The sequence below is a fragment of the Astatotilapia calliptera genome, chromosome 16 (genome assembly GCF_964374335.1).
Source record: "Astatotilapia calliptera chromosome 16, fAstCal68.1, whole genome shotgun sequence".
NCBI classification, from domain to species: domain Eukaryota; kingdom Metazoa; phylum Chordata; class Actinopteri; order Cichliformes; family Cichlidae; genus Astatotilapia; species Astatotilapia calliptera.
Genome location: NC_137437.1, coordinates 31,323,620 through 31,428,059, shown reverse-complemented (window position 1 = coordinate 31,428,059; position 104,440 = coordinate 31,323,620). Strand labels below are relative to the sequence as shown.

General features: G+C 40.5%; 6 protein-coding genes across 11 annotated transcripts; 2 read left to right on the top strand and 4 right to left on the bottom strand.

Moving 5' to 3' along the window:
- Positions 1-467: 467 nt before the first annotated feature.
- On the bottom strand, positions 468-11,918 carry cyp27a1.1 (cytochrome P450, family 27, subfamily A, polypeptide 1.1). Its single transcript, XM_026144874.2, has 9 exons — positions 8,748-11,918; positions 8,104-8,285; positions 6,086-6,285; positions 5,722-5,919; positions 3,080-3,243; positions 2,737-2,903; positions 2,350-2,431; positions 1,989-2,189; positions 468-1,691 (listed from the first exon to the last, which is right to left on the bottom strand). Exons 1-9 carry the CDS (start codon positions 9,042-9,044, stop codon positions 1,575-1,577), a joined length of 1,608 nt encoding a protein of 535 aa, XP_026000659.1. The 5' UTR covers positions 9,045-11,918; the 3' UTR covers positions 468-1,574.
- Positions 11,919-12,064: 146 nt separating this feature from the next.
- Positions 12,065-15,097, bottom strand: bcs1l (BCS1 ubiquinol-cytochrome c reductase complex chaperone). Its single transcript, XM_026144116.2, has 7 exons — positions 14,778-15,097; positions 14,548-14,687; positions 14,015-14,209; positions 13,589-13,652; positions 13,326-13,498; positions 13,002-13,119; positions 12,065-12,372 (listed from the first exon to the last, which is right to left on the bottom strand). Exons 1-7 carry the CDS (start codon positions 15,095-15,097, stop codon positions 12,120-12,122), a joined length of 1,263 nt encoding a protein of 420 aa, XP_025999901.1. The 3' UTR covers positions 12,065-12,119.
- Positions 15,098-15,772: 675 nt separating this feature from the next.
- Positions 15,773-27,331, top strand: znf142 (zinc finger protein 142). Its single transcript, XM_026144113.2, has 8 exons — positions 15,773-15,913; positions 18,538-19,026; positions 19,110-19,277; positions 20,963-21,778; positions 21,874-22,051; positions 22,236-24,993; positions 26,145-26,250; positions 26,673-27,331. The coding sequence occupies exons 2-8, from the start codon at positions 18,543-18,545 to the stop codon at positions 27,200-27,202; spliced, it is 5,040 nt and encodes a 1,679-aa protein (XP_025999898.2). The 5' UTR covers positions 15,773-15,913; positions 18,538-18,542; the 3' UTR covers positions 27,203-27,331.
- A 1,082-nt stretch (positions 27,332-28,413) lies between these two features.
- Positions 28,414-52,108, bottom strand: plcd4b (phospholipase C, delta 4b). Its single transcript, XM_026144115.2, has 16 exons — positions 51,973-52,108; positions 49,605-49,658; positions 49,328-49,486; positions 46,949-47,177; positions 46,626-46,755; positions 38,154-38,385; positions 37,340-37,541; positions 36,974-37,118; positions 36,133-36,285; positions 33,386-33,535; positions 31,759-31,921; positions 31,465-31,581; positions 29,772-29,950; positions 29,537-29,669; positions 29,285-29,434; positions 28,414-28,921 (listed from the first exon to the last, which is right to left on the bottom strand). Exons 2-16 carry the CDS (start codon positions 49,621-49,623, stop codon positions 28,830-28,832), a joined length of 2,253 nt encoding a protein of 750 aa, XP_025999900.2. The 5' UTR covers positions 49,624-49,658; positions 51,973-52,108; the 3' UTR covers positions 28,414-28,829.
- A 5,339-nt stretch (positions 52,109-57,447) lies between these two features.
- On the bottom strand, positions 57,448-66,249 carry ormdl1 (ORMDL sphingolipid biosynthesis regulator 1). The gene is made up of 4 exons (XM_026145012.2): positions 66,090-66,249; positions 64,301-64,480; positions 61,544-61,695; positions 57,448-60,648 (listed from the first exon to the last, which is right to left on the bottom strand). Exons 2-4 carry the CDS (start codon positions 64,472-64,474, stop codon positions 60,513-60,515), a joined length of 462 nt encoding a protein of 153 aa, XP_026000797.1. The 5' UTR covers positions 64,475-64,480; positions 66,090-66,249; the 3' UTR covers positions 57,448-60,512.
- A 1,416-nt stretch (positions 66,250-67,665) lies between these two features.
- Positions 67,666-91,564, top strand: pms1 (PMS1 homolog 1, mismatch repair system component). 6 transcript variants are annotated; one of them, XM_026144975.2, is made up of 13 exons: positions 67,666-67,793; positions 68,982-69,125; positions 69,437-69,619; positions 69,715-69,817; positions 70,939-71,102; positions 78,003-78,119; positions 80,610-80,732; positions 80,840-80,986; positions 81,090-81,862; positions 86,475-86,933; positions 87,082-87,212; positions 91,015-91,175; positions 91,262-91,564. In XM_026144975.2, the coding sequence occupies exons 2-13, from the start codon at positions 68,994-68,996 to the stop codon at positions 91,460-91,462; spliced, it is 2,694 nt and encodes an 897-aa protein (XP_026000760.1). In that variant the 5' UTR covers positions 67,666-67,793; positions 68,982-68,993; the 3' UTR covers positions 91,463-91,564. The 6 variants fall into 6 exon arrangements, with proteins under 6 accessions (XP_026000760.1, XP_026000757.1, XP_026000761.1 ...); XM_026144972.2 differs by having other exon boundaries at positions 67,672-67,793; positions 68,979-69,125; XM_026144976.2 differs by having other exon boundaries at positions 67,717-67,844.
- The last annotated feature ends 12,876 nt before the right edge of the window (positions 91,565-104,440 follow it).

Genomic DNA, 104,440 nt, shown 5'->3' with positions numbered 1-104,440 from the left:
ATTTTTCATATTTTATGACAGTTTGGACTCAAGCAGCACCATCTACAGTTCAGCATCCTTATATAATCAATCTTTGAAAATAATGGATAAAAAATCTGTTTGGTGGAATCATTGTCACATTTTAAAGAAATATAATTGACTTAGTTTAGGAGCTTCAATCACTTGTGTTGTCTTAAATTACCCTTCAAGTGTATAAATAGGCTGGTCCCAGAGTGTCTAATAGATACATCCAAAGACAAGATAGTTGAAGGAAACTGTTTCCAGGGCCTACTCCGTGGATCGGCTTCCTCCGAGGCGTGGACGTCTATCAGCAGAGAATGTACCTTCACCTATCAGCAGAGAATGTCCCTTAGTCTGTAACACAGTCAAATATATTCTCAAGTAATATTCAAGCATGCCATTCAGCGTGTTAGTACGAGCAGCTCGGGAGCAGCTTGGGAGAACAAGAAAACAGAGACTGCTTTAGATTGTCTTCCCAAAGTGACTCAACTTTATTCACAAGTATAACAGTTTATATAGAGGGTAAAATTCATGAGACAGCAGATTTATCAGTTTAAACCAGTACAGACCAAGATAAGGCAGCGTCTTCCTGCCCTTGGGTGAAGAAGCATCCTTTGTGTAGTGTATCAGTTCAGCTACAATTGTGATTATCTCAGCGACATATTTTCAAGGCACAAAACGAAGAGTTCTTTCATTAGTGAAATCTGAAACAAACCATTTGGCCTTCAACAGGCGTCTAAAAGATTAAGAAACTAATGTAGCTGAGGGAGTGATCTCTGTGGTATTTCAACCTTGTTGAATGACAGAGTTTTCCTGTATAATGTCACTATAAAACAATATCCAGTAAATGCTCCCATGGTACTAAAATACCTAACAATAGTAATCGCATTACTAGGAGTATAGTGAATGGCAACCGCAAAATATCATATCGCAGATCTAAATTTGGACAATCAGCGTTTTCCATAAAGGCTTGCCATCTGTGGAACACACTTCCATCTGATATCAAATTGATTACAGATGTTAGTTCCTTTACATTGAAGGTTAAAAGTTAGTTAAAGGGAAATCAGAGCTGTAGTGATTTCAATTCATCTTTTTTTGTGGGGTTTGTTTGTTTGTTTTTACATTGTCTGTTAATTGTAGCTGTATTCATGGTGTATTTTGGTTTCATGAAAATGTATGTTTTAACTCTGTGTATTGTGAATGTAAGCCCAACAAGGGACAATTGTTGAAAATTAGCCATAGCTGTAATGTTATGTGCAGCACATCAGTTTTATGTTTTACACTTGGACTATGTTAAACTGCACTGTCTGTTTTAAATAAAGAATTATTATTATATCACTAAGTACACTAAGAGATTATGAGAGGATGGATATACAGAACTATAAGCTGACTGCTGCAGTACATACATAGAGGAACAGTGTTAAGTTGAACTCTTATAGCATTACTTTGATGATACAACATTTAAAATTGGATGAGTTTAGGCATTTCAATTTGTGATTACAAAGGTTTAAAATCCTCTGCTCCCGTCTCACTGACTTAATACAAACCACCATCACTCAGTCTGCTGTCTTTTCTTATCTTCTGTCCACAAAGTGCAAATTTAGTTGTTTGTCTGGTATCAGAACTGTGCGGCTGATGGATTTCAGCTCTCCCAGTGTGGGGTCGGGTTTGATTTCAAACTGCCTGATAAGCTGTGAAAAAAAAATAGAGTTAGTGAGTTGTCTGAAACGTGGATGACAATTGATTTGAATATGGACAAATGTATTATCCCACACAATCACAAACAACAGAGATGCATAAGACACGTATATACCCTTCAGCATTAATGAAGCCGTTCCAGATTTCCGTCAGATTTTTTCCCACTTTCCATGAGACCCCTCCCCCCCCAAACCCCCGCACTTATTGTTGGACACACCTGGGTCACATTTTAAAAAATCCAGGAGTTTCCCTGGGATGTTCAGCAGTTTTTTCTCCTTCTTGTCACTTACTTGAAACAGGAGCAGATACATCTCGAGCTCAGCAATCCTGCGACCGACACAGCCTCTTACTCCAAAGCCAAACGGGATGGAGCCGAAGGGGTTTGGCCTCTCACGGCCGTCTCGGAGCCATCGCTCTGGCTTAAATGTGAACGAGTCGGGGAATGTGTCCTCATCATGGCTGATGGCATAGTGACAAAAGGTGAACGGCGTCTGTAAAGCAATCAACAACTGGAAGTCAACACAATATGGAATACTGATCCTCCCTTATAACACAATAGCCTTTTTATATCCAGGCATCATAAATATGTCTTATTAAGTTAATACAAAAAGCACTCACAAACAATCTAACAATGGTTAAAAGCAGACCTACTTTTTTTGGGAACTCATATCCACCAACAGAAACATTCTTTTCTGCAATGATCCTCGCATTCATAGAAACAACAGGATACATCCTGCAAGACAAGTTATTTTTTGTTTGCATGTTACTTTAGGCTGGTTCATAGTCTGGCTTCTTCTTAAGCAGGTGAATAAGAATGTTGACTGATGAATTAGTCTACATTTAACCTGTTAAGAGCCATGAGTTCAAATAAAACCCATTTTGGCTGCTAAATAGACAAACTTCAGGAAACTTGAAGCTTATTTTCACTTTCAAAGATTTTCAGTTTGGCTGTTACAAATATGTGAAAACTATCTACTAAAAACATGTTTGTTTCCTGCATTAATCACTTCAGTTAAAGCTAAATTGCAGCAGTCTCACCTCAGCGTCTCTTTGATAACTGCCTTTAAATATGGCATGCCAGTGATGTCAGCAGCGGTGGGGATCCGGTCTAATGGTACCACAGTGGACACTTCTTTATAGAGTCTTTCCTGGATATCAGGGTTCTTGGAAAGCTCGTGCAAAGCCCACGTGAGAGTGTTGGAGGTCTTGGGAGTTTAAAAAATGTGAAAGTAAACTTTTGAAGACATATATGCTGAGCCTTGCATACATGTACATGCAAAAGAAAAGTGAATACACTGAGTGGTGAGCTTTGATGATTAGAGCCGTGCAGAGTGCCTTTTTACATGTGATTTTTTATTACTAGTATTGGTATTCCATTTACCGTGTCCACTCCAGCTAAGAGGAGCTCAGTGACGCTGCCATACACATCTTTAGTGCTCATCTGCGTGTTTGAGAGTAGGTATGTCAGGTATTCACCCTCCACATCCTGCTTGTTGTCAACCTGCTGCTGAATCATCTCCAACTTCTTGTCAATCAATTTTTTGGCTAGAACAGGTGCATAAAAATGGTGCAAAAAAAAAAAAAAAAGTTGGAACACTGTATAATATCAGTCAAAACAGAATGCAGTCATTTACTCATAAACCCATATTTTACTAGCAACAGGACATAGGATGAAATATACTGTATCAACTGAGACAATTTATTATTTCATGAAACATATTAGCTTGGGTTCAATTTGATGGAAACAACATATCTTTAAAACGTAGGGACAGTTGCACCAAACTGGCAACAGTTCAGTACCATCAGTACCATAACTGGTACTTTTATATCTTTTATATCCATAACTGGCTATAAAAAAAGAGCATCTTATAGAGGCAGTGTTTCTCAGAGGTAAAGATAGATTATTCACCAATCTGCAACAAAAGACCATAATCTAGAAATGCTGCCATCTACTCTGGGACAAAGCTCATTTAAAATAGAGGCAAAGTGGAAAACCGATCTGTTTGTTTGTTTCACTTTATTAAAGACACACATGGGCCCATAAAAAAATTAATTCCATAGCGTTACACAGTTATATAAAGGCTAAAATGTCAATGGTTCCATAATTTTGAATAAAACCTAACTGAACTTAGTGCAGGGTCAGTCAGAGATACAGTTATATGGGTCCGCTGCCACTGGCCAGCGAGCCTTGAAGCTACAAATGCTGGCCTAGGACCACCTGGTGGCATGATGGGAACACCCACGAGGACAGCCATGGCTGGTAATAACGGACCGACTGGTCCTGGCCCCACGAAGGCCACCGACTAACCCTTTTTCATCTGGGTTTTCTCCACAGGTCCCGGCCGTTACGGACACCATGCCCAGCTCACCTAGGGCTGCATAGGCATTGGGGCAGGAATGCTGGAGATGTGGGCAACCGGGGTATCTCCGTTGGGACTGCCCGTTAATGGAGGTGGGACAGGTGCTACGTATTGCCAGCCCTCCGATGCCCTACCCTGATTCAGGAGAGACATACCGTTTACCGGTAAGGTGCCCAGGGGGTATATGCCAGGCTTTAGTGAACTCGGGCTGTACGCAGACCCTGGTCCACCAAACCCTGCTGGAGGCTGAGTGGGTGGAGGTGAAGTGTGTGCACGGGGACATTCATAAATATCCCTCAGTGCAAATAGAAATTAGATATCAGGAAATCTGGAATCTGGTCCGGCGGACGGAGCAGTGCCAGGCAGCGCTTGTGCGGGTGAAAAAAGCCCCCTGTGGATAACTGCTGTTCCACACACCTAACAGCTCCCTCCTTTTTATTCTGCAGACCGAGGAAATGAACCATTCGGCTTGTTATCAGCACTCAGTTCAAAAGTCTGTATCTCAGATGGTATATGGTGCATCAGTACCTGTGAAAGTCTGGAAATGCTCCATAAATGCTGAAAGGTATCGCATTGCATATTTCATCAGGATAATGTTAAACTGCATACTGCATCTATTCCAACAGCATGGCTTTTTACTAGATGAGTCCAAATGCTGAACCGGTCTGCCTGTGGTTTAGACCTTTCACCAACTGAAAACTTTCAGACCATCACGAAAAGTTCCTCTGGCAAAAGTCCAGCAGCTGGTCTCCTGTTGTTGTTGACTGTTGCTAAAAGAAGAGGACATGCTGCACAGTAGAAAACATGGCCCGTTTTGTTGCTGCCAATTGCCATGTGTCTCTGTACTGAAGCCCAGTTTTGGACCCAAAGTGCAGGATGCAGAGGACAGGACATGAAATCAATTTAACTTTAACTAAACCAAGAAAATTAAAGCAGAGGGTTACACAGCACGTGTATAAGGGAGAACATGACAAGGAATATAGACAAACAAGAGGGAAGGGGGCAAAGTGGAGACACCTGGTGAGAAAAGCTGAACTGAATCCGAGCTGAATTGAACATAATGCACATGAGACAAGAAACTATCAAAATAAAACAGGAAATGAACAGTTGACAGATCCGGATACGTGGACTTTACACAGAAACAAAAAACAAATACTGGGACTAAACTTACTACACACATGTCTTTTTGACACATGACACTGAGGACTAAGCACAGATAAGACAAGGGAAGACACAGGAACAGACGAAGGCAAAAATAAAAGGGCACCCAAAGCATAAACTGAACATACATAACCTGTTACTAAAAACTGGGAGGAGCAAATTTGATGCCAAATACTAAATAGGGGTTTATAACACAAAATGGTTCACTCTGCTACTTCACCATATTACACTACATAGCACTACATCTCTGGATAAAAGATAAAAGATGCTGAATGATGCACATGTAGTAAAGTAACTGTAAAAGGATTCTGAATCCTCAATAAGATAAGAAAAGCACTGTATAAATACCAGCTGATAGAGAATAAGGCCGTGGCTCCTTACGGGAAGTTGGTGCAAAAACCCCCCACAGATTTATTTTTTTCTTTTTATAATAATGTTTATTGTTTCCTAACACTCTAAAACTTAACTAAAACATCAGGACTGTGAGGTTCAAACTGCTCACCAAAGCTGAAGATGCCCTCCCAGCCAGCAATGTAACGTCCCCAGTAGGGCAGCAGATTCCGGCTCCACTTGGGAAGAATAAACACTATCATGTTGTAGGAGAACATCTGGGCTATGGAATTGATGAAATCTTGTGTACCACCAGGAATTTCCTCTTCCAGACAACCAAGCCTTGTCTCAAACAATATGGAGGCAATTCCTGAATGGATAAGAAAAAGAAAAGGCACTGAATCTAGCAACAAATTTTTTTCTTAACTTTTAGCTTCCTTTAAACTTTAGTTTGAAAATAATATTTTTTTCATTTAGTTAATTAAACAAATATGTTATTTAGCATTCAGCATTTGCAGTTTTAACCATCAGACTACCTTCTAGTGAAAACAGATAAAGCTCATTGGCAATGTTGGTCACAAAGTCTCCTGTTGGGCTGCACTGGCACAGACTGCGCATCTTCTTGGTGAAGTCTTTAACCACATCATTGATAATCCCAGAATACTGGGCCGAGTCCTTCGGATTCAGCATCCGCTTGTTAAGCACCACCCTCAGCTTGTACCACCTCTCTCCATCCCTGTTGGAACAGAAACATGTTTGCACTGAAATAAATAAATCCAAACGCAAACACAACAAAGAGTCTGAACTATGATACACTTGTGCATCCATTATGGCTGATTTTCTGCTACATTTTTCCATTCAACCAGTTTGTAGCCAGAAAACTAAAGAGCTCACACAAATATCTAAGCTGGCTGTGGTCTGCAGTTTGTTTGCTACTATGCTTACATGCGCACGCACACACGCACACACACACACACACACACACACACACACACACACATATATGTATATAAAATGCATAGAAACATTGAGAGAGTGCATCCTTCATTTTGAGCACTATTTTAAACCAGTTTGTCTTGTGAACAAAGTAACCTTTTGTGTTTAAAGTGCAGCACAACAGACAGACCTGACCTTCATTGACTACTTTGATTATTTACTGATATTTACTGACTGGTATCTGTCACGGCGAGTGGAGTGAGCCGTGTAGAGGAAATGAAAGAGGATCCAATTACAGGCACTTGCTGAGATGCGAATGTGGTTTATTGTAGAACAAATATGGAAATGGCAAAACGGAACAAAAATAATCTATACTGAGACAAACTAAACTATTGAACAGCAAACATGAACACAAAGGAATGTAAACAAAAGGTACATGATGGCGACAGCAGGGAAACCACACAGTAGATACGCAGACAGACCAGCGACTACAACAACAGAAGACACGACTTAAATACACTCAGGGAATACAGGGAGATTACACACAGGTGGGGAACACAGCTGGAAGTAATTGACAAGAGGAGACAAGGAAGGCAAACTGAATACACTCACATAAGACACAGACTTTCACAACAAAACAGGAAACAAGAAACGCAGACTCGACACAGAGGCAGACAGAATATAACACATGGAACTCAAACTATGCTAAACATGAGACACAACCGAAGAACAAATCCTTAAACACGAATAAACAGAAACATAGAATTCTAATAATAATCAGCAAAGCACACGAGTCTCAGAAAACAATCCAAAATGCAAAAATAAACTAAAACTTAAATAAGTTAGTTTTAGTTTATAAAATATAAGAAACTCAAAATGCTGGGTCGAAACGACCCAGAACCGTGACAGTATCACTGATGCCAAATTTAATCATTTAACATTTTTTGCCATTGGTGCATCGTTCTGATGCAGTATTTACTGATATCACATTGCTATTAGTGTTCCCTGCATCAGATTTCTTCAACAAGCCTGTGATGAGTTTATTAAACTGTGGCTCTGACTGTTGACCTAGAAAAACACCAGAGTATTACTGGTGTTTTCCTCAAAATCCTCAAACTTTCTTGTAATTTCCAGCTTTTCATAATAATATGACAGATATTGGGTGTGGAGCCCACTGTCTTCAGATAAACAACACAGTTTAAAATCTGCTCAGCCTTTTAGTTTCATTTGATTGCCTAATATGGTGGTTCTCAAACTGAGCCTTTGCAGATGGTGAAGGAATGACCACCATCTGCAATATAAATTTTATTTTAGCAACATAAATAGGTTTACTGCTGCTACTGCACTGAGCTTGACAGAGCTAAAATTAAACATTGATCCCCTTATATTGTCACCGGTTCATAAAACTTGTGGAGCATTAACATTTTTCTGATTTCTTATCTTTATGGAATATACCAGCCTGAGAGGAATCTATTTAACCCAAATAGGTCAAAAACAATCCCTTCCACTCATAATAAAACTCTTTCCCTGGAAATCTGTTACGTATTAGAATCTAAGCAATCACAATGAGATTATTTTTTAGGTGGGGCAGCATTACTACACTGTTTGGTAGTCTTACTCTGTAAAAGGTCCATAGCCGAATCCTCTCATGTCACGATATTCCCTCCACACACTCATGTCTCCTCTACAAGGGAACTTCTCATCCTTCCTCAGCAGCTCGGCCAAAAGCTCTGGGGTGCTCAAGGATATTGATCTGAGTCCGTCTCTGTAAATGGGCCCATACAGCTGCTTCTCATAGATCTGACGGTGGAAAAGTGATAAAGGTAGAGCTGCATTCTTATAGAATAAAGATGAAGACATTTGGGGATTTTTGCAATGTGTAATTTAAAAAGCAGACATTATATTTAATCAGTCAGTAATCAGATGCCAGAGGTCAGTGTGTGCTGGAGTGGCTGCATGTGATTCATCAGAGAAAGAAAGCAGCCCAAGACTCTGTGTCAGTTAGCTGTGAGACAAGCTGATACTGTCTGAAGGTAACTATGGACAAAAAAGTCATACAACCAGCCCAACATTTTCTATTATTTATTGTCACTGGAGGAAAATGCAGTCACTTGTAAACCCATGACCTCTCAGATTATCAAATTTGTCACCAGGGTTTCTGAAATGCATCAGGTGGAAAACACAAAACATCTTTGACATCGAACTGAAACAAGCACATATCACTGTGAGTGAACATAATAAAGATCATGCACTGCAGCCTACCTGAAGCTCATGCATACGTTTGTAGAAACCCTGAAACACCACTCTGCAAAGAAACTCCAAGAAGCTGACATGTGGGAGATCTTCCACTGTCCGAGGCTTTTTCTGGATGGTGGAGAGGGCCCCTGAGGCAGGGGAGACCCTTGCAACCCCTCTGGAGCAGACTGGGGCCAGGGAGATAGGGCACGGCAGCAGTGAGCTGCATTTTCTCTTCACCAGTCTACTGGACAGCCATGCAGCCATTATGAGGGGAGAATAGAAAATACAGAGAGCTCCTATTGCATGCAGAAGACTAGCCATAAAGGGAGGCGCCACATCTTGCTAAATGTTTAACCCTTCCAGCCCAGCTCTTAAGGATCAACAAAGACAAGAAGCCACAAAGGACCACAAATGGAAAAATACCTAAACTCACATTTTTCTGCTCAGTAACAGTGAGATGGCTGCTTTTAAGCAAGCCTGACTATAGTGTCAAAGTAAATCAATGACTGTTTCTAGTTACTGAATCAAAAGAATGCTTTTAATTTAAAACACATTTGTGTGATGAGCGAAACAGATGTGAGATCTGATCAACACGACTTTCAGTCTCCAGCAAACATGCTTTGGATACTGCAAGAGTTATATTTTTGTGTGTGTCTCATCTCAGTACCCTCCTACTGTGCTGTACAGTGAATACAGAAAGGCAAGCAGAGGTGATAGAGATCCACTTCCACACCCTTTAATCATACACAACAAAAAAAGACCAGTCTAGTACAGTCAGTCATGTGAAACAGAAAGTATATGCTTCCTTTTCTAAAGTTGCTTCAAAAGGACTTCAGAGGACAAGTAGCAACCAGGTGCTTCTTATGAAATACACTTTATTAACTGATCATTAGTAAGAGTAATCGCCTGTGTAAAAGCAGACGTTTTGGCAGTTTTCTGGTCTGAAGCATTCAGGTGCATGTTACCATAATGCCACAATCTTCCCAGAAGTGGGCATCCCAATTAATTCACCCAAGATCGCATCGTGCAGCCCTCAGAGAAACTGTAAAAAAAACAAACCCTGAGCTCCATCTCAAACTCTGAAGGCCTCAGTCAGCATGATAGTTCATGATAGCACAATTAAAAAAAGACTGAGCAAGTTTGGAAGAGTTGCCAGGAGAAATCCTCTACTCTAAAAAGAGCAGGGCAGCACAGGTTATGTTCAAAAAGCTGCATCTGAACAAACCGCAAAACTTGCGGACCGATGAGACCATACGACCAGATGTTTGATCAGCATGCATAGAAGTATGTTTGGAGATAACTAAACACATTATAGCAACAGTGAAGCAAGGTAGTGAAGGGGTGATGATTTGGGCAGCTTGCAGTCTTCAAGTCAACCATAAGGTCCTCATTGTACCAAAGCATTCTGTCACATGTGGTGATGGACATGTGGTGGTGTGACCTCAAAAGAGCTGTGAATGAATGAATGCTCAATGGCCTAAAACAACAATGTAAAACAAAGTGGATGCTAGACTGATAAATAGAAAACAATTATGTTATCACTGCTAAATGTGGTTCTATCATGGGGTGCACTTAGGTGTTCAGAAGCTTCTTCTGCATTTTAGTTCAGTTTTTGTCAAATAAATCACATTGTGTAAATAGGCAGTGTCTTATTTTTCCACCTCATTTTAAGGCTTGCTGCTGATTTATATGTGAAAACTATAATTTTAACTACAACTATAACCAGAGCTGGACTGGAACAAAAGAATCGGCCCGGGCATTTTGACTAGAGACCGGCCCACCAGGTATTATAGGAAAAGCCATAAAGCCTTTGAACGAAAACAAACGCTGTTGTCACAGTGACGTACAGTCTTGTTGGTATATGTATGATTTCTATACATTTTACATCAGATAAAAACTTTGGTTGTAAGATTCAAATAATTATTTGTTAAAAGCGAGACATTTTAAATGAGAAAAAGAAAGAAAAGTATTTCCTTGTGCCCCCCTTTCCCTGTTAATGCCCTACATGGCCCCCTGGCAACACTTTGCTAGACCCGCCCCTGCACAGTTACCAGCTGTCAGCTATGTAGAAAAGGCTCCTGATGTTATTTGTCTCTCAGAAACAGTTTATAACTTCCCTTCAACTCATTCGTGTCACCTTAAAGGTAAACCTGTTTCTCCATCACCTGTTCAGCTCTGATGATTCAGTAAGGACATCTCCTGGTTTCATCTTCATGTTTCCCTCTCACCAGATAACCAAACCAACATCATGACCAGCAGCTTTTACAGCTGTGGCTCCAGCAAACATCAGCTGATACTAGAAAGTAATATTAAATAAATTCTAACAACAGCTGATCAAGCTTAAACGTGCTGCTGTTGTTTAGCGCGACATCCGCTGGTTTCCCGTTCTGGCGCAAAGTGGGCGATAAACAAGAGAGACCGGACTTGCACCAGAAAAGCCGATCAGCTGATCACTGATCAGTTTCATGATTGAAGTAGCAACAGGAAAGGGAGAGGTGAGAATGAGAGAAGAGGCAGCTGACAGCGTAAAGACGCAGAATAACTCCAGCTTTGTGTCTTTTCCCATTGTAGCTGAAGTACGGGACAAACTGTGTTCCTTCTCAGCTAATTACAAAACGCGTAATATTTTCTCTGAATACAGGAGGATTCCGTTTTTTACTAATTAACCTTATGAATAAAATAAAGTTCACTATCAGTAACATCAAAGCACCCACCCAGCTGTATAGACACTTCGTCATGCTACCTAGCACGCAGTACGAGTTATTGTAACTGACTGTAAAAAGTCAACACAACGAAAATAAACTCCACCTAAACTTGGTTTATATCTGACCCAGATAGACTGCAGGTCATAACTTCTTACCTGAAGTTCAGTTCACCTCTCCTCCTCCTGCCTCTCCTTTCCCTCATCCATCTGTTGGCCTATGTGGTGTTTTTCCAGGTAGGATGGATTCCCAGAACACCACCACCAAACAACTGAGTTATTTTTACACATCTGCCAGCATCTGGCCAATCCACCACCTTTCATTGTTTATACCGTTACTGAAAAAAAATAAATCATCAGCCCATAAAAACAAAAAATCACCATCGGCCCACTGGTGCAAATGTCCGGTGGGCCAATGGCCAGTGCAGCTATGACTATAACTACATTTGGAAGACAACCTTTCAAGGTCAGAGCAAAGTTTTTTGCAAATTTTTGAGAATGAATCTTTCCAATAAGACAGAGCTTGGAGTAAATGTAGGTGAGGTTTGTGTGTTTGTATTTCCAACATCTAAGCAGTCGCATAAATCACAAAAATCAACTCTCTTATGCGTCTGTCTCATTAATAAACTTAAACTGAAAATATTTTTCCATTTCTCTTTATTTGGGCTTCAGCATCCAAATCCCTTCCAATCCTGTCATCCTTTTATTTGAGCAACATTGTCTATCGATCCTGCAGGGTCCATTTTGTGCAGCAGAAAGTGTCCTTGCACCTGAGCAGCACTGATTTCAGAGTGTGTGGCTAAAGCGTGCTTGGCAAAGTGTTCTGCCTCAGAGGCCGGTTCGTCGGGATAAAATCGTCGGAACATCTGGGTGAGCTGCCAGTGGGTGCAATGCCCGATGTACTGCTTCAGATCAACACGGCCAGGTCGGATGAGCGCTGCGTCTAACCTGTGTGCAGATATCATACACAACGCTGGCAGTTAATGGCACTGAAAACACTTCTTATGTTTCACAAGTGAAAGAACAAGTTTTTGTAGCCATGACAAAAAGATTGTAATGTTCATTAAGGAAGCAGAGAGACGTGAGGAAGATGAGGTGATGAAGCTGATCATACAGGCAGGGATGAACAGGTAGGCGTGCACGGATTAATTTAAGATCTGAAGATAAAGTCAATCTAACATTTGATCATGTGATCAGTTATAGTTTATTAATGTATGTAAATTGTCACTATGGATACACGGTCTACTGTGCACATGCATATCAGACCTATGTACTCTGATACTGTGTCACACTGCACTACTCCTTTTTTCCCAGGACACTGGTTATGTCAATCCCTGTACTGCACTTATTTTATTGAGGTAGGCTGCTGTATCACAGCAATATCTCAACTTCACCAGCACTTGGTATGCAGCGCCACCTGCTGTTGGGGTCTTTTATTTTCTTCTAATTCTGTTTCAGTCTCTTCACTGCTTCAATTGTTTTTTTTACATTACATTTTTTACATTTACATTAGAAGCAGCTATATCAGTTTACATGTTGGTACAATGTCACTAAACACTCTTGGCTTCGAACAGTACCTGTCTATGAAGTTGGTAGTCATAAAAACTATTCGGGCCTCCGATGAAGCCACTCCGTCAAGAGAGTTCAGCAGTCCGCTGAAGGTCAGTCGTCCCATTCCCTGATAGGCCAGAGGGTCTGAGAGGCAACAGAAGAAAACACAGCTCAGTGACTTCAAAATTCACCTTCAAACCAGAATGTAACAAATCTGGTCAAATACAGCTTTACAGGTTGCTTCAGTACTGAATATCAGCCTGTTTTAAAACCACAGAGTGGAGCTGATGAACATCTGTGATGTTTTAAACATGTAAAAAGAAATATGTTTGATCGGTTCTGCTGCTCACTCTCAGTGGGAAGCAGGTCTCTGCTGACAAAGGCTGCATCGACATCCTCCAGGAGAATGATGCTCTGCTGCGGAGCCACACTCAGGAGGTGATTCAGGCGGTCGTCTGAAAGTGTTCGGTCACTCAGACTCATCAGACAGATGCTGTAGCCCAGCTCACCAGCCAGCGCCGTGCTGAAAAAACAGCAAGTTACACAGGCATTGGTGAGGTTACACGACGAGTACGCAGCAAGAAGAATAAACCCAAATAAAGCATATACTCACATAAAACTGCTCTTTCCACATCCGGGGGGGCCGTACAGCAGGTAGCCTCTTCTGTAGGGAATACCTGCACAGGTGAACAACCACCATCAGTAGAGGATTAATCACAAAAAACCCTAGAAATTCTTCTACAAAGTAGACAAATTAAAACGTTCGGTAACATTTTTCTTATCAGGTTTTTCTAGAGACCTTCCCTACTCTCGAACAGACTCTGGTAAGGAGTCGGACCAGACCTTCAGCAAAAATCCAAGGGGCTTTTAACAGAAGTGATGTTCATCAATAAAGCGATCAGAAAATCAGCAACTTCCACCAAGAATGGGCAAAGTACCCTGTGAGTAACAGTTTCATGATAACTCAGTTGTGTTCCTTTAATTGTGGTGATCAAGACATTATAATCATGATTAAAATTCATGTCATGTAACATTTTACCTCTATCTGTGTACCATTTGGGATTTCCAATGAAGTCCTTCACGTCATCTACAATCCTTTCTGCAACACCCACGTCCAGCACCACAGAGCTGAGGGGTCTGCGCCGCCGAGGAAAGCCGAAGGGCCGCCACTCTGCACCCATGGCCGTGTACATCACTGTCCTGCCTTCCTCCTGCTTCAGCGCCAGTTCTCTTGCTGCAAAACAGGAATGAAAGCTCAACTAAAAGCCCACTCAAGTATTTTGTCAAGTACAGTTAAGTCTGTAAGTATTTTAGACAAAACTTCACAACTTAGCCCATGTACACCACACACTGCACTGAAATTAAGCAATTAAGGGAGGAAACATCCAGACTTCGAGAAGCTACTCGGTGCAAACATTTGGAGGGATGAGCCTCAAATCCCAAAATGTTGATACTGTTCATCTGGATGTAGATGAGCCTCAAAATTCAATGTGATAATTCTGAAAATACATCTGCAATACAGGTGAAAATCTAACTATGTGCACACCTGACTTCATGTGTTGTTAAACTTACCTTCTTGTAAGATATTAAAGAAGATCTGTCTGTCTCTGCCTAAAGCTGTGAAAGTGACAGACTCCCAGGGGGTTCCGGTGTGCAGATCCACCATCTGCTTCTCCCTGGTTCTCTCCACCCTGATCCACTTCCTCCCATACCTGCAGACCACAACGGAAGTCAGTGTCACAGAGAAAGTGGCCAATCAGTTTAGAATACAGGTCTTATAGGTGTAGTGGTATGTGCTATACCAGATGATGTGGTTGCCAGGGCTCGGGTGAAAGTCAAACTGCGTGTGAACCCGTCCGCTCTCGTGCGCCAGGTAGGAGGTCTCCACGCTCAGGTGCTGCGTGTGTTTGGCGTGCTTGGTGATCCAGCTCAGCAGCCAGTTGTAGCTCTTGTCCCTGCTGGGCACCTCCAGAGTGATCATGTAGTGCCTGCGGAAGAAGATCATCCCCACCTGAGCCCCTTTCCTGGCAAGCGCCAGAGCTGTCCCGACCCCGACCAGTCCGAAGCCGGCTCCGAAGTACGGGTTGTCCTTCAAGCCGTCCAGAAAATCCGTCAGGGGCATGGTGACGGCTGCAGTGAGACTCTAGATACCCCCGCAAAAGGAGCTCATCTGAAGACCTGCGTAGTGCAGTAAATAAAGGTTATCGGTCTTTCTTCGTATCCTGACAGCTGCTTGTAGGCTGGAAATACATTTAGCGACAGTTAAGGCTACCCGACTGGCTAAATTACGACAGTTGCGTTGTTTTTTTCCCTCTGACTTAATCTCTCACAGCTGCCACTGGTGACTTCATTCATTCTCGTGTTTAAACCTTCATTCAGCCACATAAAATCCCCAAGCGTGCAACGATGCTTCTGCACGGCGACCTTTACTACACTTCCTGTGTTTGATGGATACCGTTCCGACTTTCCACTGGCGCTCACAAATAATGGTCCCCCCTCCTTAGTAATCTATTTTTATGCTCACCTAATTTTGCTAACCTGTTAAGAGAATAACTACGCAACGGTGGTTAATGCACTCTGTGAATTTTAGTTTAAACGGCTTGAACCGCAACAGCGATGAAAAGCTAACAGGGACGCAAAGACTTTGCGATGAGCGTCTCAAGAAGCTAATGAGGGTTAGCTCAGCTAGCATTAAACGCGATGTTATTATTGGCGTGTTTCAATCACTTTATATTATTAATCAGAGCGAGAAAAACTTCAGCTGCTGTAACTCACTGACAGCTAAGGATTTCTATAACAGGCAGTCAGTAAAAGTGGATTCAATGAGGCAGACGGTGCAGCCTTGCGGTTAAACACAGCTGTTGATGTTTTGTTTTTTGGATCCAAAGGACCGTGGAAACCCGGGCAGTAGGTCTGACTCTGAAGTTCATTTTCTACTGTAAGCACCTGCAATTTTGTGCATGTAACCGTGTACCTGTGATGTGTCTTATTACAGTTAGCACTAGTGCAGTAACTTCATCAGTATGAAAGACCACTATGTACTATCAAAGTTATATTAATATCAATATCTGTATGTCATTAATTTTTTCTATATATTATCCCTGATTAAAGGGTAAGTTATACAGTGGGGCAAAAAAGTATTTAGTCAGCCACCGATTGTGCAAGTTCCCCCACTTAAAATGATGACAGAGGTCAGTAATTTGCACCAGAGGTACACTTCAACTGTGAGAGACAGAATGTGAAAAAAAAATCCATGAATTCACATGGTAGGATTTGTAAAGAATTTATTCGTAAATCAGGGTGGAAAATAAGTATTTGGTCACCTCAAACAAGGAAAATCTCTGGCTCTCACAGACCTGTAACATCTTCTGTAAGAAGCTTTTCTGTCCCCCACTCGTTACCTGTATGAATGGCACCTGTTTGAACTCATCTGTATAAAAGACACCTGTCCACAGCCTCAAACAGTCAGACTCCAAACTCCGCCATGGCCAAGACCAAAGAGCTTTCGAAGGACACCAGGAAAAGTATTGTAGACCTGCACCAGACTGGGAAGAGTGAATCTACAATAGGCAAGCAGCTTGGTGTGAAAAAATCAACTGTGGGAGCAATCATCAGAAAATGGAAGACATACAAGACCACTGATAATCTCCCTCGATCTGGGGCTCCACGCAAGATCTCATCCCGTGGGGTCAAAATGATCATGAGAACGGTGAGCAAAGATCCCAGAACCACACGGGGGGACCTGGTGAATGACCTGCAGAGAGCTGGGACCAAAGTAACAAAGGTCACCATCAGTAACACACTACAACGGCAGGGAATCAAATCCCGCAGTGCCAGACGTGTTCCGCTGCTGAAGCCAGTGCATGTCCAGGCCCGTCTGAAGTTTGCCAGAGAGCACATGGATGATACAGCAGAGGATTGGGAGAATGTCATGTGGTCAGATGAAACCAAAGTAGAACTTTTTGGTATAAACTCAACTCGTCGTGTTTGGAGGAAGAAGAATACTGAGTTGCATCCCAAGAACACCATACCTACTGTGAAGCATGGGGGTGGAAACATCATGCTATGGGGCTGTTTTTCTGCCAAGGGGACAGGACGACTGATCCGTGTTAAGGACAGAATGAATGGGGCCATGTATCGTGAGATTTTGAGCCAAAACCTCCTTCCATCAGTGAGAACTTTGGAGATGAAACGAGGCTGGGTCTTCCAACATGACAATGATCCAAAACACACCGCCCGGGCAACAAAGGAGTGGCTCCGTAAGAAGCATTTGAAAGTCCTGGAGTGGCCTAGCCAGTCTCCAGACCTCAACCCCATAGAAAATCTGTGGCGGGAGTTGAAAGTCCGTGTTGCTCGGCGACAGCCCAAAACATCACTGCTCTCGAGAAGATCTGCATGGAGGAATGGGCCAAAATACCAGCTACTGTGTGTGCAAACCTGGTAAAGACCTATAGTAAACGTTTGACCTCTGTTATTGCCAACAAAGGTTATGTTACAAAGTATTGAGTTGTATTTTTGTTATTGACCAAATACTTATTTTCCACCCTAATTTACGAATAAATTCTTTACAAATCCTACCATGTGGATTCATGGATTTTTTTTTTCACATTCTGTCTCTCACAGTTGAAGTGTACCTCTGGTGCAAATTACTGACCTCTGTCATCATTTTAAGTGGGGGAACTTGCACAATCGGTAACTGACTAAATACTTTTTTGCCCCACTGTATGCTACAGTGGGGACATTTGGAAGTCTGTGGGTTTTCAGCTTGAAAAGTTCGGGTGTTATCAGTGCATTTCCAGCAACTATGATCATATCAGCACCATTAAGATACCACTTTATTCCAGACTTTTTTTTTTTTATCTACATGCACAAAATATATATCAAAGTCTAATACTGAGCTGTTGGGCGGGAGGAAAAGAGGAAGACCACCGACAAGACTCATGGATGTAGTGAAGGAGGACATGCAGAGGGTTGGTGTGACAGAGGAGGATGCAGGTTCTACTGTGTTTTCACATGCTGGGAATTAATATCCCATATCATAGTTCAGGAGTGAGATGACAAATGGAACAAAAGAAAAAGCAAACCCTTAATAATGTTTGATTTAAACAAAAAAAAAGAAGTTCTGAATAATATCAAAACTAAAAGCAAAACAGGAATTCACAAGAGTGCGAGAAGGACAAGGAACAGACAGCCCAACACCAAGAACGAACAGGGTTATTTATACACACATGGAGTGATTGGTCGTTAAACACAGATGTGAAACTAATCAGAATCAGAATCAGAATACTTTATTGATCCCTGGGGGAAATTATTTTTTGTTACAGTGCTCCATTATAAACCAACATTAAGACAAGACAGACAATACACTAACTAAGAATAGTACAATATATACATATATACGCATACATACATAAGTCACTCAATGAGCTGATGCATACAGTCAGAAAGGACTGAAAAGGACAGGAATGTTATAGAGTCTGATGTTTAACTTGTGCATGTGTACCCTAACATGATATTAAAATTGTTGTGAAATTTTAAGGCTTTACTCTTTATTTTTTTTAGACACAATGGAGACGATGGATTTTCATTGTGAAAAATGTGGACAGAGCTTTTCAGACAGCGGCATGTTTGCCTCTCACCCCTGTTCACAAAGACAAATCGCTTCATCCAGTAAAGTGCAGCTGGACAGATTCAAGTGTTCTCGGTGTGCTGAGGTCTTTTCCAAACCAGCTGCTCTTAAACATCACTTTAAAACCAGCCACAGTGACCCAGACCTGACAGGCCCGTTCTCCTGCTCTGAGAAAGGCTGCTACTTCAGTGTCTCGGACCGTGACGAGTATCAAGCCCACATAATGTCTACACATGGCCTCACTCTTGTGCCCTGCACCTACCGGGCTTGTAAAAAGTCATTCCTTACACAAGCTGAGATGGAAAGCCATCGGAAAGGACACATGCCCTTTGGCTGCTTTCACTGCCAGTTTGTCTCTCAAAATGCTAAAACCCTGAATGGCCACCTCTTGGAACACAAATATCTACCAAATAATGCTCAAGGTAAGTGGGCCCTGCGGGGAGGTGGAACTCTCATACCTTCAAACCTTAGCTGTAAGATGGAAATTATGATTATTTTCTCTTAGGGAATGAGCAGGAGCCAACACCGATGGGCTATAAGGAAAGCTGCTTGTCTGAGGTCAGCGTGTCACAAAGAAAAAATCGAGCTTGTGGGCCAGAGGAACAACCTGAGAGGCCAGGTGGCATGAAAGACACGACTTTAGCAGGAGATGCTACATCAGTGCCATCCAAAGGTAAGAACACCTATTATCTGCTTAGTGGATTATTATGGTGACCACTGTAATCAGCTACAACATTAAATCTGACAGTCTGCTTGAACACAGTGGCTCCTGGGCACTCACATGGAAGTCACTTTGACATGATTCTCCTAATTCTGATACATTTGATTTGTATAGTACCAATTGGCACTTTATACACGTGTCAATGATCCTACACTTTGCAGACATTTTCACTAGATGGAGCTTTAGCCAGATGTAGAAGTCATCAAGTAACACCTTTTTTGGGGTTGTATATTGTTTTCTCTTCTTTACTTTTGCACCTTTGTGGTCCAGCTACCCAATTTCGCAGTGCAAGAAACTGCAAAATGACAATCAAAAGCTCTGAGTCTCTAAGATCAAGTCGCTGGTTCTTTGTTATCTCGCCTGCTTCTTCACACCCCTCCCCTGACACTGTTGGTTCCACCATTATGAATTTCTTCCCTCCAGGAAACCACATCATCATCTATTCTGAGATTAGTGTATACCCAGGTTGACCTTCATCCTGCTGTCCTTGTACGACAGGTTCTGCCTGATACTGGCCTGTGCCTCTATAATAAAAATGATGCTGTTCAGTTGCAGTTTTCATTTGACTCAATATCCTTTCCTGCTCTAGGACCTCCTAAAGTGCTGTTACCACTGTTTATACCCTAATTGTGCTAATGTTCCTCTCTCTCCACATAACTGGTTGACTGGTCAAGCTAGGACGTTATAAGCTTATTCAAGTAGGAAGGAAATGCTCCACCCTCCACAGTCCAAGTCACGTGATGGCACTTCCTCAAAGATTTGTAATTCTTCCTAGACAAAGCCAATGATGCCTCACGAGACAATATTTGGCAAAAGTGGGGGAAAAAAAATCTGTAACAGGAAAAGTCCTCCAGCAGACTGCAAAGGGAAAGAGGAGAATGAGAAGAAACAGTACAGTAGATGGACAACAAACGAAACTATGGTAGAGTAGGCAAACATTAATGACATGCAATAGTAGTACACAAACACAGGAGTGAAGATGTGATTGAAACATTTAGTTGCAAAGTTGAGGAAAGGTTCAGGTCCACCCTGTATGGCCTTAATTTAAAGGTTAATCAGAAAGGAATGTCCAAAGCCTGCTATTAAAAGTAGACGTGGTCTCCTCAATGCAAACCAGAAGTTAGTTTCATAGTAGACAAAATCTTGTTGGTGGCAACCCCCCAAGCAGGACAGTGACCCTTGTCTTACCACAAAAAACTGCAGAGCTCATGGCTTTCCTGAACTCCAGAGTCCTAAATCCTGTTCTCAATGATCCTACTGATATGTGCTGGAACAATTCGGATCCAGAGAGGCCTTATTTTATAATCTCAAAGTTGTTGCCAAAGTCGCAGTACAGACACCCGTTGGAGTCCCACATCAATGCCCTGAAAGCTAGGAGCTCTTTTGATGCCACAAAAGAGACCTACACATTATTAGACAGATGTTGTGAGTGATTGGTGCCCATCACAAGTGGTTTATTACAAAAAACCCATCTCTCATTACTGTTTAACATGACATAAAAGATCTGTTCTTTAATCAAAATGACAGAGAAGGAAAAAACAGTAAACAATGCAAAATATAAACTGTAACAAAGACAACCCATTATTCTTGTAAACGTATATTTAAACTAACATTTTCAATTTGTTTCTATTTAACAGAGTACCTTGCAGAGGGATCAGAGCACATCTATCGCACCCACACCTGCCCCAAGTGTCGTCGCTGCTTCAAGATGCGCTCTCACCTCCAGGAGCACCTTCGTTTGCATTTCCCCGACCCAAGCCTCCAGTGTCCCACCTGCAAGCGTTACTTCACCAGCAAGAGCAAGCTGCGTGTTCACAGGCTCAGAGAGGCCGGCGAAAAGATCCACCGGTGCCACTTGTGCGAGTATTCCGCCGTGGAGAGGAGCTCAATCCGGCGCCATCTAATCAGCGTGCACGCCGGAGATGGCGAAAACGGTTACAGCTACATTTGTCCGACCTGTGGGGGAAGCTTTCGCCTGAGCAGCGCATTGAAGGCTCACATGAAGTCACATAACATCCCGTCTGACAGCCAACCCTTGGCCTGCTTTCAGGAGGGTTGTTCTTTCCAGAGTTCTCATCACAAAGACCTCATTAGACACTCTGCCGAGGCTCACGGAGTCAAAGCAGTGGAATGCCGTCATCACGCCTGCGGCGCCCTCTTTAAAAGCGAGACAGACATGGATGATCATTATCGGACGCACCTCGCCTATCACTGCTCAGAGTGCGATTTTTCTTGCTCCAATAAAACAGTCTTCCTCCAGCACCAGCGGCTCGGTCATGCAGGGCCTGAAAAGCTCAGCTGCGACTTCTGCTCCTTTGTCACGTTCAACCCCGTGGAGTTTGAGCAGCACCTCGGGCATCTGCACGCCAACGAGAAGATCCACCGCTGCTCTCAGTGCAGCTACGTGACCTCGCACAAACGGGGTTTGAAGCGGCACATGCTCATGCACAGTGGTGAGGATGGGTTTGGTCACATGAATCCTGCCTTAAAGTCTGGGCATTTCTCCCTTGTGACACAATAACTCTTAAACTTGTTTTTCCTCTTTAAGGTGAGAGGCCCCACAAGTGCAGCCTGTGTGAGTTCAAGTGCCGAGATGAGTCCTACCTGTCCAAACACATGCTCACTCACTCAGATGATAAGAACTTCATGTGTGCCGAATGTGGATACGTCACCAAATGGAAACACTACCTTAACGTCCACATGAGGAAACATGCAGGGGACCTTAGGTACGCACTCAAGAGGTTTCTTACACATCTTTGTTATATTTTAATTTTGGATCTGTTGTGTAAGCTGAGTTTCTTAAGAGCGCAACACCAGAATGCACAGCTGTGGGTCTTTAAGGTGGGGAACAGTGGAGGTGGAAGAAGCATTGTTGGTTCTAGATTCAATACTTCCTGTTTCCTCTCCTAGGTATCCCTGTGATCAGTGTCCATATCGCTGTCACCGCATGGACCAGCTAAACAGCCACAAATTACGGCACCAAGCCAAATCACTCATGTGTGAGATCTGCGCTTACGCCTGCAAGCGCAAATATGAGCTTCGAAACCATATGTTGGCCAAACACTCCGGAAAGGACAGACAGTCCGCCGTGTTCAAGTGCAAATACTGTATGTACACCACCTGCTACCGTCAGGCGCTTCAGAATCACGAGAACTGCAAACACACCAAGCTGAAAGAGTTTCGTTGCGCCCTTTGCTTCTACTCCTCCTTTAGCAGCATCAGCCTTTTCCTTCACAAGAGGAAAACACATGGGTACGTGCCCGGGGACAAAGCGTGGCTGGACAACTACGCTGCAAAGGAGAAGGAGAGGAGCTCGGCTGAATTCATGCAGGATTTTTACAACAAGCCTTCAGTTACTCACAAGCTGCCTGAAGGACCTCCACCTTCTGGTACTCCTGAAGGTCAAAGAGACCAAGTCCTGCCTTACCACGATGGCAGCAGAGAAACGTCTCCTGCTTCACAACCTGAGGAAGTTTTTGACGTTGTTTCTCAGGAGACCATTACAGAAAGTCCTTCGCCCATCGGCAGTCCTGAGGAATACTGTACCCTCGTTCTAACTGCACTCTCCACCTCTGACTTTCAAACCCCCTCTGAAAACTCTGAAAGGGTTCCTACTTTAGAATCTAACAGGCCCGAGGCGTCACAAGTAAAAGCAGACCTCTCATCAGAGGAACATGATGAAGATATACATGATAGCTACGAGCCTCTAAATAACACAGCTGAACTGGTTGAGCCCGGAGATTGTCAGACACCTGACAGAAACTGTGAAACAATCAGTCCTACTTTTCCACCTGAGCACAGTCAGCCATTACAATCTGAGGTGCGTCTGAATGCTATGAAAAAGTATGACAAGGACCAAGCAGAAGCCATGGTGTTAGAGGGACGGGTGCAGATGCTCGTGGTGCCAGCTGAAGGTGTTTACCGCTGTGAGAAATGCTCTTATGTCACCTGCAGAGAGAGTGCTTTGAAGCACCACTGCCAAGCTCTGTGCCAGGGCAGGATGAAGGGCCACAAGTGTCAGGCCTGCGGTGCGCAGTTCAAGCAGAGGCGGGGCCTCGATGGCCACCTTAAAAAGAAGTGCCCAGCCATGCCACGGAAAACGAGGACATTTGTAGGCATTTCAGAAACAAGTGTTGCTCCAAAGGAGAGCTGTACTGTAGATCAGGAGGGATCCAATTCAGATCAGACAGAGCAAAATAAAATTTCCACTGATCCTGAGTGTTCATCTCATTCTAAGACCTTTGTTAATGATGATGCTGCTACATCCAGTGCATCTGAAAACCAGCAAACCGAAAGTCAGAAGAAACTGATCTCCAGTAACAAACAGCAAAAGTCCCTTTATAGTAAAAAGGGTGGGAAATTCAGATGCAAGCTGTGCAGCTTCTCATCCGTCAGGCTCATAACAATTAAACGGCACCTCTCGACCTGCAGAAGAAGATTCAGGAAAAGGGAGAATGAGACCAATTCTGAAACAGGTGATGAAGGTGGGAATGACTCAATCAAAGAAAGAGAAGAGCTGGTGGAGAAACTCGACGAAGATCTTGTAAAAGTTTCTAAGAAACGTCAAATTTTTGGCTGTCCAAGCTGTGCATTTAAGTGCAGTCAGAAGAGAGCTTTAGACAGCCATGAAAGAAAAGGCTGCATGAGGCCTGGTGAAGTACAGTGCGCTCTCTGTTCATTTGTAGCCAAATCTAAAGTTTCTTTGACCCGACACAGTTTATGTAGTCATGGCAAGGAAAAGTTCGGTGCTGCCAAACCCAAACGTTTGCACTGCCAGCACTGCACTTTCAGCTGCAAACAGCAGCGCTGCATGACGCAGCACATTGCACTCAAACACAAAGGTGCACGACCTCACCGCTGCCGCTTCTGCCCCTTCAGCACCACGCGGCGCTACCGCTTGGAAGAGCACGAGTCTCTCCACACAGGTGTCGGCCGTCACCGCTGTGACGTGTGTGACAAAACCTTTGGGGCGGTGACCAAATTGCGCCAACACAAGAGACGCATTCACGACAAACTGCCCACGCACTTCTGCTCGTTGTGCGACTTCAGCAGCTACACGCTCGACGACGTGAGACGCCACAACCGCAGATGCCACACGGGGGAGCTGCAGCACGTTTGCACCCACTGTGACGCTCAGTTTAGCTCAGAGGTCGCTTTGAGAAACCACTGCAAGCGTGTGCACCAGCTCCAGGTGCGTTTCTCATGCAAGCAGTGTGACTACACCTGCAGCAGCGACATCACACTAAGGGCCCACCAGCAGAGCAAGCACCCCCAGGTGAAATGCAACACCTGCCAGGAGTCATTTGAAACTAAGGAAAGCCTCGAGCTTCATCAGAGAGCTCACCTGGCGCATCAGTGTCACGTGTGTCCCTTTGCTACCAAAACGAGGCAGCTGCTGGCTCAGCACCTCTTGAGCGAACATGAGGAGGGACCTGCGGAGGACAAGGCACTGAGGTGCAGCACCTGCCAGTTTGCTTGTCACCATCAGCTGGTCCTGGAGCAGCACCTCCGCTCGCACGGAACCAAGCGCTTGTACAAATGCACCGACTGCCAGTACTCGACCCGGAACAAGCAGAAGATCACGTGGCACATTCGCATCCACACTGGGGAGAAGCCTTACAGCTGTGAGGAGTGCAGCTACACTTGCACCGATCCATCGAGGCTGAAGGTACCAAACAAGCTTCCATAGATCCCAGACAGTTGGTTCTGTTCATCTGTATCCACGTCCACTGAAAAAACTTCTATCGACACGTTGCTTTTAGATAATGCAGGATGCTAAATATTCAAAGCAACTTTATTACTAAAAAAACAAGTCAAACAAGCAAAGCTGGCTGGAGAGTTTGTTAATACAACTTAAAGGGTTAACTTGGACTAATACACAAGCTTGGAAAACAGGAGGGTGAACAAACCCACAAGTGGGCAAAAACTGAGGGGAGGAAGGAGCTGAATGTAGGCTGGGGATGGATTGGATTGAAGTAATAGCCAGTAATGATAGGCTAGGTGAGGACAGAAACCACAGTAAGACATCAGAGAAAAACAAAACAGGACTAACTAAAATATCAAATACAGAGACATTACACGGCACGTTAAACAGAGGCAGTGGAGCACAAAAGTAGCTTAAAGTTGAGACAGAGAAATGGCGAGGAAACTAAAAACACAAGAAGGAATAAAAAAAACAGGTTTTGAAGCTCAATAAAAACAAAAGAATTAAAAATGTAATTTATAAATAGTGGTGTGTACTTTCAAGCAGGATTTAGGCTCCAGGTGTCTTCACAGTTAAACTTGGCTTTTCCGTATTATGAAGATGTTCATTTCATGCCAGCGTGCATCAACTTGGCATCTTATGCTGCAGAAATAATGTGATCTGGAGCTGGTTATGTTTGAGATTGGAAATCAGCAGGTTTACTGACTAGTCAGTTCCCTGGAAGATGGCATCATTTGTAGCTAGAATTATAAATCCGGGTTAGTATAGTTTGAGTTAGTGAAATGATAAACATTTCATGTAACTATTGAGCCTGATTTCTGATCTTAGGCTCACAGAAGCCAGATGAGTTAAATTTGCTTTATAGTACAGAACAGGACCAAGAGCAGTAAATGGGAACAAAATGCAGTAAAAACTAAACGGGTATCTGTAAGACGACAACAAAACCGCTGAGACCAACATGTTAAAAGTTAAAAACAAAGAACGATGGCAGAAGCGTTTACAGTGTCTCTGGTTGTGTAGTTACTTATTGAGGCTCATTTTGAGTCTTTCCATGAAATGGAGCACAATGAAAGCAATAACAGGTCCCTTTTATTTTATTTTTAATGTTTTTATAGCTTCACATGAGAGTTCACCAAGAAGAGAAGAAGTACCTTTGTCCAGAGTGTGGCTACAAGTGCAAATGGGCGACTCAGCTGAAATACCACATGACCAAGCACACAGGTATCAGAGGTGGCTGTTTTCACCCCTAAAAATGCAGCTGAAGAGCTGCTGTTGGAAAATGAGACGTTACATTTATTTACCATACAGCTCAGGCAGATATGATGGTTATAAACTGAACACAAAACACAAACTGACAATCCACATGCTTATCTGATGTATCCAAACTGCATACTGGACAGTCTAATTTAGGAGTGTCAATCATAAGGCCCGGGTGCCAAAATCAGTCCAGCCCACTGGAAAGCTTTAGAAATTCCCATATACACACAATCAGTTAAATAGCTCCTTCTAGTGGTCAGGGGTGAAAACAAACCAAATGTCTCCTGCAGAAAGGCATAAAGTGAAAGTTTCTAATTTAATCTTGCAATATGTCTAAGTTATAAAGTGATTTGGTTACATTTTTAAATAATGTTTGTCATCTGCAGGAGAGAAGCCGTACGCCTGTGATGAGTGCGACTACCGCACCAACAGAGCAGACGCCCTCCGCGCACACTGCGACACACAGCACTGTGATGTGCGCCCTTATGTTTGCGAGAAGTGCGGCAAAGCCTTCAAGACTAGCTTCATACTGAAGACCCACCAGCGCCAGCACAGCGACGACAGGCCATACACGTGCGGTTTGTGCCAAAAGGCTTTCAGGTGGCCTGCGGGTCTCAGACATCACTACCTGTCTCACACCAAGCAGCAACCTTTCAGCTGTCGCCACTGCTCCTACAGAGCCAAGCAGAAGTTCCAGGTGGTCAAGCATCTGCAAAGGCATCATCCAAACATGCCAGCAGAGGAAGGTGTGGTAAGAGACTCAGAAGCTGGAGGCCTCACCCTGAAGGAGGCTCTCGAGGGGACTCTGGATAAAAGAGCAGAAGAAGCAGCCAATGAGCTGCTTCCACCAGCCAGTGAGGTACAGGAGGTTGCTGAAGAGGTCGAGCTAGGATTAAACCCTGAAGAGAGAGAGTAACTGGTGACATAGCTGGTAAATACTGATGTTTGATTAGCCAAGCCTAATAAGACACTTAGTACACATATTAAGAGAGAATGTAAAGACGGGTCATTTATTTGAACAATAAACAGTTTTTTTTATATCCTATCTTGTGATAATTTCCTATAATCAGAATATAATTGTATTAATGAGAAAATCACCATATGAGATGCCACAACTGTGCTGCCAGTCCAGAAACTCTTAATAATGCAAAATACATTGTTTACAAAAATTCAACACTAAGAGAAATGGAAGTCCTGGAAAAAATAAACAAAAGAAGAAGAAAACAAAGATTCCTTAAAAACAAATTCATGAAGCCAAGGCTGAAAACAGGACTGCTAGGAACTCTTGGCTTAATAAGCCAAAAGCAACTGAGGAATAAAGCTGCTGCTGATGAAGGAGAGAGAGTGCTTTTTGCAGTTTGCTTTGGATGAGATAAGGATGGATGAGAGAGCATAGAGCAGCTTAATGAAAATGATAGAAAAATATGAAAAATGTGCTGGCACAGACGTACAGGGTGATTGCAAAAAAAAAAAAATGCAATAAATGCATTTCTCTTAAACGGGACAGGCTGATGTTGGCCTTTTTTCTTTTTCTAACAGCTCTTTTTGGGGGTTTTTAAACACGTTTTTCATTTGTACCATTAGCTCTGAAATATTTTGCATGCATAGATAATTTTTTTTAAATTCTGTTTCGACATGTTGACTTATTACAATTTTCTGTTAAATGCTGGGTTTCTTATACTTAGCTCCTGAATTTGAATCCACTTCAGGTTCCTATGTCAGTTCTTTCCGGGTACTCTGGAGTCGAAGGACATGTATGTTGGGATAACAGCTGACTCTGAATAGGTCATATGTGTGAATGGTTGTCTGTCTCCATGTGACAGACTGCCAACCTGTCCGGGGTGTTCCCCACCTCTCGCCCTGTCCCAGCTGGGATGGATAAACAACTGTTTGCAAGTGTTTGTGTTCTGTTTAATTTACATTTTAAGACATTCCCCAAATTTCTAGAAACAAGGTTGGGGAAAAAAATTAACAAGCCACAAATGTTTCTGAACAACTGAATTTCACACACAGGTTTTTAACCACTCAGAAAATCACATACAAAGACATATTTACATTATACACAACATGGCCTTGTAGAACATTCATTCATTCATTAGAAATAAGTCATTCATGCAAAGTTGTGAGTATATTTCTGGATTTTTAATACTGAGATTTGTCTTTTTTCCCCACATCTAACCTTTCAGTACTGTTACAGATATTTTGACATTCTCTACATGCTGCAGTCTTTTGTCTTACTTTCACATCCATCATTTAAAATATTTTTTACAATTTCTGGAATGTAAAGTTGCATATATTGGACTTAAAAACCTAAATAAATAGTACTGCATGGCCTAGTTTATCTTATTCTGTGGTTAAAAATTATAGATTGGTTTAAAAGAGATGCACTCCACTTTGTCACTGTTGAAAACTCAAATTCAATAATGCTGATTTCTGAGATGATCTGTTCCCTGTGGTTCATTTTGACAGTCTTATGTAGCGTTGGCAGATCGAAGTACTGCTCCATGTCGTCCTTGTGACCACATCTGGTTTCTCGTTGTTCTTCATGTTAGCTCAGAAATGCTGATGTTAACAAAGAGCGATGAGGGCAGGATAGCTGTTCCATCCTTAGACAGCAGATGTATGTGACGATATCCTGGAAAAAAGAAGAATTTCAAAACAAGTCTGAAGGCACTTTTTAATGCTAGAAAAAGAGCTTCTGAATATTGGAGACAAAAAGCCCAACAGTGTCCATTACACGGCGTGGGGGCCAGAATCTGCTTACCAAGAATCCAGTGCATTGAGTGGTTTCGGAAAATATGAAATGCAAAGAAGGAGGGCTTAAACTTTGGACTATTTTTTACAGTTTTACAGGCTTATTGTTGATGATGACATCACCCATGGCCTGGGACACCCCAAAAGGTTTGAAATATCATGAGGAGAGCAAGGCTAGTTAGTTTGTGTGATGCAGTCTTCTTGTACTAAGAGGTAACACTGGAGCTCTCCATGCTCTGCTCACCTGGTTGGATGCACATGAAGGGCAGAGTGTACTGTCCAATGAAGTCGTTCCTTGATGCTTTGTCATGGTCTTCCACCACAAAGCAAACCAGCGCCAGCTCAGGGGTGTGGATGGTGAAATCTAGAGTTTCATTCCACACGGGGTTAAACCCTGCAGGAGGAGGGCAGCAGAGGAGTGAATATAACCAACTGGGATCGACTTTATACCCAAAATTTGTCCACTGAGTGGTCTAAGTGTTGAATACTCAGTCACCATTGTTGTTAATGTGGCTGGTCTCATCCTTTGCCTGGTCCTGTGGTACTCCGTAGATCTCCACTCGCACCAGCGGGTCAACAATAGAGCCTTCTTTCTGGTTCACCTTTGGCAGTTGTTGCCCGCTGATCACCTGATAAAGATGCAAACCATTTTAGCGTACTTTACCTCTCACACCACATCTCAGATTTCCACACTGGAGGTAAAATAAACAGATTTTCATAGAGCTCTGTACCTGTATGGATAGGCGGAGTGGTTTGTACCCTTCCCGCTCCTCAGGTTTATCTGGACTGAACTGAGTGTTCCCATCTCTCATGAAATTGGGCTTTATGACGTAGCCACAGCAGCCATTCTGCCTGAACAACCCATCATTTAGATCCATTTCCAGACCGGCTGTCTGGAAATTCAAAGCCACTTTGGGAAAGAGGCAGACAATAATTTGATTAACTTTTTTTTTTTTTACTGAATGGCAATCTAGGATAATTTCCCAGAGTCTGTAGAGCTGTCAGAGTTAATGTGAAAAGGGCTGCAGGAGATGAGCTTTCATCCTAAGCAGATACCATCAGTGTGAGCACTTGTGACAGGAACCATCTGTCCTGTCAAGCCTCTTTAGCAACCTTGATGATGTTAGATACCCAGCTCTTAGCTCTAACCCATCTAAAAATAAACATGGTGTGGCACTGAGGATGTCCACAAGGATAATTACTTCCTAATATAATATTACACAATAATAAATGCATGAGCTGTAAAAGCAGTGTGTGTGCAAACAATGAAGTGGAAAGAAAAGAGTCTAATTGAACTGCCATAAAAGCGTGTCGGTCTCTGTGTGTTGGGCCTCTCCATAGCCTCGAGTGTCACATGCTGCAAGATACTCCAGTCCTTCCCTTTGTTACTTCCTTTAGCAGAAGATACAGTGGAATTTGTGAACAAATTCACAAGAACAACTCATGCTGTATATCCTCCTGAGAACCAGCCTATTCATTTATGTCCTATGTAATTTACATTTGTTTTTGGTCTATATCGTTGGACTTATTTGAGCTAGCCTACTCAATCCTGATGTGCTCAATAGAGGATGACCTTTCCAATGATGTGTCATGTGATTGGGTGGCTTCCTTTAGCTCCAAAGAGGCAGGAAATCGCAAAAAAGTTAAACTGAAAGGTACTCTCTCTTCGGTTCTCAACAACTTAAATACCAGAACATCGGTAATGTGCGAGCTCATCCGATTCACCATTCATCACAATTCACACATTACTGCCGGTAGAACGACAAATGTGATGCTGACCTTGAGTATAGTTTAGTTGAAGACCCATTAGTGATCAGAGTGTGTATCCAAGTTTGATTAAATTCTGACCAGTACTATAGGACGGATGCATGACAGACGCCTCGCCTCAAACTCAACAATACATCAAGACCTTAAACACATTATTTCCAGCATGATAAAAGAAAACCCTGAAACTGTGACGAGGAAGCCAAAGTTTTTCATCTGGCAGAAATTTGAAATATATATAACTAGTACTCATTTACCAAATCCACCTGCAGATACAAATAACATAACCTGAATATTTGACAGAATGGTCAAGCATTACAGAAATGACTTCCTACCAATTACTTTTAGTACGTGTGCTGACACCAGTGCAAAAACCTTCCTCTTGTTTGGACTTCTAAACTATCAGTAATGCAATTTTCTGGATGCACTAAACCAAAAAACATCACACATATGGTGACTAGCAAATATTATACTCGCCTACAGGAAGAAAAGCCCAGATAATGCTGCTGCTTTTTTGTAACAGCATTTCTGATCAATATCATTCAGGCGTTCTTACACTGTGTAAAATAAGGAGGTCGTACTTAACCCTAATGGATACACCGGTTTTGCACTGGCGGTGAGTTCAGATTTTACACCAGCAGAGGGCGAGCTTGTCCTCACCTATCTGACAGCCCACGCTCCACATGTCCTGGGGGTTGTAATTGGATGAGTCTGTCCTGAGGCCGCTGGGGTAAGTCCTGCTCAGCTGCCGTGTGTTGTACTGCACAAAGTCCGTCCCTGAGAAAATGTTTGAAGAGAACAAATGCAATAGATTTCTACAGCATAGATAACTCTACCTACTTCTCCACCTTTAAGTCAGATACAGTTTCAAATATTGTAATACACTTGTATGACACGTCACAATCGTTTAACAGCTCATTTATTATCTGAGGAATATACTACTCCTTCGTCTACCTGCTTCCTTAGCGAGCTTCTTGGCCTTGGATTCAGAGAATGAGGAGATCTCGTAGCATTTGGCGTGTGAATGGGCGTGCTCAAAGCCGTCGAAGTGCACGCTCTTGCAGTAAACCACCAGGTCTGACAGCTCCCTGGACATTTTGGATTTTGCTTTAGACTTCTGCAGCATAAAAATATATAATCAGTCAACAAAGCTCAAAACATCACTTTAAACATTCAAACATGCCAGGTAATTAAAGGTGACGCCCTAACCGCCCTTATCAGTCAGTCTAGTGCATTTGAATCAGTACAGTAAGTATATAAATTATTTATTTAATATCCATTTGTGTTTGCCAGAAAAAAGTGGTCGCCTAAAAACTGAAGAATTTTCAATTTTATTTAAAATAAATATACATTTTTATTTAAGACATGGCATTTGTGACTCTATGTGGTAGGTCCAGTGTTTATTGCATTTACACCCAGACTTTTCATAAAGTCTTTTCAATTTCACGAGGGTACTGGACAAATTACTGGCTAACTACTATTTATTTACAGCCCTATTTTGACATTATTTTAGTTGTATATGTAGTATATGTAGAGTATAGGTTTAGCTACGTTTCGTTTCTTTACCAGCTTTTCATCTATATGACCAGGAGGATACAGAATAATAAACTGCTTTTTCTTATTATCTAACATGTGTATGTGGATGCTCGTGTTAAACATGGACACTGTTTCAGTGTGTGTAAGTAAACTCTGTGACTTGGTTTCACATAGTTTTTCTATTCTTGGCCTTTGTGATGTCAGAGAGAGAGGCAAGATATTTCTAAAATGATCATCTCAGGAGGGGCAGCCAATCAGAATAAAGGCTCTAACCTCCTTGTGGCTTCAAGGGAAAGGAACAAAAACAATATGTTTGTGACAGTTGATGGACTGTAGAGTCTAAAATAGGAACAAAGAGCTAGAAGTTTTATTCGATTTATATAGCACCACATCAGAACAACAGTTGCCTCAAGATGCTTTATGTTGTAAAGACCCTACAATAACAGAGAGAAAACCTCAACAATCAGGCGATTCCCTATGAGCAAGCACTTGGTTACAGTCAGAAAGAAAAACTCCCTCTTAAAACTATGAGCAGAATATATCAGCTTTGAAAAATGTGAATAACATGATTAGGATTTCTTACATTTTGGTCTCTTTCTCATTGACTCTTATGGATTAATGGATTTATTTAAGCCACAAACAATTCCAGTTATTCTCTCACTGCCACCATGGTTGACCCATTAGTAAACTTTAAGTGTAAAAATTAGCACATCTTAAGCACTACTTTGAAGATAATATAGTTCCTTCACTTCAAAGTGCAGGCTGAGAAGCCTGGAAATTGTGTCTCACTTAAGTGCATCTTGTATTGGCCTGAAATATCTGTTTCCTGTTTCTCTTACACTATCTCCCATCAACTCTTGTCTCGCCTCGGTGTCTCTTGAATCCCAGCCAAGTTTCCTGCCTTCCTTTACTATCAAGCACCATCCAATCCTGCCTCGTCTTACTATCTATATGGTTCCCTTTTTCTGCTCTCTATCTGTTTTAATTCCCACTTTGATATGAACTATGGAAACAGAGAGAGAAAGTAGTTACTGCATCCATCTACCTTTTCAGGTGAATCTTCTGTCGAAGCCATCTCAGCATCACAGTTGGCCATCTCTTCCTCATCACTCACTTCATCTGTACAGGTTTCATCGACATATTCTTCTAGGCCACCAATCTTCTTGGCTTTTAGCAAAATCTTGCCCTTCAGTTCCTGTAATGAAGACATATGGGAGCATGTCCACTTATCCACTGTCTTTTTCTTTAAATTTAAGTGTTTAAATGATTATCTTATTTTAACATAGTTACACAGCCATATCCATAGATGCCACTTGGATCTGCCGTTAGAATGTGGGTACAATAAAAAGGACAAAGTGACTGAAGACTAAATTTCAGTTTTTTTCATACACACACTTCTAATAAAGGTGTTCCATATTCTTGTACTTTATTGTAAATGCATCAATGTGCCCCCTTTTAAGTGGCTAAAACCTCAGTGGGATTTTTCACAGCCATTACTTTAAGTTAGCATTGATTGTCCTGAGTGCTTTAATGGAGAAGAGTTATACAAGTACTTTCAGTCTGTGTGTGAGATGGATAATAAGACACAGGCTGACCATTAATCTTTAAAAAGTTACTGAATTTTTAATAGTCATCAGGTTTTTCCTCCGGTTAAATCATCAGGGCGTTGTCCAAAAACATTTCATACCTCTTGGCTAAGTGTAGCATAACTGCTAAACGAGTTAAGGTTTATATAAAAAAATAAAAATTTAAAAAAAAAAAATCACCAAAACTGAAAAATTTCCTTTAAAAAATGCAAAATGCTAGCTTAATATAAAAGTCACCGCTGAAAGAAAAGAAGCAATGCTTGTGGTTTTAAACCTGTGATTTCAGCTATGGAGTGATTCTCATATAGCACTTTTCTACTCTCCCGGAGTACTCAAAGCACTGTATACAACATGCCTCATTCACCCAATCCCTTCAAAATTCAAGTGCAATCTGAAATGATGGCAATATTTATGTTCCTATTTTCCTATTTTAGTTAGAAGATCCAAATGCCATGTTGCAATACTATACTGTTATGGTAGCCAACGTTTCAAATGCAGATTTGACAGGTTTGTGAGTGTACACTTTATCCAAAACCTAGTGAGAGTTTACTCATGTTTACCACTGGGTGGCTGAAGCTCAGGAGGTAGAGCAGGTCACCTACTGATTGGAAGTTTGGTTGTTCGATCTCTGGCTCCTCCAGTCTGCATGTCTGTGTATGAATGTAGTTAGGAAGCACTCAGTTTAGAGAAAGTGTGTGATTGGGTGAATGTGGCATGTTGTATAGAGCACTTTGAGTGACCCGGGAGAGAAGAAAAGTGCTATAAAAGAGTCAGTCCATTCACTGTCTGAACAGAGTTTCATCATGTTACTTTTGCACTATTATGTTCTGGCACATGTTGTTATTACGTGGCTTGATTAAGGTACACATTAGGCTGATATCTGGGGCCAGAGGTGAAACTGTTCTGGGCCAGCACACCAGTGTGTCTGCAACTGGCCTTGTGCTGGTCCGTGTGTGGGCCACCTCTGGCAATTCTTTGCGGTATGCGGGCCATATGTAAGCACATTGTGTGGGCAGATCCAGGCCATACCAATTTTGCTATGTGGGTACTTGTACTACAATCAGCTGATTTTAGTTCATGTGCCAGAGGAGGAAAATGCTAGAGCAGTCCGCAGCATAGACATGGACATTTATTTTTGTTCCACAAAATGATCACAATCTCTTTAATATGCTGCTTAGTGAATAGCGATGATGACTCTCAAAGAAGAGCCAATGAGAATCAAAAAGTGATTTCGATATAATGTAATGATAATGGAATTGGAATCACTAAATTCTTATGAATTTCCATCCCTAGTAGCACTGCTGCTCCGAGAGTATTTGGACTATTGACAGCTTTTATAAAGGCTGCCATGCCAGTACTTTCCACATTACTTCACAGCCTACTCTCCTCAGAAAAACAGATTATTCAACCACAGCCTGAATGTTAAAAGAGCACTGGCTGGGAGGTGGAAATGATGATAGCAGAACAGACAATCGAGAAAGGAGCGGAAATGACAAAGGCAAGAACAAGACAGAAGTATCTTTCAACATGGAACAAGAAGTAACTAAAAGACATAGATCAGGGAATGTAGATGGTGAAGGGAAACAGCAAAATGAGCATAACAAAAGAAACAAATATTACAACGACCATGACAGGATCCTTAAAATGTTTGAGTTCTTTATACTGAGTACGATTTCTGAGTAATTTCCAGGATGGAAATTTATGGGTTTTTTTTAGAGGTTTATGGGGGGGGTTGATCCACCTTTTTTCAGACAGAAGAACTGAGAGCTGAGGGCACTGAGGCCCAGTGTAAGACACATATGCATTATTTTTTTAACTGTGAATCATGCAAAACTATTCTGATAGACTGCAAAGATAAAAACATGAAGCAGGAACAGAATTATTGTAAATACTTGTGACCATGTGATCTAGGAAGCAGAGAAGTATTTGACATTTTATAAATGCAAGATTACCAGTTCAGTTCTAGGTCCAGGATTTTGGAGCCTCGAGCTTTGAATTCGATATCTATTGCTTCTGAAACAAATCCTGCATTCCTGGACTTGTTCATTCTGTCAATCTGGCCTCAAATCTTTATCTTTCCTTTCTCAGAGGTCACTATGTTAGAGTTTAACTATCCTCTTACGTGTCTGGTAAATGACTGAACCCTTGAGTTTAATATGACTATTAAATGATAAACATTCTCATGGTTTAACTGACAGATTCTGACCTGTGGAGATGGGAGCTGCTGAGGGACCTGTCCATCCAGCAGGGTGGTCTGCAGCATGTCCCCCAGGATCTGTCTCAGGTACTGGGCCATGACCGTCTGCTGTTCCACACTGCAGTGATTCTCAATCGACAGGATGACAGGGAACTCGGACGCCTACCAAACATATAAGATGCAATATAGTTACAACGAACAAGAGACTGTTTTGCCAAGTGGCAAATGTCTTTGCACTGTTGAGCATAAGTTTCCACATTCCTCCAAAACAGATTCCTCATCACATCTTCCTATGAAGCTCTGTAGGAAAGTTTGAGCAGGATCAAGCAGAGACACATTAGAAATTCCTGGTTGTTTTCCATGTGGGTCACTCAGTAGGAGAACATTGGATTCCAGCGGCAGGGAAAGTTACTAACTGAATGTGAGCTTTACACTTTTCTGGGCACACAAACACAGTCCTGTAAATTATATCTGCAGAAATAAACACATTGGTTCTATTACTGCCAGCAGAGACTGTTTTGAATTTATCTAATTGTTTTTGTGTTGGACTGAGGTTCGCACAGCCCAGTCAAATACATTAGGGGTTAGTGGAATTTAATTAGTGTTCATTAATGGCTTCATTAGAAGGAAAGACTCCCAAATGTGCTGGACAATAAGAAAAGCACAGTAACCTGATCTCTTAGTTTCACTGGAAATTGTGCAAAGAGGGGCTTGTGTACAGCATAGTAACAGTAAGTGGGAAATTGCTTATTGATCAGTGGGCTGCAAAGCTAAAAAAAAACAGTAGAGATAAAAAACAAAACAAAAAACAGGTACAGTTAGGTGAAGCAGTGCTTCATAAGCTGCTCACCCTGAATGCGTATTCTTTAAGCGTTGAAATGACGTCCTTAAAGAGGATTTTTGAAGTCAAAGTGTGACCATGATACACAACAGGATCCCCATCATAGCCGTCCCAGCAGTCCACTTCTACACAACGACAGCCTCTCTTCAGAGCCCTGCACACACACACAGTTCTTTTAACTCTTAACCTGTCATCACCACACAGCCAACAGGGCTGCAATGAGTCAGGTTCAACACGTTCCCACATTAAAAGGTTACAATAAACAAAAATAAAAAAGGTTCACAGCCTAATACAGAAAAACTGTTTTAGTCTATTTAGCTAATTTACCACTTTGTGACAAGTGTATGAAGTTGTGTGTGTCTGGGTTGCCCTCACTGAATGTAGGCCTCCAAACTGCTCTGTCCCCGTAGCTGGTCCTCCAGTAAGTAGGTGTTGTGTGAAGAGGAGATGAAGTAGTGGCTGAGCGGCTGACTCATGTCCTGGTAAAGGTCCTGATGCTCGGGTTTGAATATGGAGCCCTCCTGGGAGCACAGGTACATCTGGAAGCCATCTAAGGACATGGCGCCTTGCTTCTTGGCTGCACAGAGATAAAGACAGGGAAACTTTTCTTCAGAATCAAGCAAGAATAAATCTTGTTTGAAGCATCTTTGTGGTTTGCACTCAGCGTGACGTTAAACCCATCTGCAAACAGCAGAGTGTCGACATTAGCTTCCTTTTTATATCAATTTTCTTATGATTTCATATTATTTTCTTCTTTTTAAAAATGATTTTCTTATCTTAGTATCCCATCGACCCCGACTGCCACCCCTTCCCAAGCCTGGTTCTGCTGGAGGTTTCTTCGAGTTAAATGGGAGTTTTTCCTTCCCACTGTCACCAAGTGCTTGCTCATGGGAGGTTGTTTGATTGTTGGAGTTTTCTCTGTATTACTGTGAGTCTTTATCTTACAATATAAAGCACCTTAATAATAATAATAATAATAATAATGCAGTAACCTATATCTCCTTGAACTGGGTCAATACCACATTAGCTTTCTCTGGTTTTATTTACAATAAATACACTAAAACAGCTTGTGTGTGTTCCTGTTACTATAGAAAACAGGTGTGGCTGTATTTCATAGCATTTGTGCAACAGTCCTGCGCTTCCTCGGGTGCAGGTCTCTAGATGAGGGTGCAGTGTGTTACCTTGTTACCTGTCTCAGACGGCTCGTAGCGTTCGATGAGCTCCTGGGCGTGCTGAGCGCTCTGCTCTCCCTCGTGCTGCTCCACACTCAGGAAGCTCTGCAGCTCCTCCAACATCAGCTTCTCTCCATCTTCAGAGTAGTCCTGGAACACCTTCCACACTTCATCCCTCTGCGTCAGCATCTTATAGAAAAAGACAAACTGCTCGATTTCCAAAGAGCCGCTCTCTGACTTATCAGCCATCTGAGGAGAAAAAAGAAAAAGTCTCTTACTTGTTGTATATTTAGAGTTTATTTTCTTCTAATAGTCATATTTTTTGTATAATGTTTTGTAATTTTGTAAGTTTAGCAAACTGAGCTGAGCTGTACCTATGATTAGGGGTGCAACGATACACAAAATTCACGGTTCGGTTCGATACTTTGGTGTCACGATTCGATATTTTTTCGATACAAAAAAAATGTTCATGCCTTTTTAATTTGTCATTTATTAAAATTATAAATATATATTTTAACTCAAAAGTACAGTTTTTAAATTTAATGTTGCTGAAACAAAAGTAATTAAAAACATAAATATATCTCAGGGCTCTCAAAATTTCAAAATCCCTGGTAGCCCTTCAGGCAGGGACTCTTCAGTTTTTGGTCGCCCAAAATAAATGTAAGTAGCCCGAATAAAAAAGAGAGCAATTTTTTGATTGATGTTTTGTTTCCTGTTTTGTTTCCTTTACAATATTATACATTAAAGTATAAAATTGTAAAGGAAACAAAACATTAATCAAAAAAATTGTTGAAAAACAAATTACAACATTGTATAAAAATTACAATCATCAACTCAAATACTTGGTTCTAATTGAACAGAGATTTCTGTAAGAACTGTGTAGGACATGAATCAGTCTGTGTCAGATCCTGACTTTGAAATTTCCACTGAAGTCACAGGTAAGAGACAAGTGGAACCAAGATCGAGGGCATTTGCTTTTTGAAGTTTGCAAAGACTGCTAAATTGTGCCAGTGGTAGTTCACTCTTTGCAACATAGTAGCTGTTCTAAACAGATTTTTCAGGTTTATTTTTAGTATGTTATTTGCAATTGGTGTTTGTTCCGGGAAAGATATTGCAGACTGAGCAATAATGCGTTTCTTGCATTTCTCATGGGTTCTAATGGGGGCCTTTCTTAAAATGACTGGTCCCAGTAACAAAGGCGCTTGTCGACTCAGAAATCGAGAGAAAACCAACAACACACCCGGTGGAACATTATGTTATTTACACGGGTGCACATAAGTGGTCCGCATGTGCGCATTCGCTGTCAACATAAAAGACGCGCACTAGATAAGAAGTTGCAACGCGCGTTTGCGTCCAAAAGCACTGTTTTTGTCCGCTAGCGTGGGATTTTCACGGCACATTCCGCACCACATCTCTGTGCGTTCATCATTTGTTTGAAGCCAGCTCACCTCCTGCAACCACTTTTCCGAGAATACGCGCTTCTTTTGTGGTTCGGATTCCTTCTGACATTTGTTTGGAGGTGGAGGAACACCAAAGTAATTGCTTAAAGGAGCTTCTTCGACATCTTTAAGAGTTTTAAACAAATGTCTGTCCTCCTCCAGAAAATCTTATGTACGCAAACACGCGTTGCAACTTCATATCTTGTGCGTGTTTTTTTTTTTGACAGCGAATGCGCACCTGCGGACCACTTATGTGCAGCCCCGGTTACATAGCTCGTCATATTGCAGCCACAGAAATTCTTTTGTCCATGAAACCATAAAGCTGCACTTTCTTTTTGCCTTATAGTCTGATTTGTCATAACTTTTCCGTTTTGTGGTAAGCTTTTCTTTGGCTGTCACTTCTTCACCCTTATTTGGCTCAGCAGAGCTAAAAATATATATCCTGCTGCTTTTTTACACACACACACACACACACACACACACACACACACACACACACACACACACACACACACACACACACACACACACACACATATAACGGTCAGCGATTCTCTGCGCGATCAACCTCTCACATGTTTAAGCTTGCTGCGGGAGATTTCACTTGTCATGTTTGCATAGTAAGCTAACGATTGATAAGACGATGTCAGAGGAATTGGTGCGCAAATTATCATCACTCACCAATCAGTGCTGTCGCTCTCTATACACAGTTCGCTTGATTGCAAAGTGAAAGCAAAAAACAAGCGCAAATTCAAACGCGATTTCAATATGTCACATATTGACAGTGGCTCACCGATGCCAATGACATAATTACCCAGCTACATTTCCGAAAGAATGCAAAAGCATTGACATATATTTTTCCTTCCTATGATAGATTTTGGTAGCCCGACTGGAAAAATCGCTAGGGCTAGCGATTTTGCAAGCCCTGTATCTGATTGAGGAATCACTCATCTTTGGAAAAGAGAGTTTATTACAGAGAAATGGCTCTTTCCAAAATAAAAGCTATACTATACGCTTCTTCTGGACTATATTCTCAGCAGCATATTGTAGCGGGTCAGGGCTGTTCGGGGTTCTGTTTGTACAGTTATGTTTTGTTTATGTTGCCATAGTGACGGGTGACGCCCTCTCGCTGCGACGGTGTGTCCTTCCGGGGTCAGAGGGCACCCTGTGTGTTGTTGTTGTTGTTGCTGTGGGGTTGCCGCGCTGAGCACTTAGCTAGCGGCAGTATTCTTCTGCAGATGTCAATAAACGGCTGTGCTCCCTGGCTAGCTCACGGGAAGCAAGACCAAACGACACCTCCGTCTTCTCGTTGTCTGAGCTCGCCACACTGGTGTCAGAAGTGGGATGATGGTGGCACCCCATGTTCTGACCCGAGTGACTTTTCCCCCGCCGGTCGTGACCGGCTGGTGCGCCAAAAGAAGGCACCTGGACATTTGCAAAGTGAAAGCAAAAAACAAGCGCAAATTCAAACGCGATTTCAATATGTCACATATTGACAGTGGCTCACCGATGCCAATGACATAATTACCCAGCTACATTTCCGAAAGAATGCAAAAGCATTGACATATATTTTTCCTTCCTATGATTGTCCGACGGGCAGGGCAGAGATAGATTTTGGTAGCCCGACTGGAAAAATCGCTAGCCCCGGGACGTCGGGCTAGCGATTTTGCGAGCCCCATCAGGCTTCATAAGGATGAAGCCTGATGGGAAATGTATTCGGGATGTGTGTAGCGGGACTGCCTGGTGTGTGTGTGTGTGAAGAGAGAGAGCGGAGAAGGGGAAAAAGTAACGGTTAGCTACAGAAGAGACAAAAAGAAAATAAATAAAAGGAATATAATAACTCCCTCGACAGCCAGAGTTGTGTCGGCGATGCTCGCTGTGAGTAAACTGTTTCAGCCCACTGTACGCGGTGTTCGTGCCTTAGAGAAGAAATAAAGTTCGGTGAAGCAGTTTCCTACGCCTCCTTCGATCTTTTTGCTAGCGAAGTTGACCTGTATAGTAAGCTGTTGCCGGCTACGAGTCAGTTACGGAACCTTCAAGTAACTGCCAGGTTTCCTTACTACGGTTCGGGGCCGCGGATCTGGCGCGGTAACACCTCTATCTGATTGAGGAATCACTCATCTTTGGAAAAGAGAGTTTATTACAGAGAAATGGCTCTTTCCAAAATAAAAGCTATACTATACGCTTCTTCTGGGCTATATTCTCAGCAGCATATTGTAGCGGGTCAGGGCTGTTCGGGGTTCTGTTTGTACAGTTATGTTTTGTTTATGTTGCCATAGTGACGGTTGACGCCCTCTCGCTGCGACGGTGTGTCCTTCCGGGGTCAGAGGGCGCCCTGTGTGTTGTTGTTGCTGTGCGGTTGCTGCGCTGAGCAGTTAGCTAGCGGCAGTGTTCTTCTGCAGATGTCAATAAACGGCTGTGCTCCCTGGCTAGCTCACGGGAAGCAAGACCAAACGACACCTCCGTCTTCTCGTTGTCTGAGCTCGCCACACTGGTGTCAGAAGTGGGATGATGGTGGCACCCCATGTTCTGACCCGAGTGACTTTTCCCCCGCCGGTCGTGACCGGCCGGTGCGCCAAAAGAATGCACCTGGACATTTGCAGGACTTTGTGTGGGGCAATGGGGTCGTCGGGGACGACTGACCCCTTAGGTGGGGGGCTATGTAGCGGGTCAGGGCTGTTCGGGGTTCTGTTTGTACAGTTATGTTTTGTTTATGTTGCCATAGTGACGGGTGACGCCCTCTCGCTGCGACGGTGTGTCCTTCCGGGGTCAGAGGGCGCCCTGTGTGTTGTTGTTGTTGTTGTTGCTGTGGGGTTGCCGCGCTGAGCACTTAGCTAGCGACAGTGTTCTTCTGCAGATGTCAATAAACGGCTGTGCTCCCTGGCTAGCTCACGGGAAGCAAGACCAAACGACACCTCCGTCTTCTCGTTGTCTGAGCTCACCACATTGGTGTCAGAAGTGGGATGATGGTGGCACCCCATGTTCTGACCCGAGTGACTTTTCCCCCGCCGGTCGTGACCGGCTGGTGCGCCAAAAGAAGGCACCTGGACATTTGCAAAGTGAAAGCAAAAAACAAGCGCAAATTCAAACGCGATTTCAATATGTCACATATTGACAGTGGCTCACCGATGCCAATGACATAATTACCCAGCTACATTTCCGAAAGAATGCAAAAGCATTGACATATATTTTTCCTTCCTATGATTGTCCGACGGGCAGGGCAGAGATAGGTTTTGGTAGCCCGACTGGAAAAATCGCTAGCCCCGGGACGTCGGGCTAGCGATTTTGCGAGCCCCAAAGGATGAAGCCTGATGGGAAATGTATTCGGGATGTGTGTAGCGGGACTGCCTGGTGTGTGTGTGTGTGTGTGTGTGTGTGTGTGAAGAGAGAGAGCGGAGAAGGGGAAAAAGTAACGGTTAGCTACAGAAGAGACAAAAAGAAAATAAATAAAAGGAATATAATAACTCCCTCGACAGCCAGAGTTGTGTCGGCGATGCTCGCTGTGAGTAAACTGTTTCAGCCCACTGTACGCGGTGTTCGTGCCTCAGAGAAGAAATAAAGTTCGGTGAAGCAGTTTCCTACGCCTCCTTCGATCTTTTTGCTAGCGAAGTTGACCTGTATAGTAAGCTGTTGCCGGCTACGAGTCAGTTACGGAACCTTCAAGTAACTGCCAGAGGTTTCCTTACTACGGTTCGGGGCCGCGGATCTGGCGCGGTAACACCTCTATCTGATTGAGGAATCACTCATCTTTGGAAAAGAGAGTTTATTACAGAGAAATGGCTCTTTCCAAAATAAAAGCTATACTATACGCTTCTTCTGGGCTATATTCTCAGCAGCATATTGTAGCGGGTCAGGGCTGTTCGGGGTTCTGTTTGTACAGTTATGTTTTGTTTATGTTGCCATAGTGACGGGTGACGCCCTCTCGCTGCGACGGTGTGTCCTTCCGGGGTCAGAGGGCACCCTGTGTGTTGTTGTTGTTGTTGCTGTGGGGTTGCCGCGCTGAGCACTTAGCTAGCGGCAGTGTTCTTCTGCAGATGTCAATAAACGGCTGTGCTCCCTGGCTAGCTCACGGGAAGCAAGACCAAACGACACCTCCGTCTTCTCGTTGTCTGAGCTCACCACATTGGTGTCAGAAGTGGGATGATGGTGGCACCCCATGTTCTGACCCGAGTGACTTTTCCCCCGCCGGTCGTGACCGGCTGGTGCGCCAAAAGAAGGCACCTGGACATTTGCAAAGTGAAAGCAAAAAACAAGCGCAAATTCAAACGCGATTTCAATATGTCACATATTGACAGTGGCTCACCGATGCCAATGACATAATTACCCAGCTACATTTCCGAAAGAATGCAAAAGCATTGACATATATTTTTCCTTCCTATGATTGTCCGACGGGCAGGGCAGAGATAGATTTTGGTAGCCCGACTGGAAAAATCGCTAGCCCCGGGACGTCGGGCTAGCGATTTTGCGAGCCCCAAAGGATGAAGCCTGATGGGAAATGTATTCGGGATGTGTGTAGCGGGACTGCCTGGTGTGTGTGTGTGTGTGTGTGTGTGTGTGTGAAGAGAGAGAGCGGAGAAGGGGAAAAAGTAACGGTTAGCTACAGAAGAGACAAAAAGAAAATAAATAAAAGGAATATAATAACTCCCTCGACAGCCAGAGTTGTGTCGGCGATGCTCGCTGTGAGTAAACTGTTTCAGCCCACTGTACGCGGTGTTCGTGCCTCAGAGAAGAAATAAAGTTCGGTGAAGCAGTTTCCTACGCCTCCTTCGATCTTTTTGCTAGCGAAGTTGACCTGTATAGTAAGCTGTTGCCGGCTACGAGTCAGTTACGGAACCTTCAAGTAACTGCCAGAGGTTTCCTTACTACGGTTCGGGGCCGCGGATCTGGCGCGGTAACACCTCTATCTGATTGAGGAATCACTCATCTTTGGAAAAGAGAGTTTATTACAGAGAAATGGCTCTTTCCAAAATAAAAGCTATACTATACGCTTCTTCTGGGCTATATTCTCAGCAGCATATTGTAGCGGGTCAGGGCTGTTCGGGGTTCTGTTTGTACAGTTATGTTTTGTTTATGTTGCCATAGTGACGGGTGACGCCCTCTCGCTGCGACGGTGTGTCCTTCCGGGGTCAGAGGGCGCCCTGTGTGTTGTTGTTGTTGCTGTGCGGTTGCCGCGCTGAGCACTTAGCTAGCGGCAGTGTTCTTCTGCAGATGTCAATAAACGGCTGTGCTCCCTGGCTAGCTCACGGGAAGCAAGACCAAACGACACCTCCGTCTTCTCGTTGTCTGAGCTCGCCACATTGGTGTCAGAAGTGGGATGATGGTGGCACCCCATGTTCTGACCCGAGTGACTTTTCCCCCGCCGGTCGTGACCGGCCGGTGCGCCAAAAGAATGCACCTGGACATTTGCAGGACTTTGTGTGGGGCAATGGGGTCGTCGGGGACGACTGACCCCTCAGGTGGGGGGCTATGTAGCGGGTCAGGGCTGTTCGGGGTTCTGTTTGTACAGTTATGTTTTGTTTATGTTGCCATAGTGACGGGTGACGCCCTCTCGCTGCGACGGTGTGTCCTTCCGGGGTCAGAGGGCGCCCTGTGTGTTGTTGCTGTGCGGTTGCTGCGCTGAGCAGTTAGCTAGCGGCAGTGTTCTTCTGCAGATGTCAATAAACGGCTGTGCTCCCTGGCTAGCTCACGGGAAGCAAGACCAAACGATACCTCCGTCTCCTCCTTGTCTGAGCTAGCCACAATATTAAACATATCAGGTCCCCATAAGGAGAATCATGTGCTAACGGCTATCTAAATGACTCGGGTAAAGTTTGTAGCATGCATGCTTGTTGTTTTTGTCTGCTTCCACTTGTCTTTGCACTAGGATGATGTCGGCGTAAATGTGCAGTCATATTCGTTGTGTTCCCACTAGTGCTGTCAGCGTTAATCTCGTTGAAATGACGTTAACGCCACAACAAGGCAAATCTCCGTTAACGAGCTACCCCTGCATGGGGCTAGACAGCCAACACGTTAACGAGCTAACTGCGCTAACACACTAGTTCCCACCCATGTAATTGAGCATTGCGTGGCACATCCAACATACTGTTTTACTTTAGTCCATGACGCTTACCTTCAGGGTCATACCTCACATGAAAACCAAAATAATTCCAAACGCCAGATCTGAATGAGGGTGGGGGAGGTTCAATTTGCCATGTTGCAAGGAGAGCTTAACTTCTGTCTCGCTAGCTTGCCCTGCGCTCTTCCTTCTGACGATGCTGTCTGTGTTGAACGCTCAGTGGATCTGCGCTCGACAGTGCAGCCTAGGCGGAGTAGTCGAACGCAGATTCACTGAGCGCTCAACGCAGACATCATCGTCAGAAGGAAAGTTGATAAAATAAATTACAGATTTTGTATTGTTCGATACATATGCGTACCGAACCGAAAGCACTGTATCGAACGGTTCAATATCGATACGAGTATCGTTGCACCCCTACCTATGATATATTAATTTCTAATCCCTTCCTTGACCCAAACACTGCAGCAGCTAATAATAAATTCACCATCAACATCTCAGGTCTAAAAATGCTGGAGAATGCTGCTGTTATTGTGTATATATTTATTTATATTTAGATTTCTTCATACATTCTTATATAGTTCTATATTGTGTATTGTGTATTTTGTTGTACAGTTATTTTATTTTCAACTTCAATTTATATATTTTATCTTATTCTTTCCCAGTTAAATTTACCCTTCATTCTAATTTGTGTTGTACAGTTATTTCATTTTTAACCTTAATTTATATTTTATTCCTTCCTAGTTAAATTTACCCTTTTTAATTTTTCATATTTATTTCCTATCTTATTCATAGCCTTATTCATAGCCTTTTCCTTTTTTGTTTTCTTTGGGTCACGAGCAGTTGTCCAAGCATTTCACTACATATCGTACTGTGTATGACTGTGTACGTGACAAATAAAATTTGAATTTGAATTTGAAAAGCTCTGAGTCCTTCACGAGACTTTTAAGGGAGCTGAAGTCAGAGCTCGGGGCTAATCGCTGATTCCTTTCTCTTACCGTGAAGAGATGAAGAGCATGGTCCTCATTCATCTCTACATTCATCATCTTCAGCAGCTTCTTCACTTCTTTGAAGTTCATCTTCCCGTCTTTGTTTTTGTCAGCTTTATGAAACCAGTCCCAGACCCACCTGAGGACATGCTGAGGAAAACCCAGATCTAACATATAGCTGAGTAAATGTTTTTAAACTTCAAAAATGTCCTGCTAACTGCAGAGGGAAAGAAAAAAAGGTTAAAAGCAGACTACTTGGAGCTTTGTTTAGACGCCTGCTAGTGTGTCTGATATCAGCCAACACCAGAATAAACACCACAGTTAAAGGATACTGGTCCAGCCTCTCCTTCTCGTCCATTGTTTGAGCTTTGTGAATCAGCATGCGCACACCCTGGATCCAGGCCTGGGCCTCATCTGGGGACTCGGCCACGAGGTCCAGATTTCCCTGGCGGCCGTGAAACACCAAGGTGAAGCAGAGTTCAGCAGGGAACTCCTCTGCAATGCTTAGCAGGACCTCAGACTGATGTCCTTCACGCACCGCTTCCAAGTCAGTCACCGAAACTGTAACATGATCATCACATGGAGGAAGCTCAGTGTTTTGAGGTTTACACTGATGCATTTCATATGTTTGAGGTGTGTTTTGGGATCTTGAGCTACGATGAGCTGAGTTCCTGTCATTCTGTTTCAAACAATAACTCGTTTCTAAAGCAGACGGATGTTCACCACACTGACAATTCTTGGGACTTTGCTTCTTTTTTTTTTTTTATAACAAATATTCTCACTTTTAGTTGAGCCCAAGCACTTCGACCCAGCTTGTGAAACATTGCTGGAAACCCCTCATGTTTTAGCAAGAACACTATAGCAAGAAAACCTACAAACTAATGTTTATATGTTGTCAAATATACTTCTTAAAACAAAAGAATGCTGGAATGGTTAAACTTGGATTGGGGAGGTCAGATGGTGTATCTACTGTATCATCCATCAGGGGGAAACAGCTCTTTAATTTAGATGTGGGGCTTATTCTTAGTTTGTTTTTTATAAGTAATTACCCAACCTGGTTTAGATATGATGCTGCAAAATGTCATGTGGACAAAATGCAGCCTAAAGGTCATCAGGTGGTTTGACATAGTTTACAGCAGTCAGACTGTGGGGTGTGGATGACCACTCAGGAAATGCTGAGTTTAGCAAGAATAATCTGAACGAATAAGTTATGAAGTTTTCTTTTTCTAATTGCAAAATTGGGACATGCAAAAAAGGTTTTGAGCACAGTTGTATTCTTATGAGTTTTGGCCCAGATGTGGTCCAAATGTCATGAGGTGGGCTTGATATAGATTATAGCAAGCTTCTGTAGGGCAGATGTGGCCCTTAGTACCACTGCGCACCCGTCATTTGGCCGCAGCAATTTCCTAATGTTGTAAACCTCAACATCTGGCAATAAACCCATTCTGATTCTGATTCTGATTCAATATGCGATGGGCCGGTGGCTGAATTGTGCTGGCCAGACAGCATTGTCACTATAGGCCAAACGAAACCATAAGAAATACCACCATGGCTGTTAATCAATTCTTATGTAGTAAAACTCAGGCCTGCTTAGAGCCTGCTTGGCTCTGTCGGTAATCAGTTTATAAAGGACTCCACGTCTCTTTGGGAAATGTGCCTATTTGCTTTGTTGCTGACAGTTAGATGAGAACAGTAACACCATGCTCATGTATGCAATGTCCATATTTCCAGACTCAGACTCAACCTGCTAAGTCTGTGAAGATTAGGACTGCTTTAAATGGCAAACAGACTGATTCTTATATGGCACTCAAAGCTATACAATATATATAATATACCTCATTCACCCATTTGCACAAGCTTCGATTAGTAGATGGACCTGCTCTACCTCCTCACAAACTTTCATTTGCATTGCCGTGGGTCTGTGGTTTTGCCTGGGGAGTTACATAATTTACACCCTTGTGTTGTTAACCACAGAGTTGTCAGGTGAACCCAAAAGCTTAAAAACAGAAGCTCTAGCAGCTCTTTCTAACTCAGAATGAGTCTTTGTGTTGGGACTTTGCATACTGGCATGATTAGCATTAAAAAAAACTTCCTCTATCCAGAAAAACCCCTACTTACCAGGTGACATTAGTTTAAGTGACTAGGCCTCAGGGTGTGGAATGAGAATAGGCCTGAATGTGTACATAAAAATCTAAATGTGGTTAGCTTAGCTTAGCATAAAGACTAGCAACAGGGGCAACAGCTATCCTGGATCTGTCCGCAAGAAACAGCCTAAAAACATCCATCCTAACAACAACTTTTCTTCTCGAGACGAAATGATGAAATAAATTAAATTGCAGTGAAGGAGCATGCAAAGAAAAAAAGGGGGGTTATGTGACCCTGAAAGGGCCAGTGGGGTAGATATGGTTTGTGTCATAATGCTGCAGAAGATATAATCTTGACAGCCCTCTCCAGTACCGTCTCCCTCTCAGTACAAAGCTTCTCCCATCAGATGAGCACGGTCATGAGCATAAGCTTTATGTGCAATAAATTATATATGCTTTAAAGCCTCTTATGAGTTTTTTATTTGTTTGTTTGTTTTTCTTTTTGGTTCATTAACCCCACAACATAAAATACAGAAAGCGGCTTGTCTGATGATATATTTACCAAATGAATAATAAATGAATAAGGAGCTAACTTGTTATTACACACAGGTGTGCTTCTGCACTTACAGGTGGAGTGGCCTCTCCCCGCCCATCTGGACTTGTACCAGATCGTCAAGCCGTCCTCCAAAAGGCGAAAATAACGATTCTTCTTCCAGGAGCGGGACTTGACTTTCCTCAGAGTCGACCCGGCCATCATCACCTGAATGTATGGATCATCTTGGATACCTGCACAAAGATCACAAACCTCTCACACACTGCACTATCAGAGCCGGGGTGAATTTAGCAGTCAGCTTAAAGGTCAGAGCTTCTGCGTTGCAGAGTGAGCGAATAGAATTTTACTCACGTGAACCTTCAGGATCCATCTCTACGCTTGACACATGCCAGTGGAAATGTGTTTCTAAAAAGAACCAGATGTCAGTGAGCGCTTCCAAATATTTCCCCCTGAATCCAAACTAAACCGATTTTGCAAAAGTTCAATCAGCAAATAATCACAGTATAATATCCATCTTTGTTTGTTCAGAAGGTGTTCTCTGGGTCTGATTTTTATCATTACGCAAACTCACTTTGCTTCTTTCCTTTAGCTTACTCAGCACTTCCCTGCTGCAGTGCTGGATAATGACCAGGCATTGAGACAACCAGACGCAGTGATGTGCGTTGGATGGTGAGAAGAACCGGGCTTCTCTTGGCTGGTCTCTTTTTCACGCAGGATCACCGCAGTGAGCAACTCTGCGTGTTTGATTTGGCTGATTTTTATGCCCTTCCTGATTTAACCCCAAAGGGATTTATTTCTCCTCCCAAGATCAAACCATAAATCTTTTGCCTGTTAGGTGAATGTATAAACAATGAATCTTCAGAGCCACTGATGGTAGGAAAAATCTTTACTGTTACTTTAAACTGAAGAGTTTGTTCTGGGAGGTCTCCACTGACTCTCTGCAACTCTATCTCCAGCAAAAACAATGTGTAACGATACAGGAGATGGCAGTTTTGAAACTTCCCTATCTGATGGTCTAAAGAGGTTTAAACACACCAGATAATAAGATAATTGATGTATAGGAAAGAGAACTGCAATTTCAACAGTTTCTTGGAATTAAATTAATCTCTATTTTGCAAACATAGGTGCCTATATGTCTGCTAATATTTAAATTACATAATAAAAACTATAATGTAATCATAGTTTTTACAATAATATAATATATAGTAAAATCAAATGTACAGGTTGTTCCTCTGGCTTATAGTGCTGTTTGTCCATCTTGTGGGTGTAGGAGAGTGTGTGTGTGTGTGTGTGTGTGCGTGTGGTGTTTAAAAAGTGCAATTACTCTTTCTAGGAATCAGTTAGTCCAACAAACAAAATGCAAATCTTGTGTGAAGTTTCACTGAGGAAGTATTTTCTTTCCACTAAACCACAGTCACGAGAGGTATCACTGTCCAGGAGGGAGATCCTGTCCATTGATGATGAGAGGAGAGGCTCTTGCTTGTTATACAGTGACAGGACAGGACAGAAGAAAGAAAATAGTTCCCCAGTGAAACTATTCACAACAAGGAATTTTTGAATGTATTTTTTTATTTGATGCTTTGAGCGCACTGAGGTGAGAAACATTTAGCAGACATTTTTGCAGCTAATAGATATAAAGCTGTGAAACTCACACCAAATAAACATGTAAGTGGAGAGAAAGCACTACACAGTACAGGAAAAACATGTACATTTGATTTTAGCGGGGGACTTTGACCTTTAGCAATGATCTGCTGCTTTCAGCGTCTCATTCTGAGCAGATAAACTGACACAGTGTGTCAGTTTATTGATGTGCAATGCAGACTGGATGCTGCGTGTCAATGAAAGCTGACATTCTCCTTCTATCTCTGCTGTTCACTGATAAATGTGCATCAAAACAAACCATCTCAAAGTTGCTATAGCTGCTCTCTCCCAAACCTCCCCTCCACTCGGGGCAAGTTTATCTAAGCTCTCACCACAGTATGCTTGAAGTGATGCGAGGAATGTATTTGCAGTTGCTTCTCAATCCAAGAGCATTAAAGCAAAGCTTATTTTCGAAAGCTATTGGCTCAATTAACTAATGTATGTTTCGTGCTTTCACTGCAGACATTTTCATGCTCCATCCGAGTCCTTCCACCTCCTCTGTGGAAAGGTTAACACACCCTTTTTCAAAATCCAAACTTTTAACCTGCGCTTAGCTCACGTTATGTTTTATTTTGAGGGCTGTGAGTCACACACAGTCACTTCATCAGGGAGTATACTGACCACATGCAGACACACAAGCACACAAGGACATGACTCAGGGGGATATGTTGAGAACAAACAGGCCAATCATGACAGCCAGCCGCTTCGGTCTTTATTCTCTGTGAATGCCTCTAATTTGTAGTTTTAATTTAAAAGTATTTAATGCATAATGCTGGATGTTCCCAGAAGCTTTGGGGATATTTACCCAGGACTCTGCACACATCTGCACACAACCCTGTAACAGATTTAAGTGAACAAGCACTGCCAGTGCTCTTTCCAGTCCAGTAAAACTATATCTAAATCTAAAGTGTAGCTGGGGGAGGGAGGATCGTGTACAGTAAATTAGAAGCAGACGCAGAAATAGGAAACATTACGAAGCATCACTTTGGCAAAGTCATGCAGCCAGCTGAGCTAAAGAAAACAAGCATGACTCATCCAAAAACGGATTTAAGTGATTTAGTATCTGAGTGAGACTTACCTAAAGAAGAAACCTCAGTAGGGTTGTGAAGTCAGACTTTCAGAGTCCAGCTGAGCTCAGCTCTCAACTCCTTTAAAGTCTGAGAGGGTCTGAAGGGAAAACTGGCCCAGCCTCTCCCCTCCCCTTTCTGCAGCCTTAACGCTAGGAAATCTGATTCCCTCGTCACTGCTCTGCTTCACTCCCACCTCCACTCCTTACCCTCCCCGTCCTCTCCACCGCCCTGCCCCTCCTGACCAGTCTTCCTTCCTTTCCTGCCACTCCCTCACGCTGCCGTCCACAGATCTCTCTTCTCAGAGTCACTCTCCTCAGTCCCTCTGTCCTTCTCTCGCACTGTGGATGCTCGGATAGCCTAACAGGTCTCTGTATCAGCACTGATAACTGGCAACACAATAGTGGGAACAAGGTCACACGTGGAAAGACGCCAAATCGTAAAACAATGAGAAAAACATGCCGTGTGTTCTCTGTAGATATAATCGCAGAATGTGGATCTCTTTTCCTGATAAAACAATGACTCTGGCTAAGTCTGGTGATAATTACAATTACAAGAGACTGAGCAAAGACTGATAAAGTCCAATGCCATATATGTTGGCAGTATGCCACAATGCAGAGGCTTGATTTCCCGCTATAATACAGAGTATAACCCTCCACTGGACCCAAACGGCAACACATAAATAGAAAACACCACTTTCCCAGTTCCTGACCAGTGTTGGTCAAGTTACTTGGAAATAGCAATCAGTTACTAATTACTGATTACTTCTCCAAGAAAGTAATCCCATTACTTTACTGATTACTTATTTTCAAAAGTAATTAGTTACTTATTATTTAGTTGCTTTTTAAAAACATGATGCACAACCTGAATACATTATAAAGCCATAGAACTTTCAGCCCAGTTCTATTTTTTCTGCATAATCCAACATATAAAATTGAATCAAATGAAAAAGTCTATTTTTAAAACTTGTTATATTAGTTTTAATCTTTTAACTTTAGGCACATTGCAACAAGCAAAAATTAAATTCTATGCAACATCCTCTGATCGGAAGAAATTTGTTTAACATTTAAACCTATTTTCTGCATGAAATTTCCCCTTGTGGGACTAATAAAGGTATATCGATTCAATTCAATTCCAGCATATAAAATTAAATATTTTTTGTGTGCAAGTAAAACACAGCAAAAAAAATAAATAAAACCAAAGATTTAACAGCACTAAGTCCTGTTGCTCTTAAATCTATTTTCACCTGTTTAGCAGGAGAGGGGCTGGTGGAGGTTTGCCCGGTGCCGCAGCGGTCATGTCAGTGGGGGGGATCCGGGGGTTTCTCTGTGAATTTCACGTTTCCATGGCAGAGTGCTTGGGGCTTGCTCAGATTTGAAGTTTAATTTTTTTGCTGTAGTGAGAAGTTTTCTTTTCACGCAGACTTTACAGTGAACGCTAAGATTTTTGTCACTTTTTATGGAATCAAACTCAAAGTAATGTCAGTACGTCCAAGCCTTAAACTCTGCATGGTCGAGTTTGTAGAGTGTGTAGATCAATCCATTGTTGATCTACACACGCCTGTTGCTACCACAGATATCTCACACATGTACGTCATCGTCATGAGACACTCTCACAAACAAAATCATGGTTTAGTAACGCAGTAGCGCAGCATGCTTATGAGAAAGTAACAGTAATCTAATTACTTTTTTGCAACAGTAATACCTTACGTTACTCGTTACTTGAAAAAGTAATCAGATTACAGTAATGCTTAACGTGCTACTTCTTATCTCTGTTCCTGACGCAGTCCAGCTGATGTACCCGTTGCACCCTGCTGCACACTTATAATGACTGCAGCTACTTTACCTCATGAACAGTAAACAGAGAAAATCACAGAGTGCATACTTAGGAACATCTCCCCGCGGGACCGGATATGCTCTGAAATGGAGACCAGGTGATGCAGGCTGTCCATCTCAGTCGTCGAGGTTAATGGAACCTGTGGGGGCAACGATCTGATAATGTACCGGTAAAAGGAAATGAAAGCTCATTAGTGAAGTATGCAGGGCTGTTGGATGGAGCTCATCACTCAAGGGAATTCAGGTGAGTCATAAAGGGACAGAAAAAGAAACAAACTTCAAAACTTTGACTCCAGTCAAATGTGGAAACAACGGCAACAACCAAACTTCTGGTCATCTAAGCTACACATTTTGACGCTGATACTCAAACTGATCATTTATTAACATTTATTTGCAAGATAACTTTAGTATATTTAATAAAGCCATGCAAATCTTTACCATCTTTTTATGAATATTTATCAAGTTACAGGCCCTCAAAGTATGTGGGAGTTGGCTCTTTTTAATTCTCCTCAGTTTTCCAGCAATTTGCAACCTTATTCTTACTTATAGGAGATGTCCAGATGACAGGAGGACACAGGACGAATCAAGCTAGAAGATGAGCCTTGCATGCAAATTCATCGAAGGAGATCTATCACAGCTGCCCATGCCACATGGTGCTATTACCCTCGAATGTTTACCCTGCATACACTTTTTGAAGTTTTCTCCAGTGAATTATCAGAAACCGGGTCAGACATCCAGGGTAGCAATGCTAGTTTCTGCTCTTTTACTTCATGCATATTAAACTGGTGCAGTTTACTGAAAGGTTTAATGGATTTAAACCTCCCACGCACACGTCCAAACCATCTCAGACTATATTTACTACCTCTGCTCCTTGCACCATCACATTTCCATTGGTCTCCCTGTCGTTCACACATGTATTCTGTCTAGCTTCTATTAGACTTTCATTCCTCTTCTCTCCACACCTCCACCTTTCCAGGCTCTCTTCAAATTGCTTTCCATTCTTAGTGCAGATCACAGTGGTTTCTGCAAACCTAACAGTCCACGGAGGCTCCTGGCTGAACTCACCTGTCAGACTGCCCATCACCACTGTAAACAAGAAAAGGCTCAGAACAGATCACTGATATAATCCCTTGAAACTAAGTCACTTGTGCTGCACACCTCACACTCCTCATACTTCTCTGCCACTTCCTCATGCAGTACATCAGTTCCTCTCCTGGTACTTCTCCATCAACACTGTCAAAGCAAACATCACAGCTTTAGTGCTTTCTCAGCTGATGGTCACTCCTCTTTGCTGACCGTACAAATCAAATAAATAATAAAGAATTATTTTATTTCAGCATCAGAGACAGGGGTTTAGCACAGAACTCTGGCTCTTTAACATAAACAGCCTCAGTGGAGATCCCTTCTTTTCGTGATCTCCTACCCAGTAATTTAATACATCTACAATAACTCTGCAGAGTTTGATGTTAACTGCAAAAATAATTGAATTTGAATCTCAATTTCAAATTTGGATTCTCAAAGGTAAATGTACATGATTGGCTGAAACAGAAAATGTGTGCTTCTACAATAGAACACAAAGCAAAAGCAAACCAAGCAAACTCCTTGAATCACTACCTGATGATGTGTCTGCGTGGAAAAAGTCACAGGTGCCCCACGCACACCTTAAGTTTCCTGGAGGTAGAGTCTGGATGACTTAAAAAAAAAATACAAAAACATTAAATTTGACACACAGAAGGTGAGGAGCTTCTCATTTGAAACAACTGAAAGCGAGCCGGTCCGGTGAGTCGGCGCATCCATCCAGTGCACAATGACACACTGAAATCACCAATGTAAATGCGGTGACTAAGGAAGGCTTCGGGAACGAGGTGAACACACTGGACAAAAGATATGTTATTCCTGCACTTATTTCACTCGCCATAGTGGGAAGACCTATGCTGCATGCAAAACATCACAGAAGGAAATAAAAGAGATCTCAATAGTGTTCTGCCATGATATTCATTCATAGGGCTGATAGCAGTTTATGTATATTTTAGTCAAGTTCAGTATGCAGTCCACTCTGTTGCGTTACTTGTAAATTTATTTTAAAAGAAATATACCTCAATCATGTGCTATGAAAGATGTCTGAATCTTTGTGTTGATCATCATGTCAGTTTTATAGCAAAAAGTGCTTTTCAGTCAGGCGCATTTCATTCCTTATCTCCAAAAAAAGCCAGTTTCAATATACACGAAAAGCTGAAAGGTGCGTTTTGCTATATTAACGGATTGTTGGGTAAAGTAAAAATCAGTGAATTGTAAATTATTGATGATTCGTCTCATAAGTCACGACACTGCTTTTACCTCCATAAACTGCCTTTATAAGAGGAAATTATCAGTATTGGTATTGGCAATACTCGTCCTGTAATTTCTTTTTTTCATATTGCATTGATACAAAAATTCGAAGTATTGCACAGCACTACCGTTAGTTTTGTTTTGTTTTTTTTACCCATTAGCTCAGAATAGTAAAAAATACTTCAGTAGGGGACTGAAGTATACATTAGTGAAAAGGATGATTCGGCGTTTTCTGCTTTGGTCTTATCTGATTGCAGAACCGGTTTCTCTACTATGCTAGAAACAATCCTCATGTGTTATGTAACATATTTATACATCGTCACCCATAAACCAGCTCCGGGTTAAAACACTGAACTGCTGTTACTGCTATTATTACATTTAATCTAAAGTTGCAAAACCAGTGAGTGCTCAGATGTGCTCGTCTCCATCTAGTGGTCAATTTTATTTACTGCAAATACATTCATTCATTCCAACTTCAGTTAGAGGAAAGTTCTGGAGAAAATCACAAGCAGTATTTCTTTGATATTTATTTGATTAGTTTTAATTTAGAATTTAGACTCAAATTACACCGATGATTTAGATTCAGAAAAAGACATGGTGGCTGCAGAATAACCCTGACACCTTCACTGTAGCTGAAATAGACAGGTACTTCTATTGCTTTTCTACTCTGAGCACTTTCTTACTACCAATTTTGTTCACTCAGTCCTACAAGTGTTTTTAACCCAACATTCACACAAGGATGGAGCAACTCCGGTGTCTTGCCCAAGGATACTCTGGAGTAGCTGGGTATCAAACCAGTGACCTTCCAGTTAGTAGAGCTGCTTTATTTATGTAAGAGATTATGAAGATCTCATGAACTCATGTGAAGTTATAGAGAGGGTGTATCACTAATATAGGTCATCTCAGGCTGTTGAAATCTTCTGGTTGTGAGGGAAAAGTTGACCTAAAAAAGAAGGGGCTAAAATTTCTTGCTTCGGACAGGGGATAAACCCAGGATGAGATAAATATGGATTATTTTGAACTGAATAATAAAATCTACGGATGAAGACATGCAGGTAGAAGTAAACAGAATAGCTCCTATTTAATATGCCTTTATGTAGATGAAACCTGATAGCTCTGTGACGATAGCACTCCTAAACAAAGGTATCCAATACAGCTGATTATTACTCTTCAGGCACTGAAGAGTAACATCTGTGAAATTCTGATAAGTCCTGAAAGAATTCCTCATTTCTCAGCTTATACTTTTGTGGCAAAGTACCTGAGAGCCTCATTGTAGTCGTCAACTTCAGAAACTCGACGAAGCAATTAAGACGTGAGACGGAGTAGACGGAGGGCAAACATTTTAATAAGATTAAGAACCAGAAATATCAAGTACTACAAGCTATGGCCAAACAAAGTAGGACTCGCTGCCTCAATTATAGCCAAAAAAAACAACAAAAACAAATCAAATAATCCCTCAAAGTATGAAGAGAGTGGCTACATGAGTGTAAGTTCATCACAAAGACACTGGAGCTCCCTCAGTAAACACTTAATCTGACAACAATAATCTGTCTCATTTCTACATAAAGGACATAATATTCACTCACACATTCACTCACACGCACTCACAAAGAGTACAATGAGAAACGCCTGCTGTTCTGATTGGTTACAAATGATTCACAAAGGAAATCATGCACCTGAAGAGCTTGATTCTGTTCTTCCTCAGCACGAAAATGTCTGACACCCGTTACAAAACCAGACTGTACCGGTAAACAGCGAGCCATGGGCTCCTACCCTCACGAAGTAAGACATATTTGAAAAATACATTTGCAACATCTTTGTGACTAGAAACACAATTTGCATCACTGTGTGTGAGATGAGAGCAAAGAAAGGAAGAAAAGTAAACTCAGCCTAAAGCCTCACTGATGCCTGGGCCCGCCCAGGTCGACGCAGGCCGAAAATACATCATTAAATATTCACATAAGTTAGTAATGCGTATGGCATCCTGTCATGTACAGACATATCATCTTTAAACCAGAGGGATGCACCACAAAGCAAACTGAACACAGCCAGGCCTCCTTTCAGAGATAACAGGTGTCATGAAGGTGAGATGTGTTTATCCCGACTCTGTGTTGAAGAAAAAAGGAGCAGATCACACTGAGCAGTGAAGACTTTACGATAATTACTACAGCCAAACATCAGGCCAGAAAGAAAGTTTCTTACAAAGATGGGACTCAATACAAAAGTTCTGAATCTCTGCCCATGAAAAAAAAAAATGAAACCATTCCCTTTGACATTGCCTCCTCATGCACGCTGATTTTTGATCGCTCCATGGAAGTCTCGACTCCTCACACCGTTTCTGTATCATGTCCTGAATCACTCCCAGTTCGCCTGAATCGCAGCTTTTTCCACTTTCATTTCAGTTTGCGTCTGTGCAAGTATGTGCTGTTGCCATCTTAGCTTTATGACACCACGAGGATGGGCTGGATCTGACCAACTCCTGTAGCACTGGCTTGTCATTCACATAACTATAGCCTCTGACCCTGATGGGGAGCTTAATTAAAAAAAAAAAAAACCCAAAACTGCATGTTTTAAATATTTAAAAGTAGAAAGTGTAGTAAGTGGATGAATTAGGGGGAGGGGAGGGTAATTATTCCAAATATTTCCACAAAATCTGGCTTCTTTATGCAGCCAGATTACTCGACCATTAAAAGACTGCAGATATAAGGCACTAATGCACTGGCTTCATGTTTCAGACATGGAAGCAATGGTCATCTCTTCTGTACAGCTTCGGCTAATTTGCTTTCTGCCACACACGCTTTAGGATGTCTGACTTCAGGAGGTAAAAAGTGCTATACAAAACCCAATGCATGTGCAAAAAAGATGAAGCCTCCACAGGGTAAGAAATGTTACATATAGATTTCACTGCTCTAGCTGCATGTTGTTTGTCTTGTGTAGTTGTAGTTGAGCAAAAAGCTAGACTATGCAGGTAAACAATGTAAGGCAACTAGTCAGAACTGCTTGCAACTGAACCAAAACTTGTAGGGGTTTTCCCCCGCACCTTCATTCCCATTGTGGCACTTCCTGAACAAAACATATTGTGACTCACAAATGCTTGGATGAAGAGCAAATATTCAGCGAATTTACATTTCTTCATTTCTGAGTAAAGCGAGCAATGCAACTGCTCTGACCAACCACATTTCAAGACGTTAAATTACCTCTCTAAATCTGAGGAAATTTGAGACTAATAAAAACTAGGGATGCCTTTTCAGATTCAGACAACCTTCAAAATCAGTCTGCAGGAACCCTGTTCTAGTTGCCCCCTTCACTCATTGTCAACTTTTCCAAACAACTTTGCGTGATCTTTTCCTTCCTTTCTACCACCGCCATGAGAGTTCTACCTTAAAACCCGTCTTTCATTTCAGCAGGTTTGTGAAGTCATTATTCCACAGTATTTCTTGCAGTGGATTGGATATTTTATATGGGAATAAAAATAACGATGGGCAGAATCTCTGAATCATTGGTGAACCACTGGTCAACTGCAGGTACTGCCTTCCAATTCGGGTTACGTCGTTGTTTCTAAGTTTGTGCCAGTAGGATTTATTTATGGGGTGGAAATGCATGGAACAAGTTCTAGGATTTCGCGATCTAAAACTAGCCATAGTGGTGTCCAAGGAAACAATTTTGAAGGAGAGATCAGCAAACATTAAAGATATTAAGAATTTTGATTAACATGGGCAGAGCTGTGGAGCTTTGCGATCACACACTGCTCAGTGTTTTCTCTTTGCTGCAGTTTATTCCTAACACAACTCAGGAAGTGCATTCAGGCCTGACCCTGTCCCATAACAAAGGATGAAAATCACTTGAGTTTTTGGCCATTTCAAAGTGGAAGTAAGTTTACTGACTGAATATTAGACAAATCAGTGTTCTACTCTGCTTTACATCAGCAGGAAATTATGAACAAACATAAAAGCACGTTTTCTGCATTGCCAGCCTAATGCATTTAAATCCCTGTTGCTGTAACAGTTTGTTCAACTAAAACTGCACAGCTTCTTTGGGGGCATTACAAACACACGGCTCAACAGGTTTTGCATATATAACCTCAGCTGAAAATCTGTACTGCTCATTAACAGATAATGTTACACAAAAACTTTGAATGTAGCCTCCGCCCAGAGCTGAGTCATCTGGTTTAAAAAAAAACAACAAAAAACAAAACAAAAAACAGAGCTACCTTCATGACGCTGAAAACTCTTTAGGCTCAACGTACCTCGTTTCGTAGTGCACCCCTCTGGTGTTACTATACGACAACAGCGGCCGTTACACAAACTGTATGACTTGGTACACACATCGGCGGTACAGACTACACAGGAATTAGCTTCAGTTGCTGAGAGGCGCAGCATTTACAATTATTAATACTTGTTGATGCCAAGAATTCTGACTCCATGCAGCTGTGGCAGTTTGGGGATCAGGACACTCAGAAGCGAGGCAGTGTTGATGACAAAGTGTGTTGTGTTGTATTTTGTATAGAAACTTGCCAGGAAGTATCTGTAAAGGTGGGAAAAAAAAGACAGTGTGTTAGAAATACATTGCAGCATTTTGGTTTCAATCAAATAAAAATAGATAAATAAATACAACGCCTCCTAAAGTAAGTCACTTTCCACAGACACAAAAAGTAAAACATTTTTTCCAGTCTGCCACTGGGCTCTATGAATAGTTTCCCGTCTTTCACACTATCATAACAACTATACAGTACAGAACTATGTCACCAGCATAAAAACGGACATCATAGTTGGTCAATGTGAATGAGACTGGACCCAATACTGAACCCTGTGGAACTCCCCTAATCACGTAAAATGGTTCAGGTAATAAAGTCCTGAAACCATTTATAGGATAAAAATAAAAGACACACATATCCTCTGCTCAGGCCCAGAAATGCTTAGATGTTTTTATTTTCAGGGACAGTCTCTTTGACTCACATGTGGAAGCTGAGATGTGCAGCCAGGCTTCACCTCAGCCAACTGAAGTCACTGAGCTGTACCTCTCCACAGAGTTTGTGCCTTCCAGAGAATTGTGTGTTAATTATCTGTTAATTAATACCGTTTTCTGTGGAGTTACTAGGATGTGGAGTCTACCACCAATGGCTAATGGTTTACTATTGTACAACCATAGAAACTAAGAGGTTTTTTGTGGCACGCTGTAAACATCTTATTTCTGCTGTAGAGCATTTTAACATGGGAGTCTGTGTCACTGTTGGAGCCAGGCTCAAACGGGCATTCATGGATTCAAAATCTTTGGTAGTTCCATGTCACTAGTATCATTTTCCTAGAAGTTTCCACTTGGCATTCTCTCACACATGGTAATGTCCACAGAACTATCAGGGTTGGAGGTACATGTCTAAAGACAACAGGTTCAGAAAGAATCATTGGTATATAATACGTACAGAATAATTGGGGAGATGGTGAAGAACTTTCTAGATGAGGTGAACTGAACGCCATAGTCGAGCTGCTCCCAGTGAGTAAGAAGTCTGGCTTTTCCTTGGTCAGGGGTCTCAAAAGGGGTGCCTTTGACTGCATGCATGAAGACATACATTCCCTGTGGAGTGGAAACTGCGGTCAATAGTGTACTGACAGACTGGCCAAAAAGAAATGTGATGTCCTCTTATTGTCAACTATGAGGGCAATCTCAAAAGTAGGTCTCCTATTGTTTTAGAAATACAACCCATTTATTTTCCATAATATTTACATCATTTTAAAGCTTGAAGACTTATTTATTTTTCCTACATAATCACCATTTCGGTCGATGCAGTTTTACAATGCCCATGTCGATCTCCTGGCAAACTTTTGTTGGAACTTCATCACCCACCCACCCTACAGTCTGGACTTCAGACCCAGTGACTACCACCTGTTCCCAAAGTTGAAAGAACATTTGTCCAGTAGGCAATTCTGCAGCGGCCGTGAGCAGGTAATGACATGGGCATTGTAAAACTGCCACAGCGTCTACAACAATGCATCGACCAAAATGGTGATTATGTAGAAAAATAAGTCTTCAAGCTTTAAAATGATGCGAATATTATGGAAAATAAATGGTTGTTTGTATTTCCCAAAAAATAAATACCTTACTTTTGGGATTCCCCTCGTAAGTTAGCCATCTTGGGAGGTTCTAATTACATGTCTGTGTCCAAAACACTGGAGCTTTAGATGGAAAAAGCTGCAATACAGAGGGAAATGTAATGAAACTGAAGCGCTGACATACGGCCAAGAAATAATCACCACACTGATGGTGTATTGTGGTGGAAAACAATAGGCTATAGTTGACCTCAGCCGCTACTGTTAATAGCCTTCCTTATTGGCTGTGATACACAATCCTTGAGCTCAAACTGTTCAATGACGTCACCCACATCAACTCTCTTCATTTGAGGCCAGCCATGCAGCAATGAAAGGTCACTCTTGTCAGACTTTGAGGCATGGGGAAATTATCATAATAGGTCAGTCATCAGGCTGTCAGAAGGAAAACCGCCTTAAGACAAAACAGGGTTCCTGAATCAAACTGATAAGCGTTAGAAATCAGAATTAACACAAAACTTTCTTGAAATAATATAGAGGATAGCTCAGTAGGTAGAGTGGTGGCCCATGATCGGAAGGTCGGGGGTTCGACTCCACTGAACGGCTACCCTGAGGTACCCCTGAGCAAGGTACCGTCCCTACACACTGCTCCCCGGGCGCTGCACTGGTGGCTGCCCACTGCTTCACTGGGTGAATGGGTTAAATGCAGAGGAACTATTTCCCTATGGGGACTAACACGCACACTTTACACTATTACATAGAATTTAATGCTTTTCTTGCCAAACAAAGAAAATTATTTTTTAATTATTTATTTATTTTAACTATAGACTGTTGGTTAGAACAAAACAAGGATTTTGAAGACCTCACTTTGATCTGTTAAATTTAAAAATGTTAACTTTGTTGTTTATTAACCCTCTAATAAAAGAAAATGTATTCAAATTAAATTTTGGAGGCGAATACTTTTTCAGTCTTTTGACCAATGTGGCTTTTTCAGGACCAATACAGATCCTTAGTAAACTTGGAGACAAATAAACAAAATCAGCATCTGACCTCACCATCCCACTTATGTAAAAATAATCAAAAAGACAACGTGATATATTTTGACACCACTAGAATCTTAAAAAACATAGCAAGATAAATAGACATACTGTATAGTAAAATATCAGTACATCGTCCTGCTCAGAGAAGGCCTTCAGTAGATGACCACAGCTGCATTATTTGACCATTTTTCTGTGACATGTGGCCATTACTAACCAGATTATAGAAATCTGATATTATCAAAGATGTAGGGCTCTGTTCCATCTTAAAAGAAAAAAAACAAAACAAAGAAAACGCATCACTGTCAGTATTTTTCCTGAGTACTTGTTAAAAATAAACAAATGCAAATAAATTTTAGAGACTTTAATATCCAGTGAAGTGGACTTTTCAGGGAAACTGCGAGAGATGGTTTTCATTAATATTTATAAGATATAAGAGAAACTTTAGCAGTGGATGAATTCTACTTTGAGCACATGCTGATTTTCCTGTTGCTTTGGGGACGTTGCTAATGGAAATAAAAGTTAATCCACGAGATCCTCATGTCTTTGGACACAGCAAGTGCAAGATTTGGAATCAGAGCTGCTGCTGAAACAGGTTAACGAAAGCGTGTCACATGTGAGTGAGTGTTGGCAAACCTGAAATAAACTACTGCTCAACCCACCAGGTCAGTCTGGGCTGTAACTCAGAGCATTTCCTGCAAGACATTTGGAGCGTGAACAGACTGAAAATCATGACCAAACCACTGCAGTTTAGCTGGCTTGTCCAGCGCCTGTGTGAAATACAGCAGCTGGAAGTCAGAGATGTCATATTTCATTCATTCATTCATTTATTCATTCATTTTCAGGCACAACAAATACCTATATTGAACATAAAATACACAAAACAAAAAACAAAACTTGCCTGAAAAAGGAGTTTATGCAATGCAATTCAAAGCATTGAATTGCATTCTTTCCCCCCCCCTCAATCATATTTTTTGTTGCTCCTTTTGGCACCATCTAAACAGCCTTTCTCTATGTAGAAAAACCCCTGAACAGCCTGGTTTGTTTCTGAAGCTCAGATAGCAGCACTGACACAGCATGAGAGAAAACTGAACTTACTAAGTTGTGAATGACATTTGTTAGAGTCCACACCACGGGCACGCTGAAGAAGGGTATGCTCAGGAGCACGATGTGAAGCACACCAACACCAAGTGCGTAGGTCAGCCAAATCCCTCGACTGTTCATCACTCGGGTGTTTGGGTTCACCTCGCTGTGAGCCACACCCACATTCATCCTGGTCTGTGGACAGAAAGAAATTCACAAAATCACTTCTGTTATACACATTATAAAAAAAAGCTATTCCACCTGTTTTGTGTTAAAAAACCTGGAGGTTGAATGTTTAAACTGAATTCAAAGAGCTGAGCATCGAGGTGGAGAGAAACTGATTGCAGGGATTTAGGGGTGGAGTTGTATTTATAGATAACACCACCATAATCCAGCATCACTAATCCACCTCTTATTGAGTATGTTCACCCCATGTCTAAATGGGTACCTCTGATGCGTTTTGCTAAAAAATAAATAAATAAATAAATAAATGAATAAATCCAACTTTTTAAAATGAGAGTTTCCTCACACTTAACTCCTCCGTGAAACTCACTGTAATCTATTGTGTTTAGTCTCATTTACATTTACTAATTTTAAGTTCTTAGACAACAGTGAAGGTTTGTTGCAGTTCAGTGGCAGAAACTTTTAATCTGACTGCATTTTAACATGGACAAAAAGAAAAAACAAAAACTCCACAAAAACAATCAAATTCAATAGGATGGTCAACTATGATCAACACTCAGCCCCTTTAATAGATACACCAGTCAAAACACTCATTAAGACGAATATCGGTAAATTAGCCAGAAATGCATTTAGACATATTTAAAAAATGTCCACAAAACCATTTCTAGTGTTTACAGAAGACGTTCCAAAAATGAAAAAAAAAAAAAGACTCCAGAGAAAATATCTGGTTGATATGGTTGAAATATCTGCTTCGAGCTGACAACAGCAACTTAAAAACAACACTAACTCAAATAATTATCACAGTTATCCACAAGAGCATCTCTGATTACAAAAAATGTCCAATCTTTAAAAAGGTAATACCGAATGTATCTAATAAAGTGGCTGATAATTAGATAAATCACAGTAACAGCATGTACCGGGTTTAGCTCTGAAAAAACAAGCTGACTGTAACTGTATGAATTTTATCTCTATATGGTGCAGCTGTTATTTTGAAAATCAAATTACACTATCAAAGTATGTCTGTAGTACTTGGTATAACAATAACGGGGGTGGAGGGCCTTATGTAACTGGTTAAACTTTGGCCTCTGACACACTTTCTAAATAGATAAAGGACAGATCAGAGCTCAAGTTGTTATTAAACAGCTAGCAGAGTCCAGTAAGTGCATCGTTATTTTAACGGACAAATGACATATATACAGCACTGAGTGCGGCGGTTAATGACTCAAATTTTAATATTAGTCTCAAATAGTGTTCACTGTGGTCATTAACTGCTGCTCTTGTCAGCAGACATGCAAATGATATTACAGAAAGACCCAGGAAAAAAAAAGTCACTATCTGCTTAACTTTTGTGTAACAGCACACCACACTAGCCTTAAAATCACCCAGGAGGCACCAAGTCAACTTATGTTCACTGCACTTGTTATGAAACTGGTGTAAACCTGGTATTTAGCAGCAACCCAACCCTCACAAATAGTTGTATAAACAAGGAACGCCTCCCTTGATTGTTTTTTCCCAGGATATAGCCGGACCCCCGAACAACCACTCTTCCTAAACCAAGTTGAATTCAATTAAATACAAAAAGGAAAAGAAACCTCCGACAATCCCAGAGTGCGAGACTTACAGCTAGTAGCAAGCAGTGAAGGTATTTGCACGAACAAACTGCTGCAAGAGAAACGCTTTTTCCTCCTGTTGTGCTCAGCTCCCAGACAGTGCAGACGGCACGACGTAGACGGACACCACCGGAAGTAGACGCGGATTTAGGGAGTTTTTACCCGGAGTATTTTTAACTCCACGGTTTGACTTGTAAGGCCGTTTCCCCGCCCCCTAACGGCTCACACCAATCAATACGCCAATGAATAAATACTATGGGAATACATGTTATTTATTTAATGTTTAAATACATTTATTTAAATGTATTTAAATTCATAAATTATTTAAATATTAATTTAATATTTAAATATTAATTTTTATTTTTTATTTTTATTTTTCATAACAAGTGCAGTGAACATAAGTTAACTTGGTGCTTCCTGGGTGATTTTAAGGCTAGTGTGGCGTGCTGTTACACAAAATTTAATTATTTTTAATATTTAAATGTTAATTTAATATGAAAAGTTTAAAAAGCGGTTTAAGGATATGGTTTTTACAGGGTACAGGGAAAAGGTAGAGATTTGATAGGGTGTTCTTGTCTAATATTTTCATGTGTATGCGGGTGCACGGGTATGTTGGTATGGGTATATAAATATATATATTTGTAGGTTGTGTATCCTTGAGGTGTTAATGGGGTTATTGAAAATGTGTATATGTGCGTATGTATGTATGGATAGATAGAAACATATATGTATATATATATATTAAAAAAATTACACATAACATATAATGTAATTGCAAGGAGGTATTTCTGTAGTCTATTGATACTAGATAGTGGAAAAGGGGTGGGATTAAATAAGCTTATGCTTCTTCCTGCTCCTTTTTGAACATGAACGTTATTTGGAGTTGTGGTTGCTCGTTTTCCTTTTGTTTTGCTTTGTTCATTTGTCTCTTTTAATTCTATTTTGTTGTACTTTTTCAACATGTTCAAAATAAAGATTCAATCAATCAATCAATCAAAAATACATAAAAAATGAAAAATAAAGAAATGTCCAAATGGCATGCCTGTTCTTATCCCTGCACACAGGATGTCACATCACATCAAGCAGGTAACATTAATTTAATTTAATTTAATTTAATTTAATTTAATTTAATTTAATTTAATTTAATTTAATTTAATTTAATTTAATTTAACTTAATATGGGGTGGCATGATGGTTAACACTGTTGCCTAACACCAAGAAGGTCTTTCTGTGGAGTTTGTATGTTAACCCCATGTCTAAATAGGTACCTCAACTTCCTCACATAGTCCAAAGACAACCACTTAGTGGGGTAAGGTTAACAAGTGATTATAAGTTGCCCATAAGTATGAGTGCAAATGGTTGTCTGTCTCTCTGTGTTAGCTGCCACAGGTGCAGAGGTGCAGAGAATAACATCAAGATTGAAACGGAACGTTTAGAAGATGGTAGTGAGACCTGCTATGAATTGTGTTTTGCAGATGGTGCGACAGACAAATTGACTGATTTTTAGATTTCTTGTAAATAAAATGAGAAATAAGAAAAACAATGCCCAAAACTGCCAGCTCTAACTCCGGGCAGACTGCTCTTTAGACTCCGCCTACGCCTGACTTATAGCCAATCAATATGCAGCGAAGGGGGGAGGGCGGGAAAACAGTAACTTCCGCCTGTGGTTCTCCGTGTCTGTTGTTATGAACGATTGAAGCAGAGAAGCAGTTTTATGTTAGTATTATTTAGCCGCTTTATTGAGCTAATTATGGCTTTGTAACATCTGTACGTAAGTTTGAACTAAAATTGAAATTTAAATCTGAGCTAGCAAGTCTGAGCAGCTTAAAGGAGGTGTGGAGAGCAGTTAGCTAGTCTTAAAGTACAGTTTCATTTTGTGTTTAAAGAAATGTGGATAAATTGTGCCTTAAATGAAGTGAATATATCTTAGTGCCGTTGCTTTTTTGACTGCCTTTACTGGTAAATTACTGTTAGCTGTGATCACTAATTCATCGATATAAAAGGACGTTTTCATGTATCAAGGAGCAGCCAATTTTACAAACCGTAAATACTATTTCTTTAATCAGCAGCAGTAAACGAGTATTTCTGGCAGAAGCGCCTGAAAAGTTAAGGATTCCGTCTACAGTCATCAAGGCAGAGTTGTTAATTAATGTAGATAAAATGTCCCCTTGAAATATCTGCTCTTATTTCCATGTATAGATTTTAACTGCAGGAGGGTCCACTGAAGCTGGTTCAGCGTTTCTTTGGGTTTCATGTAGAGAAGTTAAGAGACTGAACTCATAAACACTTACATGGGATGGCCCGCTGTGTTTGAGCAGGCAGCTAAAATAAAGACTGGAGGTGTAAGAAGTTAGGGAGTAACCTGCAGGTTTCTGGGTTGAGATTTTTGTACAGGATTCCTGATTTTTAAAAATCACATAAATACAATAAATCTAATTAGTGACTTCAATAAACTAAAAAAGTTTGAATCATGCATGCCCCTAATACACAGTGAGTGTCGACAAACTGAAGAATATTCTTGTACTGTACACTGAAAGAAAGGGAAATACTTGGACACGTTTTTCTTTATATGTTTGTGTACAATTTTATGAACTTGTCCACCCCACTTCAGCGCAGATTGCATGTATCTGATGAGCTTAAAGCAGTCTGACACCACTGAAAATGTGGATAACCAAGATCATATAAATATTACATTCAATAAAATTGGTCAGAAGACACAAATCCTCTTTTTGGGGACATCCAGGATAATACTCTGCCGAATCAAATATGTGGTGTCACCCACTATTGCAAGGGATCAAAAGAAAGATCAGGAGCATGTTTATAAGGGCTATCCCTTGGCCAGCTATTCTCCTATTATTCTTGTGACTAGATGTGCCACTAAATCCAGATGTTTCACCTTAGCAGATAACTGTAGTCATGAAGCAGCTGCCCCCGGACACTGTGCGTCTGCTGTCCAGCTCCCAGGTCATTACGTCTGTGGTGAATGTTGTCAAAGAGCTGATCGAGAATTCCCTGGATGCTGGAGCTTCAAGCATTGATGTTAAACTGGTAAAGTACTTAATTACAGCTAATGTTACAGGGGAAAAAAATTAATTTATTTAAAAACCTTGATTCATGCAGAAGCAAATGCAGTAACCAGTCTGATTTCCTCCAGTTAATTACCCCTGTTAGTGTATTTTACTTGAATTTATTATCATATTTATTTAACATTAATGATGCAATGATTATGAATAATGATGTGAGTGAAAATAAATCATTAATATTAGAGCATTTTGACTGCTGCTGCAGTCACTCTTCAGATCGTAACAGCTTTGAGTTTGATTTCCCTTCATGTTGCACTACTTTTATTGACATTTTAGGAAAATTTTGGCCTGGACCGCGTAGAGGTTCGTGATAATGGGCAAGGAATCAAAACTGTAGATACTCCTGTGATGGCTGTGAGACATTTCACCTCAAAGATCTGCAGACATGAAGACCTGGAGCATCTGGAAACGTACGGCTTCAGAGGGGAGGCGCTGGGTTCCATTTGCGCCGTGGCTGAGGTGTTCTATTAAAACTCAAACACTCGTGCTGTGTAAATTACAGCCGCTGACACCTCAATGTGGCTAAACTGAAGTTTTGTGTCATTTCCCTTCAGGTGGCTGTTACCACAAAGACAGAGGAGGATGAAATCAGCACCCAGTACACAATGGACTTGACAGGGAAAATTGTTTCCCAGAAGCCGTCTCATTTAGGTCAAGGTACGGCACAGACAGCAGAGCAACAAGGAAAACTTCCTTTTTAAAAAATATCTAAAAAACAAAAATTAAGTTGCTTCAGATATGAGGGCAGAATTTATTTTAATCCCGGTGAGCAGGAAACTTAATATTGATGTTTACAAAATCAGCCAGCAGACACATTATAAACAGTGCTGTTCGTGAATTATTATTGGAAAAATAGAAGTGTTTTACTTTTATGGAAATATGAATATAAAAATTTAAAAACATCAAACACCACCCATCACAAAAGTTCTTAAATAGGTTAGCTCAATAAGAAAAATTAAAATGAAATATGACAAACCAAAAATAGTTCAGTAAGGTAAACGCTATAGAGAAGAGCAAAGGTCAGGAAAAATTGGAGTATAATAAAGAAAGATAAAAATAAATAATAATAATACATTGATTGTATGGAGGACCAAAATTTAAAAAAAAAAAAAAAAACTTTCTCCTTATTCTCCTCTCTGTTTAACTTCCAGTTTATTTTGAAATTAATTGATTAGTGCATTTATTGATTAACTTGATTATATTTGCTTTAGAAAAATAAAATAGAAGTAATTAAAGTGTATTTATTTCTCTATTTTCTTTTTAATCTTCTTTTAAGGATTTCTTCTTCGTTATGTGTAACAAAAAGAAAAATAAATAGGGAAATCTATAAAAATAGGAAATAATAAATCAGTGATGCTATCACACAAGTACACTTGTTTATTGTGTGTTAAATTGGAAAATGCAAGTCTGCATCCATAACTGTGCAAAACATAGTAGATTTACTATTACACAAATACTCTGTTTAGTTACTCTATTTATTGTTTAATTGTATAAAGTGTCCTTTAATGATGGAATAATAAAACAGGAATATAAATCAATGGACGAGTTTAATAAAGGTAAAAAAAATACAAGAACAAGTGAAAACAAATGTCAGTTTACATCAGTTTTTAAGCTTACTTTAGATATAATTTTTAGGCTATTTTTGGTGTGTTAATACATTTAGTATTTTATTTATGTACATACTTTTAATTTTTGCGATTTTTTTGTCTGCCATATACTCTAATTGTTGCATGAAAATATAATTTTAGGTCACCTACTCTGTTCTGTTTCTTTTGCAGGGACGACAGTGAGTGTAATGAAACTTTTTAAGAACCTTCCAGTGAGACGTCAGTGTTTCTCTTCTAACAAGAAGTGCAAAGAGGAGCTGAAGAAGGTGCAGGATCTGCTGATGGCCTACGCCATTATCAAACCGGAGCTGAGACTCATGCTCGTTCACAATAAGGTCAGTAACTCGTCCACACAACTTAAGAAGAGAAATAAACATTACTTATATACAACCTTTAAAAACAAAGTGCTAGTACATACAGGCAAGGCAGAGCACACACCAGATATTAAAGTAATTTAAAAAAAAGCCACAAAAAATGCAAATAAAAATACAACGAAAAAGAAAGATTGATGAAAGAAGAAAAACAGCAACATAGATTTATATACCAAGACAAATTAAAACTGTTAAGTAAAGAAGCTTAATAAAATAAATAAAAAATAACAGAATAAAATAGGTCTAAATAAGATAAGATAAGATAGGATAACTCTTTATTGTCATTTCACAGTCATACATAATACAATAGTACAATGAAATTGAAAACACAACACAACACAAATAGAAGAATAAGTGTATGCTTATTGCACATTGTTATTATTGCACCTTATTATTATTACAATTAAATAGAAAAAAGAAAGATGTATTTAATGAATAAAAATCAAAATATAATGCAATAAAGAACTTAAGGTATTGTATTGTAGTAAGCTTGTCCAATAAGTGGTGCAGATGGTGGTAGAGGGTGGTATTTGACTCCTCCATCTGCTGATGGAGGAATCCAATTTGAAGCTTGATTCAAACAGCAAACTTATGAATTCTGAAGTAACATGGATCCATTCCCATAGCAGGCAGTTCAAAACTAAGACCACAGAAATAGTAACATTGCACTTTTCCCTAATAGTCACACCATATTACTCTTTACTGCTTTACTGGAGATTAATGTCACACGCAAGTTTGGCCAGGAAGTGATTAAGATGCTTATACAAGTAAAGATAGAGATGAGTATCAGTCATATTCCACTGTGGTTACAAAAAAAACACAACACCTTTGTATACAAACACCCTGATTTAAAGCTTTAGCTTGATGCAACCACTAGGTGTCCGCCTTAGCCTTCAGATGACATTCCCTTTAGCTGAAAATCCCCTTCAGTTTTTTATATATTAATATGGCATGTATGTGTGATGGGACTATAGATGCAACTAGCTGCTGTATCTGCAGCTCTTTCACTTTATTTGTGACCATGTATAGAGTGTGAGAGTGGTTGTGTGTGTCAGAGAGACCATGTTTACATATCTTAGTGGTGACCAAAAATTGGAAGTCTACTATGCTTGTGGGGACCAACAGCCCTTATGGGGACAAAATCCCCATAAGTCCCCATAAGTTTGAAGGCATTTTTGAGACTCAAAATGTGGTTTTAGTGTCAGGGTTAGAATTAGGTTACGGTTAGGTGTAGGCTAAGTGTTAGGATTAGGCATTCATTTTTTGATGGTTAGGGTAAGTGGCTAGGGAAAGCATTATGTCAATTAGATGTCCCCACAAAGATATGAAAACACAGCATGTGTGTGTTCTCTGTGTTGTTGTTTACCTTTTTTATACACAGGTCTCTATTGATAAAGAGTTCTCTTTCTCAGTAAGACAGACTGATTAAATTAAGGATTTGAAAATAAATGTACTGTTTTGTAGCCATCTTGATAACACTGACATGTATCAAGACTCTGAAAACCTCTTTAGGATTACTGTTAGATACTGTTAGATTGTCAGTTAGTTAAGTTGTCTTCACTATTTTGATTAATGCCATTACTATCACTCCTCCTACTGTATCTGGGGGGTGCAAAGACAATGCAATGCATTAAGTAATGTGTTTTAGTTTTAATGCACAAGTGTATTTTTTTATTGAGTAGTATATTGGTCCATTTTGGGGGATTAACAAAAATCAAACAAAAAATTTATTAAATACTGGAAGAGAGAGCCAAGTAATAAAGCCATTAAACTCTTTTTTCCATCCAGATTTCCTTACAGCTGTAAGATGTTTGGGCATCTTTTGCCCTTTGTCCTTGTGGTTGTGTCCTCAGATGTGTAAACGGACAATTACAGGAAAATATCGAGGAGCTTGGCCGACCTGTTTGAAGACAGAAATTGTCTCTGGCCTCCTGCTGGTTTCTTGTCAGTGCTAATGCGAGTCGGTGAGCTGTGAAATTGTTAACGTGTGATGGAAAATCTTCATTTAGCTTCTACAGGCGCTCCAGAAACACTAAAGATTTTATCAAGGCGAGAAAGACGAACCGAAACACTGCAAGACTAGTGAACATTTTCTACATTTAGGTTGATAAAAATTTCACTCATTAATAAATAAACTTAAAATAAAAACATGCAAAAGAATATATTTGTTTCCAGTAAGGTTCAAACAGCCGAGTTTAAACAGAAACAGCTCAAGCTTTGATTAATTGCCTTATTATTTTTTATGTTCATCCTTTTTGGTTCTAGTAATGTCAGAAAATCTTAACGTATCTCTTTTGAATGACTTATTTTGTACGATTTATTGTACTTTTTCTTAAAGAGAAAGAAAAGAGATTTTGATCCGTGTTGGCTTCAAGGTACATAAATAAGTAAAATAGTCCAAAACCAAAAGATACAAAAGAAATGGTGACATAGAATAAATGAAACTAATAAAAACGTCACATCTGAGAAACTCGAACTCAATCTTTTGTTCTGAAATGTTTGATTGAGAATCTTTAAACAGGATTAGATGATGTACAATAAAACCTGCAGACATTTTACAAATACTTGTGATGCAACAGTCTGTCAGATGGTGATCAAAATAGTATAATTAATGCAACTAATTGCTGAAACAAAACCTCTGTGAATGACAAACACACAACCCTTAAATTGTTAGACAACATGTCTAACAATTTAAGGGGAGCATGATCTGCATATTTGAGGATCCCTTTTAGTGGTAAATGTCATTAAGTGAGAGAGCTCTAATATTTGTTTGATTGATTGATTTGTTTGGTAGCAAGATTACTTAAACATTTATGAAGAAATTTGCTTAAAATTTCGACCAGAAGTGGGGCTTTTGGAGTCAATCTGGATCTGAGTTCAGGGATTTTTTGGAAGGTCTGTTTTACCTGTGCAGTTAATTGAATTTTAATTTCAGCTATATTTTTACCCTCCACCTTTTACTGAAAGAAGGTAATATAGATCAAAACATTATTGTGCTACATTCAGTTTTCCAATCATTTTCTCGCTTTAGCTTTTAGCACATCCGTTTCCTTTACTTTTCCCCTGATCACAAAATTCCAGATTCACTCCCTGCCATATTCCCACTAGCCTGCAGCAGATTTACTGCATTCATGTAGTGTTGAGTTTATTTAGTTGAATTACAATTAAAGCTCATGGAAGTCTAATAATAATATATTAATGCTTTTATTTATTTTTCAAAGTTTAATAAATCCACTGTTGTTTTCTGAGAATGATTGTGTTAAATAATCATAATATCGATTCTCATTTCATTCCTAGTACAAAGGCTCTGACGTTTTTGTATGCCTTTCCCTGCACTGTCTGTGTCTTATCAGGGTTATTGTCTCACTCTTATCTACGGCTGTTTTGTTTTTGGGTTTTTTTGCATTAAGAAAAATTACTGTAATTGCCAGAGTTACCAAAATAATTGTGATTGATATTTACTTTAATCAGGCAGCAGCCCTGATTGCAAAATACTTTGCGTCATCACTTCACAAATGCATATAACATTTAATTTTAAAAAAACATGTGAAATGTCATCTTGATTTTCTCAAGAAAACTCACAAATTAATCCAGACCCAGGGACTGAATTCATGCCTGGTCTGGGGGCAATTTACAGCCTTGAAGCCACAGTGCCTCTGGATGCTGCTGCAAGAAAAATGTTACCAAGTGCATCCATGAACATTAGAGCATGATGTAGCAGACATCATTGTTTGGGCTTGCAGGGAATGCTATAGTTCAAATTACTTTAAGAGCAAACATCGATGCTCTGAGAGGCGTGAATCCCTAACATGTGTTGCCGTTTGTTTGGCTCTTTTAGCAAATGGTAGCAATTTGATTGTTGGATGAGTTTGACTAACACAAGCTTAACTGAACATAAATAACATGTGTACTTAAGTAATATATCATCTTTCACAATGTCTAATGTCATTTAATTAACTGTGAAGAGATGGATCATAAATAAACACTGACCTAACAACAGTTATTAATTCTCATTAGTTATATTCAGCTTGCATGTTTTCCAGCGTGAAAAACTGAAAAGTAAAAAGAAGTCATTTTGTGGGATATTTGGTTTTAGACCAGAGACGTGTTTGGTCTTTTTTTTATATAATTTAGAAGTGTACCATTTTAGATATTTAGTAATTTATTCCCCAAATTTGGAAAGGCCTGTGTTGCAGTAAAAAAAAAAAAAAGGTGACCATTTTTAAATAAAGTAAGATAACATGGAGAAATAGAGTAAAATACTATTTCAACTATTTCAAAACATAAAATGTCCCAAAAGACAAGAAGATTTTTTTTAAGTAAAAATGTAAATAAAACATCAAAAAAGAAATAAAAACACAAGAAAAAAAATCAGAATACATAGTTTAGTAAGTCTAGCAAAATAAAACATCTTAATTGAGAACTAAAGGGGACAATAAAATATGATTTAAAAAATATTTAAAAATGGCTTAAATAGGCAGCACGGTGGCATGGTGGTTAGCACTGTTGCCGCACAGCAAGAAGGTCCTGAGTTCAATTCCAACATCAGGCGGGGTCTTTCTGTGTGGAGTTTGCATGTTCTCCCCGTGTTTGCGTGGGTTCTCTCCGGGTACTCCGGCTTCCTCCCACCGTCCAAAGACATGCAGCTTGTGCGGATAGGTTAATTGGATAATCCAAATTGCCACTAGGTGTGAATGTGCGAATGAATGTGAGTGCAAATGGTTGTCTGTCCCTGTGTGTTGGCCCTGCGACGGACTGGCGACCTGTCCAGGGTGTACCCTGCCTCTCGCCCTATGACAGCTGGGATAGGCTCCAGCGCCCCCCGCAACCCTGAAAAAGGATAAGCGGAAGCGAATGGATGGATGGATGGCTTAAATAGGTAAAAGTATGACAACATGGAACAAAACTCTTGGTTCTCATATGTAGAATCATGTAAGAGTTAGTATTTTTAATGTATGATGACAATATGTCGGAAAAATATGATCCAAAAAGCACTATATGCAGTTTTTGGACCAGGATGTTTTTCTTTTTTGGAGCTTTGCCTCTGTACACATTACATTGTATGAAGGGAAAATGGGGATTTAAGAAAAGTATTGGAACAGGTGAGGCCTATTCCCTCATTATTTCATGACAGTCCAAAAAGACCAAATATCTGAAAGTATTCTAAGTGCTTGCATTTGGTAGCTTTTTACTGAAACTGCCAATATGAGATCCAATGAGATGCTAGTGAATGAAGTCATCGATAGGCTGAAAAACCAAAATCCATCTATTAGAGAGAACAAAAGCTATAGAAGTGGCTTAAAAAGAACTAATACACCAGCCAGCCCAGCAACACCGAAAAGGCTGAAAGATTACAGAAGACAAGTGTGGTTGAGCACAGAATAATTTCTATGGTTAAGAAATACAATTTCATAACATCGTACGAAGTCAAGAAGGTTAGATGAGGAGGTGGATGTATCATTTGACACAAAGTCAAAGTCTACAATCAAGAGATGTTTTCATGGATGGAAATACAGAGGGTTCACAATAAAGTGCAAACCAGTGGTTACACTCAAGACAAGGAAATAAATAAAAAGTAAATTAAAAAGAAATATTGCATGTTCCTGTAGTAGTGGAGCAGAGTCCTGGAGAAAGTGCTGCTTTCTGTGAATAGAGTGATCAGGAGTATCCGCAATGCAGAAGAGTTTGTTGTGTGATCTCCTGTTCACCACAACTCCAAATTTAAGCTATTTTTACTTGTTTCATTACATAGACATTTTCGTCTCTTACCCATCAGGCACCCCAACACAAATACAGCTGACTGTGGCTGCGATTTGGGTGATTATAATGCCTGAGTTAAGTTGCTGATCGCAGCTGCGGACTTGACCTCTGCTTCAGTTTCAGGCTGCAGCCAGTTTGTACACAGAAGTGTGTAGGCGGTGCAGGTCAGGGAAGGGAGCACACGACCACCATATAGCTTTCATAGAAATCAATTTGGAGTTCGTCAGGGGAGGGTACTGAACCCATTTTGTGCAATCAGCACTTAGTTGCCCCCTATCCTTTATCTCCAGCTCTGCCATTTGGCTTGTGTCATGTTTCATAGTTTCTTCAGGAACTGTTTACAGGAGTTATCCGTTTATAGGTGCCAACTTTAATTTAATATCTGAGACACGTCCTGCAACACAGTGTGTGCTTTTAGAAATCAACACCCAGGAGATAAATTCACTGGTAGACACATACTGATGTTAACATATTTTGCACCTAAAATATTTTCTGAACTGTGGTGCTGCTAAAAATACAGCATTGAGTTTTTTTTCTTGATTACTTATTTGAAAAATTTACACATTTAGAAATTTATGTGGGGAAATCTTTTTAAATGTATTTATTTATTTTAATTTTTGTCCAAGCTTTAATTACTACATTATGTTAAACGTTTTCACAGCATTAGGGGGTTTATACAGTGTGATTGTCGATGAAACTTGCTTTTTGGTACAGTGGACCTATTTTGCTTTTCCTTCTTTTTCTGTCTTTTCCAACTACCATTGGACAACCTGCAACTTGGCCCTGCAAGACTAAATTAACTACGAATTCCTGTTTCATTACTCTTTATTGTTTGGCTATATTGTTATGTGCATATATGTGTATTTTACCAAAGGTTCCTTTGTTTCTTATTTTCCTACGTTTTTTCTGACCTTTTTGAGCCTCAGCCCTGACAAAAATTCAGTTTTATAGGAAAGACCAAAACACAGACTATAGCACTTAAAAAATATCAAAACACTTTAAAAATGTGTCACATCGAAAATTAAATTGTCAAAGCTAATAAATAAAAACTGTAATAACCTTGACGAGGACTCATTGAGGTGGACGGGTGTCATTTCGTTCCAGGTGGTCCTTTGGCAGAAGGCCAAAGTGGCCGATAACAGAAGCGCCCTCCTCGCCACGCTGGGGCCCGGTGCTATTGCCAACTTGATCCCTTGCCACCATCACCAGGAGCAACCGGAGGTTAGTTAAGGGGAAGCTGTAGAAACTGGAGAAAAGCTGAGCGATTCTGCAAGATGAACACAAACGGTTGTTAACCCTTTTGTGTCCCAAATTCACATTTTAATATTGCAACAAAAGAGACGGCATGAAGTGCACAGAACCCTGACGGACGATTGTCATGAGTTCAGATCTGCACACTGCCCCTGTCCCGCCTCAAGCGCACACATCTACTCATTGCTAGAACCTCATGCTGTTTCTCCTGTGGCCCCGTTGCCCTTCATTACGCAGACGTTTGTGTTCGAAAAGCACAATTTCCCCTCGCTCACCTTGAAAGCTTGATGTCAACAAACACATCCTGAGATCCAGATCAGTTAAAATATTGTGTAACATTGCAGCATGCATAACAGGACTTCTTAGAGTCAGTGTTGCTAATGTTATGCAACACTAGCGCTCAAAAACCTAAGAAAATATTTGAAAACAAGTTAAAAATAACCAGATCTGCACTGGTGATGATTAATGATTACGACCTTAGGACCTTAGGCTTAGCTGCCAATACTACATTTAATGCCTGGATATGATGGATAATTTCTGCAGAGCAAATGGGAGCATGCACGTTATACTCGATTGTGAGCTAATAACCTCATCATGAACGCCTGGGCTCAAGCCAGCAAATGTGGTCAGTTGGTGGCTGGCCAACAATTTCTTTGCCCTTTTCTCTTGAGTTCTTTCCTGATGAGGGCTGAGTGATTTTTGTTAGCTAAGCTTTGCTCTGCAGATTGTAATTGAATTACCGTCGAGCTGTAACTTTCTGCTTGGTCACGGTAGGTGTCATGTGGCTCCTACCTGCTGTCAGGCTCCAAACTAATCTATTCTGACAGATATGGAGCAGCCCTTTTCACCCTGTTTCTCTCTCATTTTCCCCTTTGTTGTTGTTATTTTCCTGCTTGGTGCCCGGTTATGAGAACAACCTTTCACCTTTTCCTCTTACTCCCCGTAGCAATGAAAGGGAACTTTTCTCCACCTTGTCCCTAAGAACAAAGCTTCAGTGATCAAGGGGACCGGGTTGACAATTTCTCCAGCCTCGCTAGGGGAGAGCTGTAAGAGCTGTTCCTCTGCAGAACAAAATGTGACACTCGCTTTTTGCCAGCTTGACTACACATAGCCGAGGCCCTTTAGGGCCAGAGGTGCCATTCGTACACTCATAAAGTGACCCTAATGAGCAGAAATGGAGAAACGCATGTGTGCCCTGACCTGAAACAGCAGTTCATTTATTAACTTCATTGGCGTGCGCTGCTGCTAATAATGAGCCTGAGACCATGTGGAAACAAGCATAGCTGTTGACTCCTCGCGATCTGCTGAACATTAATAGTTTTCCATAATTTCTTACTAGCTTGCATTCATAATGGAGTTTTAAGTACAGTTGTTGAGGTTTATGCTGAGTCGTCGATTTTAGCTCATTAGGACCTCCTCTGGCATGATTTTGGGTGAAAGGTCATCATGTATGATGCTGAGTTTTAATGGGAAAATGCTGAACACCAAAAACAGGCCTGCATGTAGAAGAGGGAACTTTGGTCCTCTTTTATGAGTCTGATCATTTTAACCCGTAAAATATCATAACCTTAATATATGGACAACAGAATTGTGCAGAATTAGAGAGAGACGAAATGGAAATGTGGCTTTAGTGCTCCTCTGCCACAGTGTGAGGAGAGACTTTATGAAAAGTGAAGCCAATGTCTTAAACCTGGTTGGTCTTACCTTCACCTGGCCACAAGCAAGGCTGAAAGAATAAGATGGCAAAAGTGAGCTTCTTCTGAAGGGAACTCAGAGTAGAGTCACTGCTCCTCCGCACTGAAAAGAGCCAGATGGCATCTGACCAGTTAGCATTGTAAACCCCCTTTAAGTGAGGTGTTTTGTAACATGTCCAAACTGGTATAAGATCTTGGGGCAGACCAGTGATACACTGGAGAGATTATGTATCTCATCTAATAATAATATTAATGGATTGCATTTATTTAGCGCTTTTTGGGACCCTTCAATACCACTATTCATTCACTGGTGAAGGCAGCTACAGTTGTAGCCTGGGGGCAGACTGACAGAGGCGAGGCTGCCATATCGCGCCATCGGCCCCTCTGGCCATCACCAGTAGGCAGTAGGTGAAGTGTCTTGCCCAAGGACACAACGACCGAGACTGTCTGAGCCGGGGCTTGAACTGGCAACCTTCCGATTACAAGACGAACACCCAACTCTTGAGCCACGATCGCCCTCATCTGGCATGGGAACATCTCCATATCACCTTGAAAGAGCTTGGGGAGGTAATGGGAAGAGCAAGCTCTTTATTTAGACTGCTGTACATCCTATACAAGCGATGGAAAATAGATGAATGATGTTATAGTGCTTTTGTTTCTTTTTGGATTTTTATTCCTGTTTGACTTATTTCTAGTTTTTAATGCATGGCATGCCTTTTCTTATTAGCCTTCTTTGTGTTGGATAACTAATTTTTCTTTTTCTCAGATTCTTTTGGAGGGCTTTTTCCCAAAGCCTGGAGCTGATTACTCCTCTACGAGCACATCTAACCCTGACAAAACATTTATATTTGTCAACAACCGGCCAGTCCAGCACAAAGAAATAATGAAGGTAAACTCATTTTGAATAAAACAATCAATAAATACATTTTTATGGATTAAAAACTTTTTGTTTATTTGTTTCTCTGCAAATTTTATTTTTTTGTGATTGGCCATCAGCTGTTGCGTCAGCACTATACTGCTCAGTATGCAGACGACCAAGCCAGAAATCGATATCCCACCCTTATGCTTAAAATTTCTGTTCCACCTTCATCGGTGGACGTTAATCTGACACCAGACAAGACTCAGGTTCTTCTTCATAACAAGGTAACCACAAAGCTCAAACTTAATCAAAGTGAGTTGTAGTTTATTTGTTTGGCTGTAGAGATTCCTGAGAAAGGAAATTGACCTTTTGTCATCTTTTTTTTAGGAGACTGTATTGACTGCAATAGAGGCATTGCTGGTTTCTCTCTATGGATTTCGGCCTAACGCTGATCTCCCAGCTGACAAACACCTCAGCTCTGAGCCATTTCCTTCGCCATCTAGTCCTTTGCAGGCTGACAGTGAACGAAATGCAGAGAATAGTCACAGCAATGATAGCGTCCCCAGAGATGGACCCAAACAATCGAGTGCTGACACCTCGCTGGACCGCCAGGCCTCAAACTGCAGCTCCTCTTCTTCTATAGCAGATGACTGGATTGTAAACCAGATTCCAGCTGATCTTGAGTCTAACTTTTCTCTTTATGATGATGAAATGTCTCAGACGGTGACAAAGCCAGCAAGCAAATCCCCGGAGAGACTTGTGGACAATAAAATGACAGCTGCAACTATAAGCAAAGTCCAAATTTCAGCTGAGGACTGGAGCCGGGGGACCGCTCTTACTGACCCGGTATCAGGAGAACCCCTGCAGCCTGTCATAATTCATCGACCTACAAAGCAGAATCACTCTGTCCCAGATGAGGCCATGAGTGAGAGCAGCTCAAGCAAAAAGACATTAAATGCCATCACGGAGAAGCGAGCTGCCCTGACAGCCTATGACATGATCAGCAACCGCACCATGAGGGCACCGCTGTCTCCTGTCACTATTTTTGAGAAGGAAGCCAGAGCTGAGGTCCTGAGAGAGAAACCCACAGCCAGCCTGCAGGACATCAGCGTCGCTATCCATGAGAGGTGGAAAAATCTGAGGGAGGAAGACCGTAAGAAGTGAGTTTCCAGACCTTCACCTTTCTGAGTTTCCATCTCTTGTTATTTGCAAGGCAGAGATGGAAGAGAGGAAAGTCTGACCTGCCATTTGCATGTGAGAGGCCTGCTGTGGAAATTTTATTGATACGAGCTGTATTTCTAATTTCCACACAACTTTGCCTAATAGTGGGTGAGGTAACATAGATTTCCGTAGTGCAACAGGTATTCCTAATGATGATATGTCCCCTCTTGGTCTGTCCAGAGGGTCACATCTCATTTCTATTTAAATTTGGCAAATTAAAGCTTCAAGTTTGTTTTCTCTTTCCATGCATATCGACTAAACACAGGCATTAACTACTGATTTAATTTATACTCACTGATATAAACTCCTATTCACTCAATTTTAATTAGAGACCATTTCTAGACTCGCACATGTCCCTTTGTCCACTTAAAAATCTCACCTACACTTACACCGCATAAGTGGCATGAGGACTGACACATAGTTGGCTAGTCAAGGGCAGACTTGGCGCAGCACACATGGAGGTAATGAGCATTTGTGTTTGACCCCGGCTCCCCTCAGAGTCAAAGGATTGGCATTAATGAAGGTTAGATGAGGACGGATATGTTAAAATAAATAAACAGAAAAAAAAGCAAATGTTTAGTTTTATTCTTGAATTTGAAAGGATAATGCACAAAAAGATGAAAAAATTGCCTTAGCTCTTACCTCTCTTTGCAGTCCTTGGCCAGTTATGCGCATTATTTAATAAGTTATAAAATATAAATACCTGTCAGCAAGATACAAGATATAAGAAGATAGTCTCATTAAATATTCATCCAAAAAGGGTTAAAATACTTGCACACTACATTTCCAAAAGTATTCACTCATCCAAATCATTGAATTCATGTGTTCCAGTCACTTCCATGGCCACAGGTGTATAAAATCAAGCAGACTGCTTCTGAAAACATTTGTGAAAGAATGGGTCGCTCTTAGGAGCTCAGTGAATTTTAGCTTGGTACCACGATAGGATGTAACCTGTGCTACAAGTCCAGTCGTGAAATTGCCTCGCTACTAAATAATACACAGTAATCTGTTAGTGGTATTATAAGAAAGTGGAAGTGATTGGGAACAGCAGCAACTCAGCCACAAAGTGGTAGAAAACATAAAACCATAGAGCAGATGCTGAGGGGCATAAAGCACTGAGGTTACCAACTTTCTACCAAGTCAAACGCTACAGACCTCCAAACTTCATATGGCCTTCAGATTAGCTCGTCTGCCTTGACATGTGCATAGAGGGCTTTATGGAAAAGGTTTTCATGGCTAAGGAGCTGCAGCCAAGCCTTACATCACCAAACACAAGTGTCAGATGCAATGCTGTAAAGCACGGTACCACTGGACTCTAAAGCATTGGAGACACATTCTCTGTAGTGATGAACGCTTCTCTGTCTGGCAGTCTGATGGATGAGTCTTGGTTTGCTGGTTGCCAGGAGACGGTACTTGTCTGACTGGCATTGTGTCAAGTGTAAAGTTTGGTAGAGGGGGTGATTATGGTGTGAGGTTGTTTTTCAGGAGTTGGGCTCAGCCCCATAGTTCCAGTGAAAAGAACTCTTAATGCTTCATAATACCAAGACATTTTGGACGATTTCGTGCTCCCAACTTTGTGGGAATAGTTTGGAGATGGTCCCTTCCTGCTCCAACATGACTGCACACCAGTGCACAAAGCAAGGTCCATAAAGACATGGGTGACTGACTTTGGTGAGGAAGAACTTGACTGGCCTGCACAGAGTCTTGACTTCAACCCAATAGAACACCTTTGGGGTGAATAAGAGCGGAGACTGAGCCAGGCCTTCTCAACCAACATCAGTGTCTTACCACACAAATGTGTTTCTGGAAGAATTTCCAAAAATTCCAGTAAACACTCCTAAACCTTATGAAAAACCTTCCCCGAAGGGTTGAAGTTGTTATCTTAGCAATGAAAGGCCCACATTATTATAAACTTTGTGGATTAAGAATGAGATGCCATTCAGGTGTATATGCGTGTGAAGGTACACAAGCAAATACTTTTGGAAATAAAATGTGTATATACATTTAAAAAAATTCCCCACTTGCCCTCCGGGTGCTCTTTGTTTGTCCTTCAATCTCAGTTCCTCTACCAGGGGCTTGGAGACTTGAGGGCAGTATCTTTACTGTTCCTGGGACTATGCTTTTTTTGGACATCTCATTCCTGGAATCTGTTGGAGCCACTCTCCCAGTTTGGGGGTCACTCTCCCATTCATTTTCCTCCTTAACTGGAGTTGCATTCAAAGTATCTTTCCAACAGTTCCCTATTGTCATCCCATGCCAGCTTATGCCATAGCCTTGTTCCAAAAGCACACTTTTCATCAGTATATCCTGGTTCCTGACCCAGACCTTATTAATCCGGGTGATGCCTGAGCTAGCGTGGCTTCAGTTACAAGTCTCTTATCATGTTCCAAAGTAACCTTGAGTAGCATGGCAGGTCCTAGCCTGGGGAACCCTTACTGGATGCATTCCCTGGCCGGGATTTAAACCCATAAGCTATTATTGACCTATTGTTCCAGTGACGGTAATATTGGTAGAATAGTTTGTCATCCTCCTGGCTCAAGGTTTGCATTAAACGTGTGCAGTACTTTTCAGTCATTTGTCAATTTGTCATTAGTGACTTAGAAACTGTCCCAGATGCACTCGTACATGTCAGAATTTGATTTCTAACTGCTGAGCTACTACATTACACTGTGTTGCAAACATTTGAACCCAATTATGTAAGATTGCTGCATACCAATTTAAAGTAATTGCAAGGTTGGAAAGTGTGCATCAGCAGATTATAGGATCTTTTAATAAGGTATGGAAGAGCATATGGAAAATGACATCTGTTCAGACTTGTGTTTCACTGTACTGCTGTCTTAACCGTGAAATAAGATAACTCTGCACCTTTCACTTAAGTGGCACGCTAACATGAATTTGTGAAACATGCTATTTAAATAATGAGGCGGTAAAGCATCAGACCAAATGCTCAGATGCAGTATATGGAAACAGGAGTTGATAAAATTACTATTTTGTTAAGGAAAGCACCCAATGTACCCTGGTGTCAACTTCTCAACATGATCTTTGGGAACAAAGTGGTACTCATGATGTAATTTATAACCCCATTAAAAAAAATCCTTGAGATGCTGTGTACATTGTAAAGAAAAGCGGATTACAATGATTTGTGTTATGCTAAAAAAGGAAATACAATTTTTTTTAAATGAAATATCTCAGAGCTGGTTAGGTGAATTCCTAATGTCATTGGTAATAAAAAGAGCATCCTGGAGAAGCTAAGTTTTTCAGAAGATCGGAGCTGCTCTGTAAGAATGTGTGGGCGAAAACCTTTTCTTAGCATTTATTTTGGGCTTTCATCGCTTACAGTATGTGGTATTTCTCAAAGACTGAGAGAGAGGCTGGGATCCTAAAGAAGCTGACTGTTTGACCAGTTCACCACTCTTTAAATGATTGTGTAGGCAAATAGTTCAAGAATTAATTTTCTTCTTGAGAGAAAATCTCCTCCCGAGAGAGATCATAGGTCATTTTTATCTTATTTTTATCTTTATATGGATAAATTTTAACTGACTTTTATGGAAGAAGTGGTGAACTGTGTTCACTGACCCTGTTTTTTACTGAGCATGTGCAGTGATTTCCACCACACGTCTGATTTTAATGATGTACTTTCCAAAGGCTGAATACTGTGAACATTCGGTACTGGTTTTTTAGTTTTGCTACTTGCAGAGATTTCACTATATCCGGCTGAAAGCTCCAGCTGCTGAAGTGTTGAATCTGGCACACAAAGTACAAAATATTCAGATTGACAGAGCACAGTTTTTGAGCTTTTTACAGTCTGTTATGTTAGTTTTGCAGCCTTTTTTCAGATAAAGACATTATCTACAACCTGCTTTATAACAGCAAAGTAGTGTTTCTTTGTAACCACAGTAAATTGTTTAATATCAAAAACTGAGACAGAATATTGTTCAAATTGCACTTATTCTTCTCTGTTTTGTAAATGAATGGTTCAGAATCCAGACTTCATTACATGTACAGCTGTTCCAGATAATGATTTTACTGGTCTGGCCAGCTTGAGATTAAACTGGCTTGGTTTGGTCATGAGCAGAATGAGTCTGACATCCCTGCTCTGCATTTCCATCTTTTATGATATTATTAACTGTATATGACCAAAAAAGGGTTTTTGTTGTTGTTGTTGTTGTTTTCATCAAGAAAAGTTATTTCTAATTAGTTGAACTCATGAACAATCTGTAGATACTCCCTTAAATACTTCTGAAAGACCTGTCTGCTCAGGGATGCTTTTAAAAAACAAACAGAACAACAAAAAACAACCCAGTCAGGCTAGTCCTGTACCTCATTAGTTGTGAGATACTCCACCACCTCTTTTACAGTCTTCTGTTTGCCCCATCCCAACTTTTCAATGTTTGACATGTTTTTCCACTATGTTCAACTAAAAATACACGTTTATGCTGATCTCATTTCATTCTCTTTGTTTCATTTATGCACACTTTTTAGAAAAGAGGTTTTGATTTAATAGCAGAAACAGCCATAACTACCATTACAAGGCTTGGTTTAACTCTGCAGGTATGAAGAGAAGGCAAAAAAACACCTGGAACATCATGAACAAAGGACTAAGTTGGCCTCAGCTGAGGGCCCCAGAGAGCCTGGTGTGAGGAGCCATATGCAGGGTCAGAAACGTAAGGCCCCGCTGTCCAACCAGCAGCTGCTGGATGAGCTCTTCGCCGCTCAGCCTCAGAAGAAGATGAAGAACCCTGCTCCTAAGCCCTCACAGCCCCTCCCCTGCAGCGTGGCTGCCCTGCGGCTGCAGCTTCAGCGCCTCTCATCCCAGAGCAGCGCAGCGCCGCAGGGCCTCCGTCTTGTAAACCGGCTGGCCTCTCAGAGCGCCTGGGTCATTTTATGTGGTCAGAGGCTCATGTTGTTAAACCCATTTCGAGTGGAGGAAGCTTTGCTGTTTAAGAGACTTCTAGAGAATAATATACTTCCAGCAGCGAGTCTGCAGAACCCTATACAGTTAACAGATGGGTAACGTATCACTCACGTTTCACTAGCAAAGTGCACAGCCACTTTCTTTGTATAAATGTATGCACATATATGAGAGCTAAGTACGAAAGAAGCATTTTTACCTTTGTTTTTTGTATGTATGTTAAAATCCTCTTTTTCTCTTTTTTAGAAGCCTTGGAGGGGCTGAATACACAGAGGCTTTGTGCAGCATGGAGAAACAAAGCCCGGAGCTGAATGGAGCCGCCTTCTTTTCTGATCCTAGGCTTGTGGCAAATGGTTTTAAAGTCAAACTCACTCCAGGTACAAAGAATAAATCCAGGAAAAGTTGCTTGACATTATTTTATGAGGATATTACCACAGAAAACCACTCAGGTACTCTGGCTTCTGTTAAAAAGAGAGATTAATTTTATTCTTTGAACAGCTTGGAAGAAAAAAATAAACCAACACATATCAACTTTAAGCTTTCATCAGGGTCTGACAAATCCAATCAGCCTGAAATAAATACCACTCCTGGCAATCTACCTACATAACCCATAGAGGGTGCTAAAAATAAAAGCAGAAGCTCCACAGAATTCAAATTACAAGAACAAATCATGAGGATGATGATAAAATTCAATAATATTAATCTCCAGGCTACATGAGGAAAATGTAAATATTGCAAACAAAAAGTCCACTAAGTAAACAAGTTGTGTGCAAGAAGTTTCTTGTTTTGTGACTCATGCTTTTGTTAATGTCATAGTTCAGCAGTTAGAAATGTCAAACCTACAGTCCCCGTAACGGGATTACAGGCAATTATGTCTGACAGAGTTTCTCTGTGTCGGATTAGCTGCGGGTAAAATGAAAAACACCCAGTCTTTCACAAGGTTGTTTATCATGTTAAACAATAAATTCTCAATTCTAGTGTTTTTGTTTTTTAAGAGTTTTCAGTAGTAACCTCCAAATGTTCATTTTAAACTTGCCAAAATTACTGATTGATTACTTAACTTTATGCATTTCAACAATGAAAAGGGTGAAGAATTTGTGAGATATTGTGGTAAATGTTAACAGCCAAATAATGCAGTAATCTTGGTATAAGTAAAATCCTTCTAGAATCAAGTCTCAGCACTTGGAAGTGGTCCTGATATTCAAATAGTATCTAAACTAATTTTCAGTGGTCACTGAGACCTAACAATAATGTTTTTAAAAGTTTTTTCCTTCCCTGTGGAAGTTTTATTTCTACCACCACCTTTTCTGTTGTAGAAACCTCACATTTTAGTTTCTATTCAGGTATGTTTGAGTGCCTCTCTTAATGTGTCTGATATAAATACTGAAAATACTTCATCAAAAACATAATTGTGTTTACTTCAGTTCAATTCATTCTGGATTTTAAATTCGAGCCAGTGAAGAGAAGCCAGTATAGGAGAATAATTCTTTCTCTTTCTAGTCCCTGTCAGTACTCTTGCTAAAGCATTTTGGATCAACTAAAGGCTTTTTAGGAAGCTTTCAGGACATCCTGATAATAATGAGTTATAGTAGTCCAGCCTAAAAGTAATCAATGCATTGACTAGTTTTTCACCCTTACTCTGCGACAGAAAGCAGTCCTACATGTTTGTTTATTATGAACTTTGAAGGACATATCCTGATCAAAAGTGACTCCAGGGTTCTTCACGGTGTTACTGGAAGCCAAGGAAATACTATCCATTGGTTTTAATCAAGTATCGGCTTAAAATCTTGTTTCTAAGCTTTTCTGGGTCGAGAACAATAACCTCAATTTTATCTCATTGTAGAAGCAGAAAATTTGAGGTCATCCAGGTCTTTATATCTTTAAAACATTCCTGCAGCTTAACTAATTGGTGTGTGTTATCTAGCGTCATAGATAGATAAAGTTGGGTATCATCTGCATAGTAATGAAATTGTATGCTGTGCCTTCTAATTATACTGTTTACATTACACAGATAGATTCTGTGTAATGTAAACAGAATTGGTCCTAGAACCCTGTGGAACTCCATAATTAACCTTAGTGTGTGAAGAAGACTCTCTGTTTAGCTTGAGTTGCTGAGACAGCTGGGTCAAATGATAGCTTTAATTAGTGAATTACTAAAGGTCTGTAGTAAGTAATCCAGTAATAGATGGACTGATCATATTTAAGACTAAAACAGTAATTAATGGTAGGACTTCTTTGGGCAGTCTTGTAGAAATGGGGTCTAGGAGACACGTTGATGATTAGGAGAAAGTAATCACTGAAGTTAACTCAGAAAAATGAATCAGAGAGAAATGGTTTACCATACATCTATGAGATGGTTACAAATAATTTAATCTCTAATGGCTAAAATGTTATTTGTGAATAAATTCATGAAGAGCTCTGACTCTTTGTCAGCCTGGCTACAGTGGTGAAAAAACCTAGGGTTCTTATTTTCTTCAATCTGATGAATAGTAAGATGTTCTAGCTTTATGGAGGATTTTATTGTAGTGCAACAAACTATTTTTCCAAACTAAATGATGATCTTCTAAATTAGTAAGATGCCATTTCCACTCCAGCTTAAAAGTTATCTGGTTTAAGGTGCACATTTGAGAGTTATACCAGAGGGTCAGTTACTTCTGATTTGAGGCTTTCTTTTATAAAAGCATCCCTTTGTCATTGTCATTGGGGAGAGTTTCCTGGCCAAGACAAACAACAGTACAGTCAATGGTGGTTGCGTAGACTAGTAAGGCACACAAAAATACATAATAGTATACCAAATGTGTACTACAAGCATACTAAATGTAAAGGCCATAAACTGCAAAATACAAAAACTACCAAAATCTATGAGTAATCTTATTGACACTGAAAACATCAGTGTAAGTCTTTATATTGGGGCAAAAAACAGGGTTATTAATATTCAAGAAAAACAATTGGCTGAATATTACTTTAGCTTCTGCCTCCACGTCACCTAAACTCACCTTAAATTCCTTAAGTAAGACCAGCTCCTAAAATGTTGCTCGTCAAGAGTTGCTCCCTGCTGGCTATTGGAAAGACTGCAGGTTTAAGGCATGTCAGTGTTGACTTTACTTTTTAGACACAGAATGTTTATATTTTATTTTATATCCAGGCTGTAGTTCAAATCTATGGGGTCTTGTTTAAGGCAGTAGATGAATTTAGCATCAGCACCAAGCCCATCATTCAGAGCTACTCTAATAGAGACCGAGAATAAAAATGTGGACCTGTAAATGAGCGAAAGAAATGAGACTATTAAATAAGACTTCGAGGATTTATCCCAGCAAATGTTTAAACATGATGTCAGAGTAAAGTAGAATGACTTCCTCAGTTGAACCTCGTTCATCCATGCTTTGATGTTACCTCTTCAATATTTGCCTGCAGAGGGTATACAATGTCCTGTGAGTATTGGTTGTTTTTGTTGCTGGAATGGTTCACCTCAGTTGACATTGGCTCTCTGCCCGACAGCGTGGTCTCACAGTAGGTTTGTACCCCAGTGTGCAGGTGATGAGAATGGTTGCCCTTTAAAAAATTCCAGGAATTTTCATTTGGCACTGCCAGCCTCTGTGGGTGTGCTTGGACTGAAGGCAGCGGTGCATGTAAGATGTTTTCAGTGCACGAAATCTGCTGAGTTTCTTTTGCTTTTGTTATATTCTTGAAAATATCCTCCAAAACTTGTGTATAATTTTTCTGATATTTTAAATTAAATCTGAATATAAAGTAAATGTGTTACTGCCGTAGGTAATTTTATTGTTTTAAGCTATTATTTTCATATAAATATTTAATAGAATAGAGAATGATTTGAACCCTGCAGTATTTCTCTGCACAGATATTTCAAATTGTCCCTGGCTCTCTGGGTTTGTTCTTTTTTTTTACCATCCAAAGTTGTGTATTAAAAATAATAAATTGTGCATGATTCGCAGTATTTCCTCGTGAAATGAGAAGCCATCATTCTTCCACCCTACAAGACAGCTTCCTTCCAGTCTGCTGGGGCTTCTATTAGTCATTTAACACTCCATTTGGCCCTCTGCTTGTTTGACTTGGTCAACAGTTCGGCTGTAAACCACAATATTTATTTATTATTCTTTCCTGGAGATAGTACTAGCGTCTGGAGTATATTAATCCTTGTTTTCTGCTTATTTTGGCCAGGCGTCACATCAGCCGAGAGACATCTGGAAGTGACAGCAATGGCAGACTGCGTGCCTTTCCTCGGTGTGGAGGACCTCAGGGAGATCCTGACTGCAGTTCTTCACAAGAAAGCCAGAACTGTGCGGGAGTGTAGGCCATTGAAAGTCACAAACTATCTACAAGTGAGAGCTGCTCTGAGTACAAAATGAACACAGCATCACGGTGATATTTTTGCTGTTTAATTTAATTCGAATTTTTTCCCTCACAGGGTGAAGCAGTCCGACTTACCCGGCAGCTGCCTACAAATTTATCTAGAGAAGATGTGAAGGAAACCCTCCTGCGGATGGAACAGCAGCTGGGTGGCGCCAACCACACCTGCATCCATGGACGCCCTTTTCTTCAGCACCTAACTGACGTTCCTACGACAGAACAGGAAGTGAAGGCTTTGCTGAGACCTTTAGAGCTCTAACAAACTGACAATATCATTAAAATTGCTTTTTTCATTATAATGTAGATGAGTGTTGTCAATTTGTTATAACCAGAATACATAAAATAAATATATTTTTCCCAATTTCTGGGCTTTGGGCAATCATGAAATGTGTTTTTTGAAACTTGTATTGTTGGTTTTGTTAATAACAAGATTTGATTAGACTCAGAACTGCTATAAAAAGAAGGGAATGTTCTCACAATATCAAAACTCTTTTTGTATAAGGCTGTAAACATGTTTATGCTGTTATGTTGGACATTTTAACATGGGAGTCTATGGAATTGACTCACTTTGGAAATAATAATAATGATTGATTGCATTTATATAGCGCTTTTCGAGACCCTCAAAGCGCTTTACAATTCCACTATTCATTCATTCTCACACTGGTGGAGGCAAGCTACTGTTGTAGCCACAGCTGCCCTGGCAGAGGCGAGGCTGCCACATCGCGCCATCGGCCCCTCTGGCCATCACCAGTAGGCGGTAGGTGAAGTGTCTTGCCCAAGTACACAACGACCGAAACTGTCCAAGATTAGCTTGAACCGGCAACCTTCCGATTGCAAGACGAACTGCCAACTCTTGAGCCACAATCGGCCAGGGGAGTCAATGAATGGCATTGACTCCCAAAGTGAGTCTGAAGTGGCTGTTAGGGGTTTGGCCAATTCCCATAACAACCACAATTCCATGTTGACCTAAATTTCATCTCTGGAGTTTGGTGTTCATCAGACCAGCTGATATGTTTCCAAGTTGGTTAAAAGCAAATTGTCATCCACTGTCTTTGGGTGGGTTAGCAAAACCAACAACAGAACAACAAAAACACCACATTAAAAACACACAAAATGTAAAAGCCCAGCATTGTAACAATATTGAAGGGTTAAGAATATTTGAAATATAAGTTAAATCATGACAATCAGTACAAGACAGCTATTATGTTATCTTTAGCCAAAACTGAGGAGGCTCTCTTTCAAAACTACACCGTCCAATCACCGCAGATACCATAGTCCTAAGGCGGGATTCACATTAAAATATCTTAGACCATAGAACTTTGTATGGGGTTACTTCATGGTCTAAGGAGCTTGGAAAGGGTGTTACTTCATGCATTGCTGCATTGAACCGCTTTGCACTTAAAAGTTGTAAAAAGTAAATCAACTTTGAAGCAAATGAAATCACACTTATTTAAATGGTTCAGCACATCCAAAAGCTAGTCAAACACTGTTATGAAAATATCCTGACAGAGAAAAGTTGTTGCTTGCACAATTAGGAATCAAATTAAAGAAGTTGATCATTTCCATGAATAATCAGCTTGGTGTGCATCAAGTTGGTAACAGGCAGCTAGCTAGACTAATGCTAACTGCTTGGTTTTTGCACTATTATGATCGGACGTGATTTTTGTCTAGGGGTGTTTCCACTGAGATGAGAATTTAAAAACAAACCACTTAAGAAGCTTATAAAGTATATTAATGTAATGTCTTTGCAAAGAGGAACTATCATGTGTTACTTATATATTATAAATTTGATGGATGGAACTAAACAAATTGGTGACTGATAGATACAAAAAAATACATAGTGCCTGAAAAATTGAGAGATGGATGAATAGTTAAAAGATAGATAGCATTATATTTGTGAATAGTATAAAGTGGGTGATGGATGGATGGATACATGGATAGTACACGATAGATAGATGATAGCTAGATGAATAGTACCAGATAGAAAGTATCGGATATATCTATGGATGGATGGATGGATAGATGAATAGATAGATCGATACATATGGTATCTGATGTACAGATTGTTTGTGCCAGACAGACAGGCAGTACCAGATGGATTGATGGATAATACCAGATAAATAGATATATATCGATAGAACCAAATAGATGGGTAGTACTAGATAAATAAATGGATAGATGAATAGTACCAGATAAATAGATTGATTGTACCAAATAGTACCAATAAATAGACACATTTCAAGCAGGCAGACGGGCAGATAAGTAGATAGATCTGTGCTACTATTAACACAGAAGCTCCAATCTCCTGCTGTTGAAAACTTCTATTTATGACGAGTAGGAATTCAGAAGAAAGCTTGCATAAAAGGGTACCTTTGACTATAATGCTGTTTTCAGTCAAAGAGACTCCACTCTGATCCAGTATAGGATAAATGTGCATTATTGTGAACTTTAAATCATGCAAAGCTACTCTACTAGAATCCAACTATAAGGTAGTTAGGTGGAAATGAACAGATTAAGTCCACTTAAATAAAAGTGAGCCAGTCTTTGCTGCACGGTCAAGAGACTAACAAGTGAAAAAGGAATGTAGTAGCAATAATGCTGATATGCTTAAAGGAAGACAACCCTTTCTCTGACATTTTGGTTTATTTGGCCAATTCCTCACAGATTATGCATTATCTAAACAGCAGCCTTCAAACTGTAGAGTGACATCTGATCTCCTAACTTGATTTCTGTCCAAAAGCCACAGTATCTTACTCTCCCTAAGCCTCATTGTGGCACCATTGGAATGGGCATTGGCACTGCAGAGAGGTGTACTGTGCCAGCTACTACCCATAATTCTTTTTCTTCAATTAGTGCTGGCCGCTCAGCCTTTAGTATTGACAGATAGTTGTATATTATCCCTGGCTGCATTAAATGCTTCAGAGATTTGCACTGTAATTTCAACCACAAAGTTTAGCAAATCCTTCACACTGTGCTAACGTGTAGTGGTGCCACTTCCTAAAGACATTAGCATATTATGCCTTGCTTAACGTTTAGCATGGGGAAATTAAAGTGTGCCAGAAAGGAGAGAAATGATGGGAGTCAAAATCTAAAAGTATATTGTTTATAGTTATTCATGTGTTAATCATTTTCTCAACCTGACATAATGATAATTGGTCGTACTTCAGCAGGTCTGACCATGTACCACATATAGACTTTCACTCAAAGGTTTTGGCATATGGACACTGAAACCAACCACAGGGAAAAGTGCAATCTGATCAGTCAACTTATGATAATATTATAGTTAGGACTGTGAAAGGTCAAACCACAGCACACGTCTTGTTTTACGTGGCCTCCGCTGAGAGAACCCACAGATGGCTTCAGCATTGCTGCAGGGCCAGCACACTGCAAAGTGCCTCTGGGGAAGGGATAAATGCCAGTAAAAACTCGTGCCCCGCCTTTCACCCCTTCCACCCTCCACTCGTTGTCCCTCACTCCCACATGGATGCTTGTTTGAAACTCCCACTGCTGGACAGTCACTCCACAGTTGCTTGTGTCCAGAAATTCGCGCAGCGGCAGAATCTGCTGTGTACACGCTGTCTTTGGCATCTAGGGGGCATATCAGAGTAATTGGGGTGGATTAACTGATCATCATCTTTTGACCATGTGACCACAATGTTTAAAAGGTCAGCAGTGGTTCATTTTGCCAGCTGTCTTTTAAACCACCTGTTGCACTCTTTTTGACTTTTTTTGGAATCAAAATGAGGCATTTTCTGGTCATTGTGCTGACATGAAGAACGAGAACAAAAAGAGCAGTTTTGAATTGCCCGCAGTATGTCCCACTTATTAATTTCACATAAGGCGCCATGTAGATAGTTTTCTCCTCTCCTGTTACTGCCCTAATGTGCACAGCTACTGCTTTTTAGGTCCTATTCAGCAACGAGGGCAACTGTACCCCACTCTTGCAACCCAGAGGTAACCATAGACTTTAACAGAGTCATCAGATCCAAAATAAAATGACATGAACTATATTTAACCCCCTTTCCCACCCTATTTTTGGAACTTTTATGAGTAGTGGTCACACAGAAAGCTGTTCTCAGTTCTGGGTAATAGCACCACCTGTTTCTGTTTAGAAATATGAAGCTAACTTTATAAAAAAGACAAAATTTTTATTGAGCCACATACATAAAGGACATAAAGATAATGTTGTCACATTCAAATGTAGTAATCAGTTAATTTAACAGTTTTAAATAAAACTACCACCATAGCTGACGACCCACCAAGAAGAAACAAGAAACTTAGTAGCCAGTAAAATTATGGCTTTAGGTGGGCATGATGTATACTATATACTTGTATATATATATACTTCTTTTAATCTTTTAAATGGTTATTAACGAATTTTCTTGTGTGCCGGTAAATGCGACTCTATGACTACCTGTGTATGTATTGTTATTACCTATGTATTGGTATTTTATATCTACCCTGCAAGAAGAACAGAGAAGAACAACTTCTTTCCGCGTAATGACAGGATCTGTCTCCACCTGGGATGAACAAATCCATCCTTTGACAGAACATTAACATGCCGTCCTCCTTAAGGCACTTTAGCCACTGCTTCTTCAGTCTTCAGAGTGATCAACCTTGGGGACTGAGACAAAAGGCTTTTCAGATAAATTGTCATGGCTTCTAGCCACATGGAAATGACATCAAAATTGCAATTCTTGCATCTTATATGAAATTTGTGCAACTGCCGATCATTTTCTGACATCTGCATTTAAGGTAAGTCCTAAGATCTACTGAAACATGAATATTTCCAGAGAAATAGGCAGAGAGCCTCAGATCCATAGATGCCACTGGGGCATGACAGTTCAATGGGCATTTCTCAGTTACAGAAAAGGGAGTTGAGCTAATGCTTCTTCATCCATGCTGCATTCACTCAAGAGACTATTAAAGCTATTAAAATGATGTAAAAATGTGTATTTTTTCGTCATGCTCAGCCTCGGTCACATGCCAGATGTTATTTTACACATTCCTTGAAATGTACCAAGTTTGATTTTGATTTGACCATCCCTCCTGCTGGTTTTAATTGCTTTTGATGGATAAATACCCTCATAAAGCAAAAGTCTGCATGATTACGCTTGTGAAGCCTGGTATCGATCTATGACAAGACTGGGGAAAAAATGTCTTTTCTGCCCAAAAACCAACAAGATGGAAAACCAAGATGACAGAGCTGACGTGTTAAGGTGCTTTTAACTCTGCTAGATCCCAGGCTTTCTTGTCTGTTGAAACTCAGGAAGGTGATTAAGAAGTTACATGGACAAATGTCCCTCCAAATTCAACTCATTGCTGGAGTTACAGTATTAATGGTGCAGGCAATTCAATGGGTTTTTGTTTTATCCCTGCTTCACTTTTTCACCAACTTTCATGAAAATAAGCTAAGGTAGTTTTTGTGTAAATCGTCCAATAAATAAACTGTACTGAAAACAACCTACTGAGATAGTACATGGTAATTATAATTTTAATTGTATATCATTAGTCTACTCTGAGTGCACAGAACTTTAAAGACATTAAATACTCTTAGTCAGGCACCCAAAGAAGTCTTTAATCTACCACCAGAATCAAAATCTTCTTATTATCAGCACCACTCAGAAAACATTTATCAAAGCTGTTAACATACCACCGGTCCATATGGGACTACTTTGCTGCATCTACTTTGTTTCTTGGCTGGTAATTGGTGCTGGTGCCTTGCTGTGACTCTGCACTTTTCTGCTAACCACTGAACGGCTACTCAGTTGTTTTTATGGGCTTCAGGCACACACACTAATGCAATGGCCATTAAAAAGCCACAGGTTCCCAACCATTGGAGAATTTACAGTCACACGAAAATCAATTTCATGGGTCAAGGGCATCTTCGATGGGGCCATCAAGTCTGGTGTTTGTAATTTTTTATTACTTGTCATCAATTCCAGTAGCAAGAGGTTATATCCCAAGATGTGCTAATTGGAGGAATATGTTTTAGGTAATTAAAGAAAATGCTACTGCTGTCTAGCTCAAGAAATATCTATTTTTTCGAAGGAATAACTGCTTTAAGTAGGTCCCTTTTAGTCATATGATGTTTTTAGCTTTGAAAGAAACAAACCTATAAATAAACACTGCTTATGTTTCAAATAAATTTGCCATAAACTTTCGAAACCTAATGTTTTTTTCCATATCAATAAATGTCAAGCCCATGCTCAGACAGTCTCTTGGATCTATCCACCGAGGCCTATTCTGGAAATTCCTGCTTGCTGCATGAATGTCACTCAACCAATCCTCTTGTAAAATTAATTGTGTGCATTAATCTGTAAAAATGTACCATAAATGTTATTTCTGAGATGTCAAAACCAATCCAGCCCTCTTTGACACATACCTGATACTATTCTACATCCGTCTCTGTTAAGAGCACAGGCATATCATTGGGAGACAGGAGGTTTCCATAATCCTCCCTCCCGTTGTCTCCTTAGAGGAACATCTACCCTTCATCACTGTCAGCTCTCTGTCCCAGGAGAGGCAATGCTCAGCTGCCTTGGAACTTGGGGTCACATTTTTTGCTCGTCACCTAACCCCTCCTCACAAACAAACACTGACATTGAGGAATTTTGTAAACATATCTGGAGTGAACACCAAATTTGTCCTCGCTCCAAGCTTCCAGCAGCCTTACAAAGTCATTAATCAAGCGATAGCTTCCCAGAGGTGACTGTCAGTTTTGGGGTTGGAGTAGTGATTCCTCATTGCTAAGTGAAATAGCAAGCAGAGCGCAGACGGGAAGGATAAATCACTATAGAGGTGAAGACAGGTAGCATTCAGCAGCTGGCCATCTGGCCCTTATCATGTCCCAGACTGGCTGATTTTATTGCTTTTCATTGCTTTCTGGGGGCCCGAGAGACATTTTAATAAACAACCTGTCAATCTTGCCTGATATGATCATCTTCTCCTGGTTGTTTAAGTGATTACAACCTCGATTTTAAACATCATGCCCTCGTAAGATGAAGTGTCTTCCCAGGGGCACATTGTTTAAGTCAGAAGTCATTTGGATTTTGAGGGGTGTTTATCATAACCACTAATCAATGTATTTTCATGGACTAAGGTTTAAAATTTTCCTATAAAGGAGAGTTACTTAACAGACGCCAGTTTCACTTATAAATTGACCTCTTCTTTTAATTTTGTGACAAATGGGTAATTTGGAGGTTTCTTAAATTAGGCCAAAATGGACTGTCCTGCTCTGTTAGTTTGCAATATTGTATATATTGTAATATTGTAATTTATATCATGGTTGTTGCACTGTGACTGCACCATGATGACAAGAAAGCTTGAACTTGTATGTGACGAACCTAACAACACCAAATAGGCTAAATATCGTCCATTAGGCCCCAGTTAGAGAACCTTAGAGACTGGTTGGTAACCACTTAGCAACCATCTGTCACTAGGTGAAACTGGTCATTGTAGATGGTGAGTGTTTGCCTGCAGATATTTGGGAACTGCTCACAAACTGGTTGTGAAACTGTCAAGAGTAGGACACAAACCAGCTGCTTGTAGTTTGCCTTGCACTTTTTAAAGTTTCACTTGCCCAGGGGTTATTTAGCAAATGTTTGCAAGCCATTCTGGAACTTTTATGCAAACTGTGGCAATTGCAGCAATCTGGTAATAACCCTAACAATTACTAAGAGGTTTTTGGTGCCACATCCTCTTTGCAGCCAATTTCATCTAGCAGCAACCAGCAGCCTCCTGCACCCACTTGCCAACCAGTCAGGGAGGGAACATGTATTTCTCCCCTCGTCACCAATGGTTGTATCACATCCAATACGGCAGAAAACTCTCAAGCAATTTCTATTCACAAATTGTTAACCAGTAAATGTAAGATTTATCAAGTAGATCTAACACTTACTTGTTACTTACTCATCTAGTTTGAAAAGATGCCAATGGTAAAAGCACTGATCTTGAGACTTGAGACAATCATAAGTCAGTGTACTGCTACTGCCATTCCCAGGCCCTGATAAATAGTGCTGTGTCAGAAAGGTAGATTTTATGCCAGATCAGATATGCAAGTTAGCTAGCAATTTGTCAATATTATCAATGAAGCTTGCTAAATTAGCCACAATAAAGACATCTCAGGGTCATTTTAATTTAAAATAAAAGACAGTCAGCGCGTTCTTAATGAAACTAGTGCATTGCTGATGTTGGCTACAGTTTTGCATGGATGTCATACTCATTAGTCCAGACAGGCTTCACTCGATAAAACTAGCTTTCTTTTGGGTAATATTATTAGGAATCAGGCATTTTTCATTTAAAAATACATTGCTAATTAAAGAGCATCCCCAACCCCACTCTGCCCTGAAAGAAGTGTGCATAATTGTCACAACCTGCTGGATACTGGCGCAAGCTTCATTTTGCATAATTTTTCAAAGCTTTTTGATTGCTGTGTTCCTTTTTGTCTTTGGATCATCGCGCTTTTTTAGCATGTAGCACTAGCCATGTTTTAAAGCCCATTGACTGGTAGTTAACAAGTTCACTGTTAGTTTATTGCTGGTCTTCAAACATCTTATAGGTGCATTGTTAATCTTTTGGAGCTGAGTTAAAGCCTATTCATACATTGATAACGGTACAATGGTACATAACTAAACTTTTAAAATGCGTACTTATCATACTCCCACACATGTACCAGTGTTTTCAGACGGGGCCTTACAGGTCCACATATCAGCTTGAAATAGGTGTCAGTTTTCTTTTTTCTGCACTAGGAAAATACATTATTGCTATAAACATTGTTTAGAATGGTATTTAATGGTTTTATCCAACTTTGTGGCCTCTTGCCATCCTTGAACCTTGCTGCTTGTGCAGGAAGACCTTTACCACTGAGCTATCTAACTGCTGAAACACTTCTCCAGATGGTATGCTTTGCACATCTGTTAAAGGCTCCAGATGTTTTGGGATGCACCTGGCAAGCCCCAGGGCATCGTTTTAATTTGTCCAGATGTTTGGGGAATCTTGAGGGCTTGTTGAAGGAGGTGTAGGAGGAAAAGAAACGTTGCAGTCTGAAAACTGTGAATATTGTAAACCATCCATCAACTATGTTAAACTGATTATCAACAATTAGTCGATACAAACAATATATAAACTCTAATTACTGTAGTTAAAACAAATTTTCTGTTCTTATCTTATTACCTTAAATGGATATGTGTCCCTTTGTAGCTTGCTTACAAAAATATGTTTATTGATAGGCAATGAAAAGGCATACAGTAAATTCCCAATGTTATAATGTGTATAAATGCACAGTAAAAATAGTAATAGTAAATCATAAATGGTGTCTAGAGAATGTATCATTATTACTCTGTTGATCCCCTGACCATAAGGAGGACATTTATAACTCCAAATGAAATATCTGTCCTCCAACTGGATTGATTGTGATTGAATTTGGCACAGATTTCTATGTTTTATCTGCAGATAAATTCTAATAACGTTGGCAAGCTCTTCAGATTTTGGAGTTTTTCCTTTTGAACCTTTTGAGCCTCTTTTTAAGTCATTTTTTGCTGCCAGTTGTTGGCCAGCCGAATGTCTCGCCCATTTGATTCAGAAAAAAATGTTTCACCAACTATAAAATCTTTAGCAAATGTATATCAAATGTGCTACAGACTTACTATAGAGGATAAGATCCAGATTATTTTGATCTCTTGACTTTCACTTCACTTTTCCACGTTACCCAGCTCAATATCCCCTTTGTGGATTGGTTCAGAAGTCTCTAAAGACATTCATGTTCCCTAGATGGGATGTCTTGATGACTTTAGTAATCCCTTGTCTTTTCCCTACTGCAACCTTGAGGTCCAAAATTTGGTACAGACATTAATGATCTCCAGAGTGTGACTTGTAATAACTTTCAGTCATACTTAGTTCTTTCATTTCATTACCATATTGCTACTCATGTTCAAGTACAGTATTGTACTATACCCACTACAACATCAACATCAGCAAGAAGTCCCTTTTTTTTTAAAGCACACTTGAAAAACAACAGGAATTGAGCCAAAGTGCTTTCAAGTCAAGACACAGATTATTATTTCAAGTACACAAAAATATCAATATTAAAGCAAAACCCAAATAGCATGGCTGCACACTCTTAGAGCCACATTTTTATCTCTCTCTTTTTTTTTTAAATACAGGCATGGATATTGGTCTTGTGCTATTTTGTATTATAATTATTTTTGTCACTTTGGTCCAGACCTACCAACCCACCCTATCTACCCATCCTACCTAGCTATCTTCCTACATACACAACCCAACTAGATTTTCAACATGCTAAATATAAGCGTGTAACGTCATTCTGAAGATGCGGGCAGAAGTATTTCACTCCAAGTGCAATTAGGCTTTATTACAGTAACATAAAGGCACGATTGGAGCTGTAAATTCTTAGTCTACAGTTCCAGTTATAAATGTTAACACAAGATTTGTGTTTTGCTGATGTTTCATTTTAGTCCTTTAAATGTATATTTTTATGGTTTTAGTAGCCTACCAAAACTATTATATAAATATAATAGCAATATATAAATATTCCAAAACATAAAGCAAAGACTACTCTGCAGCCAGTTCCCTGTAGAGTTAAAGAGAGAGAGAAAAAGATCTGGATTTGTGGCCATGTTTATGGCATTTAAGTAAAATTTAAATCTGTGGAAAAATTACTTTTTACTCGTCTATAGAAATAAATAAAAGTAAGTAAAAAAGCATATGGAATACACAAGAAATGTCTTTATCTTTAGTCTTTGTTAGTTTGTCAACAAACCAGCCTGAAGATGTTCTGCTGAATATGTTTATTGAGACTGTCTACATGACGTACCTAGGGTTTAGGTTTATTGTGTTGTTGTAATGTTGTTAACTTCATATCAGAAAAACAAACACTAACATAGAAACTAATAAAAACTCAACTGAAACCATTTTAACCAATGAAAAGCTAAACTGAAAAGAGTAAAAAAAAAAAAAGAAAAAAAAGAATAAATTTAAAACAAAAAATTTAAATTCAATCACCTCTAGTTTTGGTAAATCTCCATAATCATTACTTGATTCCCTTAAGTACGCATTTTCATATAATTACTAAAAAATCATCAAGCAACCTTATGATATGTTATTAATGGCTATTTGTGAATGCACACTTAACAAAGAGTATGTTTAATCCATTCAATTTCTATTAAATTTACGCAACAGGAATCCTATCCAATAACGGGGTCTCCAGCTGCCTTGGACTACTCTTTCACCCCTGAACATCCTTCTTCCCGTTCTCACTCTCACTTCCTCACCTGTCAGAGGTGGAATGTTGCTGGCGGATACGGTCCTCCAGGGTCGGACTCCTGACAGATGTAATGATGCTCAGTGGAAATGTTTCCCAGCTCCTGTTCACAAACAACACACTGCAGTGAACACTGTGTAAGAGCAGCTGCTGTCTGCCCGAAACAAGCAGCTTATGAATGAAAAAGATAGGCAGTCATTACTGAATCAGAGCAGCTCATGTGGCTGCAGGATGTTACTAAGTTTTATGTGCCCAAACCCACAACCTGAGCAGTTTTACAACTGTAAAATCATAAAAGACAATGAAACATTATTTATACCTATTTATAATATTTTTTTTGAGTTTTTAATTTAATAACTTCTAAAATGGCTATCATTAAGATTTTATATTTCACCCAGGATTTTTTCTTAATTTTGAGATAGCTAGGGAATCTTTATTTATGAACTTCTTGTGATTTAATTAAATACTGAACAGATAACTAATATATAAAATAGATCATTTCTTTAATTTTATGCTTTTTTTTTTATTCAGTTACACTAATAATGGACAAAACATCTTGAAAAACTAATGTTAAAAGTAAACAGGGCAACAGGAACAGGGAACAATGTCTTCAAAGAAAACAAGATTGTATGTTAACTTCTAAAATGCCATTTAAGCGAGGTATTACAGCCTGCACTTAAAATACTAACTTATGCTTATAATGTAGTAGGGGGAGTTTGAGGAGCTCTATAATGCCCATACAATATCTATAGTGTGCCTATAATAGTAATGTGTAGTTTATAATGAAAAAACGGGAGATTAGGATACTCATATTCTGCTTTTCAAATATTTCTGTGCCCAAGCCACACCAAAGCATATCCCATTAATGTCAAGACACACCTGTATTCACACCTTTAGAAGCAGCTCAGGTTTCTTTAAGAAGCAATGCTTGGTTTCTAGATCTTTTTTTGCATGACTCCATGTCAGCATTAGCTAACTTATCCAAAAAGCTGTATTCAGGCTCCAGACTAGCTACAACCGTGTCTGGTAGTTTTTGCAACAGTTTTTATGGACCATTCTTTTTTCTACTTTCTGTAGATCATTCAATTGACCCTGCTTCATAAATCTTTATTTCACCATCATTTTCAGACTTTATTGTGTCCCAGCATTTGGTAAACAATTGCCTAGAAAATACTGATACAGTGAATCTGATTTGTGCACTTCTATATTTCAGTAATAACATATCTGAGCTTGTCTCTGAAAATACCAAGGTTTATTTGTAGTGTTTAACCTTTATTTAGCCTGGACCGTATGACTCTATAGATTCAAAAATCCCTGTAAAATGGTTGAGGAGGATGTTAGGATACTCAGAAATGCAAAACACACTCATAACAGTAATCTGTCTGTTCCGCTAAAGTATTCACTGCCTAAAACAAACTCACTGTATTAATTGTATTTCCTTTCATTTAAAGAACTCCAAATGTAGTCATTAATCTAAAAATAATTACAGCATAATGTGTTCTGTTGCACGTATCTGTAAGAATTTTGGATACTTAAATTAGATCATAATTTAAGAAGAATTGCAAAATAAATTTTGGTATCTGTGTAATATTGTGAAGTTTAACTTTTGGAAAGTTATAAAATTCTTGTGTCCATGTCTTACATGTAAAGAGCAGTAGTGTAGGAGGATAGTTAAACTACGGTAAATGGTACACTTTTTTTAAATGGTTCTGCCCACAAACGGTTAAATTAGCAATAATATATAAATATTGGAAGTACAGATCTTTCCACTGGCCACAGGAATTCAGAATCTGTAATCTCCCCCTTAGAGAGCAAAGACGCTCTGTGGATCCACTCTGCCCAGGCTCGGCTCTGCGCTGTGGCTGATCTTCATGGCAGTTTTCCAGCTCTCAGCAGGAAAGGAAGTGGCTCTCACGGGTGGCGCTCAATTCGCCCTCTACCGGGCGGAAGTCAGGC

Bases quoted from the DNA above. Each gene is read 5' to 3' on its own strand.
- znf142 (XM_026144113.2), top strand. From the start codon at position 18,543: ATGGAGACGATGGATTTTCATTGTGAAAAATGTGGACAGAGCTTTTCA. The intron at 22,052-22,235 runs GTACGCACTCAA...TTCCTCTCCTAG, and splicing joins AAACATGCAGGGGACCTTAG to GTATCCCTGTGATCAGTGTC. The intron at 26,251-26,672 runs GTATCAGAGGTG...TGTCATCTGCAG, and splicing joins CCACATGACCAAGCACACAG to GAGAGAAGCCGTACGCCTGT.
- pms1 (XM_026144975.2), top strand. From the start codon at position 68,994: ATGAAGCAGCTGCCCCCGGACACTGTGCGTCTGCTGTCCAGCTCCCAG. The intron at 80,987-81,089 runs GTAACCACAAAG...TCTTTTTTTTAG, and splicing joins AGGTTCTTCTTCATAACAAG to GAGACTGTATTGACTGCAAT. The intron at 81,863-86,474 runs GTGAGTTTCCAG...TTAACTCTGCAG, and splicing joins AGGGAGGAAGACCGTAAGAA to GTATGAAGAGAAGGCAAAAA.
- ormdl1 (XM_026145012.2), bottom strand. From the start codon at position 64,474: ATGAATGTGGGTGTGGCTCACAGCGAGGTGAACCCAAACACCCGAGTG. The intron at 61,696-64,300 runs GTAAGTTCAGTT...TCCACTCCACAG, and splicing joins CAAATGTCATTCACAACTTA to GGAATGTATGTCTTCATGCA. The intron at 60,649-61,543 runs GTACGTATTATA...CCACCTTTACAG, and splicing joins ACCATCTCCCCAATTATTCT to ATACTTCCTGGCAAGTTTCT.
- cyp27a1.1 (XM_026144874.2), bottom strand. From the start codon at position 9,044: ATGGCTAGTCTTCTGCATGCAATAGGAGCTCTCTGTATTTTCTATTCT. The intron at 3,244-5,721 runs GTGAGCAGTTTG...CACCTGTTCTAG, and splicing joins GGAGGGCATCTTCAGCTTTG to CCAAAAAATTGATTGACAAG. The intron at 1,692-1,988 runs GTAAGTGACAAG...TTTTTTTCACAG, and splicing joins TGTATCTGCTCCTGTTTCAA to CTTATCAGGCAGTTTGAAAT.
- bcs1l (XM_026144116.2), bottom strand. From the start codon at position 15,097: ATGCCCCTGACGGATTTTCTGGACGGCTTGAAGGACAACCCGTACTTC. The intron at 14,210-14,547 runs GTAAGTTTAACA...CCTGTTTTGCAG, and splicing joins CTTTAATATCTTACAAGAAG to CAAGAGAACTGGCGCTGAAG. The intron at 13,499-13,588 runs GTGAGTATATGC...CTGTTTTTTCAG, and splicing joins TGTGGAAAGAGCAGTTTTAT to CACGGCGCTGGCTGGTGAGC.
- plcd4b (XM_026144115.2), bottom strand. The intron at 37,119-37,339 runs GTGAGGGCAACC...GTGTGTGTGCAG, and splicing joins AGTTTGGAGGCCTACATTCA to GGCTCTGAAGAGAGGCTGTC. The intron at 28,922-29,284 runs GTGAGCAGAGCA...TCTTTTTTCCAG, and splicing joins CTTCATGTGCATCCAACCAG to GATATCGTCACATACATCTG.